The sequence below is a fragment of the Megalops cyprinoides genome, chromosome 12, assembly GCF_013368585.1.
Source record: "Megalops cyprinoides isolate fMegCyp1 chromosome 12, fMegCyp1.pri, whole genome shotgun sequence".
Lineage (NCBI taxonomy): Eukaryota > Metazoa > Chordata > Actinopteri > Elopiformes > Megalopidae > Megalops > Megalops cyprinoides.
Genome location: NC_050594.1, coordinates 31,080,585 through 31,221,202, shown reverse-complemented (window position 1 = coordinate 31,221,202; position 140,618 = coordinate 31,080,585). Strand labels below are relative to the sequence as shown.

Below are 140,618 nucleotides of genomic sequence, written 5' to 3'. Positions count from 1 at the left end.
CTGGGGAAGCATCTAGTGGGGAAATACCTCGTTCAAGGGTAGAGAAGCAGTTTCCACCTGGGACTGTGCACTCTCCTGGCTACAAACCCCCTGCCTGACCTATTAGGACATTTTGGCTGTTAATGTTACATTCTCAGCCAAGAAATATCTCATGATAACGATGATGTGTATCTCCCAAAAGTGAAGCTTTAAAGGGATGCACTTGAAATCAAAAGACCCATCTGAGGAAACATGCTTTAATGCAGAAATGTTTGCGTTCAAGCAAGCTGCTAAATGCCAGAGATTAGAGGGTCATTTGATCCTGGCCATTTGTCTCTACCTGCAGCTGGTCTGTGTCTGTTGCATGCTCCATTGTTGTCTATTTTGTCTAACTGAGCTTGCTCATCCCCTGCTGTTCAGTGCATGTCGATGTTCGGTGTCAGTGTTTTTTTCTATCCAGTTGCTGTATGCATCTCTTACTGACCATATAACAAATTTAACAGAAACACAGTTACTGTGTAGCTGGATTCCCATTCAAATCAATATATTGAAAGTATGCATTGTTTTGGTATTTTGCAATATATTTCAGCTTTGCAGAAACAACATATTCCCAGTACAGTGCAATATATTAATATAACATATTGTATATTAATAATAATAATAATAATGTATTTCATTTTTGTATGGGTTGGCAACATTTCTAGAGGACAATTGGTTGTGTTGTGTGTGGGGAAGCAGGGTGAGTATTTATGTTATCTTAGACATGAGAACGTTTTATTTAAAGCACTGCCGTATTTATTTCAGCCTCTGTCTGAAGAAGGTGCATTGTGGGAAGGGGGCAGTGTCAGTGTCAGTACGGTAAGTCACTTGTGCCCATGTGTTCATTGCCTCTTGTTACAGTGTGTTTTAATGCTGGGCTAGGGGGAAATGAGTGCACTGAAAGTAAAGCTTATAAAGATATGCACACCCTGTACTGGACCGGGGTGTCAGTGTGTGGACTGGGCAGTGTGCTGGACATCTTGAGGCCAGCAGCGGCAGCGTGATAGGTCACAGGGTAGTACTGCATTTCCTTCCTTTACAAAAAAAATAAATAAAATAAAGACTGTGTTTGTGAAGTTTATGAATTGATTTCTTCCGCCCTATAAAACTTGATCTCTTCCTCTCTGACTGTAGTAATGTACTCGCTTGACCTTTCTCTGCTGGCTCCTTTCAGGTGAATTGACTCTTAAGTGTTGGGTCCCGGCCTTTTCCACAGCCGGAACCCAACACAGTGAAGGTTTTGCATCACCACCACCCACCTCACAGAGACCGAGTTGCACCCCCCCCCCCCCCCCCCCCCAAAATGCTTATGAAATTTCCTGCCATTATTTTATGCTGTCTTAACCTGGCTGTCTTAACCCTGTAGGTATACTCCACCCCTGCATCTTAACCATCATTACTGTTCAGTGTCACTTGTGGCTGTTTGTGGAGACCTGCAGGTAAGCAGGTCTCACAGACCCCAGACATGTGTGTCAGAAACAGACATGACTCATGGGATCAAATGGGCTGAATAGGTTCATAAAGACAAAGATGCTAGTTAGCTTAATCCTGTGCATTTTTTTCTGCTCAGGTTAACACAAAACATTGTGCCATCCTTATTCCTCTTCGTCTATCCTTTGTGACTTAACCCAAACTGAGCCTCCTTCTCTGTTCCTCAAGCCACTGGCCGTCCAATAATAGTGAGAGCTGGAAGCCCACCCCTCCTCCTACCTTGTCCCACAATTGTTGTCCTTCCCTCCCTGCACTCCCTGCAAACTGCTGGGTTCCACATGCTTAGCTCCTCCTGAGCCTGTTTTTTCCCTGCCAGTCCCTGGCTCTTGATCATTTTTATGTGGATGGCATGGCACTCTTCAAACCATGAATATTTCACCTCAATAACCGTAAAACGTAATGCGGTGCATGCTCTCACATTAATCACTAGGCTTTCAAAGGCACCCCAGGAAAACCTGAAACCCCACATAAGTGTTTGGTTGAACATGCCAAGGATCCATAAATCTGCCTTAGAAGGAGCCAACTTCTTGTGTGCTTGGCACTTCCAACCACTTCCAAGACTTTCCCTGCGTTTAATGTTCAAATGCATATTTGTTCTTCCTGGGAACTTAAAATTGATTTCAAGCTCCATAAAACTGAAGTAAAGAAGAGTTAATTTTGAGGAAAATGACCCCAGGTTAGGTGTCCTTGGATATTTTTATCCAGCTTGGCACTAGACTCCAATAAAAATGGAGATGCAAGCAATCAGGATCCCTTCCCACTGTAGCAGGCCAGAGTCAGGGCCCCATTGGCTGGCAGTCATCTTGGGTGGGAAAAATGAACTCGGAGCAGCTGTCATTCAAAAACTATTCCATTCAGCAACAGCTCCAACTGACCTGGACATTTCTATCCTTCTGGATCTCATTGTATGTTTTCACCAAGTTTTGTTTTTTAGTTGAGACGTGGAGCCATCATTGGGACCTTCTAGTGTCTTCAAGGAAGACAGGAAGGAAAATTGAAAGAGTGAAAAAAGCTTCAGGGCTAACAAAAGTAGAAAACAAATTATTTGCATTTCTTTGATTAGATGACTAATGGATGGATGGATCGCTGTTTGGTGGCAATGTCGGTGCTGTGATATGTATATTCCCACAAAATGACAATAGTGTGTACTGCTAAAAATCGATGAGAGGACTTTCAGCGGTTGCCATATTGATATTCACAGTGCTGGCTCATGCCTGTGTGTGTACTGAATCGAGGACCTGGCGACAGGGTATCTGTTTGATTTCCTCTGTCCGGTGCCCTGGACCCTGGTCCACGGGTGCGCGGTGAAGGGGGGGGGGGGGAGGAAAGCTGGCCAGTGACAGGCAGTCACTGCGCCTCTTCCGCGGGACAGGACAGGACAGACGCGGCGCTGCATCGGCATTGTCACCGCCGGCGGGGGCCCCCGCACGGCCGGCTGTCTGTCGCGCCCGGCGTCCCGTGGAGTTAATTGAGAGTTGTGATCCATGTAGCTTTTTTCCATTAGCGGCCCCTAATGACAGGCAGGGAGACAGCTACACGTGTTCGTCCGTCCCGCCGGAGGACGGCGCAGATAGCGGCCCCCATGCAGACGGCACCCGTCACCGACCTGTCACCAGCGGCCTGTGTCAGCGGCGCGTGGTGCACACCCCTTTTCCCATGTGCCCCGGCACCGATCACTCTTCCAGCGCCTGCCTGCAGCCCCACTGGCTGTGCTGCATGTTCATTACCGCTGTTCTACCAATAACCCATAATATATTAATGTACATATTCTCCTGTTAAAGTATAATAATAATAATAATAATATTATACATGCAATATATACTGCAATACAAAAGCCTTATCTTTTCACAGACAAACAAAAAAGGTTTAAACACCATTATATACATTTCTCAATGAAAATTTGAGGATTTCGATGAGGGTGGTATTCCTTTGACCAGGTGTGTCTCTTTGTGACTCACCAGGAAAGAGTTCATCTTTGTCTCTCATTGACTGTTCCTGTTGTTCCTAAGGAGGCTGAACACAGCGGGCACTAACATAGACAACCAGAACCACACCAAACGTCAGGACCCCAAACGAGCTGCTGCAGCAGCAAACAGGAGAGATACTGACGGTGCCACATTCCTATTAGCCGGCTCTTCATCTATGACATTGTCTGTTTCTTCTGAGGGCCGGCCAGAGGCGCGATGGTGAGGGGATGTGGACACAGTTTTATCCAACTGCTTGCCTCCCTGCAGCCTCTCAGGATAAAGTGGTGGCTGGAGGGTGAGAGCGATCAACAAACGCAGTCCAAAGGTAGTGTCAGAAAAAGAGACAGAAGCCAGCTGAGAGGTACACACAAAAAAAAAAAAAAAAAAAAAAATCAAATGTTTATTTTATTTGAAGCTGCGTTGATGCCTGGGACCCCCCCCAACTCCCACCCCCCAAGCATGCAAGAGTGCAAACACACAGCTAACACCCAGCCGGCGCGAAAACACAGTGATAAACCTCTCGACTCCCGCCACCAAGGGAGAGCGATACACTCTGCTGTTCCCCTCCAGTTGTGCAGTCTCATCTCTATTCCCCTGCAACCCCAGTGAGGGGAAAACAGAAAGCGAGGGAAGAGAAAAACAAAGGAGCGATATCGGGTGGGGGGGGAGGAGGGGGGGGTGTTGCTGCTGCCGCTGCAGTCGCCTTCCTCAGGGGAAAGAAGACATATAACATTAATGGTATCCTTTAACATCTCCTTAACCCCTACCCCTCTGCCCTGCGGATACCCCTCCAACCCCCCCCAGCCCCCGTCGCTCCCTGGGGGCCTGTTTGTTACCCTGCCAGGGGCGCAGGCGGCGGAACACTGATGAGGTGCTCAGGCCACCGTGAAATGCGCCACAACCCACCCGCACGGGACCCCCCGTGATTGCGGTATTTACTTTTTAATCTGGGCACCTTAATACATGCGATAAAAACTTTGTCACGTTAGATGGTGACAGATGGCCCCGGAGATGTTATTACTGGTGGTGGCGGCGTGCGGATATGTGTGTGTGTGCATGTGTGTGAGTGTGTATGTGTGTGTGAGGGGGGGGGGGGTGGGATATGGGAGGGAAAGGGGGGCAATGATGCCCCCAATCACGATAATTTTTCATCACCCCAATTACATTGTTGAGTGCGTCGGCTCGGCCGCGTGTGCAAGCGGGGCCCGCTGCTGCGGAGGGAGAGGGAGACATAAATAAAGTTAAAATGAGGTGCCCCGCACCTCCCATCCCAGCCACTATTTCTCAGGTTCTCCCTGTGCTTTGATGGAGTCAGAGTTCAAATGAAGGCTAAATCTTATTTAGATAAAAGAACTGTGCGGCAACCTCGGGACAAAAGCCTCATTTCGGTCTGATGGAGTATGGAGGGAGATGGGGGGGTGGGGTGGGGGTGGGGGGATAGTAGGGGTGAATAATGTACATATGTTTGCGTGTGTAAATATCATGCAAATACGGGTGTGGGTATTCAAATCGTATGCAAAAGCGATGTGATTGTGCGTTGTGTGTGGGTGGTGTAATTCATCATTTCGTTCGTAAATTAATTCAAACTGGGGCCCTCTAAGTGTACACGAGCTAAATGAAATCGCTTGATTAAGAGTGAAGCCATTTTAAGAAATCGCATCTCTTTTCTGCACACTTACTTGCAAATGATGGCTTGATCCTAACAGCAGAGGTTAACTATGTTATGAGAAATGTTGAATTCTTAATGGTGCAACTAGAAAGAATAGGATTTTTAATTAAAATTCCTCCCTCAAAGGCGAAAAAAAAAAATAATTTGCTTAATTTAGACTGTGCTCTCTTCCAAGTTCCCCGACCCCAGATTTTGGTAGTGTGCCCTCTGACATCACACTCTTGAGCCAGCTATTTGATATCCACGCAGTTGGCATGAGGCTGCTCAAATCTGCTCTTCGTCTGATAAGCCGGTACAACTGGCAGTGCAGGTGGCATTTGTGTTTGGGCTGTGTGTGTGACTATGTGTGTGTGTGTGCGGTCACATGTTTGTGTGTATGCATCTGTGTGTGTGTGTGTGTGTGTGTACTTGTAAATGTGTGTGTATGATTATGTGTGTGCGTGTGTGTGCATGTCTGTGTGTATACCTTGTGTGTACATTGTGTGTGTGTGTGCGCGCGTGTGTTCCCCCCCCCAACCACTCACCTGACACAAGTTTACCAACTTTGTTTTCCTCCTTAATTGTTGCAGAAATTAAATAAGGAGCGGTATTGTTTGTGACATAAATATCGACGGTAATCAGAAAAGCTGTTAACAGCTGCCGAGGCTGCGGGGCTGTGAATCATTAGGAGCTGAAAAATCTCCCAGGCTCCACGCCACCCTAACCCACTAATGAAAAGAGTGTAGTCACAGATCTCATTTTTCAGGCAATTCTTGTGTAAACTGGAAATTTTCCAGTGTATGCGCTGCGGAACGGGGGGCCCCATAAATCACCCAGGGCCCGCCGCCTCCAGCGCTCGGAAACCGCACCGCCATATGTCGGAAGAAACCGGAAACCTGCGCAAGCAAGACCAAGGGAGAGAACACAGAGCACCTACACCCACCCCCCCCCCCCCCCCCCCAAACTACACCTTCTCCTCCTTCCCCCCGCCCACCACCCCCCACTCCTGCATACACCCTTCCAGCCAGCCGGCGACGCCTGCATGCAAAGCACCGAAATGGGTCATTTTTTAATTAAATACAATATTAATTACTGTGAGCACCATTAACGATATGTGAGATTTGACTAATTAGTGTAATAGTTTTGGAGTCACGCTCATTAAATATGAAAATTACGGCAGTAGAGAGGATTGGTTCCGTGATCAATCTTGTATGGACAGAAAGGAAATGATTTAGAGAATAGCTTTTATTGTACAATTAACTCCATTACAACCCGTCTGACAAGAATAAAGAGAGCGGGGAATTTCGTCTGCGTTGGAGTTTCGGAGGAGTGGAGCCTTTGGCTGCTGGGGTTTTTTTTCCCCTCTCAAGTGCAATCCTGTCCATTTAACCAGATGAGACACCGAACAAAGTGTGGAATGCTCTCCAGAGCCCCTCACAGTCTAACTCATGGTGACATCTGCCAGAACGGCTGCTGAAATGTCCACTTATTAATGATTTCAAATGATATTTTTCTTGTTCTTGCATGTAAAAGCCGTGCTGCGGAGTAGCAGTCAGACCACTGATCTAGTGACCCTCCTGCATGATTGGTGTCGTTTTTTCCCCCCTGAGCTGTGCTGGAATTTTTACAATCCATAAAAGAAATGGATTCCAACAGCACAGTGCAGATGTTTTAAATCACCGTCGATATGCACTTCAAATAGGAAAACAACTGAAAAGATTGTGGCTTTTCTGCTCCCGGCCTGATCTCAGACTGCCCCAGTTAGGCCACCTTTTTGGCAAGAGACTGAACAGCATAGCTTTGATAGAATATAATTTACACCTCCTATGCACAGTGATTCTGTTTTTGCAGGATACTAGCCCACCAAATAAAATCTACCATTTACAGCAGTTTGGTGTCACGTCTTCCAGCATTGATCAAACGTAACAGTATAAATTATGACAGGGTCAGAATCTAGTGTCATGGCTGCCATGCATTTTTGGCTCCTTTTTTGAGCTGTGTGAATTGGCAGAATAGGGAATGCCACCCAACGTATCCAGATCATAGCATTGAGTAATATGTATTTTAAGTGTACTGGCTGGGACAGATTTTTCTTGACATATTATCATTAATCTGGTTGAAATATCCTTGATCTTTGCGACTATTAATCCAGTGATGCTTTTACTCATTTTCAGTCAAAGACCTTGTCATTGCCCACTCAACCCCGTAAACTGACGCTGGTGTTCTGAACTGCACAATTTTCACCTTGTCACTCAGAAAAAAGGCTGCGTAGAGTCACAAATACATCTATACTCGTGGGACTTAGCAGAGTGTTAAGGTGTAAATAGAGCAGGCCAGCACACTCTGGTCACTGTAAGGTTGAGCCAAAGAATGAGGCCTCAAAAACCGAGACTCCTCGGGTCCTGATCACTGCCGCTGCCACGGCTGAGGCTGGGAACTGTCCTTTCAGCACCACTCTGCAGATGTTGCCTGACGGTTCAGCTGGATGAAGTTAGATTCCCGAAGAGGCTGCCCCCTTCCCTTACTGTACTGCCTGGCTACACACGATGCCCAGGAGGTTTGTGAACTAGGGCGCTGTGGGTCGTCCCGTTGGGGAACGCACAAAAAGTGCAGTTTTTTTCCAGACTGAATTCCAGCAGAACTGATCCTGAAAACATACGATCATTTAAAAGTATCGCTGTGTGAACAAGCCATGCAGATAGCGGCTGGGTGCCAGGGCGTGCCTCTCTGCTGTGTGCTCACGCACTATCAGGTTTTACCCAAATACTTAGGTAAACAGGTTTGCGGGGGGGGGCCCTAGCCAGTTTGCCCTGTAGAGGTGCTGGTATATTTAGATTGCCTATTAATGAATTGAGGGGGAGGGAGCTGTAGAATTTGGCTCCGTTTGGGAGTGCATTTGAGTGTAGCTAAAGCTGTGGAAATAAATGTGTTTACCGAGCGTCCATCCTGTCCAGGTGCTCCATCATATTTGGAAAGATCACTATGTTTCATGAAAGAAAAGAATGAGCTGAAAAGAGAAGCTTTGTGTCTAAAGGAAGACTTGACCCGGTGACTTCCCTGTCTGGCTCTCAGCTTGTGATTTTAATGGACAAAGCACCTTGGTTTACACCTTTGATGGCTTAAGACATGGTATTAATTACACCACAAAGAAGCAGAATGAAACACATTTTGAAATTGCAGCCATTTCTTTCTAACTGAATTGTGAAGCTCAAGTCTGTGATATCGTTGCATGAATTTAAATGCGTTTTATGGTTGATGCAAGATATTTCTTAACCTTAATTTCTTACTCTTTTTTGTCTTAAATGAATAAAGTAGCCGAAGGATAAAGTCTTGAGTCATAAAATATTATCATCTATATCGGTTTCCTCATAATGTCTACAGGAGTGTACATTTTCAAATGTGCTATGCATTATTCATGATCTTGTTGATCTGAAACACCCTGGTGTGTCCCAAATTCTTGTAAATACAAACATTTTCCCCTGTGTTATATATGCAATAATATTATCTCTTCCCTCTTGAATACTGGCCCTCCATATTATTTTAATGTTAACCTCCAGACTTCATGCCAAATAGCCAATACTTTATCACGTTTTATTTTATTTTTTATTTTATATGCCTCTGTCTCTTTTAAATGATTGCACCTGTTTTGATCTGATTAATTTTGTGGTAGCACAAACAATTACTTTTCATCTTTATCAGTTCGAGCAATCATCCCTTCTTATGGGTATCATTTATTACAAGCGGACAGCTACTTGTTTATTAGAATTTAAAGCAGCATATCGCCACGGTGATCTCTCTTGGTCTATATTTACATTTCAAGTTCAGCTAAACAGGCATGACAAACACACATAGCAAAGGCCGGCCTCCACCGGGGCCTCATTTTCATAACACTCCCTCAAATCGGGCAGGTGCAAGTTTAGCCCAAAGTTGCGGAGCCGGTTGGCGAGGGCAGGTGGGGGCAGGCAGGAGAGGGGAGCCGGGGAGGGGAGGGGTCCTCGCAAAGCTGGCTGGCCGTGCCCGTCGGTGCTTCACATACGAGGGAGTGTCCATCATTCGGAAAGGAGAGGGCGTGATGCGAGACTGCAAGCCTGGCCCCGGGAAATCTTCGCCTGAGCGAGAGGGGGCTCCTCTTTGAAGACAAACATATTTGCGCGTGTCACAGCCGGGGCCGCTCCTGACAGCCCAACAGCTGTTAATTACGGTCTGGCGGGCGGAGAGGGAGACAGCCCGGTGAATATGCAGAGGGGAGAGGGGGCGCCTGCGCCAACAGAACGCCGGTGTCAGGCCCCCGCGGCACCCACCGCGCGAGGGCCCGCTCCGGACGTCAATCAATCACTGGCCTCTGCCGGGCGCCAGAGAGGAGCGCGGGAAGGCCTTCTTAGGGAGGATGCTTTGCGACTGCTGCCTGAGAAATGTTTGTAAGGTCATCCCTCATTTTCGATGGAGGGTGGCTGCCCGGGGCGTGGCTCCATTTCCCGCCCGAGGAGCCCTCCAATGCCCAGGTCAGCGCGCTGGACTCCCACAAAGCAACAGCAAAACATGCAGCGGTGGAACAGGAAGCCTCAAGTGGCCACGTCAGAGGCCGCCGAGGAAGAGCCGGAACAATGGGCAGAACCTTCCTTTCCTCCGCCTGGCGTGGCAGCGAGCCAATCTCAATTACGGCCACGCTTTGAGATAATGCCATCAATCTCGGCGCTCTTCAAAACCGTTTTTGCCCCTCTTAAAAGCCAATATTTTCCCTTGCGGTACGTGCGGGGGAGTCCACCACACCTCTGCAGGCCCGCGGTTAGGGAAGGTCTGCGCCTTTAATTTGTTGAATATCTCAAGGAATTTTAATTAATTTTCCACTCTTAGCTGCTGAATTTGCGTTAATTTTTCCCCCAAGGACTTTTATAAATTTCATCATTAATAAAATCAGACATTCAATTAGTCCCAAAATCCAGATTGCCAACTGTTTCATAACAGTCTCACCATGATTTCTTTTTTCGTTATAAGGTGGCAGTGATGGTGGGGGGGTTCAGGAAAAAAAAGTTCAAACTAATTTCATTAATCTAATTGTCATCACTTCAAGCCATCTCTTAATTAGTACAAATTAATATGATTAATCAAAATAATGACAAAAACTCATTCTATTACAGGTTTTCAATGGCAAGTGGATGTGTTAGGGGTGATAGGAATATAAAAAATGGGGGCGGGAGGCAGAGCCTGCTTCTTTGGTGCCGATTGGTCCCGATTATTTTAATGAGTGACAGGTTATCAATCATGCCGCACTTTTCATAAAGCCAGCTGAAACTTCAATGGGAGGCAGGGAACCATTGTGGACCTGTTTTGTTTCCTTTCTATTCAGCAATAACTTGAAAACGTGCCTGTCCTCCAATCAAACATGACTTTCTTTTTTATATTTAACCATCTGTGCTAAACTGTTTTGGATCTTTTTTGAGTGAAACGGTTATGATGACACTTTGTTGATTGTCAAAACATTTAGGAAATTATTTGTGTATACAATAACATACTGTACAGTAAATACCATGGCATAAAGCTGTCCTGTAAGATCTGCATGCATTAATTACTACCGCAACCCTGCCTTTGCCTTCTCTACTGTGCATTTCACTTCCAAATAACCAGCGTTTTCATTTCAGCCCAACGCTGAATTAATCATATTTGAAAAAGAGGGATATTTTTTGTCTCTTTATCCTGAGACTAAATTAATCATATTTGAGGAGAGGCAGCAACAAGAGACAGTTCTATTCTCCAGCAGTGGAATTGGAAGGATCTAATGAGCTGGAGAGAAGGGCTATCAGGCAACCTACTTATCCATTTCCCACTCCCAGATGCACTGTTTCCCAGAGCACAGTAAGGGCACGCTGGGTACCGGCGGACTGCCACTCTCTCTCTCTCCCCCCCTCTCGTTCCCAGTATAATCTCCTCTGTTGTTTTGGGAAGGACCCAACTCGCATGTAATGTTCTCACAATGTTACCAGAACATTGCAGCAGTATTACTAGAAGACTGCAACGCTACAGTGATGGCAGCAGGGGGAGGTAAGCGGAGCTACCTGAGGGTGGCCTGGGGGTGAGGGCAGGGTGTCCATGCTGTGTCTGTGTGACTAACCCCACCCTCTAATAGGTGTCAGGTGGAGATAGCCTTGCCACGAGTCAGGCTAATATTGACAGTGTGGGCCCTGAGATAGGTCTCTCTACTGGTGGATTGGAAAGATGGCCAGACTGAAGTGGTGGATAAATTGGAGAGATTGGTGTGTTGTGTCAACCAAAGTAGTGAGTAATCTTGAATGGACAGATTAGCAGTGGGTACACTAAAGTGGGCAGACTGGAGTAGTATGCAGTCAAATGAGTACCTTGGAGTTGTGGGTCGACTTACGTGGGTAGAATGGAGCAGCGGGCTGCACACTTAATGTGTAAGCAGGTGGGTGTGGTTACGTTAGCTGACTCTCTCCGTCTCTCGCCCAGCCAGAGGGACTTGAAAGTCTCCTTCTGTTCCGGTGTCTGAAAGTGCACCGCGTTTAACCAGGCAGGGAAGCGGAAGCGTGTCACCATTTGTCACAGCCCGGCGTCACACAGGCCGAGCAGCAGGTACACCCTGCGGTGCGCTTGAGAGGGAGGGACGCAGCTGCCACGCGAGGGTAAAAACCACACAGGCCTGGCTCCCATGTGGAGCAGGTCCTCTGTGATCACATAGGCTTTTGTGCGGTGGGGAGCAGAGGGTCCCAAGACTGCTTACATCCCCACCCCCCTTGGCCAAATCTCTACCTCCAGGAGGCACAGCTCTCCTCTCACTGCCTAACCCTGAGCAGCAGGCTGGTTCACCCCACACTTGCCAAAGCACCATGCAGGGAATGTGCTGCCCGAGTTACTGAGAGCTCAGCCGTGCTGAAACTTCAAATTGTTTTAAGCGTTCTGGGAACCTTTCCAAACGAAGATTCAGGAGGAAAATACCGAGACAGTCTCTACCCAATTAGTAAACCCTTGCATCCTCAAGAACAAAATCCCCACTCCACCCCCCCTCTCCTCCTTATTTCTATTCCTATGCATGATGTCCAAATAGGGGGGTCCTTAGACCTTGGCCTAAGGCAGGGTACAACCCCTTCCTCAGACTCCAAGCCAAAGAACTGTACCCCTCTACTCTCATCAACAGCAACACTTATTAATGTATTAAAAATTTGTATCTACTGAACATATCAATGGTGGGTGTACATGTGATACACGTAGCTAGCAAAGTCATGTGTATCCATGGAGCACTGAGGTAGGAAGTCAGTCAGAAAACACTTCCAGAAAGATGCTCCATTCCCATACAAGTTTTGTCCACATCACTGTTCTCGAATCCCAACTCAAGAGCACAGCGGACCGAAAATAAGTGCAGTGAGCGGTCTGGTGTTGAAGGAGCAGCCCCCCCCTGGCCCCGCGCACCAGGGCACGAGCCGGGATTGCCGCTGACGTCCTGCTCTTCCCGCTCAGATGAGTGCGGCCCTTTTTTCCGCGTGAGGGGAGAGCTGGAACATCTGTGCCGGGCCAGACGCCGCGCCTCTGGGCCCTCCTCACAGACGATCAATACGGCCCCGCGCGTGTCCCCCCTCCAAACACACACACACACACGCCCAGATGAAGGATTTTCATAACGCCACACAATGGCACTAAAACAACCTGATTACCCTCATACGTTTTAATTAGCGGAGACAAAAGAACGAGTATGCGGGGACCCCTAGCGTACCCCTCTGAGAGGCTAGGGATGAAGAGGGGGGAGGGTGGCACTTTTCAGGAATAATACCCCCCCCCCCCCCCCCAGCCTCCCAGAAAGTGCAGGCTCTGTGATGCGTAAAGCAGAAATCAGCTCAGCAGTCCATATTTTCATTGCCAAAGTGAACTCAATTTGCACGCTCCCCAGTTTAAGATCCCCGCTCCCCTACAACCTGCCGGTAATCTCCCACAGATTCCCTTTTGTGTCTGGTATTATTGCTGAAATAAATAACCTTTCACCACAATCAGTTTGAGGATCTTCCCTTAAATTATCGCCCTGCAGATAGCTCACTCACGATCTGCTTCTATATCCATTAACTATCTGGGAAAGTGATTTATTGGTGGAGGGGATGAAAAAACAAGAAGAGGGAAAAAGGCAGGAATGGGTACAAAAGGGTAATTGTGCCCTCTTGTGGCAGCTGCTGGTAACATCAACTTTGAAAGGGTGTGCAGACAGGTTCTGTACAATGGAAAAATGATCCCACATTCTATCTGTTTTCTGTGACAGTTAGGTAGAGACACCCAAATGTATACATTCCAGTCCCTCATCCAAAATGCAGAAAAATCCAGTCAGCCCACATTGCTGTTTCCTGCTGCACAGACTGGCATCATTTCTCAGTAGAGCATTTCCACCAAACACTGAAACTGTGGAAAAGGCCCCCTTCCTGTTACCATCAGCCACGGGAAGAGAACCCAGAGAGGTGATTGGGTCTGTCACCAGCTAACATGTCACACTGTACTAATGCTGGGACACTATCACATATTTGCTGATATGTTTTTTTTTCCTGCACCGTGGCAACTGCGTCTTTGCTCACCAGGAGCCCGGCCCCGTGCCCCCTCTCACCCGCCTGTGAGCCGACACACTACTCCCGCCACCCCCGCCCCCACCTCCCCCCATCCCCCTCACCATGATGTGTCGTTACACGCTCTGCCGGCTCCTCTTCCATGACAGACTGTTACTTCCTGGAGCGGAAAGGGATTTGATTGTTAACATCTGGGCCATTACAATTGCAAACTAGGGCTCTGTACATCAATCAGGAAGTGATTTCAAAACAAAGAGAGCGTCCTCCAATCAATCTATTGGGAAGAAGGGGCATTACATGCTCCTGTAATCCTGGCTAATTAGCGGGATAATGGGAATGAGATTTATGAATCTGTGGAGGAGAGTGGAGGTGCGGCGAGCGTGCACAAATTAGCAGGGAAGCAAGCCAGAGCTTCAATAGACCGGATGAGCTTTTTTGTAGTGTTGTTTTTTAATCAACTCTATTTTGCCAGTTTCTCTCAGTTAAACGCGAGCACCTCCGGTTATAGAGACACTCGGTGAGTCAGAATGCATCGTGGCAACGAGGTTCCTCGGAGGTGCGGGTGATTATAGCCGAGGCGGAGAGCGTGGCCGGTTTGCCAAGCGGCTAAAAGGGGGCTTTTAAACGTCCAGCCGCCTCAAATAAATGACACATTGAAAACAGAGTCTCAGCCCAATCTATCAGTGATGCACTTCCTTCACCGAGCAAATGAGTGCTTTGTAAATCCGTCACGCCGCGGAGACGCACCTCGGTCACCCTGCTTCTTGTCTCCAAGCGGACTTTCACAGTCTGAAGCGCCTCTGTTGCGTCGCCTTGTGGTACGCTCTTTGCCTGTTGTTGTCATTGTTGTCATTGCTGTTGTGATTACTCAGGCACTACTCTAGGTATAGGTTCACTTGAATACACCCATCACTCAGAGGTGTGAGGTCCTCGCTCCCACCTCCCTCCCCTCTCTCTCTCTCTCTCTCTCTCTCTCTCTCTCTGTCTCTCTCTCAAATAATAATGTCAATTGGAATAATTATAAAGGCATTAAGTGGTGCCGGTCGCTCTGGGCTGTGGGGGAGACGATTCAGGGTGAGTGACACAGACATACGGAGGCCCCTCAGATGAGCAAACTGAGAGGGCGCGATTTCAGCTCCTCCACGATCCTGGGGGCTGCCAGGTTCACCCTCTAGATGTCCCCTCAATTACCCATAAGCCTGCAGGCCCAGAACCTGTGGGAGAGGCCAGTTACCAGGACAGGAGAGCAGAAGGTGACCCCTCCCAGCACACACACGCACACACATACACATTGCACAGTGACACCTCTGACTTCTTCCTGGGAACTAGTTGAGAGGGAACAGGATCCTCTCTGTAGTAGCCAAAGAGAAGTCCACATTCCAGACCTGCACACTGGCTGAGCACGGAATAAACCCCAGTGCTCTGGCTTCTTTTTCTCAGTGAGCCACCGCTCCAGTGACCGCTCCCCTTCCTGTCTCCTGAGGGAGTTTGTCAGGCTTTCTGCCCTGTCAGGGACACCGAGCGCTCCCAGGCTGCCGGTGGAGCAGAAGGCCGCTCGTTTGGCTTTTTGTCATTGACGGGATGCAAATGAGCCCCTCTCACCTGTCCTCCTGCAGCGCGTCGTCACCTGAGTGGCTCTGAGAATGGACAGGGCATGCTCAGGTCAACAGCGTCCCCTTCAGCAGGCTTCCATGTGAACCGTTTGTTCCACCAAATGTTTAAGACCCATGCTTGATACAAAGCTGTACTCTATATATATGCTGTCATACCACATTGTCCTACACAACACTTTAGTGCATCATAGACTAGCAATATAAACAGATTTTATATTAAGCATTGTAATATATTTAACAAATTTCTTTTTGACCACTGTGGCAGTATTTGAAGATAGATTTTAATCTGTCTCAGACGGGTACACACACAATAGGATTGCGCATAGACTTTCCGGAGGGCAGCGGCTCAAATTTTGCAATTGTCAGCCTGGCACAAAAGGACACTTGATTTCAAGACCAAAAGGGCAAGAGCTTGAGCCCAACCCCCCCGCCCCCAACCAGAGTGCATGTGCCCGGTACACAGTGGGATGTGCATGCTATCAGACTCCCTTTTTCTTACTCTATCCCAGTCCCACACTGTTAAAATTGCAAGTTGTTCAAAACAACCACATATCATGATTTACACTGATACTGTGCTTTACAGTTTTAGTTACAGTTACATCATGAGTCTATTTGTCGCTGTGGTGTTTTCTGGCATGGTGATTTCAGGGTTTCTCTGCCCTCAGGGATGGAGGGTAGGCATTAACAATCTAAAATACTTGAATCTGAAATTTGACAGGACAGCGGAAAGGCGTTTTGGAGCTTAGGGTTGGGAGAGGGTCTCTGGTGATCGCTCCCTCATCCCACTTCCCCTCTCTCTGGCGAGTCCTACCTGTCCCTTGCGGGCAGGCCTCTCTGACCTTGCCTCGCGCCAGAAGGACGTCTCACATTGAAGAACTGCATTCTGATAAGGCCATTTCTTTTCTTTTAGCATCTCTTTAATGTCATCCCTGAAATATGAAGTCATTAGGCGATATTAAAACAGTGCTGACAAACTAATTAACAGAAGACATTATACGGGATGGGCTCGATTAATCCGCTTTAATGGCTCTTTTAAATGGGGGCTCCAATTAAAATTAATAAAGATTTACCGGTGATCACACAAAACTACGCCAAGGAGCGCCCGTCTGAAGGGCAGCCTAAAGTCAGCCTCCTGGAGCCTCAAGTTTCACTCCCGTTGCTCCCTTCACCCCTTCCGTGCGTCTCCAAAGAGCGGTTATCTTCAAAAGCAAAAACAAAAGCCTTCCCTAACGCCAAGTTAGCCTGCTTCGCTCTGGGTGCTGCCATCACTCTGCTGTATCGTGTTTGTGCTCCGTGTAGCCGCGGGTCCCCGCTGACAAATAATGTCATCACAACTTTTTCTGCAATATTGTGGAAATATTATTTATCAGCGCCGCGAGAACGGCGTGCACGCTAACATGTTAGCCGAGTTGGGCGCAATGAAAATCCCTCATTGAGGGCTCTGTTGTGGTCCAGGCTGAAAAACGCCCGACGGTGTTGTCAGAACTGCAATGAGAAAAGTGAGGAATTACAAACGGAATTACATTAATCACCACTAACATTTTGACTCTGAAAAAGTATGAAATTAATTAGCGGAGATTATTAATTTATGGCGTTTTCTTTGATGAATATCTAGGAATGATTATGTATCCTTTGTGCGGAGGATAATTAATTCCCACATTCAAAGAAAAACAGAACAAATTAACCCTGAGATGGAGTAAATGCCCCAGCACTTATCCCGTGGGGGCTGTGGTCTTTACAAATGCCCCAGTCCTACTCACTCTGAGTTCGGGAGTGAACTCCCCGTAATTCCAACATTCGAGGTTTGAGTCGTCAGATACTCGACGCCAAACCTATTTGCACATATGTTCGACTTCTCCTGAGTATAAAATAGACCCGTTCTTTTAACAAGCTCATGCTGTGCGAGGCAAGGATTTTAAAGACATTTTCTACCATGTACATTAGTCTGTAGTGCCCGTGTCCCAGTAGAACTTTTAACTCCCAAATAACGAATTAAGTCACACATCGCTCAAGCGTTTTATTCCATTTGCAATGTATCGAACAGGAAGCTAATGTGAGAGGCGTGCAGGTTTTCAGCCTATTTAAGATTTTGTAACGTTCCATTAAAACAAAATTGATGAGAAGGAAAAGTTGTGCTAAGAGGTTAAAAATGGGATCTGATCCAGAGCATCTGCAAAGACAACGAAACTGTCCGCGTGCAGGACCAAATAATATCTGGTTATTTTAAAAATCTATACTGAAGAGATTGAAATGGATATGATATAGTTTGAAAATGTGTATCCAACAGTTGTCATACACTGGAAACATATGACTTAAGTGAACACATGGGCAGCAGTGTAGCGTAGTGGTTAAGGAGCAGGACTCATAACCGAAAGGTTGCCGGTTCGATCCCCGCTGGGGCACTGCTGCTGTACCCTTGGGCAAGGTACTTAACCCACAGTTGCCTCAGTAAATATCCAGCTGTGTAAATGGATAACATTGTAAAGAACTGTAACCTATGTAAGTCGCTTTGGATAAAAGCGTCTGCCAAATGAATAAATGTAAAATGTAAAAATGTAAACATTGACAGCAATAATAATATAATGGGATAACATTTGGACAACAGCCAATATGATCAATTGAAAAGTCCACACCGACAAACCACCCACAACGAATGTATGTATACAGTTAGTGGGAACACAAAGAGTAGCAATTTTACAAGGGACTCTATCTATATATATTTAGTTTTACTCAAGTCTCATTTTCAAAAACAGGATACTGCAATAATATCTGCAGAAAAACAGTAAAAACCACTCATGGGACTCGATTTTTATTATGTGTATTTGGCTCCCTCTTGTGGACAAAATAAGACCAACGTTAGTCTCACTAGCAGCAGTGTGTGCTAGCAATTATTATCAAGAAAAATCTAAATTATTACAACACATGTATAAGCAAAGTTCTTGTTCTTCTTCCTCTACTATTACTAATAAAATTATCATTACAATTAGTTTTCTTAGCTATTATCAATGTTATTTTAGCTTTATTATAATATTTTTGTTGTATTGCAAAATATTAAGTTGAAGATTTATTTCTTTTTATTGTTACAATTATCAAGCTGCTCATTTATTTGTTTTGTAGAGTCAAGTAACCTGGCCTCAAAGCTTGTGAAAATACATGTAGAGAATTTGTGATCTTAACAGTAATAATAATTTCACAAAATGAAGCCTACAAAATACTGGGATGCGGGGCTCCTGAGCGAATGCTGATCTTGCTTGCGCTTCAGACATGTATCCACTAGGTGGCACTATTTTACCACATCAAAATCAGACAACATCCAAAATGCTGTTGGAAGCTTGATCTTGCTGTCTTTAAAGGGAAGCAAAACCCGAGGTCCTGTTTTTGTGTCTTCTTTGTCTTCATCCTTGATTATTGATGAGTCTGTGAACTGTGAAACAGCTAAACATACAGTACATGTTACATGGTTAACTGCTTTTTCTGTTCCGCCTGTTCCTGCACGATGACCAAGTGCTGGCCGAATATCAGCCCCTTCCTGTGCATGGATATGACCGAAATCACCTGCTTGTTAAAGGAGGGCTTTGGCTTCAAGGACAGTGCAGTCCTGCAAGTAAGGACCCATTGAAGCCTTTAAGAAAGAGAGAAAGTTTAGAAAGTTACACCACGGCGTGAAACAGTGACAGGAAAGACTGTGGAGCTGTTCCCCATCTGAAGGCCAGTGTGCCATTTAACTGAGTCCCTGATGTATGGACTCTGCTCTCTCCACAGCACACTAAGAAGGTGAACAATGTTGAGACCTCTGGGCGCCACCTTTGATCACTTTCACAACCTGAATATCCACCGAGGTCAGAGGTCAGGGCTGTCTCTTCATCGGGAAAGAGGGTCCCTCATGGGTCGGCCCAGGGCTCGCTGTCGTTGTTTGATGCAAATGAATGAACCATCCTTATCCAGCAAGCCACAAATAATTTCAGAACTATTGATAAAGAAATCACTATCATGAAGGAGGTCAGCTATTTCTACTATATGCATGTTTAATCCATTGGTCCATGTTTGCCATAAAAGGGCTTGGAATGTTACAGTTTTTAATATTTTGTTCAGAATATGCATATGTATATTTTAATGCAGGGTTACTGTTTATGAGAATTTTTCTGGTGTGTGCACACAAAATGACAGCCAACAGCAAGGCTTGTGCATGGGATGTGATCATAAATGGAAGCTGGAAGGTACTGAACCACAGCAGACATTGACCAAGAGAAACTGAAAAACTGAGCATCTTACCATAGAAAGCTTCTTTAACCTGTGCAGAGGCGGGAACTGCAATTCACTATGCTCGCCACTTCAGTTTTTTCAAAGCAGAAGCTTGACAAAGACCTTATTATCTGCACGACCACTCTCTTAAAGAAACAGTGTGCAGACAAATGTGATGTTTTGCGTTGGTACTGAGGAAAAAAGAAAACCTGCGTAGCCGTTTGTTCGTCAGATCAGTCTTTTTGGCTTACATCATCATGCCTACCTCTTGTTTAACAACAATTCATTTAGTGTCACTCGGGATATGACATGTTAATTAAATCTTTTTTTTTTAAGAAGTCAATTTGCACAAGCAGTTTGCTTTAATTGAAAAAAAAATGTCTCTCAAATAACTACTTCAGCAGTGTGGTCCTCCACCCTCACTAAGCCAATCAAGTTAATATATTCATTTCTTTAATTTTTATCATTTCAGGTGTAACTGTTGCCAAGGTGCCTTGCAGGTCTTCTAATTAAAATTCCCTATGATTTTCTTAAACGTCCTGCTCGTTTGAATTTACAAAGCCTTCTCCCCTCAGGAATCAATATTTCAGTAATGTTCCTTTGCGTAATCTATAGTATTTCATCACACAGGTGGCATGCTTTCCTTGGACTCCTACCACCTTTTCATCAAATTCAATTAGCGCATTTTCATAGACCAATTTAAAGTTCTGCATTTACTGGTATTCATTAAGTTATAAAAGAACTGTTTGAGTTGAACAGCAATAGAATGTGTACGTCTGCAGCCTGTAAAGATCCCAGCCTATGCAACTGGATGAAGTGATTTCCAGAGCTGTGGTTATCTCCAATGGATGAGGCACAGGACAGTAGAAGTAGTATGTTGCTGGTAACATACCACTTACTAGCATTTACTTCACCATGAAGCAAAGAATTGACATTGAAAATCTGATATTTTTACGTTTTGATATTTCATGTTTTTTTCCAGATTACCTTCATATCTCTCATATTTCATGCCCTCATATCTGATTTGTCTGGCTTATCCTTTTGTTTATTGGTAGTGGTGGGGTGACCGTGTAGAGCAGTGGATAAGGAGCAGGACTCACAGCTGGAAGGTTGCCAGTTTGATTACCTGCTGGGGCACTGCTGCTGTACCCTTAGGCAAGGTGCTTAACCCCCAATTGCTTCACTAACTATCCAGCTGTATCAATGGATAACATTGTAAAAAAAAACTAACTGATGTAAGGCGCTCTGAGTAAGAGCGTCTGCTAAATGCCAGTAATTTAATGAAATGGTATTGACTACTCTGTACATTCTGGAGATGAACTATCAGTTGATGAAACACATTATTAGATGTATCCTTTGTAGAGAAGCTGGTCGATGCTTCTCTCATAAATGAGTAAAAAAGAGCCACAGGTTAAAAGAAACCGATAACTGATATTAAAATACAAACCAAAGATGAAGAAACCAGCCTATGCACAGCACCAGGAGGGACAAAGTGAGCCTTCTCTCTGCTCTCAAGCCACTCCTGTATTTAATCAGGCCTCAATCAGGTGTGGCTCGTTACCCAACAGGTTGGCTCCCCAAACATTTTGCCAGCATGTGCACGCAATTAAATGGACACACAATTGAAAATTTACAATTAACGGTGGAGGTGGTGAAGGCTGTCCTTCGCATCCTTGAGAATGGTTGCTTTACACATATTTCAAGTAAAACCACATTTATGCCCAGTTTTCGTCCTCTTGTCTTGACTTTGCAAATCTGCTCAGCGGTAATAATAGCTTCCGGCCTTCGGTTCCTCATCTCCCTCACCACCTGAAGGTTTCCTAGTCACCAGTGGCTTGTAAACCATGTCTTACAACACATTTTGGTCATGTTGCTTTTATGTAACCCAGTTGTATTTTCTGTTCCTCCTGGCATTGCTTTTTATTTACTTGTTTTTATTGATTGCTCTTAACTGCTTCTAATCTGAAGAATTTTGAACTCCCCCTGGTCTTTTCCTGCCTGTTTCACTTACTTCTGTCTGCCTATAACGCACTCTGCCATTCCCAGTTATGAAAAAGTATCACATACATTTATTATTATTATTATTAGTAGTAGTAGTAGTAATAGTAATAGTAGTAGTAGTAATAGTATTAGCAGTAAATCAGTCACGGTAAGAAAATTTGTCATTTAATCTTTGTCACTTAATCTAAATTGTGTATATTTGTGTCACCACAACACTCACATGCATTGTTATGGAACATTGCAAGCTATCACTGATAATGTTGAAACTAACAATCATAAAAGTCATCCGCCACTATTTTTGTAGAGCAGGCTGTTCTCAGGACAAGAATTCGTTAGCTTATGTTAGAGAGTGAAAAACAAAGCACACATGCCTTTTGTCACCAACGGACATGAGGAGGAAAAATCTCCATTTTATTCAGCCTCTTCCTGCCCAGCCTGAGTCTTCCCTTACATCAGGAGTACGGACAGCCTTGACCTCTGCATGTCAAATACTGCAGCATTCAGTTGGCAGAGCTCTCTGAAGTGCAAACGCCTTCTCATACACCTTTAGAATGTAGACATCTGGTAGCCAGGCCTGGAGAGCTGGTCTCCTTTGTGAGTAAAGCTAATACACATACTATGACTTCTTTTAAATGTCCTCTCAGGCGACAGCAGCCGTGCTTTCATGTACCTTACAAGTCATGGGTAGTCACCAAGTGATCTTGAAATTTTCAATTCCTGTTTCAAGCAGAGCGTTACAAACAGTGAGGGACTTTAGAGACCCAGTGAAAAGTCACCATTCACAACGAGGGATTGTGCCACAAAAAGTCTCCTGGAAGTGTTTGCTACAGAACTGTATCAGAAAGGGAGAAAGCCACAGAGCATAAAAGATAAAATGCAAAAGAGGTAGCATCTGGCTGAAAATACACATGGAAAGTGGGGATTTATTAAGATGTGGCAGATGTGAGGATGTGAAGATGGTTACCGCCACAAACAATGGAAGCATGCTAAATGGAGAGAGGTAGTCCAGCAGCTGGTGTGTGCTGTAGGTATGTTAAGTGCTTTACAATAGGGCAGCATCAGTGACCCGTGGGCAGAGCCATAAGGCTCCACAATTATTATTCAATCTTGAGGTAGTGATATACAGTAGGATGTCAATTTCAGTCTCACTGATCTGAGGTATGTGTCATATTAACCCGTAGTACACTCAGTAACGTTTTTCAAGAAGCTTTATATGAATACTAGGCTTAAGTTGGAAAGATTTGCTTTGCCAGGATTACAGGTGACCAGAGCATTGCTCATCTGGGGTTGGTGAGTAGCAGTACAAGGAAGGGAGAATATACTCCTTCTCCCTGGGTGCCCTACTACCCATAGGGTCTGAGCCGGGCGAGAGGGGTAGGACAGGCCTTCAAAATCATCTTGCTAGAGCTGGTTTGCTCAGCGCCCTTGTGTTACTTTAACTAATGCTGTAGGTCTGTTTACCAGGAAACACACGACAAAGCAAAAATGCTATAAGCGCCAATTGAGGAGGATTGGCATCATGAATTAAAACAAGAAGTACACGGAAAGAAAAAGACCTCTGCAGATATGGGCTGCCATCTTAGTTATGAGTGTGTTCCAATGTTATGATCAAGTGAGTTGTGTTTAGAAATATAATCTGTTTACACAAGATGACATGATATTGTGTTTTACTTCATTTGATCAGTAACTGCTTTTTCTTGTAAGTCCCAGGTAATGAAAATTGATGGACGACTGGTAATTTCATTATTAGGTGTTTGGCTATTGCTGCATACATTTGCAACATACATTTTACCTACCAGTTCACATTTTACATACCTGTCATTATCCAAAAATTGTAGCACTCCCCTTGTAATTGTTGTTGATTTTTGCTGTATTCTCTATGTAGACCTGAGAGGACACCTTCCCATTTCAACAATGCAAAGAACACTGTAAGATCCAAACAGCCCACAAGAATCGTCACATTCACTTCACAATTATGTATTATGTATTTCGCATTATGTATTTGCATTTAAAAACCATTACAGGTTAAATAATACTTAACTGGGTTTTGGCATTTGAATGTCTACACCAGTCTGGTCTCATTTGACATGTGAACTTATCCATAATATACTTGAATATTTCACACCATGAATTTTACCGGCTGAGGCTCGGAGAGGAAAATGCTATTGCTCTGTTGTGGTAATTTACACTCTCGCTGCGAAATGCTAGACTTTTCTGTCTCTGGTGTGTCTAAGAGATAAAGAAAACCTAATAAGTTCTGTGCATCCATTTGCACTGGATATTATAACAACATCCCAGACTTATAGCTCATTGCTATAATTGTTCTGGCAGCCATGTAGTCACTGCAGCTATTGCCTTACTCTCAAATCAGCATTAGCACGTGCTCGTATTTGTGATCAGGCGTCCTTTTAACACAGTCCTGCACAAACTATTCTGAGGTTGCCTTGTGTACACCGGCCTGCACTGTGCTCAGGAAGTGGGTATAGAGAGCACGCTGCTGCAGTTGTTGTGGTTTCACAGTTTGTTGAGTGATTAATGCGCACTGAGCTGGTGCCTGGAAGAAGGCGTCCACGGATTGGTGGAATTTTGCTTCGGTGGCACAACTCTGTTATGAGGTCACACTGGGCATTAGTCATTAGGTCAGAATGCATTGTGTCTGTTTTTAAGACGTGGCAGTTGTTCGGGCCTGTGGTGGGCAGGGGATGAATGCAGGCCTTAGAAATTCTACTTGAATTAGCTCTAGTTAACAATGTGGGCAGTGCACTTTGTAGGAATTCAAACAGCCAGCTTTATGTCATGGATTAGTAGCACCTCAGTGTCCTAGAAAAAAAGAATGACAACCTTTTTCTCTGAAGCATTTTGTATCTGTAAGAGTAAGCTCTAACATACAGTCATTTAGTGCTGGGGAGATTTTGCAAATTTTGCATTTTTAAGTAATATTTTTAAGCAACCAATGTCATATGTGCACTTCATGACAGATTCAATATAATTAAAGTCCAATGTAAACTGCATTAAAAATCCAAAACATCCGATCAAACACACAGTACTTTTTTAAAAGAAATATTGTGCTATAAAAATAACTCACTACTCAAGTTATCAATAGCTTTTTAATCCATTTATGTGCATTGTGGTATGGTACAGCCACTTCAAACAAAGCACCCCAGAGCTTGCCCCTGCTTTGACGGTTGAAACCCTCTGTGGAGCTGTTGATATCCTTTTCATTTTTGATAGGCTCAGAAATACCGCTTCACCCTATAAGATGTGAAAAATGGGGTTTGCATTTGTTGCTCACAATTAAATCAACCCAGACGTGGCGTCAATCCATGGTCCTCTCTCCCTCTTCTCTCTATAGTTCTACTGGCCTAGCTTTCAAAGGCCAGAGGCCTCTTGCTGTCCTGACAATATTCTCCAGCTTCCTCAGCTGGTTCAAAGAGTCACCTACAAGGTTCACTGGCAGTGTGGTTCGCTTTTCCAAATGCCTGGGACATACTCTCCCATAATTCATTGTGACGCACCATGTGTACTTACTGCAGCTGCTGTAAGATAACTGCATACAGTGTAGAGACGGTTGAAGTGATTAAGAACTATTGCTCAATTCAAAAATGGTTGTTGGTGCAGCTGTGGGTTGCTCTCCTCATCCAACAGGTGTGTGATTGTATTTGAACTTCTGAAAAATAAGTCCCTTGATTCGTTTCATACTGGCTTCAAACATTGATAGTGCAGTGCTAACCAGAGTAGGAGAGCTTTATTAAGCCATACTACCTGATTTCATTTTTTGGGGTTTCCTTAAAACATTCAAAGCTATGTCAAGTGAGAACTCCACACAACCACAACATCATTGTTCCCTATTGTGTGTAATATTGTATTGTTGCAATATAGTATTATTGTTTGTGCTGTTATTATCAGGTGGTTGTATTAGTATCAGGTGATTTCCTGATTTGGTAAAATTTAGTTCCACTTGTACTTTACTTTTCCAGTGCCATATGTGAGCTACAGAATTTTTTATCCACAGCCTTAGTTTTCATCACTCTACTTTGAATTATTTTGCGGGTCTATTTTCAGGCTCAGACTTCAAATGAATCACATCAATCAGTACCAATATTGTGAGGTCAACATTTTAGATTCACTAGAGTGCAGTTTTTTGTCTTTAGTGGCACTGGAGTGGAACATGAGTCACAAGATAACGTCACCCGTTGGATTGGTACACCAAGTAGATGAAACTGTGCTACTACACAATGATTGGGGCAATGTTGGCTTTACCACAAATAACATACTCTTTGGTTATATTGAACATTTTGCAACAGTATGCCAATGTATTCTTATGAAGGTCATATGGACCCTCTCCAGGTACCAGTGTATTCAAAGCAGAAAAAGGTTGAATATTAGCCTGTCACAGTCCAATGTTTTCCTTAAAAGACATGAGACAGCGTAATGATTAAATAATTAAGTTTATTGTCACAGTTTGCCTAACCAAGAAACCACTATAAAATGGGAACTTCAAAAAGTAAATTGATCTGACTATAGAAACAAACAAACAAAAATGCTTCAAAGAGGTGTGTCGAATAGGTGTTGATCCCTGATTGGAAGTACAGTTGCTAAGTGACCATGGCACAGGTTGAACGCAATGGTGGAGTTTCCAAGTATGATATCCACATATATACTTATACAATGCCCTGTTAGCATCCCACCTCCCAGGCCTAAGGCTGAGAGTGCCTCCTCATCAGCGTCTATATAGACTCTTCACTATTTTCATCTAAAGGTCACTGGCAAATAGGCACAATTATCCTCCACTAGTACTACTTACATTAGACATAGGTCACTACACAGTTCAAATCCAGTCATATCCTTGCAGTTAGAAAGGAAAAATAGAGGTGCTCAAGCTGTTCTTAGATATATAAAACCTACTTTAAATATATATGTAAAAAGCACACATTTCTGCAACATTTGAATTTGCTTCTCATTTCTTACAAGGAACACAAGTTGGAATTTGAGCATTGGCTAAAAATATTTAAACAATCAAGGTACCATTACTCAATCATTGTCAGTAGTTGTCATCTACCTACAGCACAGTTTATACAATGTCAGCGCCGTTACATCCACCACGAAAGGAGAACGCCATCAAAGCTCAGAATCTAGCTGGATATATTGCATTATGTATTGGACATGCAGAGGGAGGTTCTGACGTACATAAAGTACAGAATCTCACATAAGTTCTGTTAATTGTTGATGGCTATCGCCATGTGCACCTTGCCCAGCACCCTCTCGGGAAGAGGTAGAGGTATTTCAGTATACCAAAGTTCCAAACAGTGACATATTCTCTAAGGACATTGCCACAGGCTTTAGACACCAGGTGTACCCTAAGAGACATTCTAAGGACAAGAACACAAGAAGATCACAGAAACACGAGAAGGTATAATAAGGAGAACGGGTCATCTGTCCCATCTTGGCTTGTCGTTTCCTCAAAACGTTGAGCAAATTCATCACTTGTCAACATACGCATGTCCTTTTACACTGGGGTTCACAGCTCTGTTCTCGGAGGGCTGCAGGCCACCTGGTTAAAGATACACCTGAGCTCTAAATTTGTCAATTAAATCAATTACTTGGTCCATAACGTAGGAAACAATCTGGTCTGATGGGACAAATATTCCTGTCCCTCATATAATGTAAGGATGTACTATCACAATGCTCAATAATCCCACTGAATTGCAGCCCTCCTTACAGAGCTTGGCAAGGATAAAATAAATGATAAAAAAAACGAAAAAATGTCCCTATACAGGTGAATCAACTCATTGTATATGTAGCAGATCAACTGATTATTATCATTATTTGTCATTAGAATTTGACAATGTCAGACAAGATCTACTTTTGGATACAGAGCTTCATACGATCCAACCCACTACTCAAACACAGAGCGAGTATCTGATACACAAATATACAAAGTATGAAACTGACGACATCACCAGGGTTCTCCTTTAATAGACACAGTAATTTAGAGTTCATTGGACCGGGAAAAAATACACTGCATATCCACTGCAAGATGTGTAATGTTTGGAGTACATGAGTAAGTACACAAAATGTTGAGATGTTTCTACAAGCAGACAGATGATTTGAACTCTTCAGGGACATCACTGTCCAGTTTACAGATGACCTTGTAGATTGCCTTCTTCCAGGAAGGGTCTGTATCTTTGGCCAAGGAAATGGCGGTGAAAAACTCTTGAAGCGTAATTTCGGCAACCTCAAGGAACCTGTCAGGAACCTACAGGAACAGGGACAAAAAATAAGTAGCAGTGAATGAATGATATCAGGCATCTAGCAACATTTCTTTTCTCACTTTAATCAACAGGCATTAGCCAGAGTTCATGATACCGTATCGTCAACACGTTGGCTCCCTCGTGGAGAATATACTCCGAGCTCTTTTAACTGTTAATCAGCACGGCACTCTGAGTCAACACTGTTGATCCCTAACCAATAAGTATTATCATTCATGCCCCCACTTCAAAGTGAACAAGCTCCCATTCTTTTTGTTCTCGACACGTATAAAACAAATACAATGTCAGACACATTAACAGACCATAATGGAATGCTGCTTTGGTTCTGGAGCTTTGTTGCCCTCTGCTGAACTGTCTGGAAAGCTCTGTACCTTCCCAGAAATTCCACCTCTGGGTTCTCAGCACCCATCACTGGATGGGGAGGTAGGTAGGGGGGGTGGGAGCCGGGGGTGGGGAGGGCTGTTGCGCTGGGAGAAGAATCTATCCGGTGTGGTTATTTCACGCAGAATAGTTAACAGAATTGCTGTTGGGATAAGTTATTTTCTTTCCCCGTAGCTCCGAATACAAAGCAGCCCTGGGAAAGGAATGTCTTGGTCCCAAGGTAAAGAAAACTGTCTCAGCTCTTTCCCACCAAACGGCCTTCTCCCTCGGAATTCACAGCGTCTTTCTCAGCGTTCCGCGTCAGTAGCAATCCGGGCCCCGCTCAGGCGTGCCGGTCCCCTAATCCCGGGTTGTTTTAGTGGGATTCTACGGCTTCCTCTTCCCACAGTCGGATAAAGCGGCGCGCTAAAGTTTAGATAATGGGTTTAAGGGCAGCTCAGCCACAGGTGCAGTGCGCCATGAGGGTCAGGGCGAGGACACCCTCATACGTGACCACAGGGTTCAGTTCGGACCACTGTCCACCGGAACGGAAAGGGGACAGCGACTCGCAGACGCATGGGTGTTATTCACGCAAGGGCTCCTCTGCATGCTTGTGTTGGAAAGCTATTCAATCAATTCATGTCCCTCAGAAGCTATCAAAGATACTCTATTCATACGTGTGCAGAATAATAATGGCATTACTTTCCACTGTCAGCGGAGTCTGGATGTTCTGAGATGAGGAATTTTGTGAAGCCCTTTTTTTCTATAATATTTAAAGGAATCACTGACTAGTGATCAATAAACATGTATGGGGTGAATTCTAGGAAACCTGCCACCTTTTACCATTGCAGCACAGGTGTTTTGTTCTTAAGATGGAAGCTTTCTTTGGGGCTGTGACAAATCCGAGTATGCTGCATTCCAGCAGCGGTGCCAAATGTTGATCCCAGAGAGATGCAGTCCAGCAGGTTGTGCAGCTCTCTTTACTAACAAACCCCTGAATTCTATCAAAACGTTCACGTCATCTCAAGCGAAAAATACTTTTCAATAAAATAATTATACCTTGGACTTGTATTAAAACAAAGTGACTTAGCAGGTTTGATTCAGCCATGAGCTAAGCGACTCAAAGATAGAGAGGAGTGGCCAGCAAGTCCAACTGCAGTATCAGGACATATGAATTAAGTGCCTAATTGGACTGTGGATCTCCAGGTATATGACAGTGGCCATCTTTTGCACAACACTAAACGATTGATTCGGGTATCATGATTAGGTCCTGCTGAGGGACCATGGAGAGACGCAGGGGGTAGTTATGACCTACCTGGAAGTCATTGGCTTTGTTGTAGTGCATGTTGAGGGCACGGAACAGCTCTGAGTCCCTGGTGACTGACATGTCTTTTGCGTTGTTGACTCCGTCCACAATGGCCTGCCGGGCGAACTTCTCCATCTGGATGTAGTAGAACTCGCGGAAGTTGCTGAACCACTTGATCAACTGGGAGGTGATGCAGCGATTGAACTGGAGGTGCATGATGGGAAATTAGGAAAACAGCAGTGAGTGCAAAACTGCTGATTATTGTAATTACTGCTATTGCTTGAGAAATTACAGCATAGCGATTTATTTTGCATTATTTTGTGTCATTTGTTTCATTTGAAATCAAGTTAGTAAGGAACAGTGAATTTTCTCATGTTTCTGTTCAATTTTAAAATCTCAGACCATTGTGTGCAATGAGCATTGTTTTGTGTATCTCTGCCCAAATGATCAGAAACTCTTGAATGCCAAGTTTAAAAAAAATGAACTCGCACATGCAAGTCGTATTTGTTGGTCCGTTTATTAATTTTGGTATTGTACTGCTCTTTTTCCCACCAACTTGTTGAAATTAAAAAACATCTGCCAAAGCAGAGTGTTCCTAAACTCAGTCTTGTCATTAGCCTTGTTATTTTATCTCTTCATCCAGAAAGAGCAAAGAGAAAACGCCCAGGGGCTGAGGCCAGGTCTTTATCCACGCTGCCATCAAAGACGCCTCTCCTCTCCCAGTCCGCATCATAAGGGCAGAAGGAAGCTTCCCTCTCAGTGACTCGGGCTGATAGGATGGAATCGGACACCGGGATTAGGCCCCTTTTGTTCGGTGCGACTTCCCACAGGAGGGTCATGGGCTAAAAGGAGACGCAGTCTCTCTCTTGACCCCCGGGGTCAGCACCGTGCGGCTCCACCAGGAAGGGCCTGGGAGAAGGGTGCCCTGCTGGGCAGGAGGGTGCTGCTCCACTCAACACTTACTACCTACTCCAGACAGTTCATAAAGTCTGCATCAGACTCACCAACTCTAAAATGCATCCAGATATGGCATTCTGTCCTTAACTCAGAGAGACAACTTCAAGCAAGTCTTGCGTTGCTTTATTCTTAAAGGGTATTTTCCCTCCGCTTCAGTGAAAAGCAGAATCGTGATCATGTGTACAGGGAGTAGTGAAAAAATGCAGCACTTAAATGTGTGGCTCATAATTTGGGACAAAGTGCCATAGTATTGCTAAAAGTTATACTGAGGTGTTCACTTAGAGTAGAAGTGGTGGTCCAGAGACTGTTGTAACTTTGCTCATTGAGCTATGAGTGAAATTTACATTTCTCACTGGTCTTTGAATATGTTGGTCTCCTCCATCAACCTTAGTGACACACTCATGATCATGTTCCTGGCAGTACATTTTGTTCTTTCTGATTATACAGGTTACCCACAATGCCCTTGAATCTACATTACGCTGTAGACACATGCTTGCACACGTGCTTGCATTTAATTGTTTTTCAGTTGTTCTCATTCAAAATGACTTACATGGTGCAAATAACAAGGCAGATGAACTGTAGAACTATAGGTTCAAAAGTTGTAACTGGATGCCACAGTCAACATAATGCAATGCAAAAGAGCCACAATGAAGGGGATGAGAAAATAAGCCAAATTTGGCGCTGTAATAGCAATCACGTGATGTACCAGTACTCAATTAAGTATGCTTGTGCTCAGTGAGAGGAGGGTCTGGGTACTGGAAACCAGGAGACAGTCTGTAGAGGTGGGTTTAATAGGCAGGTTTTAACAATGTTGCCCCAGTAATTAAATTTTGCTACATTACGCTGAACATTTCCTGTCAATTGAATAAACCATGGTTTACCTACTGGCATGTTTTTCATATATCAGTAAAAGAACTCGCATATGCATGAATTAATCTTAACTTCATGATAATGAAAATGAACTATTTCAATGTTTGAAACAATCAATGAAAAACATGGCTGATGATTGTAATATTAATGTATGGTCGCTTTGCTGCAGACAGCGAAAGGCTGCCCCATTTGAATCGAAGACGTCACTTACCTTGACATCAGGAAAGAAGGTTTTCAGCACGTTGGAGCTCGGGTAGCGAGTATAGAAGAACATCAGCTTTGCCTTCTTCAAATGGTTCGGTGTCAGACCTTCCTGAATGTGCTGAAGTTAAGGACTCAAGACCAGCTGACAAAGAGTTTCATTCAAGCTAGTCAGAACTATGATTGCAGTGAAACCAGTCAGCCTATGCATTCTCTGGTCTAAATAAAGATGAGAAAATGACTGAAATAGTCGTGGGCAGACATTCTTTCATTTCTCTCTTTCCTCACAGCAGTCTTCAGACCCTAATTAATTATCTTATAGAACAACTGTGTGCAACCAAAGGAGTTAAAGACTCCACATTATGTGCATGTTGGCAGTGTAGCTCTGTAAATTAAATTAAGGATTTTTAATTAGAGGCTGCCACATGCAGCTTATAGGGCAATGCCTGCTGGGGATGATTGGTATGTTTGGATAGTGAGAGAGGAACTGCATCTCAGTTTTGAGTTTTTTTTAAGTGACTGATATTGATGGCCTTCCTAGTATATTACAGCTGCTATTGGAAAGTGTTTTACTAGCACAAGAAAACAAATCATGAAAATTGACCGTTGTAAAAAAGGGTAAGGCACTGGGTATATAAAAACCTGGGTTGTGATTATCAATATGTACTTAATATGTAAGTAATTTCTGCAACATTTATTATGTGTTGTAATCTGTTGTTTTGTTTTATGAGGGGACAATACTAGAGACAAGCAGGTTTCTTGATAACCCTAAAGCATTTAGTGGGAGTACAAGGAAGAGAAAAAAGTTTAAAAAAACTTAAAATGGAAGAAGTTGTCTGCGAATATTAGCTCTAATTTAGTGATGGAGTCTTAGAATTGGACTGTTTCATCCTTTTAATATGGAATCCCCTAGGACCTCAAACACAAACACAATACAAACAAACAGGTAAAAAGAGAATCCCTCAAAATAAATGTAATCTTATTTTGAACTGTGTGATGTAAATGATTAACATGACTGTGGATTTTCAAACAACCTTTTCTCCGTAAATCAAAACCACACCTCAAGCAAAACTGGCCATCCTTATCAGGTTCTTAGCAAAGCATACACTTACAGAAGAGTTCTGTCTTTGAAATGGGGAAGTTGTGATGTGAGATTTATGAGATCTACGTTCAGAGAGCAGTAAAGCTCTTCTCACCCCCCTGAAGACCGACCATATCCCATGAGAAAACTGAAGACATTTCATAAATCACCACAGCTGGCAGGCTAGGAGAGTCAGAAGAGCTCACTCTCAATTTGATAAAAAAAAAGAAAACAAATAGTTTTAATTACCATTTCTGGGTTACCCAAAAGGACCTTTTCAGTGGTTGTGAAAGACATGCAATGACATGCAAGATATCCCTGCTGTACAGTATGTGAATTCAATACAAAATTATACCATGAACAGCAATGTAATGTAATGGTAATGTAAATGGTTTTAAAACTACAAGCCAGGCATCCGCACAGCTATGTATATCTATGTTAACAGGTATAACAAGCTACATTGAATGGGGCTACGACTGAGAGGGGAGTGTTATGTCTTGAGTCTGGTATGTGCTTAATTTCTGTTATAGAGGGGAGTTCAGTGCTGTACCTGTATTTAATCTTTTTTCCTAACAATCAGGATCAATATCAATATTAGGTTCACTTTCTTCAATATTTTGATAATGACAGCTCTGTGTTGTATACACTTTGCGCATACAATATAGGCCCTAAAGATCTCATCGCACCCCTGATCACAAAAAGCTTAGTTAGACTTAATGTTCTATGGTGTATGCTAGTTATGCTCTATGCATCCCATCAATTACAAAATTGTCAGGTAAAATGAAACAATGTTTTATACTTGTTTTGTGGCTCTTAAATTTAGTAGCAGATCTGAACTTTGAATAATCTTCTCTGTTAATTGTTTGGTCAATACAGTCCTAGTGTTTAAATATTGGCAGAAACAAAGGTTTGACTGTCACAGTAAAGGAAAGCATTTCTGTTGCCTGACCTTCAAGGTGCACTCACCTCACTCTGAAGATAAATATATTCTGAGTGCAATTTTTCAAGTATAAAAAACACACACACTGAATTTCATGAACAGAAACTGCTTCTTTTTCTGCCTTTGAAAACTGGCTTTTGTTCCTAACAATTCTTATCAAAGCCCTGTATTCCTTTTTATTTGTCTTTTTCCAGACTTAAAGTCATTACTCTGCTTAGATTAAAGAAGATGCTGTAATTTTCTTTGGGGTTACCAAGATCAAAGGAAAAATTCTCCTTGAAGTCTGTGCTACTGGAACTCCTAATGCTGTGTCGAGCCTCACCGAGCCATTGTTCGACTGGAGAGGGAAGAAAGGAAAATTGACGTTTGTTTGTTGGTTCTCCTTTGTTTTTCAAAGGCACTGGATGGCAATAATAATAATCTTGCGGACAGAAGGAAGATGGTTATGAAACACTCCAAAACGCACGGCGAAAGTCTGTGAGGACATTGACAAATGTTTTTGTGAATTATTTGCCATTTTATGTGCATTGCGGCACACGATAGCTCTGGATGACTTACACGGTAGAACAAAGGTGCCGTTATTTTATTGGGAGGGCTGCCTGCTCTAAGGATGCCTAGTCATGTAGGAGAAAGTCAGCAATCCCAAATTATTGTCTGCCTAACCTTTGATAATCCACTGAAGGTGGGCAAAAACAGCAATTTTTGCCTTAGAAAATATTTACAGTACAGCTGCACGAAAGGAATCACATATTGTGACACTTATGAGGAAGTGCCCTCTGTTTGCTGAAAGGATATATTGAGGGACATATAAGGGTTCCTCTCAGCCAGGCTCTGCAGGTCTCCACACTCCATCTTGACGTGAGGGAGACACAGGCCGTCCATGGTCACCTGCCCCAGGGCTGTCGGCCGGGCGTGGTGGGCTATCTGACCGGAGCTCACCTTTGGCCTGCCGGTGATGGCGTCCCATGGCAGGTCCACTGAATCCGGGGAGGACCTGTCTACGGCTGGGGGCAGGCACGGGAGGCTTCCGAAATTCCCATGGGGGCCGTACTTGAGGAGGTGCTCCAGGATCTGGTTCTCGTGTAGAGGAGCGCCGTAGCCGAACTGGAAGGGGGCCTGGTGTAAGGGGTAGGGCCTCTTCACCGTCTGGTTGACGGAACTAGGGTGGCTCAGGGGTGGCTTGCGAACGACAAGTGAGAGCGCCTCCGTTTGATCCTCGGGCATTTGCGCCTCGCTGCTCTCGTAGTATTCCAGAGGCCGAGATTTTACCTCATCTTCAGTGTGTGACAACTCTTGGGTGCTGGGCATCTGGGTCTTCTTCTCAGCTCCTGTATTAACATACGCTGGGGTTTGCCCCACATGCAGCTGGGATGACTGATTCAGTACAGTGGAAGAAAATTTTTTAAAGACTAAGTCCACACTCTCACTCACAGCCCTGGACAGCTCATATTTCAGAGTCTCTGGAAGATTCTTGCCCTCCTTGTGGAACGAGAGGTGGCTGTTGTCCATCTTTGCTGTGTCTTTTCGGCCCACTTTAACGCTGTCCAACCTCTTCTCAAAGTCATTATCGAGGTCCCGGTGGAGCTCGCAGTCAGACCCTTCAAAGGGTTCTTTGCTCCGTGCGATGTCGTCATGTTCCATGGAGTTGGCGGGACCCGCCTCCTCCCGGTCTTCCTGTTCGGAGTCGCTCAGGTTGTAGACCTGGAAGAACTTCTCCTGGAGCTGCCGGAGGAGCTTCTGCATGGTCTGCAGCTGCTCCTTCAGCCTGTGGCACTCCTCATCCTTGCTGCACCCCCCGCCTCTGCCGGCACAGGGGCCGCCCCCGCTCAGGCTGTGGTCCTGATGCTGAGGCAGCCTCTGCTTCCTTTTGTTCTCCCTGTAGGTGTCCCTCGCGTCCCTGCCGTCAGCCTCGCTCCGCTCCCCGTCTCCCGGGACCCGCGCGTTCGGTGATCCTGCCATGCCCCGGATGATGTTCTCCACCCGGGCGCGCTTGGCCTGGTGGTGCTCGTTCAGGGGCCGCTCAGCCTGGGGGCTGGCTGCCGTGGAGGTGTGGCTGCCCGGGGACGCTGGCTCCGCCCCACTCTCTTTGGAGGAGCTGCTGCTCCGGTCCTCCTGACTGGGGTCGGCCATGGTAGAGCTGGACATGGCAGCCGCCGGCATGTAGAACAGACTGTCCTCCAGGACCCGCTTGTTCTGGATGGTCTTCCTCAGCAGCTGGGAGATGATGGACCCGTTGGAGTAGGAGGTCAGGGAGTCATCGTACACGTTTCTTCTGAAACAAGGGTGCAACAGCTCGGCTTTTTCTTCCTCCAGGTAGCCATCATTGGAGGTATGCATGCTCTGGTCGGACAGACTGAGATTCATGCTCACAACACAATCAATTTATGATTGTCTAGACACTTCAAAATTACTTGATTTGGTGCCAGGGATGCCTTGCTTCTGTGAATATCTGCAAAAAGAAAAGACTTAATCAATGCAAATACCTGTGAGCATTTAGTGATTTAGAAAATAAAACAGTATTTTGACATGTCCATTCTGAATCTGAAATGTGAAAATAACCTTGTGGAAGGTGAATAAATATATGACAAACACAAATGAGGGGTCAGTATACTATATCTGTGTGACATTTTAAGCCATTGTGTTTGTATATACACCTCTGTATAACTGTAACTGTGTTTGTATAAATCTTATATTTGAATAAACCCTGAAACAAAATCCAAGCTCTTGATTCAGCATTCAGAAACTAGGGAACCTCTTAGCAGCTGTATTATATATTACGCTGCCACCATTTTGCTTGAAAAAGTAGTTTGTAGAGCCTAGTTTCTATCTTTGACTTTACAAAGGACTCATAGAGAATCACATTCTGTCATCAAATATTAACTGTGTAAGACATTAATGGACCCCTCATACTTTATATGTAGAAACAATTTCCTAACACAGGGAATCAAGACCTCTAAGAACCGGAAAACGTTCAAATTCCACTTTCATCTAGACTTTTAAAGAAAATTTAATATGCTCAATAAAAAGGTTTATAAACCGCAAAAAAGGTCTTCTTTAATTAGGATACCAAAGGCGGGAGAATGTCTTCCAAAGACCACACAGAAGATCAATGTATACACTTTTAAAGAAAATAAATAAAATAATCGTTTCATCTTTTTTATTGCTGTCCAGGATAAAGAAGTTGAAAAGTCAGTAATAAAGTATAAACAAAGTAGCTCATCTGTGAACTGAATTATGTGAGCAGAAAGAGAGCTCTTGAAGATTAGGATAAAATGCAATAAGAGTTCCTTGCAATCTCAAGAATACAAAATGGCAAGCATCTGTTTACAAACATTATATTCCATTATTTTTATTTAAAGTCAAATGTATAGTCACCTTCAAGGAAAAATGAAATGTGACATAAAGCAACCAAATACAGACTTTACTGCACTTGAGTCAAGACAAAGAATATCTGAACCAGAACATAATATTTTATGTAATATATTTAATATATTTGATACCATTAGAATTGAAACAGTGGTTGTAAATTAACCACCCAGTTTCTTCCTTGTTTTTTTTCAGTATCCAGTTGATTTTATAATCATAATCCACTCACAATTAATCCTTCATCAGAATAATTAAATGTCCTCTCTACTTCACTTTGTCAAGGTGTCAACATTGTGTATTCTTGGTATATAAGAAATTTCAGCCGTGAAATGTGGTATTGCAATAAAATGGCCTCTGTGACTAATTTGGAGAGGGCATGTGGGTGGGTAAAACACCAGAAATAAATTCAACTGACTGGATATCTTAAGACAACATACAACTACAACAAACTGGCGGAGTGCCTGAACAAGCTCTGCTTATTGATGTTAAACTAGACAAGTCACAAAACAGTCGAGATACACTGAATATCAAGGATGGTAGTTATGACAGCAAAATACTGCTGAAGGTGAAACAAATTCTATCTCTCTGTCACAAAATGCCCTGTGCTGTGGCAAATACAGCTTATCTGATTCCACAACAATCCAGAAAAATGTACAGAGTTCTAATATATTCCACACCTCCTGCAACTTCACACCCAACAGAATACATCAGCAGTCCTATGTTTTAATCTATAATTTACAGTATATATTGTACTACTGCTACATTTTAACAGACTACGTGAAGTACCTTCAATACATATAGCCCGTGTTTAATTATAGATGTAGAGCCTGATGTTGCTTAATATACTTATTTGATGAAATAAACCCTTTTATATTGTCTGTAAGGATTTTTACAATTTTCCGCAGGGATTCTTCTGATTTGTTTCATTATTTCTTAATATTGACAGAAAAATATTTGTTTGGTCTTTTGATGTGATATTCCACTTCAAGACATACCACTTTTAAAACAATTCCCAAGCAACATTTCCTATTGAACTGATTTGCTTCGCAATGTGTTTATGTGAACTAGACTTACTGATGCGTTATTATGCAGCAAAATATTTTAAAGTACAAAAAAGCAAAATAAACAAGTTACATATTAATTCTTAATCATCGTGTATCCCATATAGACTTGTAGATAACTCACTGCTTTGAATATATGTATCATTCAGCGAACATAAAAAACTGAAAAACACGCTCTCCTTTAGTAGCTATTACCCATTTTAAGCACTTCTCAATTGGCATCGAAGACACGGACATTGTGCGCGAAAGAGGAAACAAACAACAATGCCGTTGATAAATAACTTCCCAAAAAATAAAACAATCAGTGCTCCGTCATGAATGATATTTATAATCTGGGAATAAAATAAAATCTATTTATCCTTTTAATTAAATCGCCTATTACTTGAAACTCTTCTAAGAACTTCTCGTACCAAGAGTATAAGTTTAAAACGCATTAATGTGCGACAATGTGCATTCAAAAGTTCCGTTTTAAAAAAGAGGATAAAAAAGTACAGCAATATGACTGACCAACTACTATTACAAGCTTACAATTTACCATTTAGCTATGTTATGTTCGGAGTTCTCTTATCTTGAAAACGGGAAGCCAAAAAATAGTATAAAACAACAAATTGGAAATAAAGTGAAACATTACGATTATGTTCAAAATATGAACCACTGACAATGTATGAATCAATACTGATATTGGGAAACATTTTAAAATCTTTGCTTTTTTTCGGAAATAAAGATTTGTTTGTACCATTTTGCAAACATGGATGAGCCGCAACAAATGTTAAATCTGAAACAAAGTATGAAGTACAGTAAGAATAGTATTAAGAGAGACCTACAAGTTTTAACGTAGATATTTGAGAGCAGTACAACATCCTCGTCAATTACATCTGGGTGACACTGGGTGACAATGGCTTTATCAAACATTTGGAGTAATGTGCCAGTAATTACTCAATCGTGAAGTTATGCTTGGTTATCAGCATGTCATAGGATATCTCCTTCAAAAAGCACATCATAAAAATAAAAATAAAAATAAAAATATAGGCCTACATGATTTCCAATTAGCGACACAACCACGCTGTGTATATTCAAAAAGTATTACCACACAGTAATATACTTTGCCTCATCATTTTTTCCTTAAAAAATGTCTGTCATCTGACTGAGGTAAATACAAAATTCAGAAAATTATGATAATAATAATTCAAGGCAGCATTAACGGCAAATTAGGTACATACTTCATTTACTCTGACTTCACAATCTACTATACCGTAACCAAGATGAGAACTTGACAAGAGCACATAAGGGTTGTACCTTACCTGTGGCTTTGATGGGGAGGAAGTGATGCTACCCCTGCAGTCTAAACGAGATTAAAGGTTTTCAGTGAACGTGGTAGATGAGCAGATGCTTTGGAGCCACTCCATCCAGAAAAGGAAGAGAGGGGCGTGGCCAAAAAATCAGAGCTCAGTTAAAATGTAGTATATGCCTGTCCGATAGGGGTCATAAATACTGCCTATGATGACTTCATGTTTATGACAACGTGTCTCTGTAAAGTGTTGGGTCTGGAATCAGATATTGTGCTAGTTGCGTGCCTAATTGAAAAAAAAAAACTCTCATTTTATGTTCTTTAAATTTATGTAGGGTTAAAGGAACAGCAAAACGTTAATGGTCTCAAACTTTTATTCTGGTTGATCATCTGTAAATTATGCGACACTCTGAACCCATTCCATATACGCGAAAATAAGCAATGATTTTTTCCCCACAATCCGGAATACATCCCGTTCAAATAATGTCATCGCTAGGCATGAACGACCGTCTTCAGCATGATGTGCTCGCATATCAATCATTTTGATGCCAGTTTCCCGCAGAGGATTTGGCACAGTTAAGGGAGGCGGCGGTGAGCATCAAACCATTAAATTTAGCTGACTGGCAAGAAAAGATAAGTTTAAATGACTTGGAAGCAGACGTCGGGCTGCACGGACGGCAACTGTTTGGTACGTCCTTTGGATCCCCCTCTCCCAACTGTGGGTTGGTTCATCCCGTATTCCGCTTCCGCCTCTCGTAGGTCCGAGTGACTGCCGGGGCGTCGGTCTCTGGGTGGTTTGCTGGCGCTTGATCGCGGTTGCTGTCACTTTAGCAGCTATGCTGTCCCACTCCCGGTGTTTGACCCGGACTCTCGGGCGGTCGCTCTCTGCGCTCACCCAGGTAGGCAGTGTAAAGTCGGAGAAGCATTTTATTCGCTGTGGTCTAATTCCGATCCTGGGTTGTGTGGCAGTATCGCAGCTGAATCAGTTGGCTGCTTCAGTAGGCCGCAGTTAGGCCTTAACCACAAATCAAACCAAGGACAGAGTGACACCCTGTTCCCTTGCTAACGAGCTAGCTGAGAATTGTAGGACGTTTTCCCTTTCGGGGCACTGCTAATAGCTCAGAAGCGTGGGGTGCAGACATGTAACTGTTTGACCCCTTAAGTTAAATATTAAATGGTGGTAGCTGGAACGCTTTGGTTAGGTTGCTAGCTTGGTTGGTAGCTACCTACTTAGCAAGTTATCAGCTTTCTATATATTAATTTAGTCTGCTAGCTAGCTACCTTGCTCAGTAGTTCCAGGGTAAGGGGGTCGGTCAGATTGTAGGTTAAGACAGTCAACGTCTGTCATGAGGTCATTTGAGCGAGTTTGAGCAAACAGCCTCTCTCCTAAACAGTTGGCAGGCACAAACACTAATACTGTGGTAGTTAGACTTGCACAGGGGAACTGCAGCGTCCTTTCGCTGAGAGTTGTTTCGTCTCTCAGACGCAAGCTAACTGGTTAGCGAGTTCACGTCCTGATGACCAGTGCAGAGAATGTGACTAGCAAGTAGAAGACTAATCGTAACGTTAGCGAGTAAATGGCCACAGGCGATTGACGCTTGGGCAGTCATAAATATGTTTTTATTTGCCAAGCATTCCAAGCACGCTAGCGATATCGAAGTGAGCTGTCAAAAAGGGGGCGGCGCCGCTGTAGCCACGATTCTAGTGGATATTTTCAAATGTGTAGTACTATGATGTATAACATGCAGCGAATGCCGTCAAATAATGTGCGACGTATTGCAGTTTGGTATTACTTCTAACCGAAGTGACCAGATGTGTTGAGTTGCTAGGGGTACGTCGCTTATAATTTGGTTGCATGACCTCAGAAGTACAAAGAGAAGTTATGGTTTAGTTATGTAAGATGCAGGATCAGAATTATGATGATGATGAAATCAGGCATTCTTTTTTCTGCAGAGTGTATACATTCTCCTGTCTGTCTTCATATGCCTTTTCTATGTATACAGCAGTTCAGATCAAATACTTTGCCCAAGAGTCTGCCAACTGTGCCCCATCCAGGATTTTAACTTGCATCCTTTCAATAACAGCACGTTCCCATTTTCAGCATGTCACTCTACTCCTCACTGTACCTACACATTTGCATTACATTTACATTTATTCATTTGGCAGATGTTTTTATCCAAAGCGACTTACATAGGTTACAGTTCTTTACAATGTTATCCATTTATACAGCTGGATATTTACTGAGGCAATTTTGGGCTAAGTTCCTTGTCCAAGGGTACAGCAGCAGTGTCCCAGCGGGGATCGAACCGGCAACCTTTCGGTTACGAGTCCTGCTCCTTAACCACTATGATACACTGTCGCCCTGCACCACATGTCACGGTCCAAGAATGTCTCCCATATTGTATGCTTGTTTGTCATAGGACTGTGTCCAGCACAGTGTCATCCTGTCACCTTTCAGGTGCAGTTAGGGCCATTCTGAGAAATTCTGTTGTGCATAAATACCGCGTGTCTCTCTTGGACCATGACCGCGTGAGCGGTGAGTTCAGAGTGCAAAATGCTGGAGTGTGCTCCAACGGCATCCCTCCCGCTACCAAACCCTTCTATGGCCGTGTCTGGCTGGGTCTTCTTGGGGCCAGTGTGTGGGCCACTGTCCCTCAATGCAGTGGCAGCTTGAAAGCTTTTCTGCAGCACTGTGATCATTATGAACATATTCATAGGTCAGACTGCTGCTTGAATAGTATTTCTTTCATTCAGTTTCAAGGTTCTAATGTTGCACTTTATTTACTTTTGTCCTGAATGTATTTTGGTCGATAGTGTTTGTGGCATTATTAATGTCTTGTGTTGTCAGTGTTGATGGTGATGATGTAGAGTCATAATGTTATGTGGGTTTTTCTGAAGGATAAAAATAGCTTGGCAAACAGTTGCTTTGAAAACCAGCATCACTTTCTGTCCTTGTGGTTTATCTTATCACCTTTCTTGCTAAGGATCATTTTTCAAAATAGCACTGTTCAGTTGTATTTGTCATACTTTTGTCTTATTTTAAGTGAGGCGTGCAATCCTTTTGTGCAAGGGACTTTATTTACTCAGCAGAAAGGTTTGCATTACATTTATAGTTTTATATGTGTGTGTCTTATTTTTAAGAGGGGTGGTCAAATCAAATACACTATCCTCCCTGAGGCCAAGAGGTGTAGCAGGGCTGCTGCACCCATTTAAAAATAGTTTGAGGGCAGCTTTGCATAGATTCTTAAGTTACACATTCTTTACATTGATTTGTAGTCCACAGAAGCTCTGTAGAGGGTTTGCAAATGCGCTGTTTCAGGTCTTTAGCTAGCTCACAAAATATCAAGACATTTTCATTGGCTGATTTGCACAGTTTTCTGGCCTGACTACGCATTTCTTTGGCATCTTAGCACTTCCAACTCTAAATGTCTGAGGTTAAGGTCACTTAAAATTAAAATGTGATCACTTGTGGAATTGGAATGGCTAGATTTTGACTTCCCGTTGTTGGAATTTGATTTGACACTAAAGAAAGTGGAATTATCACTTTAATGCTAGAATTAAATGACCGTAAAGACTGACTGTTATGACTGTTATAACACAACCGTCTGTGACTTGTAGTTAGAAGGCACCACAGCTGATCTATGGAAGTACAATGTCACAGTTGCAGCTGTCGTAAATGACATGCCATAGGTGAACTTGTACTGTATATTTCCAGTGCAGCTCTGGGTGTCATTATCATTCATTGTCCAGAAAATAAGGATATGATTTCAGTTGGATTCCAAATAACATTAATTTAGGGGATTTCGTTTTCATTTTTATTAATTGTGTTTAAACGTCTTGTGTTAATGGGCTGGCACACTTAGTAGAATGAAGAGAAGAATCATATTATGTTGCTAAGGAGCCAAATTTTTGCAGGCAGCTCATGTGTAGGGTCTCCGTCAGCACCTGTTAGAAGATACTCCCAGTTTCTTCACTCAGAGTCCATTCATGCTTGTTCATAGATTGTAAAGGTATCATAATCTTTATTTTAACATTGCAGGCACTTGACCTCAAACAAAATTACATTTTACTATCCCTACAGCACTGAAAAGATGCTCTTTCTCAAATGACAAACATATATATATATGAACATTTTAACACAAACTTAGAGATGGTATTTGCTGATGCATTCTGGGATTAATGTTGTCTGTGTTACATATGAAGTTTTTTTTTCATTCATTTGAAGTGCAGTGTGGTCAAAATGTATAAAATTGTAATGTATTTGGAACATACAGTGGAAAATTGAATTTGCATCAAAACATCTCATGTCAAAAGTCATGTCTAATAAAGTCCAGCTTGGTGTCTACTCTGTGTCGCTTTACAGTCTACTGATCAGTCAGCTGAGTGGTATGCACATTACTGGTGTTTAAATAAGTTCTTTTTTGCTTTGTCATTTTTGTCGTTGCTTTATTCAGGAGGCACAAATACACTTTCCTGCTGAAGATGTCTTGATCATAAAAAAATGCAGTCATCTTTCACGTTCAAATTCTAAGCACTGTGGTCCACCAAGTCTATTACATATCAATTATTGCTCCAGAGCAAATGACTTTGTGTTCTCTTTTGATGTATTGATAAAATTGAAGTAAGGAGATAGGTTTCTGTCTGCATTATCCATCTTCTGGACCACTTTGAATTTTAAGCTGAACTTATGTTGCTAGGCAGATATCCCAGCCTTTCTGGAATCATTGTGCAATTCTGCATTGTACCTTGTCCAATGTGTGCAACTGTGTATTAACCGAAATTCTGTAATACAGAAAAATGGGTAATGAAAATCTATGTCAATGTATACAACAGTGTCATCTTCTTTTCACAGAGTAACAGTGTGTTGGGGCGAAGGACTGTGTCGGGTGAGTGGGCTTTGGCCGAATTGTATATTTTGTATTTTCATCCAGTTTTGCAGTATCTAGGGTGTTGTGCTCCTTATGAATGCCCACCAATTCTCCTTGGTGAATCATTGTCCAGAAGATAGTAGAATTTCTAATGCGCTCTCAGGGCATAAAGGGTTTTGACGGGTTAAGGAGGCTGCTTTTCATAATGAGCCACTTGAGTACAGTACGCAGTACAGTAAGCCGTTTAGATAACTCTGCTTCAGTAATGAGCCATTGTACCCTCTGTTGACTGTGAATGTTGTGCTCTCTTTCGAAGGCCTCTCAGCCTGCAGTCGTGTTGCTTACAAGAACAGCCATCCGTAAGTGCCGTCCTTTTCTCCATGTTGCCTAACGTCTGCCTGCTGTCTTGTTTCTGTTTTTGAAGACCTTTACAAATACAGCCATTTAGTCTGGAAGCACAGTTTGGAACTGTTAGGGTTTAAGAATCGGAATTGTGTTTTTTGCATTTAAAGTAATTAGTGGAGTGTTTTTATGCAGAAGGAAGTTACATCCAGTCAGTGTCTTGGTGGAAGGCCTTGCTTTTCACATAGTTCATTAGTTATGTGAGTTTGCAATGTTGCTTTGAAACTGCAGTAGATCATCCTTATTTAAATGTGTAAGTACCTGTTTTTCTTTTTTCCTCAACTGCTAATATCGTGTGTTTTCTCACGTCTGTCTTCAGCCAACTGTGTAGCAGTAAGATATCAGATATCATAGGCTGTGGTAGGGCTGGGCAGTAAAACGATAACAATAATTATCACAGTATAATTTTCCTCGATAGAAATATAAGAAATGTTCCATATAATTAATTTCCATGCTTAGATAGCATGCACAGAAATGAATCACGAACTGCCAATCATGTCGCAGGAATAGAGGTATGCATTGCGCAAGCTAGGTTGCACGGTGAGAGGTATAAATTCAGGCCAGCATGTGGTATTGTTTACAGACACAGTGGCTGACAGGCTTGTAGTTGGAGTGGAATAAGCAAAATAAGCGAAATGAGTGACACCGAAGAAAAAGCAGTGCCCATGACCATCTCGAAGGACGAAGACATCACCGACAAGTCACTCAACTTGAATAGTTTGGAGATATTTTGGCTATTTACAATCTGACAAAAAATAGAGCAGCGTGCACTGCAAACTGTGCCGAAGACACGTGCCATCAAAGACAGGCAACACCACAAACCTGTTTCATCATTTGAAACAATATCACCCGTTAGAACATGCAGAAAGTAAGAAATTACAGTCCCAAACAAGTGTTGTTAGTGGACCCTCGACAAGCACCAGGCCAGTAGCCAGTGCGACTACCCAGCAGCAAACGGTCGTATCAGCATTTTCCAGCACTGTGCCTTACGCCAAAAAAAACGAAAAGACACAAAGACATCACAAATGCAATTGCACATTGCATTGCAAAAGACATGCTTCCCATTAACACTGTCAAAAAATGAGGGACTCAAGAAGCTTATCAGAGTCCTTGACAAAGGGTTTGGCATGCTGACCAGAATCAAGATTTTTTGTCTATTTATTGTTTTATTTATTGACATTATCCTTTAAAACACTTGTAAACTTTGCAGTCTGAGCCATCTTACATGTGGGCTGTATCACACTGCAGCGCTTAATTTTTCTATTAAGACATTTATTTTGTTGAGGAAAAAGGACTGAAAAAGGATTTTACTTCATTTTTCTCATGCATATTTTGATGTTGAAAAAAGTTTTTATCATTATAATTGTTTTAAATAAATCTACCTCAGATTTGTGAAATGTTCCGCTGTCTGGCAAGTGTTTGTCATGTTCTGACCATAAAGAATAGTTTAAAACCACAGTTAACTGTCTGGTTTCTTCAGCTTTCACTCTAGAGCAAAAATCAGCCTTTAAACTTGAAAGAAATAATGATTTGACATTTATTGTGATAATTATTGATATCGACTGATATGAAAATTTTGATCGTGATAACATTTTTTGCCATATCGCCCAGCTCTTGGCTGTAGTCACCCTAGGTACCAGAGGAAATTTGTGGAAGCACCTCTGTGGAGTTTCTTACTAAAATAATTAGTGGGCTTTGTGGTTGCATCACATCCTTAAAATATTTTTTTTAAAGGGTGAGTGCTTGAAAACAAAAGGGAGAAACATGTTAATTGTAATTGTTTATTTTTAAATAGTAATATTGGCTACATTATTTTGTGCAGACAAACCTGTGCTGTATTATGGAATACCATTATTTGTTCATTTCTACAAAAGTATAGTTCACAGGAGAGCATGGCAGTATCTGTAGAGTACTCTCTTTTGCCTGAAATATGAACATGATCCTCTGGATGTTTGATGATAAAACATTTATTTACATTTACATTTATTCATTTAGCAGACGCTTTTATCCAAAGCGACTTACATAGGTTACAGTTCTTTACAATGTTATCCATTTATACAGCTGGATATTTACTGAGGCAATTGTGGGTTAAGTACCTTGCCCAAAGGTACAGCAGCAGTGCCCCAGCGGGGATCGAACCGGCAACCTTTCGGTTACGAGTCCTGCTCCTTAACCACTATGCTACACTGCCGCCCGCAAAACAAAAATAATCACTCTCATCTGAACCTCATCTAAGTCTTTCAAGTGTTATGATGAACGGTGTCTGTATTATGGGAGTAATAAAATGAAATTGCTGAGGATAGAACATTTTATGAAGGTTTGAAAACACAAGGAGTTCATATTTATTGCTATATCAATATACTCTGTTTGCATTGCCAGTACGTTTGCTTGGTAATAGTGTTTCATGATGGGGAGGCCTGATATTATTTGGGGGAAGGGTAGATGGAATTAAACATTCATAGAAATCTAAAACGTTGATTACAATTATGTATGTTAATTCATACATACAACATTGAAGAAGTATTACATAAGCCATTTACACACTTGGACAGGGGGTTCCTGGCCGACAGGGAAAACAGGTCTGTTATCGTGGAAGGCAAAAGCAGAGTTGACTGAAATGTGAATAATTTGAAGAGTTACTGGTTGCGCGCGGTGCAATGGCTTGGTTTTCAGTTCACAGGACAAAATGAACTGCCAAGTCTTTTAATCTCTCTGATGAAGTTACTTGTTAGACTTACAAATGACCGCTAATATTTATTTTGAATAGCGGTGACAAAATTCACTCACATTTAGTAATCCATTTTGCTAACAGAAGCATACAGTATATAACCATATATCCTGCATATGTGAGTGTATGTACATGCCGCTAAGAGAGACCACCCTTTGCTGTGACTTTCAGGGACCATGACACCAGGCCCAGTGTTTTCCACATGAGATACTTCAAGACCTCCGCGGCCCGCAGTACGTACTCGGCACCGCCGCTTCGTTCCGGCTCAGCATGGTTAGCCTGCGCACAGATGAAAGCGCGTGTGTTCCTTCTCTTCTGAAGCTGCATTGCGTCTCTCTCTCTCTCTCTCTCTCTCTCTCTTTCTGACAGAGGATGAAGTAGTTACAGTGAACACACCCGCGTTCGCAGAGTCCGTCACAGAGGGGGACGTGAGGTGGGAGAAAGGTACGCCTTGGCTTTGGTCTGTTGTATTACGACTCTTGTCAGGGCCCTGCAAAAGCAGAGGTCTGCGTGTGCCTCCTCACTGGGGCGCCAGCTGTGCATGTAAGCGTTCGTTCTAGGAACAAATCAGTGCCATTCCGTCTTTTCTCACAGCTGTGGGCGACACCGTTGCTGAGGATGAGGTGGTGTGTGAAATTGAGACTGACAAGGTATAAAATCTCTACCCCATATATTTCATTACATCGCTGTGTGGTTGTTTGTAGATACAGCATAAATTACAGTTTAACAAGGGGACATTAATGGGTGAGAGTGACAGACGCAGTGTCACCTGCTTTTGTCATGAGTGGAGTTGTGGGTGTTTTTTTGTGCCGCTGAGTGTTCACAGACCCAGCAATGTAATTGTAATGTCACATCGCTGTGTTGTAAGAGTATGTGTCACTCACACAGACCTCTGTGCAAGTCCCCTCCCCTGCCGCTGGTGTGATCGAGGCTCTTCTGGTTCCAGATGGAGGCAAAGTGGAGGGTGGAACTCCTCTCTTCAAACTCCGGAAAGGAGGTCAGCTTCCGAGCTGGACTTACGTAGAGTACAGCAGTGCCATGGGAAAATGTGACAACCTGCAGGTTTTGTGTGCTTATCACATTTAGTTCCTCTGCAGGTTAATAGTGTATATCCTGTAAGGTCAGAATGTTGTTAACTTAACAAAGGAAAAAATTTCAGTTGTCATGTTCACATCCGAAGTGGCATACAGTTGTGTCTTGGGTATTATATGTGAACATCCTGACCTCTCCCGTTAGGAGGGATGTATAGGTTACATTTTGTTATTGCTGACTAATTAATGCTCTGCTGGGCCTCTCATTGCTCAGCTGGTGCTGCCAAAGCTGCTGATGCCCCCCAACCCGAGGCTCCAAAAGCAGAGGCCCCCGCGGCAGCTCCTCCTCCACCGCCAACCCCAACCCCAACCCCTCCCCCACCACCCCCGCCTTCTGCGGTGGGGCCCATCCCCACTGCCATGCCCCCTGTCCCTCCCGTGCCAGGACAAGCCATCGACACGAAACCTGGTCAGTAAGCGTCGCCTCTCCTATACTCGCCAGTTATCCACAAGATGGTTGAGCATCAGCAGAGTGTTACGTGCGCTAACGTTTGCCGCTTGTCGCTCCAATTTGCAGTGTCCGCTGTCAAGCCCAGTGCGGCCCCACCCCCTTCGGCAGGCCCGACGGAAGCTGCAGCCAAAGGGACCAGGTCAGAGCACAGGGTAAGGGACCCCATCCGCTCCTCAAAACTCCACACACGCGCATCACTTGCGGGAACTTCCCCAGGAGGTTGATGTCATTGTTCTGTTAACACATGGAAGCAGTCTAGCCAGACGTGGGTATTTATAGCTTAATTACGAGTGGCCTGCCTTGTACACTTGAAATGCAGTTTTGGTGGTGCAAGTGAAACCCTCTATCTGCCCCTTTTTTCTGTGCAGTGGACATTTTACAGAAACTGGTTCTTTCTTGTGGGAGGAACTTCTGAGTTTGGATTTTCACAACTGCACACTCATGGTGATGATACTTCTCTCCCTGGCTCTTGTGTTTACTATAACAGGAAATGGGCAAAAATGAGCTTTTTCAGGATGAAGGACAGGTTCTTGTCTTTTCTGAGTGCCTTATTTTCCTGATGTGTTTTTCCTCTCTGATGTTAAAGGTGAAGATGAACCGTATGAGGCTGAGAATCGCCCAAAGGCTGAAGGAGGCGCAGAACACCTGCGCAATGCTGACCACTTTCAATGAGATTGACATGAGGTAGGCCAGTTCCACAAGTGTCCAATCCCATCCATCCCATCCCAGACCAGAGTGTTTCTGTAAGGAGTTAAGAGGCCATTTAGGGTAATGACTGATTTTACAATATTTGTGGGTGGGGGTTTGCAACATAAATGAATAAAGTAAAATTCATAAAGAAATTCATTCATTCATTAATACATTTTTAAATATTATGTTTAGTCACTCTGTTCAGTTGTTTTTAATTTATTTTTCATCTGTTTTAGTTTATTAATTTAATATTGCTGTGTCTAGTTTATTATGGCCCTACAAGCTACTATTAATGGAGAATTGGAGAGACTACAGTTCTATAAATGTTCAGAGTACATAAATTGAGTATATCAAGCTTGCTAGCTGTCAGCTTACTAGTTAAGTTACAAATTAGTTAAGCTAAGTTGAATAGTTTGCTAAAAGGGATACGTTTGGCAACAAGGAAAGACAAAGGATAATGAGGAAAAGGCTGGTGTGATCTTCAATGATTAAGTGCTCTGAAAAACGGGAGAAAATCACACATGTATGTTCTCCCTAAAATTACTTGACTAAACTCTGTCAGTAACATTACATTTACTGTATATCATCAGGCATTTCACTTATTCATTGGTGAACTGTGTAATTTCAGTGTGGTGATGGTCATGTTTAAATAGGGGGAATCCAGGAAATTCCTGTATTCATAGCCTGGTATAAAGCATTGGAGAGGGGAAACAGGGATTCAGATCTCAGGTTGAAGCTGGGTTTCTGTCTCCAAGTGGCCTTTGAGTACAATAAAGACACTCATGAGAAAGTCTAGCTAAAAAGTCTTAAATATAGTTAGGCAGGCACTGCTGGTATTTTCCTAGTAGTTAAGCATACAAGCTAGCTTGCTATGTTAAAAGTACATGTATCTGCTTAGCCACATAGCTATGAGATAACTGTAGCTCCTGAAAGCCATACATTTTGAACTCTGTCTGAGCCAGATGGCAAAATTGCATGCATGCTAACATTAAACATTCTGAAGACACTGAACAGGACCAAAATATGGCCTACCTGGTTAGAGAGTGAGTGTTAAGTCCGATCAAATTGAGGGCTAGCCCCCGAATTGAGTCTTTCAGATGATATCATGCGATGAAATGTGTTGCCTGATTCAAAGAAGTGAGTTCTTGAAGGCTTTCTGGAAACCAGGCTGAAAGTCTTCACAATGAACTTCCAGAGCTAAATTTAATCTGCTGTGTTTTATTTCTCAGTTATTGGTCTCTTTGACAACCCGTACACATTTGACTGCCTAGCATCAGACTCCCATTACCTTGCCTGTTGACTATCTGTGAGCACGAGCCCACATTTCCCACTAGCCAGGCAGGACTTGAAAACTGTGTGTGAAATGCAAAGTATTAGAATATTTTCTATTGCATCACTAGGGTCAAAATTCTTACATAAGCACGAAAAGCTACATTACAGCTTTTATATTAATAGCATCGATGCAACACTCACACAAATGTTTATGGATTTCATTCCAATCAATTGCAAGAGCTTTTTGAAACGCAATACCTTCTTAAACAGGGGAATGTAAATATTTTGCTACTAATGTTGGTAAACCAAAGATAAGGTTGGTAAAACAAGCTTTATTAATTTATGAGGAAATGTTACTATTAGTGTTTTTTTTTCCCCGGGCAGAAGATGACACTTTGAACATTTCTTTCGTTGGCAAATGGGGGGTGTCATCTTACTGTTATTTGGGGTTGGCTACGTGTTGTAATCAAATTCCTATCGACGAGATGGAGGAAGACTCCGAAGGATCAGCCTAATCTGGAGACTAAGGAAGGAGACGGGTTAGGGGGCCAGAGCATCTGCGGCGTCCACAGAGACCGGCACGCTGAGTGCAAAAGCAGCCTGTAACGGAATAGGCTTTTATGACGGGGCAATAAGATTTGGAGGGTTTTTGAGAGTGAAGATTTTTATCGCTTCTTCTCTCCTTTCTCGGAGAGCACGCGTCTTGGGAGGCGGTAATACCGTTAGCGGAGTAACCCTAGAGTTTAAACAAGGTTAGAGGCAGGAAAACAAACAATTAAAAACGGCAATGCAAGGGCCTGTTTTTATCATGCTAAGGAAAAAATGAACGCTGGCTCTGCAGGAGCAGCTTGTGGTCAATAGCTTGGGTTTAATGGGCTGTCAAAAGGTCTTTGCTTTTCCGCGAAAGTCTTCCACTGTGGTGACGGAATAGTGTGTGAATCCCACAGACAGGATCTGTAAAATGAAGCACACACAGGAATGAATTTAGAAACGCACTCCCAACACCTGTCTTAGTTTTTACTACCTGTCAGGTTGGTCTCTAATTATGTCCCACACTTCTCTCCGTAGCAACATTCAGGAGATGAGAAAGGTGCACAAGGATGCGTTCCTGAAGAAGCACGGTATGAAGCTGGGCTTCATGTCTGCCTTCGTCAAGGCGGCCGCACACGCGCTGGCTGACCAGCCTGCTGTCAATGCCGGTAAGGCTTTTTTTAACACTGCCCAAGTTTCGCTTGGTTTTAAGATACCAGACATGAATTCAGTGTCGGTGCAAACCAAGTTTTGTGGTCAGCAGCTCTGCCTGAGCATCGAGTCTCAGATCAAGATTTCTTTTTTTTTTTTCTTTCCTATACGTAACCCGCAAAAACCCTCCAAACTTTTTTTTGTAGTCCCCTAAGCTGTTTTGACAGCCCGCAGTAAAGAGCATAAATAGTTTTGATCTTTCATAGCTGGTCTCCATGTGTCTAAAAGTGTCTGTGGTTTGTCTTGAACAGCTTGCTTTTGCACATTTGTCTTTTTTTCCATCTTAGGTATACATATGCAGGTACAAAAACTGGAAAATTAAGTGCTACGAGAGGAAGCCTATGTTGGCCGTATGTTGTAAATGTTCATAAAACTGAAAAAGATGCATGCTTGCAGCACCTGTTAAAAGCAAGGGTTATATTCCTTATTGTAACCGAGCTCTCTTTATCTTTTCAGTCATTGATGACACAACCAAAGAGATTGTATATAGGGATTACATTGACATTAGCGTGGCAGTGGCAACGCCAAAGGTAAGGTATGATTGAAATATCTCAAACGTCTGAAATGCACAAGTGGCTCCACACACACACACACACACACACCTGTGTATGTATATATAGACCTTGATATTAATGAGTGATACTGTGTGGACCTGATTTTTCATGAACACAGCACTGCTCTTTGGTTCAGACCTCTGACAGGGGAGGCCAGTGTGTTGGGGAGCCCGGCAACTTGATAACCAAGGTGTTTGCTTATAGCACCAGGCTGAGCTCTGTGGCCCTTGTTTGACAAAGCTTCTGCCAGCAACGGCCTGGATCCGCTGTGGTGGCACAAATTGGCCTTGTCTGGCTGGGGATAGGGGTGGGAGGGCTGTCTCTCGTGGACATAGCAGTTTGCCTTATGCTTGCGGATTGCCCATATGACATCACTGAAGGAGTGCCTATCCCTCACTGAGCCCTCTGCTCCAAGCCCTGTGTGACTTGTGGCACAAAATATGGCTGTTGGTAGTATGCAAGTGTATCGGAGGGATTGGAAGCGTTCTTCCTGCCTCACCGTTCCTGTGCGAGTATAATGCTTGTTAGGATGAGTCGAGCCCAGTGTACAACTGGTGATTCCAAAAACGGGGTTGTATAAAGGGGGAAAAGCATTAAGAATGTGCACTGCAGTAAACAACCTGCTCTGTTCTCTTGCCTTCCCAGGGACTAGTGGTTCCAGTGATCAGGGGAGTGGAAGCGATGAACTTTGCCGACATTGAGAAAACCATAAACGAGCTGGGAGAAAAGGTACCGTCTCCCGTGGGACTCCTGTTAAAAACTGTTACTCTGGAAGATGGCCATCTCTGTTGGTTCTTTTTTAAAGAGCAGTTACATTAAAGCCAACAGAGTAGGCATGGGCAGCAACTGCCTTTGTGGGCCATGTCATGAGCTTTCTGCTCAGCTTCATCTCCTAACTGAAGTCATTTTGTGCATTGGAATTCACCTTAGCTGGTGTTCCTAGTATGGATGATTTTAAAATGGACAGAACAGCATCTCAAAACCATATTGACTGTAGCCCTTTAGGTCCAAAACGATGGTCCTCGAATTGACAGGATCCAAACAAATTATGTATCTCAGACTCTGAAGACTGCCTGGATGGCCTCTTCACATTGCAGTCCAGCCGATGACAGCTTCTGTCCTCTCAAATGCTATAGGAACCTCTTTCAAAATTGCATATGAAGGCATTGTTTCTTTTTCTTGGCACTTGATGTTTTTAAGATTTAGTATCTAAATCTTGAAATTCCATCCAGGCACGCAAGAATGAGCTTGCAGTGGAGGACATGGACGGCGGCACTTTCACCATCAGCAACGGAGGGGTGTTTGGGTCCATGTTTGGGACGCCGATCATCAACCCCCCTCAGTCTGCCATTCTGGGCATGCATGGGATCTTCGACAGGCCGGTCGCCATTGGCGGCAAGGTGCGTACGCGCTCGCTTTAGCAGGGTGGTGAAATTTCTTTCATTTTGTGTGGTGAAGTTCTTGACTCTTGGCTTGGGTTTTTGGGGTCCCCCTCAGGTGGAGATCCGACCGATGATGTACGTGGCCCTGACCTACGACCACCGTCTAATCGACGGCAGAGAGGCGGTGACCTTCCTGCGCAAGATCAAGGCTGTTGTGGAGGACCCCAGAGTGCTGCTCCTGGATATGTGATCTGTAGCAACACAACCAAGTCCATTTAAAAACTGCTCCTCCTACACAAGGCAATGGTTATACCCTTCTCAGTGGTCCTTATCGCAACTGATCTATTATACTGGTTAAACACAGAGCGGGAAGTGAATGTTCTAAGGATTCATTCACAGGTGAAAAAGCTGGTTTGAAGTTCTGCATGGGTTTGAATGGCAAAGAATTTCTTGCTGATGTACAATATATCACAGGCCAGGGTTTCAGTGGAACAGGTTCCTGCTTAGTGTGAAGGCTCCTTTTTCAGAACTCAATAAATGTATGAAATGTTAGTTCAGTTAATTGTAAATTGCAGAGACAAGCTTGAATATGTTGGTGTGTGCGTGTGTGTGTGGGAAGGGGGGACAAACCACATGTTTAACACTTTATATGGGAAGAGTCATTACAAACCAGAACCACTACTTGTAAGATCTTCAAGGTACAGTTTTTTTTTTTAATATATTTTGGTACAACATTTTCAAGTGTTGGTATTAGTATTGGAGATGCACAAGTCAGCAGTATGTCTTTCACACAAGTTAGAAATCTGAGTCATTGATCACCCTGAGAATAGATTCTGTCTGTGCTGTATACAAAACATGTAACTATTTAAGAAAAAGGATTTTAAAAACATTAAAAAAAACACAATACACTTGTAGTTTTTTGTTGTGTTTATGTACAGTTTTTTATATTAGATTTAATACTGCATGTTACTAGTCTACATGTTTTTGGAAATTCTGTGATTATTTTACAATTACCCTTGCTGCAAATGAATGTGATGAGATGCGGACATCAAACTGGTGTATTGGTCAAACTGCTGAATGTAACTGGGTGATAGGGTTGAAGATACTGTGTTTATCAGTAGTTAGTTCAGTTATGACGATAGCACATAGTTAGGCATATACTTCTTTTTGTACTTGCTTTGTGACATGTGTGATGCTGGTGCAAACAAACCAAAACCAGCCCTTTTGCATGTTTCATAGAAACGTGTCAGATCCATCTTGAGTCTGGAGAGGATGTGGTTATTTTGTGAGACCTGAATCATGTGCTTTTTGGTCAAATATAGAGGGGCGGAAGTATCCGAAGAAAGCCCGCCTGCTCCTTCAGCGTGCGTCTCATAAAGAAGCCTAAAAATGCTTTACACAACATACGTAAACGCGAATTTCCCATTCTGGTCAGATTCATATCACGCGATTTCTAAGCAACGGAGCGCTCCAAAAAAAAAGCAAGAACTCTGACATACCTATGTTTCGTAAACAATGACGTGAAGACAGGGGAATGCAAACAGCCCTCGGATAGAATGTCTGTTCTCCTGTGGTACGGTAGCTCTTACCGCAGGGTCCCAGGCCAGCTTCGCACCACGTTGTGCGCATTAGCGCAGGTACCGCGACTCGGCGATGCTTCAGACATTCTGAAGGGTGAGCCAGAGGTGGACTGCATCTGCATGATGGAGCGGCGGCGGCGCCGGCAGCTCCCGGCAAGATTCTGAATAATGAAATGAACTCCGACAGTCTTGGAGCTAGGTGCGCCTTCACCCTTCCATAATGCGGGGTCAAGTGTGCGCAGCTGCAGAGGGGACCCGTTCCTACTTTGTTTACTCGAATGATCGCGGAGCACAATGGCTACTAATACACATCTTTGTTTCACTGCCAGCACCTACGCAAACAACCAAACAATGCTATTCGCAGGGAAATGGAGAATTCATTACACACACAAAAACTCGAACATTAGATTACCATAAGAATAGACGAGACTCTAATATGGATAAATAGACCAAACAATAATACGGGGGTATTATTTAATTATTTACCTTTATAGCCACTCAAGATTCCATTAGCGGGATATGGAGAGTATTTTAATGCACGAAACGTGCTTCAAGGTGCACAGATATCCATGTTTTTTGTTTTTTGAAAGCAGTTTCTTGAAAATCTGGCACAAGACACGAATATCAAATTAGTCCTTTGCCTTTTAGTCTTTGTGATCAGACAGATGAAAGCTGAAAGAATAGAAATGGACAGTTTTAAAAGACAGCAATTTGTTTTCGTTAGCCACTTCACAGAGATCATTTCCCTAAATTATTCCATCATTGTATGCACCCTTCCATAACGGTAATTTTGAATCCAAATCCTGAGCTTTTGAGGTTAAACCTTTGTGGTCCAATATTGTGTCCCCTCTTTTGACGTCAATCGTGGTTTGAAGTTGTTACAGTCAGGCGAAAACAAAAGCGAGTGTGAGACATAGATATAGTCCTGACCTCTAGGGCCGATGCAAATAACAAGCTTTTTGTTCTGGGGTTTACCATCATGCCAGCTGTGGACAAGAAAACTGGGTATCCCAAGTGGGATCGGGGAAAATGATGAGACATTGTGCTGAAGGAAGGATGGAAATGACTGCCGAAACCAGGCAGGAGCGGAGGCATACATACCCTTTCACAGTTTGCAATGTAAAATAATGCAATGCTCATTATTATTTTTTTGTGTTTTCCCTCTTTATGATGTAAAATGAGTGTTTTTTCAATATTCATTCAATATTTTACATCAAATGGTTATAATAAAAGATCACATGGGCACTGTTGGAGAGATTATTTGGTTACAGGGCGAGGGCAGTTGATTTTTGACATAGGGGCAAAAGTTTACCATTGGGATCTGACAATAGGAAATGTTTCTGAAGTTGGAAGGATCATTAAAATCAGTCAAAGGGTCTTGCAATGGTATGTGGTTAGGTGAAATCCGTTTGGACATTCTGCTCACTTTGACAGACATCTGGGTAAAGTCCTGCTGACCCAGACCCAGGCAAGACTGTCTGACAGAATTATGAGCTTTGTTATTCTTGCAAAGCCGGCACAATTATTTTCACACAGGAGTAATTAACATTTGCAAAAAAATGGATTTATTAACAAAGAGCACTTACCCTTATGCAAGTTCAAATTCTGAGCACTTGAAAACAGCTCCATATTGAAATTCCTTACAGCAGATGAAGGAGTTATGAATGTATGGGTAAAGGTAAATGTCAATAAACATGGCTTCCAATACAATCAAGCACTTTTGCTGATGGGCATGCAAATAGCGCTCACTGCCTTCTGTCTTGCATCAGCTAGCTTCTTCTGAAGTGCCAGATTCATCTGTTTATTGCTGGTAATGTTGGTAAATGTACATATTTGTAAAGAGACTGTTCTCAAGAGTAAGAAATCAAGTAGCAGTAGCAGCATGTAAAATGGCTTGCAAATCCTTGATCTCAGAAGGGGCTGAGCTTAATTGTGTTTGTAGGTATCACTTTTCCAAAAAATGTGAACCCTACTGTTTAATTACACTGTGATCATTCAATTGGCCACCCAATTGCAATTATACGTATGATGTGCATTGTGCAGTCAGTATCTCTTCATCATCTTTTGAAATGACCCAGGTCTTAAGGGCCTCAGAGCTGGAACAGCCCACACACACCATCTGAGGCACCACCCAACAGCTACATGTAACTAAACTGGTAAAAGGAACTGTTCATTCTGAGTAGGGCAGCAATGTGGTATAATGGAAAGGAGTGGGGATAGTAACTGAAAGGTTGCCGGTTTGATTCCCTGTTGGGGTACTGCTGTTCTGCCCTTGGGCAAGGTACTTAACCCACAACTGCCTCACTAAATATCCAGCTGTATAAATGGTTAAAATTGTAACCTATATAAGTTGTTCTGGCTAAGAGTGTCTGCTAAATGACAGTAATGAGAACACAGCATTAAAGCATTAATATTTGCTTTCATATGCACAACAGTTTTAACTCATGGAGAGAGCTTGATTCAGTGCTTAGGAGTATGCACATAGAAGAACTATACATGTAACTAGCAATATGGTATGAAGCTTAAATTTCAATTTTTTACCACTACACTTCTGACCTTGTGTAACCATGTTACAAACATGCTCTGAAGCTAGTGCTTACTGGTATCAGATTTAGTTACTTTTAGATGATTCAAATGATCAGTTTGTTATTAGGCAGCTTCAGGAGTTCATAACGAGTTGATCATTTGAATCAGCTGTGCTGGAGCAGGGAGAGATCTAAAACATGCAGGACAAGTGGTACTCCAGGAGAGGTTTGAGAAACGCTGATCTAAGTAGCTTCATATAGACAATATAAAGATTTAATAATAGCAGGCATTTTCTTAATCATGAGGTGCAGGAGAAGCTCAGTCATGTCCTCCCAGTGACAGATGGTTAGTGAATGGATGGAATAGTGAATATTAAATAATTCCCTCAGTATACTCAAATGATTATGACAGCTCCACATTGCTTTAGCTGTTCTTGAAATCTACAAAGACATTTCTCAGTGTTAAAGAAATAACATGTGCTCTTCGATTCTGCTCTAAGAGATGGCTGCGGTGGCTGCATATGTAAAGGGACAGGTGACTGACCCCTCTGCCCAATCAGAAGGCGAGAACAGAGAAAGTGAAAGCAGAAGTTAACTGTGTCAGCCTTTGTGCTTTCATTGGGATCCTCAAGGATGCACTATTGACGTCTTACGCAGAATCACTTCAGTGTTTGGCACTCTTCCCCACAGTCAATCATTTTTCACTTCCTGTTGATATCCAGTGTAAATTCGCTTTTGACGTTGGGAAATACAAAGTGGTATAGTATTGTAAAAATGTATTGCTTTTGGTGTTAGTTTAGGGCTAATGCTACCAAGCTAGGTACTATTACACAATCCTTGTCAACTAAATGTTGAGAGCCTTGGCCAACCTACTCATCCCTATCCCTGACAGAATGAGACCAATTTGTTCCAGTGATGTAAGTCCTGGCCATCATCTGCACATGAAACAGTCGGGCTGTAGGGCTCAGCCTGTGCTTGAAGGAAGAGTCTTTACCATCAGAGCCATTTAGGAGACCTAGCTACATGTTTTTTGGCCAAGCCGCATGTCCTACTTTCTCTTTGTAATAAATATGTGATTTTATTGGTGGGAGGGGGTTGCAGAGCAGTGGTTACCATCGGTTTCAGATGATGAGCTGGGTGAGAACATGTTTCCATACCATACAATTGCTCAGCAGGGATGGACTACTAATAATCTGTGTCAATTTAAGTAGCACGGTCTGTCAGGAAGTGAGGTGAGCAGTTCTTAAAATTCTATCTTTGTGGACCTCCTTCCGAATAAAGAAGCTTTGAGTGTATGCTCTACTCTAACACAAAATCCTCTACCTTATTATGGCTGCCATATAATGGATTGTTCATGTGTATCCTGGCCTGTTGGCTTGGAAACAACCATGCAACATCAATTGGCATTTTCAACAAAGGGTCTTATTTTCCCTGTCCAGAGCTAAGTCATGTTTCACTGGAAGAAGAGACAATCACATTGATCTGATTTGTCACTGAATCTAGAGCCCACTGTTCCAAGAACATAATCATAATCATAATCTTGAAGATATTCCCTCCTAATCCTGATATTCTCAAAACCTTCAAATGAAGAGGCAAGCCATTTTAAGAGAATTCATATTTATTATTTTTAACAATCCCATAAATTCTTATTGAAATCCAGTGAGTTACATCTTGAGTGGGAATAGTTTAAAAGGAGAGAAAATATAATGAGGGAATTTTACACAGGAAAAGTCTCAGACAGATCCTGGTAACATGCAGAGAGAAACTGTTGTCGTTCTGGTCACAGGGTCGTGCATTGCATTGGGTCGTGTACTGCTATGACCAGAGTTCTGGTCCACATGGACATAGTCACATCAGAATTGTTTTTCACACCCAACAGCTTTAGAATCTCAAATTCAATCTAGGGAAGACCGCTACAAGGACGCGTTTCCCTGATACATCTGTAATGGGGTGCAACTCTGTACAAAACAGGGGCGTCGCCTGGTTATGCATGCCTCGAAACGGGTTTGCGGTGAGCTCAGGAGCACGCAGGTAAAATTAACATGCGGCACCAGGAAGGCCTTTTTTAGGTCAGTGTCTGTCATCCAAATATGGGCCTCAGTTTCACGGAGGAGCTGTGACAGGGAGGGTGACCACATGGCGGAGGAGCGGCACGCTCCGTGGCCTGAGTCAGAGGAAGTAGCGACCCACAGCGCGAGAAAGGAGGACCCAGACTGTTCTCACTCGCCTTGCTCTCACAATAGGGACTTGTGCCTCAAGTCATCGTTTCCACCTGGGCCTGATGTGATCCTCCCTACTGCTTCCTTATTCAGTCAGACTGTGATTGATTGATCTCAGACAGACACCTCTACTCCTCTACCACAAGGAATAACCATGGCAATTCCAAAACACATACAGCGTATTTAAGGCAGTTTTACTTCCTGTCGTAATGTGCATGGGTGGATGGGTGGGCTTGCATATTCTCTGGGGATGGGACTTCAAATGTCATTGTCATAATGTATAATGAAGACTAAATGATATTTTTATTCATTCTTTTTACCACTAATACTAGTGCTTTTTCATGAAAATGTTCAAAAGCATCATAAAAAGTAATTCTGCCTTAACTTGCAATTTTTTTTCAGACATTGCCTCCTCACATCCAAACAGCTTACCTCTGCATATTGGATATATAAACCTTCTGTATCGCAATCTTAAATCTTCAGAGTGTTGATGTCTTCACGCAGCAATTTTCTGACCTGAGAACGCACTAGCTTCAAAGGAGTCTATGTCCCTAATCAGTCATTTTCAGTTATCTAGTCTCTCAGTTCAAGTCTCTGAGAACTGAGATATGCACAGAGCTCAGAACACATTGGAGTAAATCAGGTTTCCTGGTTTTTCAGCCACTAGAGGGCAGTGCTGGTGCAGCACAGCTTGGAGCAGCTGCACTGGTCTGACATCAGGATGTCCGTGGGTACATCCCCATCTCTGCCTCGTTAGCTGCTCAGTGTGTGCCAGGGTACAGCGCTAAAGAAGGGGTGACATTTGATGTCACTCACACCACCTCCTCCAGAACCCAAACGGTAGCCTGCGTCAAACTGCAGAAGCTGGGGAACATTTAAAGAACAAGTGAGTCACAGGCTCCCACAATGCAGTGCAGACAGTCTTTATCTCCTCTTTATCATTTCCACTGATTTATGACCAGATTGGTGCTGTTTCTCAGGGGTGGGAAGATCTCATTTATCTCCATTTTCTCTTTATGTCTCTCAGCTCAAAGGTTAATAGATTCTACACCCCATTCACAGGCAGACATCATAGAGGGCATTTTGGTGTTGGCTTCATTTCTTGTTTTACCTTAAACGTTACTTTTTTGTGTTGAGATATTTCTTCAGGTAAGTTATTAAACGTTGTACAACGTATGCAAAGAAATTTCCCCCCTTTTCCAGCTACCTATAGCTGCATTATCTTCAGAAGCCATGACAGATACACAAACGTCTCATTTCCATCTGTTTGGCTGCATCTTCAGTTAAGAGTCTTGAAGTAGCGCTAACATTCATGTACCGTTTTTCTTTATTGTGTTCCTACAACAATGAACATGAATATGAATTTGGAGCCTTCTGATCTTGAAACGGAAGGCTAAAAACTTTCCTTTAAAGCGCTGCTCATACTGAACCTCATTTCTGGATGTCTGATTAAAAAGAGTGAATTTAAAGAACAACCACCAAACCAAAACTGAGTCATTTTCTGCTTTATAGTGTCTAATGATGTGGTGTTACTGTCATTAACGTTGCGCAGCTTACATGAACATTTTAATCATGACTAAATGATCATCTCAGGCCAGTTAGGACCAATTAACTCCAAAGGCTTTCCTCCTATCAGAATTTAATAATGTAATCCACTCTCTTTGCTATGATCAAAGGTATTCGAGACAGCAGTAAAAGGTCATAGTGTTGTTTTGAGAGAAGTCAATTAAAAAGTGAATCACATACAGGTGGGTGAGCCTCCTTTAGATCCACACATTTAAATCACAAGGTTACTGGACACTCAGCAGTTTAAAGGTGCGTTTTAAGCCTCCCCCATTTTGAGGTGATGGGCTGACTCCTGGGATATATCAAAGAGTCGTCACTGGTCTTGAACACCAAGGACCAAATGTCCTGACAACACACGCGCCAGTAGAGGGCACCATACTGACCTCAGTGAGCAGGGAGGCTGCAGCGGTGCTCAGGTCATCCGGGATGAGGAGCTGGGTGTGTGGGAGCACTCCCGCAGGATGGCACTGCCAGAGAGGCTGAGTGTGGAAGAGAGGCTCATCATTGGGATGTGCTTTTACAGGAGGGGAGCATATCCCCCACCACATCCCCTTCACACAGAAACCTTCACTCACTAGTAGCTATTCTCTCTGTGACCATACATATTACACATGGTTCCATCATTAACATACACTGACAACAAGCTCTGTAACGTGCAGTATTGCCATCTGCTGTAAATCCAATCCAAATAGTAAAGCAGAAACTGCTGCATGAACATTTTAAAGCACAAAAGTCCATGATAAAATGATCATTACAGATGGTAAATATTAAATATTTGTATTTGTTACTCTTCTTCAGCCTAACTTCATAGTCTTTTGTCACTTTGATGAAGTTTCATCACTGGATGATGGGTATTTAACTTAATGAGTTGTGTGTTGTTGAGAAATTTAGATTTAGATTTTTACACTATTTTGCCTGACATGAGGTTCTGGGTTTTTCGAGCATCTGTGGAACAGTGTATGTGTGGCTTTAAAGTTTTCCCAAAACGCACCACATGAGGAGTGGACTCGAGAGACAGTGAACAAGCACATGCAGTCATCATAATCTAACCTCTAAGCGCTAAAAATCAGCATGTGCAAATGTATGGGATCGGATATGGTTTTCCATAACACATAAATTTACAGGAACCGGCGTTCACCTCTTGGTTGAAAACGTAAAGACGTACATAGTGGTTGAACAAGGTTCACAGGGATTTTTGTTTACCATTCCAGTGAGGAGTTCGTACAGGAGTGCCCCAAGGCTCCACCAATCGCAAGCCTCTGTGAGCTCTGACACACCTCCTACTTCTGCTGGCAGAAGACATACTGGGTTTAAATTTTATCTGTTAGGCAACAGCAAATAGATTCACTTGTCATGCAATGCAAGCATGTTTCCCTTTTAATCTGCAGGTTGGCGCATAGATTTGGTCTTTGGGAGCCATAAATGTGATGATTTCTGTGGAAAAAATTACATCACACCTCTGTACCATTCCACACCATCTGGAGTTTCCAAAGAGGTGTTGATATGGCCAATGTCATTCATATTCAGTGAACAGTGAACAGATGCTCTCAAATTTCATGGGAAAAAAATGACCCAACATTTGTAAATGATAGTGGGACTATTTACACTAATGTGGATGGATGTATGCACTTGCCTGAACCAAATTTCATTTGGCGATTTTGATTGGATGTATGTTGCGTCTTCAACAAAATGTGGCAAATGGGAAGGCATCTGTAACACGACAGTTTCAGGTGACATGACGTACGTCAGGTTTTCTGACGTATGACTAGTGTCTGCATCTGTTTACAACTTTGATGTCACCCCGACCAATCCAGATTCTGTTGGTTTCTGTTCAGTCCCAGCAAGCTGCTGTGTGTACACTGAAGCACTAGAGGGCGCTGTTGTTATCGAAATAGGTTGCGGAATGAGCACTTGGTGACAGCGGTGCAGTGTGAGGGTAATGTCTTCACCTGGGGCACAGTACATCTGCTCCATGGCTTTGGTGCTGATCTCAGACTGAACTTCGGTCCACTGGCCAAAATACGTCAAGCAGGCCTTTCCTGTTTAAAACATCGCAACACGACCCAATTTCAATCAGACTAAGAAACAGTAACTGCAGTGCATGAAAACAAAGCTTCCTGTCTGAAACCAGTGCTCAGATCAAAACATCAGGCATCACGGGGACCTGTACAATATGGAACAGTAGTTATTTCCATTAGCTGCCGCATCGGGTGACTGACCGTTGCCATCCAGCAGGATGTTCCTGGGGTTGAGGTCACGGCAGAGGATGCCCTGCTGGTGGAGGCTCTCTATGCTCAGCAGGATCTGGGCGGCCCACAGCCGCACCTCACCCTCGGGGAGCCCCCAACAGCTCAGCCGGACCCTCTCTGTGGGCCGGCTGGCCGGGATCCGAGGCAGGAGGCACCAGCCGTCCACCTCGATGGGCTGCTCCAGGCACGGCCCGTCAGGCGGCTCAGGCCCCTCAGTCTCACACTGGAGAGGAGCCTGTCCGTCCCTAGCAGCGGGCACCGCTGGGGCCCTCGCCCCCGTGGCGTTCGGGGAAGTCCTGTGCGAAAGGTCTGCGTTGCACTGGAGAGGGATGCCAGGTGCCTTAGAATTCCATGTGGGTGTCCCACTCGGACTCTCAGCCGCATCAGTGCGGGGTGTCAAAGCTTGAGTGGACTGTGACCTCCCAGCCACCCGCGTATCGTCAGCCTTGCCCTTAGTCTCCTCAGCGTTTTCCCCACGCACCTGCTCCCTTTCCTTTCTAATCTGGTGCATGGTGAGAACCAGGCCTGCTGCCTTGTCATGGCTTCCTTTTGTTGTACGGTCAGCATCTGCGGTGGCGTCTTTTGCAGCAGGGTCACAGTCCCGAATTTGGTTACTGAAAGTGAAGTGCAGCATTGTGGGAGCAGTGTGGCTGTTAACAGCGTGGAAGTTAATGCCCAGACTTGGCTCTGCCTTTGAGCCTGTATGGCCTGCAAAAGACCAAGCTGTTTCAGGTTCTCCCATCCCTCCTAATGTCTGAGAACCAGTGTGAGTTGATACACCATGTGTAAAAGTCTCGCAGTCCCCTGACGGATCAGCACTCTCCCACTTCCGGGCAATGTCAAATTCCGAGCCGGACTCAGCGCTCTTGACACCCCGTGCTGAGGTATTCCACGTATAACGCGGAGTCTCACGGGGGCCTCCAGCGACGTGACATTGAGGTGGGAGAGCACGGTTTTCCTGAGTTTCAGAGTGAGGGCATGTTCTGTGCAGTGGATCGACACCCAGTGGGCCGTCCGACTCAGGCGGTCCGAATTCCCAGCTCGTCCTGAGGTCCGGTGCTCGAGTCCTGGCGCTGTGCAGGCAGCCCGTCTCCTCACAGTAGGAGTGGGTCCCGCAGCTCTCCAGCCGGCGCTGTGCCTCGTCCCAGGAGGTGGGGGAGTCCGTGTCAGGGCTGTCCACCAGCTCCCGCGGCCCCTCCCCTTCCTCCTGCAGAGGCTCCGCCTCCCGGCTCCCCCTGCCACTCCGCTGGTAGTCCTGGGTAATTGAGGGGGAGGTGTAGCTGTTCTTCAGCCTGATCTTCCCGTGGGTGGGGCTGCTGCACTCTGGGTGCTCTTTAACCCTGTCATTCTTAGACTTTCGCAGCTTGGAGAAGAGCCGCCCTCCTGGGAGCGAACAAAAGTAGATGGAGTAAGTCTGGGATTTATTATCAAAAGATTCATTTGTTCAAGGAAGGTGTAAAAAGTGTATTTACATTTCATGCTAACCTTTTGGCACTTACATTGATATCAATATCAAATGATGTCATATGGTATCAATATGAAATCTTTATGAATTATTTTTGTTGTAAATTATTTATTATTATTAAGTTATAATAATCTAAATATACAATTATATTAGGTCACATTATTAGGATGTTTGTCATTGAACTAACAATGTTCAGACTGTTCTTCCCACTTCCACATTTCCTTTTTTCTCACACAAAGAACACATAGCACAAGAGCACAAGACATTCCTGTTTGCCAAGGGGATGTTGAATGTTGCTGACTGTAACTCTGCTCTTAGCAAGTGGGTTCTGACCTGTAACCCACAGCAGGCTCCCTACTTCATGACTCAAAATGGCTGCTGAGCAGAGAGCCACCCAGCGCAGAGCATTTAGAGTGAGCCTGGGGGACAGCTCAGCCCCAGTGCCAGTCACAGTACCCAAACCCCACCTTTAACGTGCTCCAGGTGCAGGTAGACGGTGTCCTCGCTCACGTAGTAGCGCAGCAGCTTCACCATGAAGGGCACCCCCTGTGGGATGATGGTGGGCTGGTCCCGGCTCTCCCAGCTCGATTTTGGTAGGCTCTGCGGAGACGGACCACAGCGGTGCTAATGGCTATGTGTAACAAAGCCCTCCCCAGAGACAGCCCCTCATCCCCCACCCCCAGTCCTTCCCTTCCATTGACCTCAGCGCTCTTCAGTGTCTGTCTGGAAGTGATCTATAGTAACAAGTTAAGGTTTACTTTATTAAAGCGTAATGACATGATTAATACACCAACAAAATGTAGGACATTGATTGCATCATGCCTTTGTGTGTTTGTCCTTTTTTATTTTCTGGAGTATATTCCTGTACCACTTTTCCAGATGTGCAAATACCAGCCTTGTGCTCTCCACTGACGAGATTCAAAGGTGATTAAAAATGTTCATCTAACGTTCAGCCACGTTGTTCTCTGCTCTCACTCCAGCTTCTTGCCTCATGTCAGCAACAGAGATCTCTGCCTGCTCTCATGTGCTATAATGAGCCTCTCTGGTTTCCACGGACGAGGCACATCTGCCTCAGGAAGGTCAGAGCTGAGAGCTTTTAGCCAGATCAATCTTGAGGGATTCTCGGGGACCAGGCGCGGCCTAAGTGTATTTCCATCGACAGGACAGGCCCTTCAGTGTCTGGCATGGCTCCAGCGGCAGCACGTCTGCCCCTGTGATGGGCTTCTTTTTTTTTCAGCCAGACGGCTGCGGTGCCTACTGGCCCTTCTGTGTTTGCACTATAAACCCCTGACATTCATCTTCTTTCTTTTATAGGGAGGGAGGGAACGTGCTGTAGGGTGAATACCTACTTTGACAACAAACGTGTCCTTGGTGATCAGGCTCTGGACAGTGAGGACCTGCAGTGGAAAGGGGGGAAGCAGAAGTGTACTTTTATACCTCTGAACTGAACTAAAAGCAAACATTGTTGACAGACAGTCCAAGCCAAGGGGCCCAAGAGCATAATAAAGAAAGCAATCACCACGGTCATAACCATAAGACAAAGATTTACCAAATGAGAGAAATGGCCACCCTCGTCTTGTGACGTGCTCTGTCTGAACCCTGCATAAGGCTGCTGTGTCATCTCAAGAGATTTACTGTAATTCAGTTACAGAGGTGTCAAGTGATACTGTTACTGATACTGACAGATTGAGGGTGAGTCCTGACTTCCTCTTTGTGCAGAAATTCACATGCTGTCAGCTGCAACCACCCCATCTGACTCAAAGTGTATTCTGCACAGGTTCTCTCATGAGTCAACTAATAGGAGACTCTAGAAGATTTCAGGAGACTGGCTGTATAATTCTGACGGGGTAGTGGTTGCTATATCCACAAAGTACAGGAGGTACAACTCTGTTAATCACAGTTGAAGATATAAAAAGGGTGGAGGAGGATCCATAACAATTCAATTTTATGTAAACTGACATTAGAAAGCGTGAGAGTGAACAGACATGGTTGGTTGAATTTTATAGGAACTGAAAGAGGGAGGGAGTTTTGGTTCCCATTCCTGCTTTGCTTAGAAGAGCACTTTCTGAGTAAAAAGAACAGAATCTATTGTCTAAAATAGATTCAGTGCTGGCCAATGAGAAGGGAGGGCTCTATGTGTGCCATGCGAGTAAAGCACAAGTAACACTCTATTACCTGCCACAGCATGTAGTGTAATGCCACAGTATTAGCTCTTGTCCTTTGAAATTGTCCTTTTTTGCCTATTTAAATTTGATCTCCAACAATATCAGAAATGTTCTCCAGCAGAATGACCACATAAAGACAGGAACATCCTCACTTGTTTACCTTGTCAATGACCCCAATGACTTTGCACATCTTCAGGTCCTCCACTGGTGAGCTGAGGTTTCTGATTGGCCGAAATCTCAGGCTGCTGTAACCCTGGAGATCAAGGTCAGAGGTGTGTCAGAGAGAGGCAGCAGGACCTGTCTATTTATGCAGCAGTTTGCACGTGCAATGTGTGAAGACCACTGCAGCATCAACTCTCCGAGTTCAGACAAACAAAGGAGACGTCAGCAGCATCTGCAAATTACATAATACCGCCAAGAAATGGCCCAGAGTTATCTACCCACCCGGAAATAATCCCATCCTTCCCACTAATAAGATGAGATTTGTGCCCCCTCAGTGCGGCTGGCAGGAGGGCATGCTGGGATGGCCGTGTGGCAGTATGCCAGAGACCAGTGGGCGACACAGACTGGTTTATGTGGAGGAAATGGATTAGTGATCGGCCTATAATAGCTTCCTGCCACCTGCATGACCAGATGCACGTAGTAAAGCCGTTAAAATAGACCACATCTGCACACTTTCATTGCTATTCTGGATCAGGTACAACCCTGTTATTTCGCAGATAAGCTTCATAGTTCATGTGAACTAAAGGAAAGCTCCGGACATACAGTGTGTATGATCATGACAACATATAACTGGTATAAAACCTGAAAATTACATTTGCTGACCCATCTGACTCCATCGTTAGTCCTCTAAAATTGTGGTGATATGCATTTCAGGAGCTCTGAATGGTCTATTGTTTGAATTCAATTCACACCATGGGGCAGAATTATAAACTTGAAGCTTGCCTAAATTCTAAAAATTCTTGCCTAAATCTTGCTTAGTCTACTGCTGACACATATATGCTAACCCCCGCTCTGAAATTACCCCAGACAGAGATGTCCCATCTCCCAGAGTGCCCTGCAGGTGGGAGTTGAAAATCTCCTCTGCTCTCTTCAGATACTGAGTCGTCTTCCGCTTCACCGCCTCTCTCCGTTCCTTGTTTGGGTCCACTGCAAATGAGAGAGCACAGTGTTGCACCCAATGCAAAAACACCAAACAGCGTGCTCACTTTGTATGCTTCTCAGCACAAAGGACACTGACGCATACGAGTGTGTATCATAAAGATAAGGAGAGACAATCAAGATGTTGTTACATCTGTGCTATTATGCCCATTTTTACCTGGTGTGGCTGAATAGAGGTCGGAGCCACAAGCCACAGAAAAGATAAGAGCAGAACTTGTTTTCTGGTGATTACAACTTCTTCATCTTGCTATTGCCATGGAAACACAAACCTGCTTCCTTTTTTTAAACAGAAGTATTTCAAGATTAACTATTTGTTATTGAGCAAGAATCAAAGTATTTCTCTTTCCCAAGCTATGTTTATCATTTTGAAAGTAAACGGCTTTCTGGACTTCAGACCTATTTAGAATCTACTCAGCCTGATTATAAAGATCACCTTTGCCAGGCATGCTGAAATATTTTCAGGCCACAGCAGTGCAGGACAGGCCATAAACATACAAAATACATTGTGTCTTGTGACTATGTTTGTATAAGGCAGGCTGATATTTGAATGTTTTTACTGTGTTTTCTAGGGTGTGCACAATGCTGGTTTTAGAAGAAAAAAGCAGTATACATATGCATAAACATACATTCCCTCCAAAGAGTCAAAACAGGGAAGAAGATAGATTTGGCCCTGGTCAAAGTGTGGGCACCAGGGTTGGGGTCAGTTCCACAAAATTTAACTCATTTGCTTTTCCACATAAATGCCATCGATCCAATTCTAATTCTATCAATTCAGTTCAATCCTCCACTTCATGAGTGAGGTCATGATTTGTCCCCTGAATTTCAGTTTAAATTGGAATCGCCCCCAGCCCTGGACACCCTGCCCCCGTGGTGTACCTTGCACCCCGTTCAGTAGCAGGTCCACCCCGTTTTTATAGTAGTTGAAGGCGGCCTCGTAGTCCTCGCTCACTTCCCGGTCCAGCGCCATGCGGATCTGTTTTGCTGCATCGACCAGGTAGTCTCTCTTGGCCATGGCTGGCCCCTCTCCGCTGAGTGGTGGCCTGGGTGGGCCCAGCGCCCGAATGGAACCGGGCCCCAGGGATCTGTGCGCGGCAGTTCCCCCAGGCGGAACAGCATGTCCCGGACAGACTCATGCTGCTACCGGCTTCTTCTGCCTTGCCCACATCTCCGCTCTCAAAGGCTCAGCCTGCTCCTCAGAGAAATCTCTGTCCTGCAGACAAAAAAACATCCGTCTAAAAGGGTACCTCTTGAAAAATGGGGTTAGCGTGGTTCAGAGTTATGGTGTGTGAAGGAATTGGTTTTTAACTGATGAAGTCCAGGAAAGGTTTGGTCGCTTCTGCGCAGAGTACTTCTAAAAAGCAGAACAATTCTGAGGTGAGGAAAGTCAGCAGCACCTGCACTAACCTGTCCAGTTTCAACCCTGGAAATGTTGCACATCATGCCACGAGGGCGAACTAGACAAGGACCAAACGTGCCAGATTCCTTGCGTGAAAGTCAGCCTGAGTTACCACGGCTCCCTGATTCTGCTGACAGGCCAGCTCATCTCCGCGCACCTTAGAGGAGCCTGCGCCCATGGGGCGTGACGTCAGAGGCCCTGAACGGGAGAGCAAAGTACACGAGGTCACGCTGAACAGTGCCGGGCCAGGAGGAAGGAAGCTGAGCCAATGCGCACTGACCTCTCACCACTGTTAATGAAGGCACGCACACAGCACTGCGGTGGCATGAAAGGTGGAGGGGATGACTCACTCACCGCAGAAGGTTCCATTGTCTCCTCTCACATTGATAGATCTGGAGGCTTTCTGGCCACACAGACCAGACTGCTGAGTGTGGGCAGGTCTGGGCACTGACGGTGGAGGAATACTCTTGAGCTTGATTCACTGTGGACTCATCACAAGGCTGTGCGTACGTCCAGGAAACAGGCATAATTATGTAGCCCTATACTTCCCCTCATTGTGTCTGTCACTCACAGCGAATACTGGTAATAAACATTGGTCGAAGGAGAATCATTTTAAAAAGGGGGGGTAGGCATGCAGTCGCTGTTGAAAAAATAATGGAGCTTCTCTGCCAGCTGCCACAGCAATTTGAATGTTCTGTGTGGACGTAACGAGGTAAATTCCTGATGGAATTGCTCCCAGGCTGTGATGTCACTTCATCTCCCTGGGAATGCTTCCCACTACGAGGCAGGTTTTAAAATGTTTGTGTTTTTCCAGGCACACACATACACACACATGCATAAAGACATGCGCACTCATGCATGGACGCACACACACACACGTGCACATATACACACACACATACACACACACAAGCATTCAAACACCATGCCTTTTTTAAACATTTCTCCCAATTCATGATAAACACATGATTCCATGTGTACATATCTGCTCTGACATACAATTATAGGTTACAGCATGAATATATATGTAATGAACATTTTGTCCAAATGAACCAGTGAAAAATCCCTATAAGAAAAGCACAAGATGTGACCACGATAGACAGATCAAGATATCATTTGACTCCCCACAGATTGCCATTTGCCCTATTGGTCTGATGATTTAGATAATCAGGTTAGGTAAATATCTTTGTATAAAAACTACAAAACAGACACAATGGCCCTGGAGAAGCTTACACGAGAGCAACCTCTCAGATTTCAGTCCTTCAATGTGGAGACTGTGTAAACACCCCCGTGTAACACACACGCCATCACAGGCATGCGTCCAGGAACTGAGTAAGGGCAATGCAAAACTGCACTGCAGCACCTAAACTACAGGATTCCCATCTCAGTAGGAGCATCCACTTCACCAACCACATTCACAGGAGGCAAACTGAACAAAAACGCAAGATAAATACAAAGAGACAACAAGGCTCATTCAGGCTAATCGCATAAGAGAGAGAGAGGGAAATTCATCTACATTTAGCTGAATGGTACCTGGGATTACACAACCATATTTGCAAACAGGCAAATAGCACAGCATCTCCACCATATTAGCCACAGATGCTAAACAGACCCACTCTCAGCCTCAGAGATTTAACCAGTCAAGCTGCTGTTTGAGCCCCCCCAGCTGCAGCAGTCCCCCTTGCTGAATGGGAGGCAGTGGGTAACAGAGGTGAGCGAGTGTCTGCCCTACCTTATCTGAATCCAGCATGCCCAGGACCCACAACTCCACCATCAGTCTGTGCCTTAGCAGCTTGCCTCTGCTCTGTTCATCTTAGAAATAGGAAGAGGCTCACTGCTGCTTTTTATTGGCTGCAGATGATGTCAGCCTCCCTCAGCGTTAGCCACAAACCTTCCAATTCACCCCTCCCATTCAGAGGGCTTCTCTGCTTAAAGACACAGCGCTGCTGCAGCTTAATTCCTAAACCTTGCTTTAATCTTGGATTTCAAGGCTTTAATGGATTAAATTCTCTTTTTGTCAGGTGCCACCATACAAATAAAAAAAATATGTATATTATGTCAAGAATTATGTGAAATATCTTGGCAATTTGAATGTATACTGTTATTTATTTTCAAAGCGTGATGACTGAAATTGCTACCACCACATTGCATAAAACATCATGCTCAAAAAATTGTAATGTAATGAAGAATGAGTCATATTCATTAAATAAACCAACACCCAATTCTAAATTTGAAATAAATACATTCGTCAGTAGAATATGCATTACATCTCTGTTATTCAAACACATGGCGGAGCCTGTACTTTAAAGCTTTAAAGCAATGTTTGATGTTTAAAGCAACATTAAGAAATGCCTACACTCGACGTCACCACGGCACCTCAGTGTCAGTGTGACAGAGACGAGACAGATGAAGGTCTGTGAAGCGTGCGTCAGCGGTGGCACGAGTGGCCCGAGCGTCAGAGGTTTCAGCAATCGTCCCGTTCTCCTTCCACGGTGCCAGCTGGAGACGCCCCCTCACTGAGGCACAAAAGGACACAACACAGAGAAGGGCCTGGCACCAGCATGTGGCACACAGAGTGGCTCAATCTGTCTAGGCCAGAGTATATAGGCTGGGAGGTGGGGGGGGGGTCTAATATTATCCCCATCCCCCCTCCCTCCTCAAACGCTCCCCAGAGTACACCCCCCTACCCCATTGAATTGACAGTGGACCTCAGCTGGTGCAGCCAAAACCTGACACCACAAACGAGCAATGTCACATTAAGCTAGTAGACTCCAAAGGGGAGGGTACAGACCAGACTGAGTTTGGGTTTGATATAAATAACACAGCCACCAAATGGTAATGCATGCATATGGCTTTATTTTGAGTGTGCCAGCAACATTATTCAGTGATTCATTCTTAGAGAAATAATATTAATCATACTCTTACAAGTGTTTGGAGACAACCACAAGGAGATTGAAAGCTATTCTTTGACACAATAAGCTGCTTAGCAATGAAAGGCCCTAGGCGCAGTAGTAAGTAATATTATTGATTTAATAGTGGTAATTCAATCATAGCTGAGTTTTCAAATGTACTCTGGTGTGAGTACTTAACCCTGATTCTCCTTATTAAACTTCACATGGTAGGACACATAGTAGCCATTGTTGTACATGTAGAGCTTTTGGTCGGTGGGGTTGTAGTCCAGGTTGACGTAATTCTCCTGGAACTTCTCAAAGGGAATGCTGAGGTATCTCTCCTGGCCTGAGCGGGTGTCGAAGGAGTAGAAGATCTCCTCTGTGTGAATGTCGACTGATCGGGTGGCGTATAGAACTCCGCACACCATGAAGGCGTTGCCCACTGACCGTCTGAACACGCTGGTCTCCCACACCTGCTCCACCCCAAACGCATTTACGTCTATTTTGGCAATGACCATGTTGCCTTTGGAGCTCTCTGTGCCGTAAGTCACCCACAGGCCGCTCTCATCAGCTGCAAAGTCAAAGTTCTGATCTGGGGAGTAGCTGTATGAGAACCGGAGGCTGGCCTGAGGCAGCACTCTGGCCTCATGGGTCAGAGAGGTCAAATTTAGCCTGCACATGCTGGCTGTGTTGTAACACTGGTAATAAAAATGGTTTGCATGCACAATGTAATTATTGCCACTACCTCGAAAACCATTATTGGGATAATCTTTGTATGCATGTGACTTGAATGCACTTCTTAAAATCAATTTGTAATAGTCAGAGTACAGGTTAATGTGAGTCATTACAGTGCTTGTCTGTCCTGAGTACCAGTACATTGACTCAAAGCCAGGCAGAGGCTTAGAGTCTTTCCCCCAGCCACCATATATGTAGCTGTTGCTGATGTGAGCGTTCAGCTGGCTGATGATGGGCTTGCTGAGGCTGGCTATACCTCCATGCTTGCAGGACCCTGGGAGAAATACAATGACATCCGTGATCACCACTATATCCGACACAGTACCCCACATGAATTGAAAGCACCTCCACCATTAAAACTGAAGGTCATGAAGTGGATACGCATGTAGTGCTGTAAGTTACCAATCTCTGGTCTGGTGTTGTCTTCCTCCAGCTTTTGGCAGTCCTCCAGCTTCTTTTGCAGTTTGCTGAACTCAATGCGGATCACCTCCAGGTTGCTCTTGTCATAGCTCTCTAGCTGGTCAACGATGAGGGTCATGTTGTGGATCTGTGGAAGTGTATTCACAGGAGTGAGTCATGCAGTCCAGAAAGGTGCTCAGGTTCACCTCATTAAAACTTTGGACAGCCCATTAAAGAAGGCTTCTTGTTTCTCTCTGACAGTGGTACTTTAATGTTTTGTACGTGTGTCCTCAATAAAAAAGGTTCTATGCCCTCTCATGACCCTTCTAACTAAATTGTATGTGAGATATAAAAATACACACATATTGAAATGGTTGATTAAATAAAACAAAATTGAATCAAAATATAAATTTTTAAAATTTAATTTATAATTTCTCAGGTGATTTTCAGACCGTCTGGTTGATTGGCAGCATGTTAAACAAATGGTTATCTAGTATTGCAGTATGCATTCTATATTTATTGTTTGAATATGCCCTAAATATGTAATGCTGAAATTATTTTCTGGAAAATAAATTATTAAGGTAGTTTTTGCAAGACAAAGCACTGATGTAGAGCACTAATGTAGTTCAATGGTGCATAGTAGTGATGGTAATATTTGCACTACTTGACATTCTTTGATTATTAATGAAGCTAAAATAGAGGGTAATGCTCTCAAATTATTTAAATATATCCAGGAGAGTGAAAATAGTAATATCCCTCAGTCTTTTACATGTTTGTTAGACACAAAATAGAAGTGGTTGCTGAATAAAGGTATATAAAAATATAAATATAACGACTTATAGCAGTTTTTCAATTATATAGTAAATCTAATAATGTGTAGACAGAAATGCAGGGACAGAGACTTGCTAGAGGTTATAAAAGACAGGCCCCATTTGAAATCATACCACTCACCTGAAAACCTATGGTGGGTTTGATAGTTAGGATTTTAGGCAAGAAAGAAAGGAGCCTCTGTCTGAATTGTAAGTTTTGAGATCTGTATGAGGTCATAGTGTATTGAAATGAAGGGACGGATAGGATAGTCAAAGAGCTGTAAAGCTGTGGGTCCATGCAATATTACAGAATTAATGTTGAAAGTTTGCCTTGATCAGCTTTCCGATGCTGTTTGTGACTTGTTCAATCATTCATCATCAGTTCACTCTACTCTAGTATGCTGGAAATCTTCGCTTGTGTTTACAGTACCCTAAAATAATGCCAGACAATCCATAGTGACTAGCTTTCACACTGGAAAGCTATGAACAATAGTAACTTTCACACAATGATATTCATGGCTTAGCTATTTTGTTCACAGAGCATTACAAACCAATACATAAGCTGAATAAATGAATTTGAGCTATAACATTTTCACCAGTCTTGTAATGAATTGTGCATTTTTTTGTTTATAGGCGGCATGATGTTTCTACTACTGCACACAAAGTTGCATTGTGAGAGAAATTAAATTATCTGGAATAATTTGATTTGTTTGAGATTTATCTAAGTCCATTAACATCTCCATCCAGTCAGTGATGTGTCCACAGTGCCCTATCCACTACACCCAGTGTCCTATCTGCTACAGCCAGTGCCCTAGCAATGTCATTTCTAGTATAGTGAGTGAACTCGTTGTTCCACACTACCGACTATTTAAACTAAGTGCTTACCTCAGAGTACAGGCTGTCAAACAAGGAAGAGGAGGAGTTGAGAGATGTTTTCAGCTGCGAGACCAGCGCTTCAAAAGCTCTCAGCTCGATCCTGAGGAGCTCGAACTCCAGTTTAATGTACTTGTCAGGCCCGCTCTCCAGAATCTCCACACGCACAGTGAGGTTCGACAGTTCTTCCAACAAGGCCACCAGTTTGCCTTTGTAGGTAACAAGCTGCGGAAAGTATACATTCATAAGCAATGCCAGAAACACAGTTCACAACTTCTAGACTGACTGCTTGCAGTATGCAACTCTTTCATTGATGATGAAACTGGATGGGAGATACTATTCATTTGTTTCAGTGCTTACTGTTATCTGTTACACTGAAAGATCTCTCCCTTATCTCCAGGACATCACGGCCTTCGCCCTCTTCCCCATGGTTGACCGACTCCCTGTGCTCCGATAGAGCTGCGCTGCATGCCGCCGAGAGGAAGTGGAGGAAATCCAGACCATCTGACGATCTAGCATCCTACCACTGCCTCCTGACAGCATATATGGCTGCAACAACAGCAGCTAAGTCTTCATTTTTCCAAAACAAAATCAACGCTAACATCACTAACCCCCGCAATCTCTTCTCTACCTTTTCCACTCTTTTCTCCCCTCCTCCCCCTCCCCTTCTCTTCTTTCTACACTAGACTTTAAAGTTCACATTAAGAAGAAGGTGTCCAGCATCCGGGACTCCTTCACTCCTCCGGCTACACCCTCAACCACCGGAAAGGCATCCAGTCACCACCTGTCTCAATGATTCAGAAGTTCTTCAACTCATCACAACCCACCAAGCTACAACCTGCCCTGTCGACCGCATTCCTTCCACCCTTCTCCAGTCTGTATCCGGGGAGATTGCCCCATATCTCTCCTCCATCATCAACTCATCTCTATCTACTGGCCTTGTTCCCACAGATCTTAAAAAATGCTCTGGTCACCCCCCTGCTAAAAAAACCTACTTCTGACCCATCTGACATGAACAATTACCATCCATTATCCCTCCTGCCATTATCCAAATCCCTTGAATGTGCTGTACTTAACCAACTGTCTCCCTTTCTCCAGAAGCACAATCTCCTGGATCCCCACCAGTCCGGCTTCAGACCCCGGCACTCAACTGTCCTTGCTCCTAATCCTCCTCAACCTCTCCACTGCGTTTGATACCGTCAATCACCAGCTGCTCATCACTAAGCTCTCAGAGATTGGCATCTCTGGGGCCGCCCTTTCTTGGTTCAGGTCCTACCTGACCGGTAGATCTTCCCAGGTCTACTAAAAAGGCTCCACCCCCACACCCACTCCCCTCACTACAGGTATCCCCCAGGGCTCTGTATTGGGACCCCTCATCTTCTCTATCTACATCAACTCACTTGGTTCAGTTATTAACTCACATGGTTTCTCTATCACTGATATGCCGATGACACTCAACTAATCTTCTCTTTTCCTCCCTCCACCCCCCCAGGTCGATGAAAAGATCTCTGCATGTCTGGCTGATATCTCCAAATGGATGGCCTCGAACCACCTATAGCTAAACCTGGACAAGAAACAATCTGCTGTTCATCGTGGCCAAGCTCTCTCCTGTTCAAGAGCTCTCAGTTACTGTTGACGGCACCACGGTAACTTCCTCTTCATCTGTGAAGAGCCTGGGTGTCACCCTCGACAACAGGCTGGACTTCAACAACTACATCTCGCAGACAACACGCTCCTGTCGATTCCTTCTCTTCAACATCAGGAGGATTTGCCCTTTTCTGACCACCTACTCTACCCAGCTGCTTGTCCAGGTCACCGTGCTCTCCCACCTGGACTATTGCAATGGCCTCCTTGCAGGCCTCCCAGCCTGCACCATTCAGCCACTACAGGTCATCCAAAATGCAGCTGCTAGGCTGATCTGCAGCCTCCCAAAGTTCTCCCATGTCACCCCTTTACTGAGATCCCTCCACTGGTTCCTGGTCGCAGCCAGGATCCGCTACAAAACCTTGACCCTCACCTTTTCTGCTGCAAAAAAGACTCGCCGCTCAACAACTTTGCTCTGCTACATCCGGACGCCTCGCTCCTCCCACCAACAGAACGAAAGGCCCACGCTCCTCTCAACGTCGCTTTGCCATCATCACCCCCCAGTGGTAAAATGAACTCCTCACCCCCCTGAGAACAGCCCCTTCACTCCAACCCTTCAGACGTGGGCTGAAGACACAACTCTTCAGACTCTACCTGGACTGATACCCTTGCCATTTGACCCTGGCCCGTGCTTTTAGAACTATCTCTTACGTTATATTTGTTATATTTGTACCACGTACCACTATATGCACTTTTGTACATCACTTTGGATAAAAGCATCTGCTAAATGAATACATATAAATGTAAATGTAAATGAATGAGAGAATTAATGTCAAAGTCAACAGGAGAAGGATTTTCCTAAATACTAATGATGAGGTGGGAAAATCTTTTGGTTGTATTTTAGCTTTCTAAATGAAACAGACAAATAATGAGGCAGCCAATGGTTTAGTCTGGATGTTATGTCGCTGTCTATCCAGTTGCCCCTTAGATATACCAAAACTTCACATGAGGTTATGATCTTTTATGTTCATCTATCCAAATCCTGTCAAATCATAAGAGCATAATTGGGTGCATGAATACCTTATTTATTTCTATCTCCACGTCTACCATCAGCTCTTTGGATATCTTCTGCATGCTGTCCAACCGGTCAGCTGGGAAGGCTAAGTCAGGTAGAAACACTTTGCAGATGCAGTTTCCTGTGTCATCGAGAGATGCAGTTACATTGCCAGAACCCCAGGCTTCCATCGGCTGTGAGGGACAAGAGGCAGGGTGAGCTTGCCAACCTGCACAGCTGTGGTGTCATACCAGCACGGCAGGCTGGCAACACATACATCAACGACACGGAACCTGTTTATCAAAATGACTCTCACCAGCCAGGCGCAGGCAGGCCCCAGGAGTGACAGCAGCAGCAGCAGCACAGACACCATTGCTCTTCAGTCTCGTTCTTTGAAGTGTGTTCAGCAGATGCAACACATGAGCTTTTAAAAACCCTCTGCCCGGCCACATCACTGACAACTGTCTTCTTCCCATGTTTATTGCTGTTTTCTATGAAGACCTTTAGTACAAGTCCTTGTTTGCTTAATGTTTGACTTCGTACTCACCATTTTGTGACTTGTCTAAAGATATAATATGGCATATTGATGATGTAGACATATCAATGACGTGTGTTGATTTCCACTCTTCTGTGCACATATGTTTTCTTCATTGTTTGGTCAAGGCACAACCGTTTGAAGAGGTGCAAATTTTGCACCTGACGTTGTTCAAATTTTCCCAGCAGGTGGAACCATGAAAAGCAGATCTGTAGCGCTGTGACACAAGGAACATGTTTTTTTCCCTCATAATTAAGGACCATTACACTGTAAATGAATGTTCTTCACAGGTGTGTATTTTACAGCGTACATGCACCTGGGGTGCACAGATGAACTAAGCAATTTGAAGTGTCAGCGTGGTTTCACATGACACAAATCTGCCCCAGCCTGCTGGTAGAACTAAGACTGCACCTGATGCAGAGCCGAATGCTGTTTTAATATTGCTTAGTTCATAGTGGGACACAGAGCATCAGGAGCTAGTCTTATGATAGATATTGGATTTGTTACATTCAGGGATTTGTGTGTAATCACAGAGACAGTTCTGTCATGGTATTTTATTCTAAAATGTGTTTTATTATATCTTAAGCTCTGTATCCCTTGTAAGTAGTGTGTTGTGCGGCTGGTTGTACTGTACTGGACTATATGATATATATTATTAGGTTAGAATTTTTTAATAATTATTTAAATCATCTCAGAAAAGGCCATGTGTCAAATAAACTAATTCAGGATTCCTGAATTTATTCAATATATTACACCTTCAGTCCAAGCTGCTTTGTATTTAAAAGCTAACGCTTGGTCAAATGAGTCTAGAGACAGTGCATTTAGAGTGATGAGGAGTTACTAAACATCCGTTTCAGTCGAGGGGAATTTATTTGATGATGTAAATGAGACTTTATATGAGTCTATGAGGTTTTGCCTTTAAATGTTTAATGTATTTTTATGATAGTGTTTATTGTAGTGATGTCCCTGTGATAAAATACATTACGTTCATAACAGCTACCAGTTACCAGCTTTGCCTTGTTCTGACAAAATTTAAGAATAGATAAATAATCAGTACTCATTCAGATTGAACAATTGCATGAACTTGCAGTCAGTTTCTTAAATATGATTATAAATGTTTGCTCATATTCTGTCCTGCTAAACCTTTGATAAACATTTTATAAATCACACCTTTGTTATATAAAAAACATTGTCAGAGGACAACTAACTTATGTTCCAAAAATTTGGGAGACACCATCTGCTCCTTTTCTTTTTCCATGTACATGATGTCCAAGTGGATGGTGCAATCCATAGCCAGATGCTGGACAAGCCAAATGTAAGTACTCCTATACCCTCATTGGAGATTGTATACCTTTATTGCATGGAGATTCAGACTTGCTTAATGAAATGAAAAAATGTAAGTTATATACATTTATCTGGATAACAGAGAATGCATTGCAATGCATCTATGATTCCTGTGGTTTGTAGCAACCAGACCAGGTACCCACAGGATGAGAAGTCAACCTTCTGATGCAACTTTCAAATACTGCACGAGTTTATTGCCCCAGGTCTGTGTCTCAGAAAGCAATTACTACCATTCACTTGTGAGATATTCACTTTCTTTTGGGACACCAAGTGAGAAAAGAACAACTCAAAAACATGATGTTGCTTTTCAAGAATTTATTCGAAGTCAAAAAAATGAAATTAAATGCAAGAGCCATAATTCTAAGATTCACACTAGCAGAATTGCCCTCACAGAGTGGTAATTCAGGAAGAATAGAAATAACAACATGATTTGGAATAAGATGCTTCATTGGTTTGTTTCGAAGAGGATCTATAATGAGTATGACATTTAAAATGCTGAACGTTTACACCAGTATACAGGTACGCAAACATTCCAGATCATTGTTTTTCAAATCAGGAGTTGTGGTGTATTAGCTGTTGTCTGATTAAACCACACATGGTAGGACACATAGTAGCCATTGTTGTACATGTAGAGCTTTTGGTCGGTGGGGTTGTAGTCCAGGTTGACATAGTTCTCCTGGAACTTCTCAAAGGGAATGCTGAGGTATCTCTCCTGGCCTGAGCGGGTGTCAAAGGAGTAGAAGATCTCCTCTGTGTGAATGTCGACTGAACGGGTGGCGTACAGAACTCCGCACACCATGAAGGCGTTGCCCACTGACCGTCTGAACACGCTGGTCTCCCACACCTGCTCCACCCCAAACGCATCTACATCTATTTTGGCAATGACCATGTTGCCTTTGGAGCTTTCTGTGCCGTATGTCACCCACAGGCCGCTCTCATCAGCTGCAAAGTCAAAGTTCTGATCTGGAGAGTATCTGTATGAGAACCGGAGGCTGGCCTGAGGCAGCGCTCTGGCCTCATGGGTCAGAGAGGTCAAATTTAGCCTGCACATGCTGGCTGTGTTGTAGCACTGGTAATAAAAGTAGTTTGCATACACAATGTAATTATTGCCACTACCTCGAAAACCATTATTAGGATAATCTTTATAAGAATGGGATTTAAATGCACTCCTTAGGATTAGTCGGTGGTAGTCAGAGTACAGGTTAATGTGAGTCATTACAGTGCTTGTCTGTCCTGAGTACCAGTACATTGACTCAAAGCCAGGCAGAGGCTTAGAGTCTTTCCCCCAGCCACCGTATATGTAGCTGTTGCTGATGTGAGCATTCAGCTGGCTGATGATGGGCTTGCTGATCCTGGAGATACCTCCATGCTTGCAGGACCCTGAAAAAGGAGAACGAAAATGAAAGAGGCTGGCATTAGAGATTCATGGCTTCACAGAGGGATTTACTGTGTTTGATCGTATTAAGGAGGGACTTACCGATGTTGGGATTGAAGATCTCGTTGTGTCTCCTTTCGCATTCTTCGAGCTTCTGCTGCAGCTTGATGTACTCGCGCCGCGTCGCCAGCACGCGGTTACTGTCATAGCTCTCCAGCCGTGTCAGCACCACAGTCATGGAGGAGATCTGAGAAAAAAAAACAGCAGTTCAGTCAAGAAAAGCAGACATAGCCATTTTTCCCCTCCCCATGTATATGTCCAATTCCATTTGGGCGTACAATAGCGGATCTCAGCAGCTGGTGAGCATACAGTCCAGTAGAAGCTGAAGAGTTGCTCTTAACGCTGATAAAATTCTTCTGCAGCTCCTTAAAATCATTCCTGATAGAGCGTTGTTCAGCAGCATTTATTAAGGAGAATCATTAACAGAAAGAGGTTTGTCTGGAGATATGGATATTAATTGGTGATTGTGTAAATGCCACACCTTGCTATGGGAAATATCTCCAGAGACTTCTCACTGTGTTAGATCTTTACCTCTTGACGTAGGACCTTCAGTGTGGATGAGGAGGTTTGGATAGATGCCCGCAGCTCTATAATGAGGGCCTCCACCTGTTTGATTTCAGTCTTTACTTCCTGAAAGTGCAGCTCGTTGAAGGAGTCTGGGTCCTTCTCCATCAGCCCAATCCGCACTGTCAGGTTTACAATCTTCTCAACGTAGATTGTCAGCTTGCTCTCATATGTTAAGATCTGCCAGGACAGTATACAAGATATATGACTGATTGGCATTCCATCAAAGTCAAAGGAAATGGAAAGCCCTTGAATACTGTATTGTTTTGCATTTATGCTGCCTGGTATACCAAGGCAGGAGAAAGCAGTATCACAGGTGTAATGAGGAATGGCGGCTAGCATGCACCTTGCTTATCTCCAGCTCCAGCTTGTGTTGGATCTCCACTGCAGTCTCCTCCACCAGGACCAACTCACCCATTGGGAATGTGCTGCCCGGGAGGAAGGCCTCACAGGTACACTGCCCATTATTGTCCACTGTCCCATTTCCCTGGCTCTGGCGGCCTAGAGGCTGAGTCAAGATACAAACACACCTTTACTCTTGCCATCAGGGTGCTGTGTTTGGTTGGATCTGTCTGTCTGTCTGCACCAAAGCAGTTAGAACATTTAAACATAAACAATCTGGGTGGAGCCACATGCATAAGTGTTTACACCTCTTTCCTGTCACTCCTTGTAATTGAGGATGAAAAGATAAAAATTTAGTGAATTGACAGCAACGTCTTACCCCCCAGGCCCAGGTCAGTCTCAAGAGAACGATGAAGAACAAGGTGGAAACCATCCTGCTTTTGTCGGGATGAATATGGCTGGTGTTTGTGGCCGTCCCCTTTTAAGCTCTGGCCTAATCTCATGGATCGATGGCACCTGCCACATTCTCACAGTCATCACCAGAGACCTCTCCCTGTGCTCACCTCAATGCAATCTGCTTTTACAACTGCCTGACATCACCTGTCTCAACTAAGACACAAAAAGCATTGGCTGAATTTTACTGATGTGCAAACACGCTGATGGTGTGGTATTTCAGCTGTAGCCTGACTTAATCCTGAGTGGCATGACTTGAACTTTAACATACAATGAGTGCTTTCAGAAAAACATCCCTTATTCTGTGGTGGCTATATTTGCCTTCTGTTCTTTAGGGATATGAAATTATATAACTTCCTTGTTTTGTCATGTCTGGAATTTGTATAGTACTGTCTTTATTTTCCAATCTGATATCTTAAAAAAACTGAAAAAACAGCAGAAAACCTACAAAATCCCACATTTTTATTAGGGACTTTCTGGCCCATGCTGTGCTGGCCAGAAAGGTGCAAATTGTTATTCTGTCACTCAAGCACAGACGTTTTTGTTTGGATATACTAAGACTAAGCATTTATACAGAAATTTGCATTTTGTGAATGACATGCGCTCATATGTCTCACTTACATCCACTACGTACTTTTCCCAAACTCCAAGACATAGGGAGTTTTTCTAGAAAATATAAAGTAATTTCAAGCTCTAATTAGATTTACATACTAAATAATAACCGCAATGACAAAAACTCTTTTACCATTTTTTTATAAAATACCTGGCAGCTTTTTAACCATGTAGCCCAACACTGAAATATTTGTGGTATGCAATAAATTTCCATGACATTACATGACATTCAATGTCCATGTCCAGGACACCTTTTCACATTCAGTGGAGTCCACGTGCTGTCTTATCTTGCCGTTTCTTTACCTTCTTCTTTTTCATCTTGGTGGTTTTTGGTTTTGTTGTAGGCTGCTTGTCAGTTAGGGCTGGCCTGGACCTGGTCAGCTGGTTGGCTGTTGGGCTCAGTTTGAGGGGTTCAACACTGGGATTGGAGATGGAGTGCACCCCTAGGGCGGAGGTGGGCTTGGCAGGTGGGGAGTGCAGGCCTTGTGTCAGCAGGTTGGGCTGGGAGTAGGAACGCACTGCCGGGGAACTGGGAGGGCGCGACCGTGCGGCGCCCCCTATGTGGGGCAGGTGGACGTGCTCGCTGCTCAGGTTGGACACCGAGTAGCGGCTGCTGTTGGACATGACAACATGGTGCCAGGAGCTGAGGGGCGTGGCCGAGAAGTGCTGCGGGCCACTGGAGTCCTCCTTTGTGCCCCCTGGGGACATGACCATGGAGCTGCGGGGTGTGACGGCCTCCACAGCACTCTGGAAGGTCTTGAGGATGCGGTCGCTCTTCTGCTTCTCCTTCTTCTGCCGCGACTCCACCTTGCGCAGCTGCCGCCGGTGGTCCCGCATCATCTGCTTCCTGGTGTCAGCCAAGCCCCTGCACAGCAAGGCATCATGAGAGGAAAGCAGATAGCTCATCACATCTGCAAACCCCTGAGGCCAAACTATCAGTCAGAAGCCATTCTGTCATTACAAAGTCTCCCGCTAATGTGTATGGAGCTTCCGTGTGCATTCACCTTCTCATATAATGTTTTTGTTTTCCACTCTTTACATAACATCCTGAGGAGGTAAATGGTAGGTAGATGGTAAGGTAAATGAATGCAGTGAATACACCATCAGATGCCATGTACAATAGAACGAGTCATGCTGAACTCATGCAGCTGTCCTTCCCTGTCAATGCCCACTCCTGATTCAAGGACACTTTCTAGATCATCCTGAACTATTCTTCTGCTCCATCTGGCAGCTCCCACAACACTAACAGACACAAAAAATCGACCAGAGAAAAGGGAGGGGAGGATTTTCTCTCTAGGGAATGGCTTCTCAATAAAATAGTAAATATGCAAGACTATGTGCATACAGACAAGAAAAACAAAAAGAGATGCTTGAGAATTGTGCACTAAAAGATTTATTGTTTCCTGCAATTATACGTTATATATTTACTTTCCACACCATCATCGGTCAGGGTAACAGCCAACTGTATGAGAAAAACCCACCTGTAGTCCACCATCCCAGTCCTCTCCCTGTCAAGCCTCTGTATCAGCTCCTCAATCTGGAAGCGGTCCAGAGGAATGCTGGATTGCTACAGTAGGTGCATATGAAGGAGAGAGACATTACTACTGGAAAGAAATGGCCTCTGAATTTCAGATCTTTCAGAGGGACATTATGTAAATGCTGCCTGCATCACTCTAAGAATTACACACAATAATGAGTTTTTGCTTATTTGCAAAAATGTGAACAGCTTAATTGGGAATCAGGTCTCTCCTGGTGGTGATAAAACAATGGGGTAATGGAACTGTCCTCTGAGTCCGTGTGCTCAGAAGTCGTGCTTAGTCGTGAATAAACCCTGCGTCCAGCATGGAAAATACCCCGTGGAAATCAGGGGGTCCCCCTACTGATACCTGCCAACATTTAGGTTTCAAAATATGGGAGGTTTTTTCGGTGCCGGGGTGGGGGGCTCAGCCCCTAATGAGAATGTGACATGCATACAGTGCCTTGCAAAAGTGTTCAGCCCCCTGCTAAATCACTCATTTCACTGGATAACAATTAATACATTAATATTTTTTCTATATATGATATTTTAATGTACAACAATAATACTTTTAATGATTTACTAGTAAGTGAGTTTTACACCACAAAATATTTTTCTTGCTCTCTCTCTTTCTTCCAGCTCCATCCTGCTCTCCCTCCTTCTCTCCCTATCTATCCTCCTCTCTCCCTCTTTTTGCTGTCAACCAAAAGGCAAACGTAACAACCAGACAGAGAATTTATAATCTAATAAAAGGTATAAATTGATCCATATCAATTTATAACATTATTCTAATTGAATACTGGGTTGCTGTGGGCAATGCAGTGAGGTAACGTCATTTTGACCTTAGTGTCTCACCAGAACCTGGCTGTTTTCTTTTAAAAAAAAAAAATCATATATCCATTTATGGAAAAAGAGACATTTCCAGTGAGTCAGGGTTTATTCCAATGCTTCAATTCACTGTCCATAAATGTACTGTAAATACACCAAAGCCCAATTCTATCACAATAAGAAACATTGGGACTACTTTAACTAAAATAATAAAGTGCATCAGTTAGCTCCTTAGCTGGCAACTGTTCAAGCAGACTAGCTCAGAAAGCTAACATTAGTCGGAAATCTCTAGTGAACTACATCAGCTAACGTTCTTTGACACTATTCACACCATTTAACTATAACCAGACTCTTTCTAAGTAAGGAATAAACCACGACTGGCGGTGCAGTTCTATGGAAATAAACTACGACCAGTGGCAGCGGGTGACCTGGAAACAGGGGAAGCTCGAACACTACCTTTAAATCTATCATTACTTTCAACTTGTTCCCCTTCATCCTCATTGATTAACAATAAAACAAATAATTCACAGAATAACAGACACCAACCATGTAATTAGAATAAATGATTATGCTCGCAATACACTGCAGATTGTCCGTACGTTGTGAAGCGATAGGGACTTCATGACTTATTCAACCGAGAAGCAGGAGTGTAAAAATGGGTGAAGAAATTAGTAAAGACATTACATAAGTTTGATCTGTCTTCATAACATGATTACTTCGGTATGTACAAATATGGAACTAGCATCATTACAAAGCTCCGATTCCAGTCTTTCTTGTGATATGTGTTCCATATCTATGCAATGACGAGTTCATGAGCAATTTAAACAAGAGTAATGGGTGCGGAGATGGACGCAGAGATGCATGCATATTATAACTATGATTAAATTTGATTTAAATTCAAAATTATTTTTCTCGCCAACACTTTGTCGCATAGACAAGCAACTAGCATCATTAGTGATGTATACTTTGTGAGCAATTCAACCGAGCAGAAGGGATGTGAATTTGGCTGCAGGCTGCGTCTGTCAGACTTTAAGAGTTAAAAGACATTTTTAGTGACAATTGCAAATGACAAATAATTTTTTAAAGATTTTTCCAGAGACCACCCCCCAAAATGTTGCGGTTGAGGCTTTCAGGGGGTCTCAAGTGTAAATCAAGGGGTCTTGGACCCCCGAGACCCCTCCGTATTTCGCAGCTTGCCTGTGTCGTGTAAGAGTGGCACCGAATAGCCGGACGAATGAGGGCGAAACTAATTCCGTGTGCACACAGAGGCCTCTCCTTTCACTTGAGTGAGTGCTCCTGAGCGCTGTGGTACATCGGAAATTCAATAGCCCATTCAAAGTTAGCAAATGTCAGCGGCCCTCCTTGGAGACGGGGGCCTTGGAAATGTGCACTGTCTCGGACCTGAACTGCCCTCCTGAAGTCCGCGACAGGCACACGCATAGTGCCATCCTTGTCGATGTTCCGGAAGAAGTCCCAAAGGCGCAGCTTGCGCTCGTCTAGGTAATCCTGCAGAAGAAGCAGGTGGTTGGGGTTAGCCAGTGTCATCTTCAATTCTGGGAAAGAGTATATGTGCTTTTTTATATATAAAAAGCCATACATTAAGCGTTATTGGAAATGCACAGCTGTTTCTACACCTTTTACAGCATACTATATAAACAAACCTTCCTCGAGCGTGATTACATTACAGTACAGGCAGTGTGATCTGCTTATCATTTCAGAAGCAAATTAGCCAATAAACTTATGCATGTTACAGGAGTCAATACCCTATTTTACATACATTTACTAAATACCATTTATGCTGTACCTGGATGACCTTCATGGGGTCACGCCGCTTTGGGGGCTTCTTGGCGATGAAACCACCAACGCCACCAAAATACACCTCTAAACTGGGATGCTCCTGACAAGTGACTTCGAGCAGGTGCACAAAGTTCTCATTCACCAGCACATTCTACAAAGAGACACACAGGGCCTCAAAAAGCACTGTCCAGAACCTTTAAAGTAGTTACAGCATCCATTGCTACGGCATGTCATACTTTATTTATGTGTGATCATATTTCATTGCATTGCTTTATCTGTCTTTATTTTTCCTTTTCTTGTGAGTTGGCAAGCTAATGTATTATACTGTAGGTGACAGATTCCTAATCTCCAAGTAGTGCTTCTATTTTGGGACTAGGTAGGAGGGATAGAGCATATGGATGGAAGAAACAAACCAAATATCATTCGGTGTAACTTGGGGGGTGAGGCGGTATGGATAAAGCAATGAGGGAGAAAGGCAGAACTCACAGAGATGTTAATCTCTTCCAGGGCAGATTTGGGGGTGTTCCTGATGACATTAAGAAGAGCAAGCGCACCCTCCACAGTGATTGAATTGTAGGCCAACTGCAGGAGTATAACATTATATTACACTCAGTTAACAGACACTCTTATCCAGAGCAACTTCCAGCATAAGAGAAACGAAGTGTATCCATCCAAGTTATATGAGCAACAGTAACAGACCAGGTTAACAACGCTCCCAGACTAGCAAGTACACGTACAACACCATTCAAGTACCACCACAATTTAACATGTCCTAATCTGCCTAAAATGATGCCTAAAAAATGATGGGAAGTTGTTAAGTACATACACTACCATCTCAATTTCACTAAATCACAATATCTGTAACACATAACATACATGCTGGTCATCTATCTAGCCCACATGCCACAAAAACAGCATGCTGCAGAACATTTCCTGAATTTAAATTCAAATGAACGCATTTGAGTATTCTCCCATGTACACTATTAGGACAAAAGTATTCGGACGCCTGACCATTACATTGTAATGACATTGTATTCAAATACATTTACTCTAATATGGGGTTGGTCCCCCTTTTGCAGCTATAACAGCTTCCACTCTTCTTGGAAGGCTTTCCACAAGATTTTGGAGTGTTTCTGTGGGAATTTGTGCCCATTCATTCTGTAGAGCATTTATGAGGTCAGGCACTGATGTTGGACGAGAAGGCCTGGCTCACAATTTCCGTTTCAGTTCATCCCAAAGGTGCTTGATGGGGTTGAGGTCAGGGCTCTGTGTGAGCCAGTCAAGTTCTTCCACATCAAACTCATCAAACCGTGTCTTTATGGTCCTTGCTTTGTGCACTGGGGCACAGTCGTGTTGGAATAGAAAAGGGCCTTCCCCAAACTGTTGCCACAAAGTTGGAAGCATAGCATTGTCCAAAATGTCTTGGTATGCTGAAGCATTAAGATTGCCCTTCACTGGAGATAAGGGGCCTAGCCCAAACCCTGAAAAACAGGCGTGGCCAAATACTTTTGTCCATATAGTGTATCTCTCTATAATGATAAAATGTCCATTAGTTTGACATGTGCTAGTGTTTTCACACCAGCCAGTGTTTTACAGAGGCTGCTGCAGTGAGCGAAGCGTCTGAGCACGCACCCACCCGCAGCACTCTGAGTGTGTCGTTGGCCTCCAGGCCCTTGCACAGCATGCCTGCCCCCTCGTTGGTGATGCGGTTGTTGCTGAGGTCCAGGTGCACCAGGGTGTTGTTGAACTTGAGGGCCTCCCCCAGCGCCAGGGCCCCCTCATTCCCGAAACCATTCCAGGAGAGGTCCAGGTATTTCAGGGTCACATTTACCTAGAGAGTTTGTGGTGGTGGGGGGGAGTGATGTTATATTTCCCAAGTACAATAGTGGGCTTCAAGAATCAAAGATCAGGGTTTCAATACTCAGCTGTTTGCGGGAAGTTCAGGTATTATCATTGGAAAGACAATAGCTGTCATTACATATCTGCCCGCACTTATACATGTGTATGTATGCTTAATGCATGTGTGTTTGTAACTATATGTATACGTGTGTGTGTGTGTGTGTGTGTGTGTGTGCATGAGTAGACACAGCATATTTTGCTGTATGGTTTACAGACTGCAGCAGTACTTGTTCTAATTTATATCATACTCCATGGCCTCCTTGGTAAACTTGACTTTTACCCATAGGGTTCTGTTTTTCCAAACCTTTTGGGTTGCCAGTTTTGGTAGTTGACAGCTTCTGAGGGTAAAGTCCGCCCTCACCTTGAGCCCAGCACACAGTGCCACTGCCCCTTTCATGCGTAGGTGATTCCAGCTCAAGTCCAGCACTTCCAGACCTTCATTGTTGGCTAAGGGAAGCAGACATGCACTTCAGTGGCTGGTGAGTCCACAGTTACGCAAAGTGAAATGCTTTGAACACAGAGATCATGGTTATGGCCTTGAATATTGTATAACTGGCCTTTACTTCGGCCAAACCATAGCAAGCTGCAATCGTCATACAGTTGCTTACTATACTTTTCCTACCTAACATCTGACCCAAATGCTCTCCTCCTTTCTCGCGAAATTTGTTATGACTCAGGTCCAGCTCCTTTACTCTGTAGTTGCTCTAGTTGTGGGGGAAATTATCACATTGGTACACATGAGGACTTCATCATAACACAATTAACACAATTAACACAATAGTTTAGCTGTCATCACAAGGCAGATATCTGTACCAAACGCATTGCTCCAAGACTTACTGACAAGGCATCTGCAAAGTTTTTTCCATCATCGTCAATGAACCCGTTACCTGGTTATTAATGGAAAGAAATTTCTGAAAGATTAAATAGTATGTATACATATTTCATTTTAAAGAGTACAGAAACATGCCAATATGCCCTACCTGATAACCTAATAGATTTGATGGAAATATTTTCAAGCAGCATTTTAGTGATGTACTCAGCACCTGCGGATTCAAGGTGATTGTTGGAGAGATTCTGTCAAACAGGAAAAAAATGCATCAATCTTAGATGGAATGAAGGTTGAAAACGTGTGTGCTTTATAAATCTATTGCCCTCTAGTGGCCACATACGGACGTCTCATTGTACAGTTAAATTGTTTTGTAAAAACATCAGTCAGTCTCAGATCACTGAATTAAGCTGCTAAAATAATATCACTGTTAACCCCAGGTATATCTGTTGCTTATTTAAACTTACTAGATTCTGTATGGTGATATTTGCCTTCAACATCTCCACAAGGTATTTGGTCCCCTCAGCTAGCAGATAGTTGTCCTCCAGTTCCAGGGTTGTAATCTGCATTTCAGTCTGAATGGACATGTATGAGTGTGCTGGATTGAAATGCCAAAATGAAATCATGCACAGCCTTGGAGGTCGCTCAGACACTCACCACTAGGGCGATAGCCAGCGCCTTGCCCCCTAGAGGTCCCAGACCATGGTGATTCAGATTAAGGGTGGTGGTACCCAGATTTCGCAGGAAGTAGGAGACCGGCACCACGCCCACCATTTGGCAGGCCTGTAGATATATTTCAGCTGTAGACACCTCCTTATCCTTCTTCTCCCTCTCTAAGTAGCATGAGATGCACCAATTGAGTCATTGGCTGTACCGTCAAATTAACATAAACCTGAACATCTACATTACATTACATTACGTGCATTTAGCAGATGCTGTTATCTAGAGCAGTTCATACCACAAAAGAACAGAAGTGTATCCATCCAAGTTATATGAGCAGACCTATTTATCAACACTCCCAGACCAGCAAGTGCATGCACAGCACCATTCAAGTATCTCAAGTTTAATTTATAGTAATCTGACACTAGACAGCGTAATTAAGATGATCTCTTTTTCTCGGATATGTCATCGTTTTGGGACCTAAAATATCCGTCCAGATTTCTTCACACATAAGAATGCATTTGTTTTGGACGTTCCATAGACCGTACATTTAAAGACAAAGAGCCCAGTATTATGTCTGTTCCATAGACTGGTTATTTATTGAATGTAAACTACAATTAGCAGTGTGCATATGTGTTAAACGTCGAGAAGCGTTGTGAGCGAGGTAGTTACAGCCGGAAAGTTGAACACTGACACCGCGTTGAACAGTACAATGCCCAAACGCAAATGTAAATTCACCGATGATTTACAGAAAATAAAATTCCTGGGTGTTTCGGTTTGGTGGTGTTTTCGGTTGGAGAATGAGAAGCCGAATGCACCGTCTGCAGCGCCGACACGTACGAGAGTAAGATTTATTTGGGCATATATCATATTGAGGCATATCATTAACAAAAAAGATTGAATCGTCTATTGTCTTTCGGATTGTTAAGACTTTATTCTTGTTAAAGAGGAAAAACACTTAAATTTATAAATAATATATTTATGGTAACTGATTTTTATTCAATCTTATGGCCAGAAGAAGTAACAGTGTAACTTCTGTACAAAGATAACTTGTTTGAAGAGTTTGAAACCGAATATACAGTATGGTTTGGCATTGTCCTCAATGTATGCCATTTAAGCTTTCTAATTGTTAAAAAGGAGAGAAAACTGCTCAATGACGCTGTTGTCTTGTAAATGCCTATCCCCTCTCTAATGAAAATATATGAAAAAAACGAGTAAGATTTATTTGGGAATATATTGTATTGAGACATTTGTTATCAACAAGAATACTTTACAAAAGACAAAAATAATGCAACCAGCAGTACCGTCTGCATTTTTTTTTCTCAGATTGAAGACTTGTTTTGTTAAAGACAAACACCTGTCACACCTTACCTGATCAAAGCTGGAAATCACAGAACTGGACCCAAATATTCTATTCGTTAACATTTATGAAATCAAACAAAGTGCAACCCTGGCAAAAAATTAGAGACAATTCGTGATTATATAATAAGATCATCGTGATCCCCATCCCCCACGGTTTAAAGAGAATTGTTTTACCTTCATCCTCCAGGTCTGTATCCCACTCGTCCCATCCACTGGGCTCCTTCATAGGGGGAGAGTCAGCCCTCTCCTCCAGGCTGAGAGACTCGAGGGACACACTGCACTGGGCCATCTCCTCCCCCCCTCAGAGTTCACCAGATCCAGTCTAAAAGATGCCTGTGTAGCAGAGCTGATGTGATTAGCTCATGTGAGTCCTGCGTAAAGCCTTAGGTAGCGGGTAGCAGGTAGCCGAGCGGTTAAGAGTTAAGAGTTTTTATTTTTATGTCTATGGATTAATCAGCCTTTCTGAAAGCCGGAAAATCTGCTGTTTAGCCCTTTGTTCACACAAAGCCTGTCTAAAGGTGTCTTTATGCTGGGCCCCAGCTGTTACAATGTGATTCAGTGTAGACTGTCTTTGTAACTCTATCTTGTAACCCTATCTGTGTTTGGACTAAATTGTCATGAGAACCTACAAGAGTTAAAGGGAATTAATGAAAAATTTATTCCAAAGTGCCTGAATGAACACATTTATATTGGTAATATTTTTATTATTTTGTTTACAGTGTTTGAAGTGGAATAAATGGAATCATACATGGCTACAGAAATTAAAATCTTTTAAAATAGGAGTACTGTAGAAGGACATTAAGATCTTTATCATAGATACGATAAAAATGATTAAATGTTTAGTTGCATATTTTGTAATTTTGTGTATGCTTTGATAAGAAACATGAAAACACAGTACAGCATTGCTAAATATGTTTATTCGCCGTATTGAAATACAGTTGAACATTGAGGTAGTTGGTGAGATTTTCAATGTATCCTTTCAGCTTACAAATTTATACATGAAAGCTGGCAAGCGTGTTTAATACAAAACATTTGCCCACCTAACAAGAATTATGAATACCATTTATTTGCATCTGAAACAAAGTGAACAATGACCCTTTCAGTTAGCTCAGCAGCGTCTCCTAGCGTAACAATGCGCCAGCTGGCCCGCGTGCAGTGTTCTGGAATTCTGAATGTGCTATGAATAAAGTTTTGACTATACAGGAAGCGCGTGGGGGCGTCAGTGTCGGGATGATTGGAAGTCTTGTTTATTACGTACTTTTCCCTTTAACGCGCTTTGTATACAGCTTTTCAGGTAAATATGCGTGGAATATTCGGCAAAATTCATGCTGCGTTTCGGTTTCCATGTTGTTGTTATTTTTTTCTGAGAGCAGACTATGACGTAGCCTGTCACAATATACAGTCCGTGGAGACTGCAAAGTACCAGGTAGCTGTACGTATGGCTGCTTAAAGTTGCCTCATAAATATTGCGTGCATTTTGAGGATTGCCTGCGTAATTTTAACCGCAATAACCAAATCTGTGTATATGTTGAAGGAATGTGTTCATGATTGCAAGGGCAGCAGCAAATATTGAATGCATTTTGGAGAATAGCGTTCGTATTTACAAGAACAACAAACACGTGCTGTTGGGAAAACTAACAGCATACATCCTTTCCCGGATGTTGTCGTCACTGGGCACCTGTTTGTAACTGAAACAAATCAGACAGAAATACAAACGCTCAAATAACAACCGAAAAAAGTGGTCTGGTATGAACTGTACAGTTATCAAATTTGAACTTCACAATTCTGTACCTTGAAATCGAAATTTCCTGCCATACACGGGTAATAAAAAAAAACTTAAACTGAATTGAAAGTACAATGAAATGCATACAATCAGTGAATTACAATTTTGATACAAATACAATTGGTGTTATCACTGCAGGGAGTTCTTTGAGTGATGCTGTCATAAGAGTGTAGATAGAATATCAGCCTGTTCTTCAGTGTAACCTCTGACATCTCTTTGCGATGCACAGGTAAAACACAGAAGCATAGCCCTGCGAGAGAAGGCCTCTCAGTGTTCATGAATGGCTCGGAGGTGTGGGATGGTGGCGGCACACCCGTGCAGAGGCTGAGTGAAGAGCAGACGGCCTGCCCGGGGCAGTGTCTTAGCGTCGGAACTGTCCCCCCGCAGCAGACGGAGGAGGGGCCGAGGGGAGGTGTGACCTGGGAGGGGGCGACCCATGCTCAGGAGCCGGGGGAGGGGGAGGGGGAGGAGGAGGCGGGGGCGGGGGATGTTAAGAAGGAGGGAGTAGCCCTTGTTTGTGAGAAAGGAATGGAGGGGGTGACACTGAGGGAGGAGCCAGGGATGGAGGTGGGGAGTCCTTTGGCTGAAAGCAGTGAGAGGGGGGTGGGGACTCAAGAGGAGGAGGGAGGGGTCAGGCAGCAGGAGGGACTCGGGAGTGAGGGCCTGGTGCCAGAGGGGGTAACTGAGACGGAGGGGCAGCAGCCGGAGGGAGAGGCCGAGGCTCCTGGCTCTGACCCAGGGGCAGAGTCTGCAGAGACCAGCGCTGGCGAGCAGCGCCATGCCGCGTCCAGCACAGTGCTGGACCTGGGCGCTCTCCTCTCAGAGACTAACATGGAGACCTGGGGAGGCTTTGCACAGCCCCTGCACCCTGGCTGGCATTTCCCCACAGGACCCGGGCTTAGCGATGTGGTGCACTGCCCATCTTGGCAGTTCCCTGCCATGAGCTATTACCCTCTGCAGGAGGTGGTGCCCTTTGAAGGTGAGTGGGGTTCGGCTTTGTATCTCTGCTCGTTATATACATCTCAACTGGACAATGTGATGATGCCGTCCTTCAGCAAGCCCACTGTGCTGCAGATCATTAAAGTCAGCATGCTTTGTGTGATCCGAATGGGTCAAAAGACTCCCTCTTGCTCTGCAGTGGTGTGGAGGGTGTGGGAGAGCCTGCCTGGAGCCGGCTCTGAGCCGGAGCCTCACCAGGGTCATGACCTGTTCGAATTCTCAGTCATGTCCTACAACATCCTCGCCCAAGACCTGCTGGAGGCCAACATGGACCTGTACCGCCACTGCGCCCCGGAGGTGCTGGCCTGGGAGTTCCGCTTCCAGAACATTCTCGGAGAGTTCCAGAAGTGGGATCCCGATGTGAGTGGCGCCTTATTGCACTGCCCTGAGCAGTACCGTCTGTGACGGTGTGGCCCTTAGTGTATGAGTGGATTTCAGTGTGTGTTGGGTGAGTTCCCACGCTCTGGTCTTTGGGCTTTGTCTTTGGCTCATTGTTGGGTGTGACAAAGCGTGTTGAGCTGTGTTCTGCCTGTGTTTTTAGATCCTGTGCCTTCAGGAAGTCCAGGAGAACCATTATACCGAGCAGCTCCGCCCTGCCCTCTCGGACCTGGGTAGGCATGAGGCGCTTTGGCCCTCAGAGAGGGTGTGTGATCAGAGTGTGATATGGGCTCACCCTTTTTCCAGCCAGTGTTGGCTGGATTGTGGCGCAGGTGCTTTGGGGTGTGTCATTGTTCATCCAGCTGGTAAAATTGCTAGTTTTCTGCCTGCTAATACTGAATGAAATAATTCTTACCCTCACTCAAATCAGCAGATGTTTCAGATCAACCTGTGGTTAGAAGTGAGTGTTCAAGAGAGATTGGAAAGTGTAGGAAAGGGCTTGCTGATAAACTTAGCGTGTAATCAGAAATTTAGGGAAATGTTACTCTGGCAAGACTCCAGGAACATTTGTGTGATCCCAGTCTTGTAGTTAATGCAATCACAAGTTACTCCAAACACTACTCTGGAAGGCTTCACAATCAAACACTACTGAAGTCCCGGTGTGCTATTGGACACACATAGATATGTCAGACACTTTTCTTAGACTAACCAAAATCGCAGTAACATGGAATCTCGACCCCCTCTTCCAGGGTATGCCTGTGTGTACATGCGGCGCACCGGCGCTAAGACAGACGGATGTGCAATCTGTTACCGCCAGAGCCGCTTCTCCCAGGTGTCATGCAGGCTTGTGGAGTTCTACAGACCCCAGGTGGAGATGCTGCACCGCAACAACGTGGGCGTGGTGCTGCTCCTTCAGCCCATCACCCTCCAGGGGTCAGAGGTCAGGGTGCAGGGGCCTCCGCTCTGCGTGGCCAACACCCACCTCCTGTTCAACCCTAGGAGAGGCGATGTGAAGCTAGCCCAGCTGGCAATACTGTTTGCCGAAATCGACAACGTGGTGAAGAGCTGGAGGCTGAAGGGGACCTGCTGCCCCATCATCCTCTGCGGGGACTTCAATTCAGTCCCTAACATGCCGCTGTATCAGTTCATCACTACCGGGCAGCTGTACTACCATGGGCTGCCTGCATGGATGGTAAGCCCTATGACTCTGACATCTCTGGGATGAGTCCTTGTCCCTCGATACTTGTGGAATACTGTATTCTGATTTTCATCATACTGTTTCATCATACTTACCTTAGGGTGGCAGTGCAGCATACTGGTAAGGAGCAGGGGTCATAACTAAAATATTGTTGATTCGATTACCCACCGCAGCAATGCTGCTGTCCACTTGGGCAAGGTACTTAACCCAGAATTTATCCCAGTTAATATCCAGCTGTAATATAAATGGATAACGTGAAAATTGTAACCTATTAAGTCGCTCTGGATCAGAGCATCTGATAAATGACAATAATGTAATGTGATGTATTTCATGCAGGTACAGAAATTCGTGTGTCATGTGAGGTAATTTTTCTGCTTTTCCAGTCAGCGTGTCAGTAATCTTTTGAGCCTTCCAGTAATCCAAATGAACGCAAAAGCTCTCGTATGACCAAATCTACTAGTCTGACACGTTAAAGATTGAAACGTCATACAGCAGCAGAATACTGACATAACACTCTTCAGCATTAACCATTTAAAGAGAAATACCACTTTTTGCTGGTTTTTTCCTCCACGTGAACTTCTAATGAATATTTTTTTAATGTTGTGTCAGATATCGGGCCAGGAGGACTTGTCCTACAAAACCTACCACCGGAGGCTGTTCGCCCCCTTGTGGCCAAGCTCTCTCGGCATCAGTGACAGCTGTCAGTTTGTGTCAGGCTGTGCAAGAGAGGGAAAAGAATCAGGTCAGGAGGAGTGCGCTCTGTTGAGTTCACAGGTTAGGTGCCAGCCTGTACCCGTGAAGGTCTTTATGCTGGTGCAGTTAACCCAAGCTGACAGGCATGCTTTCTCTTAAGTGTCCAGATTCAAGTCATGGGGCTGCAGCACTGAACACTGAAATCTGTCTCCTTCTAAAAAACGACAGTACTGACCAAGCTCTAGGGATAGAGCTCTTCAGCTGTTGTGTAGACTGTATGCTCATGTACTTACATTTTAATGGAAAATGTTATTGAGACGATTTTAATTACTGGGCATTTTTGTAAAGTGAAAATGAAAGTTGTTGCAGCAGCCATGCTGTAATTCAGTAGGAGAATTATGTATTTGGACACTTTCTTGGCTCTGCCAATATGCAGGCATTTTTCGCCTTTGTCAATAAGCTGTTAATTTAGTCTTCACACCTCCTTTGCAGGGAGCCTCCATTACGATCGCGACTTTCTCCTTCAGCTGCGTTTCTGTGAGGCTGCTCTGATCCGCCCCGAGACCCTGGAGCTGATACCAGGCGTGACAGATGCTACTCCAGGTAACACTGAATTACGCTTTAAGAGGTGGGTGGGGGGTGGGGTGTGTGTGTGTGTGGGGGGGGTATTCACTTCTCCCTTCTGTTGTTGAATGTTAGTTTGGTGGGAACTTTGGATCTCTTCCTTCAGGTGAGTTAGTCTTGAATGTAAGCATTCCAGATTTAATAAAAAAGTGATTATGAATCATTCAGCTCTTCACCACTCTGTTCTTTCATAGACCCCTTGGAAAAACAGCCATGCATCCCAAGGTCAGGTCAGATCTTTTCAGACCTTTTTCAAGCTCTGTACATTTCCACTCCAGCAGCTGTATCTGACTGATAATGTAGCTTGCCAGAATACATACAGGAGCACTGTTCAGATGAGCTGTGAACAAAGCCATCTCTGCCCTCAGGTTTAGGGGCACTATTCGCCATACCTTAAAACTTCGGTCGGCCTACAGCCACTTCATCAGCGGCACCAACAAGCCCGAGGTGACCACCCTGCACTCTGAGTTTGGGGCGACAGTGGACTACATTTTCTACTCCGCCGGGCCTGGCGACTGTGGCCAATGTGGAGGTGAGTGACAAGAGAACAACAACTCACCTAGGACCTCCCAGTTCATGTCATGGATTTTCTCGAAAAAAATTCATGTGAAAACTTCTGTCAAATTCATGGAACCTTGCATGTATCCTATAGCTCTACTCCAAATACATAATACATAGATATAACATCTTCAAATTTTTTATATATTTGCAATGAATATTAACACTTTCCCATAAAAAAAGTTTCAAGGAAATTAAAATAATCCTTCCTGGGAAAATATACAGTCAAAACATCTTAAAAAGTGGGTTTTTTTAAGCTCCGAAGCTATATTTAGCAAGATCTGTGGCACTCAATTTTTTATGCATGATCAAATAACTTCTAGATGTGATAGAACTATACTAATACTACACAGAATCAAAATTTGGTTGCGAGAAAGTGAAAACTAGTGGAGATATTAATTTTTGAAAATTGAAGATTCTTCGTTTGGGTAAAGAATAATTTATTTTTATTAATTCCATTACTGTAAAACATTCAGTGCAACTATTTACATGAATACATGTTGCAAATTATCCTTTGGGTTTCTTGGATGTTCAGTACAAATTTCAACCCAATCCAGTGAAAAATAAGCAGTTGGTGAGGTTTATAATACACATACAAAGAATCGCAAAAATGATGAAATTTAGCTTCACAAATTCACGATTAAAAAAGCATTTGGAGTAGAGCTATAGGATTTTGCATGATCCCATGAATTTAATAGAAGTTTTTACATGAATTTTTTTGAGAAAATCCATGACATGAACTGGGAAAAGTTCTGAATTCTGGGTGAGTTGGCACGGAATGACCTATTTTTAAGTCCGTTATGCATTACGTAACTAACTGCACTGTTTGAGAGACCCTGTAGTTGAACACTCAGATAAACAAAATTGGAATTGTATCTCCCTTCGATGAATTACTTCAAAAACATTTTCCTGGCTTGATACATTCTTGCATACAGTACATTTAATAATTTTACATAATACATTACAGCATTAATACAGAGCTGTGTATGCAAATAGTCATATTCCTGTACGTTTTAGGAGGTGGACACCAGCAGGATGGGGGTCTAAAGCTCATTGGCCGCCTTGCCCTCCTATCAGAGGAGGATCTTTGGCCAATGAAAGGACTGCCCAATGAGATCTTCTCATCGGACCATCTCTGTCTCCTGGCAAAGTTCCAGCTTGATCCGGGTCATGCATGAGGGCCACCCGGGTGTGCGGTCATTTGGAAGGAGATGAGTGAGAAACCTTTCTCATTCAGGTTTTAAGATTTTCCTCTTTAAACACTTAACAAATGGGCCTTGGTCCAGCTGAAAAGCAAAAAGCTGCTTGCAGACCACTGTGCTGGTGTATGGAAAAGAGACTTTTTCATTTACACAAAGAATACGGAGTGTTGCCTTGAGTGTGCTCTGAATTATTGTATTCAGTTTTTTTATTTATGAACAAAGGCCAGTTGACCAGAGGTAGAGTATTATCAAAGATTTTTTCTTTGCATGTGTCAACAAAAAACATCCAAAACTGCTTCAGCCTGTAGTTCTGTAGTTATCACTTTTATTTCAACTGTGTTCTTGCCGTGGAGATTTCAAGGCAGAGTTCAAGGAGTCTGGCAGACCTCCAGGATACTATTAAATTTCACACACAACAGAAACTGCAGGTTTATTTTGTACTTGAACTGTGGAGGTTTTGGAAGTTGCTTTTCTCTGGGATGTCTGAAGGTGAGAGGGGTGAAGGGAGAGCGAACAGAAATATAACACAGAAAGAGGGAAGACAGAAAGCCTGTATTCTGCAGTGGAGTAGAATCAACATCTTTGAAGTATTTACTAACAGCAGAACCAAACTGTGAACTGGCAACACATACCTCAGTGTTAATTTCCGTTCCATTGAATTTCCCTTTGCCTTTCTCGCTGATTTTTGAGGCTTTCATTTTACAGGTGGCAGAAAACTCATATAATAAATATTTTGTGTAAAACATGTGTACACATGGTGTATTTTGGCACAGACCTAAATCACATTGGCTGTGCCAGCATATTCTCAGGTTGCTCATCAGCACACTGGACCCAATTAAAAACATGGAGTTCCTCCCCAGTCCAGATTTGGCTCCTGATACTGTCTGGTCTGCAGGGAGAGCTTTTGAAAATACTCCTTTGCTCTGAGGGCATCCAGCACTCCAGCGCTTTTAAAGTATTCGAGTAGTGTCGCTGAGAAATTGTGTGGACTAGCTCCTGTATTTCTGGAAACCCTTGTCCCTCCTTGCACTGTGTGTCTGGGTGAAGATGTGTTGAGTGACTGAATTATTCATCTGGATTGCAAGAGGCAGTCAAGCATGAGGGGGCGGAGTTTCCTCAACCAAGCTGCAGCCCTCTTTGTAAACAGCATTTAGAATTACTGGGAAAGTGTGATGAATGTTTGATTCTTCTGCATGAAAACTTTTCCACTTCTGTTATATCGGGGGGAAACTAAGTGCTGAGAATGTGCCTCATGACATTGCGCATGACATTACATTTAGATTACATGATTTATTAGCATTGCAGACAGTGGAGTGGCCTGTACAGCACACATTTAACATCTGATCCATCACAGCTGGATGTGTACACAAGGAATTCAGGGTAAGCACATTGCTCAAAGGTTCAACAGTGCCTCAGCCTAGATTTAATTCCACAACCTGGTGATGAGCCTCATTCCTCACCCTGCTACTGCTCCAAAATGAAGGAAAGAGCCCCCTTTGTGAGGTACAAAGAGCAATATGAAAGTTAAAGACAAGACTTGCTTTTCACGGGGGAAATGAGGTTTTGACTGATTTTCCAGTCAGTGCAGGTTTGCGCAAACACTTGTGGAACATCATTAGGTTCACAAGATGAAGAGCTGAATTTACACCGCTGAAAAGTGTCCCCAGTGAGGCGCACCACCCCCTGCTGTGACTCTACACTTCAGCGTGACACAGAGAGACAGCGTGACTCGGAGAACGCGCGCACGGGGCACAAATCCCCAGACGCGCTGAGCGCATTGTGGGGAAGTAGGGCAGAACGCGTGCAAAGTAGGCTGACATTCCACGTCTCTTAACTCCATCTCCCAAGGAGGGGGAGGGGTGCCCCTGCTGACGTTCTGCTTTTTTCTTTCTTATTTCAGTTTGTCACAGTAGACAGTGGAAAGTCACTTGTGAATGCTACTCCTTGTATATGAAGTCTGCAGGGCCCTTTTGGCTTTCACTCGAAGAGCCGCTCTCCCTTTATTTGCGTTTCCTTACCTCCCCCTTCCCCCCCCACATGGGTGGCAGCTTGTTACTCGTAGCCCCCCCGCAGCCTCCCAAAGAGCAGCACTGTCCCTCTCCCACACTAACATATTGCTAATCTCCCCCTTGCTGAATTCTGCCGTTTCCTGGCAGCAGCATGCAGCTACAATTGAGGCTGCACGCTTTAATTTCATAATGGAACGTGTCAGGCCGAGAGGATCTCATTAGTCAAGGCTCACATTAGCAGACTGCAGTGCTGTCAGACAGACCCACCCGGTGGAGTCTGCGTTCTTACCTCTCGATAATGCAGTACCCCTCGGCTAACACACGCAGCCGAGTGACCAAGTGTACCAGCCGAACCTGGAACATTCCGGGCGCCAGCAAGGACACATGGACTGTCTGGAGCGGCGAAGTAGAGTAGCTGTTCAATGGGCTGTTTCAAGGTGAGACTGCTGTTATCGCACCCTTCAGTCTGTCTTACCCTGAACTACTTAAATAAAACGCCACACTAAATAAATGTGTATCAGTATAATCTACAGTTCATGAATGCAATACCTTAATTTTACTCCCCAGACTACACAACATCCTGTTTGTGTGTTGAAGGGTTAGGGACGTATGACACATGAACAAAGTACATTTCCAGAACTTCAAAAATAGGGTTAAATGCACTTGGTTTCAACTTCTGCACACAATAAATTTTCTGTGCCAGTTCTGGGAGCTCTGACAGTGTGTTTAAATATAGACCTTCCCCACAATGTGTCATAATGACAAAGGGAAACGTAGACACTCAGCAAAATTAAGGCCTTCCCTATCCTGAAATAGGAAAACAGTCATTCCACACAAAGTGCAGTTAGGCGTTAAGATTTGGTTAGAGCTCCCCTATAATTCACAGCTTGATGTGATGATTCACATGATCTTTTTACAAATACCATACAAACAGGGTGTTATTCATGTGTAATTAGGTGTTCGCAGAGTTTGTATTTTAAAACCACAAACACACAATGAAAAAAAACGCATCCTGGTTTATTAGGATTCAAGTGTGACAAAGTAGTAGTGGTTTTTTTTTTTATTATTTTAACCATCATTTTTCTGGAGATCTAATCTCAGTTTCACAACATCTCAGTTCCATTCAGCACGTCCTGTCATCTCTACAACAGACACACAATGTATAGTCTACTAAGCAATAACAAAAAATTGCTGGGATTCCAAGGGGCCATTCCTCAAACTCCAATCCTTGCGTTGTGGTTCGTCATGGTGTACAAGCTTCAGTAGAGGGTTTGTTACGTAATTAGTGAAGCTGTAGCCATGTGATAAAATGGATGCCGAATTCCATCAAAACATGGCAGCTCTGTATGTTCTTTGTTGCTTTGGGGGGACGAGGAGGGGGATGCGTCATTTGAACAAACTCAAAACAGAAAAACTGCCCATCTGTGGACGCTGCCTGTCTCTTTTTATAACCGGAATCCTGTCAGTTATGCCGGGTTAACATTATCAGCGTTATCTCTGGGGCAGGGGCACCAGTGCGCTTACAGTGAAGGGACGCTGTGTAATCTGCTGACCCAGCCCTAAACCCAGTTTCAGCTCACACACTGCATGTGGCCCAGCCAATAACCCTCACTATCTTCATTACACCGTGAAATTATATCCATTGATTTATCTTTGTTTTACGTCCCATTACATAGGGAGGTCTCTTCATTTGAACTGAAGCTCTCCAGAATTGCAGGGATGGAATAAAACAGCTTTTCTAAATGATGATATACATAAAAGAAAAAGTGGATTGGCAGCTGTAAAGCCGAAAATATCTACCTATGGATGGCAGCTAAGGTTCCAGACATACCACTGTGTGTATACATGTGAGATTGTACAAGTTGCAACAGTGGCTAAGCTGTTGATGACGATGCACTGATTTTGTTTGTCCTGAGGGGTGCATTTCCCCAATGTGAATTGTCCAAGTATTTGGAAAGGACATGAAATACACTTAAGGCCTTATTACAATGAGGAACAAGTACATTTTTCATCAGAAAATATGGCAAATAAGTAAAAGTAAATAAGCAATAAAAAAACAATTATGCAATACTAGCACAAAGTTATACATGCTGTTAATGATTTCATGCATTTATGTGTTTCTAACATTTGTTGGATTGTCTGTATCCTGTCAAAAATGGAATGTTTTCTCATGTTTTGAGGTGTACTGTAATAGCAAACATATATTTCTGTTTTGTTCGTATATATGGACACAAACTAGTGTTGAGTGGGAGTCCCCCCTGGCTGGAAACTAATTTGAGTAGAAAAATTAAAATGAAACAGCTTTGCTGAATCAGTATACTCTCCGGACAAATCTCCTTGCAATTGGTTTCTACAAAGGGGCATCATATTCAATTCCTGGAAGGCTGGTTTATCACAAAGAGATATGAAAAAGCCAATTTGGGTTACTGATTGTGCTAATTAGGTCATTTAGAGCAGAGATTTGAGCAAAAACCAGCACGCGCGTGACCCTCTCATTGAGTTTGATACCTCCGGGTTATACTTGCTCCATAGAGCTAAATAATTATTCAACAAGTGATTACAATATCAACATGTATAAAATGGCGGTGAAGCCCCTCCACAGCGTTTACAAAAAGACTGACATGTAAACACCTGCACTGTAAACAACCTACTTTTTTGCACCTGAATCTCATTAAGACTTCACATACCTTGGCAAACAATTAAAACCATATGATTACTACCTGAAACCACCTTTAAAAATAATGATCGTAATTCTCTCTGGACAGTCCTTTTCTTGCGACACTAAATGTGCCAAGATGTTCACAAAACTTTCACTATGAGCTAGCTACAACCCAGATACACTTGAAATAATCAAAACTACTGAAATGAAAGTTGCAGTCTCTCCTTTGGCAAGTGTGGGGGATCTTTGAGGCAAATTTTGTTGGTATTACATGGAGTCAACAATTAGTCTGTTCTTGTAGTAAGTCTATTCTTTCTGGAGAGACCAGGTATCATTTTTTAAAACCCAAAATTTCTCTAATGAGTTTCTAACTGACCAAAGAAAGTCTGTCAAAAATTCTCTCAGAGTATCAAGAGGTGTCATAGAATCTCCTAAATGCCTCTCTTGTTTTGGCCGCCTATGAAACTTCTAACAATGTGGCCCCCTCAGTCAGTCACAGGTAAGGGCCATAATTGAACAGACAGACAGAAAAGTGTCTTTCAGCCAGTCTGATCCGGTGAACCAAGACACCAAGACATCTAAGGATCATGAGTGTGTGTGTGTGTGTGTGTGTGTGTGTGTGTGCTGCTTGCACCATCTCTACTGCTGGAGCACTTATCCAGTGATTCCCCTAAATTTACCTCACAGCAAGTGTGTCTCAGTGCCCTGGTTCTAGTGTGTATGAATTATACATTATTATCCATTAAATCTTACATGAAGGCACCAGATGCTAACTAGTTACTACAAAAGCTAGGTTACTGTCCAGCAGGCTACAGGTTAATTGTATTTACACACATCTATTATTCAAATTCTGTTCAAATTCCATTGTGGTGGAGCAACCGATTGGATAACTGGACTCAAGCGACCCAAAATCAACGCATCTATGCTCATGTTTCCACCCTGCTTAGTTTCATTGCTTTACAAATCACATTTTTGCACAGCAAATAAACAATGTCCTGTATCTTTAAAAACACATTCTTTGTTAATAATGAGTCATTAAAAAAAAGCAGTTTTGCCTTCATCTTGTTTTTTCAATAAAAAGTCACCATCGCTTATCAAGTGTTAGGATGTGTTTGCACTGCAGACATCTCACAGTTAGCTCGCCCTCCATGAATAGCCCGCTGCAGAAGTTCGCTGGTCTTCAATGGCTCGCCTGGTGGCCCGGGGGGACTATCCTCACACTCGGATCTGGTATCCATTCATGTCCCCAGGGGGTTTCGGCTCCAGCACCTTCTTTTCGCCTGATGGGCTGCAGAGGAACAAAAATGATCATGTGACATGGCTTAAATTTAAAGCCATAATTACCATTGTGTGGATATGTTATGTGCATGCTTCATGAAGCTCTGTCATTTCTAGCACTCAGCTTCTTCTGCAAAACAATCTCTATCTGGCTTACAGTTTGAAGTCACCATTTCAGTGTTAGACAGTGAATTTACTAACAAGGAAAACTGTGTCATGGCATGCGGTCATGTGACAGGCAACTTTTTTTTTTTTTAGCTCTTTGAAGTCATCATTCTTCCACTGTGTAACCCCCATGCCCTGTGAGTCACAGATGTCCAGTCATATGTATCGCAATACAGACATTGCAGGCATTTTCCAAAGGCCCTGTGGGTATCTGTCATGAGGCCCAGTGACCTGGGGCCTGACCTACCGTCTCTCGCTGCGGCTGTTCCTGCGCAGGGGGCTGGCCGGGCCTCGGTGGGGCGATCCAACATCCCTCTTCCTGTCTTTGGTTGGGGATGGGGGTGCGGCCTTGCTGATCTGCAACACAAACCCCTGCGTGAGTCTCAGACACACAGCAAAGCTGCCTGGGAAATTCCGTCATCTGGCTCAATGGTATGTGAGTGGTTTTCCCATTGGGTGCAGCAGCCTATGTGCAGCCATGTCATACTCTGTTAGAGTTCAGCTATGGAACTTGCACGAGGGAAATTAAAGCCTGCGCAATTTCAATTTTGTGTAAAACTTGCTCAATATATTACCTTCATCCAGGGCATCTCACAAAGATTATATTTTAAATATTTCCTCATTTATACTGCTTAACGCTTGCTGACGCAATCCAATTTGCTGAAGCCAAAAGTCACTACAGTGGGGGAGGGTACAACAGAGACAGCTGGCTATATGTAATATGTAAAGGAGAGGCTCCAGTTAATTAATTATTTACTTTGTTTCATTTAGTTAAAAGGGATAATATGCAAGTCAACATTTCAGCATCAATGCACAGAGTACCAGAGTAGCTACACAGCTAATTTTCATCCACAGTCACTTGGCAGGTAAACCTGTACAAAAACGGTACCTTGACAAAGTACCTTGACTTGAAGGCAGGGTAGGACAGGGAGTATAAGAGAGCTCAGCATCATTACAGTACAGTAGGAATGCCCGTGCACACAGCGGATCAGATCGCCTTCCAATTACTTAGAGTGGTCATGCATGTGGTAGGGGATACTGAAATCTGCTGAAGGAGGTACAGCCAGGGCCCACGGGTGAAATATGCCCCATCTTTAATGTAATTGGAGGGCTGCTTCTGATCAACGAGAGGCGCTCTCTATAAAACACTAGATGCTGATTGATGCCAGTGTTCATGCCTGACGCACACTGGTGCTCTGCAGTGCAGCAGAATTAATTCTTATTGCACACGCACAATGTACTTTACTGCCGTCTCTCTCCTTATTGATTCCAATAATAACCTCGTAACAGCCATTTAATAACGATGAATCCAGTAGTGGGCTCTTACTGTTACCTCATGCAGGTCTAAAACTGAAGCCATAATTTAGTCTTTTTAAACAGGGCATCATATGTGCTCTGCAGATAATCTCCCCTATGATCCGCTGTCACGTGACCTCAGCAGCCGTGAGCCCAGATGTGCCCAAATTCAACAGCACGCTAATTCATCTGCTAAAGTGGCAGAATGGGACTGTTGTTATCTGCGTTGATTAGAATGAACTCTAATGCACAGTGAATGTTCAGACCCTTGAAGACACTGGCAGGTAAACAGCCCAGTCAGCATCTGTTAGTTGTCACTTCTTATTCAGGAAGTGAGAGAAGGAGGAGGAATCAGATTTTCCCATGCTGCAACTGACTGGATTGCTTATACTAGTCTCCATAGACTAATACTCACATCAGTTGGGACTCTGAGAGTTAGTTTTAGACACTGGAGTGGAGATCACCTCTATGGTCCACCTCATCTATCATCGCTCACATTCATAAACCAAGGCACGCCTAGACTCCACAATGATTAGTCTCAGACTGTTCAGTCCCTACCTCTATGCCAGCAGCCCTGCTATAACACCTGCTTTCAGACCAAGTTCTGCCAACTTCCACTAATAAGCCCAACCCCTTGAAACCACACCCTGGCCCCCTAACCTTAAGCCTCATGTCGCGGGTGTGTCTCTCCAGCTCCCGTCGGAGCTCCTCTTTCGAGAGCTTGTCCACATCCAGGATGGAGTGCTTCCACTCAATCTGCTCCACGCTGTGGGGGTCGTGTGACACGTACTGGCCGATCTTGACCTTGCGCATGGTGTGCCAGTAGCCGCGGTAGGCGCCCTCAAACTCCTGGACGAGGTCAGCCAGCGTGCGGAACTCCAGCGGCTTGTACATTAGGTCCTCGCGCCGGCTGATGCCCAGTGCCCCGAAGCGGCCCCCGCTGTGCACCCCCAAGACGATGTGCCGGAAGTGGTTCCCTGAGAACTGCGTCTTAAAGCTGAGGGGAAAGCGCTCCACCCCTGGCATGCTGTTGGTGAGGTAACTGGAGGGAAGGGAGACAGAGTCAAGGATGGAGGAAATCACGCTTGAGATACATGGAGACCCTTCTCATAGGAAACCCTCTACACTTAATCGGTTATAAAACAGAACTCACAGATGACACTCTAGTTCTGTATATTGTCATCTGTTACAATCAGTCTTCAGTCTTGGTGAACTGTAACACAAAGGGCTAAACTGAGAGGGGCATTACTGCTCTGTGATGCTGAACTGTTCAGACCAAAACTGGGGAGGGATTTTTTTTCAAGGCAACAAAGACACGTTTGTGAGGACGCGTGCCTCTCGTCTCAATAGACACACTCAGCCCGAGAAGGCTGTGTAATCGCATAATCCGTTTTTGCCACGCCGGTGCCTGCTTTTTCAGCAAATCTACTTTTTATGTCGATCCTGCTTCTTGCTGACAGCTACCGCATGGTTTTTCCTCAAAATTTCGCTTGGAGATAATACTCCCCAGCTCAGAAACGCTCCCAAATTGCAAAGAACAAACAAACATTTCCTCTGAGGGGGTTTCATTTCATTTTCCCCGAGTTATCCTTGGAGGGGCCAACTAGCCTCCCACCAGAACTGCACAGTGCATTCTAATACGGTTTGAAATGTGCAAATCCGATTCTGTCTGTTTTCCTGTTTTTTATCCCTTTAATAATGTTTTCTAATTACCCACATACAGTTTCCCGTGGATTAACAATCATTCTGTTCTATTGTACTCTGTGGACATTTTCATAATTGGCGTGTAAAAAGGACCTCATTATATACCAAAGTTATATAATAGTATAATATTATATAATTATAGTACTGAGATTATATAGATGGATGATTAGGGCCAACTTTGTAATGTGGTGTTGTACAATCAGCCAATCATGGTCCATGTGTATTCCCGAAGCAGGAGCAACAGGATGTGAAGGATACATTCCCAGGATCACTGCCTCCAGACATTTGATTGGTAGAGACTCCCGGATCATCTCCTTAGCAATGTCCATCAGCCTAAAAGAGAGGTAGGGTTATTCAGGACACACCCACAGGTCAAACATGGACCGCTCAAGTCAACCAGGTGGTGACCTAATCAAGTATTCATTAAAGCACAGGTACAAGGAAAATATTTAGGAATATTTTATGCTCTGTGACAAAACTGCCTATGTCATTATTATTGCCAGGTTAGCATGCTAAGGCAATTTTGTATGAAATTGGACACTAATACTAAATTAACGTGCTCGTGTAACATTACCATAAAACATTCTCTCAGTGTTCTTTGCTCAAAGTTAAATCCGTGTCTGCTGGGGAATGTTAGGGGTGCATGTGACATCCGCTGCTGACTAACAGCACAGATATGCTGAGAGTACCTTTAATTCAACAACCTTTGGTTCTATATGTTGTCCCATTCAGAAGAGAATTCATCGCTTGCTGGATCTTTGAAATAACTGCCTTATTTGATTCATCTTGCCCTACGGGTTGGACTTTGCTTCATCCAGATTGGAATAGCATTTGATAGCTACAGATTCTCCTCCCTCCATTAAATGAAATAAGTCAAGTCCTTGCCGTAAAAACTTACTCTAATTGTTTTTCGCATTTATTTAAACGAGGTAAAATTTCTCACTTGTCCTTCGCTTACAGCTTTGTAATTAACAGCAACAGTGAAAATGCTGTTTCAGTACATTTCCCCTTGTATGGTGTTTGAGTTAATAAAAAATGTTGCTATGCTGAATCCCATAAAGGGCAATGCACTAAAAGAAGACACAGTCACACTGCATCTCCATTCGATAAGCCAAGATTAACAGGCTATTTAACGTGAAAATATTTTGTGGGAGTGAGCTGAAACTGGTAAAAGAGATGCTTGTTTAGTCTTAACCATTCCACTTGCAGTATGGGCCACCCAAAAGATGCAGCTCATCTGGAAATATGCATCCTGCTTTGCTTTGATAACAGTTCCCTAAACCCAAAACCTCATGGTCTAAAAGTAACCAGGCCCTTGCAGAGGCTGATCTGGGGCTTCTCTTCCAGAGTTAATCATCACGGCGGTATCCATTCAATCGGCAAACATCCTTCCGAGTCACTTCCTGTGGCTGCTCTCTCACGTCCTGCCCAGCTGGTGATATCACAGCCACAGGAAATGCCATTTTGAAAAGCAGGGACCCTGTCTTTGGGCTGCTGTCATCTGATAGAGGGCTTGTGAGGAACGGGCATGAGGATGCATTTAATGCAAGAACCACGCTCAAATAAAGGCTTTTCACCTAAAAATCCTGTCAGAGAAAGTCAGAACGACATGGCAAAAGAACCGGCACACATACGCAGTAAGAGGCCTGCTCTTCTTGATTTCGAAAAACTGTGTTCCAGTGTGATTGTACCTGGAGGACGCTGTTAAGTATCAACAACAGACGGCAAGGCAAGTCAATGTCCGACAGCACGACAGCACAGAACAAGACGGATATTTTAAACTAGGCTAACATACAGAAATATAGAACTTTATTTATAGTGCTCTGCAATATTTATATTATGCATAAATTATTGATGGCCTCATGACCTCGAGGTTTTATGCTCATGCTTCACTTACGAAATACTACTATCAGAAGAATTTACTTCTGAAATCATTGTGAACACAACTGTATAATAAATAATTCTAGCAGGTCAGGCTAGTTCATGGTATTGTACACTTGCTATCAGCCTGTGTCATTAGCTGTGCTTATATACAGCCATGCTTATAAACCTGCCTGTACAGATTTCCGTAAATTAGGCGTTTTCTTTGGCTCTCTCTTCATTGATGCACGTTTCAGAGATTACCTCCATCCCCTGCTTTGCATCCTGGCCTCATATTCATTTGCATATCATAAATTCTTACCTGCATTGATGAATAATGCATGGAACGCACAGCAAACACACATTCAGATCTGTGGGCGGCTATACCCCCAGCCGGGATCTCAGATTCTGATCTGGGGCTGCAGACCCAAATGCTGGAGCAGCGTGTGACGCCGACGGTGACACCGAGGACCAAAGCCTGCCATCACCTCGGAGGGAGAGCGCCCAGCCCCACGGCAGGCTCGGAGGTAGCATTATAATGAATAATGAAACCTCTGAGCCGTTTCCCGCCCTGCCCTGTCGATTCCAATAACGTCACCCTCCGCCGCTGGGTCACTCATCGGGTTTGCCGAGCCGGTCGCGGGAAGCCGGCACCAGGTTTACGGCGCAGAGAAAAAAGGATACTGCAAGTCCCTGATGTATCTCTGTATGGCTTCCAGGCGTAGCGGGGTGGTGGTGGCTGGCTGGTACGTAGGCACGCTTGGTATCGGAATCTGCGGAACAGAACAAGACCCGTGCAGTCTGCTGGAACATGCACAATCCCCATATTCACCGCAGCTGGAGAATGTCCTCTTGTTCAACTTTTTTTTGGGCGGCACTACCCATGGCCAGAATTTTAATTGCTCCCTCGCAAGCCGCACAAGGCATCAATTAACGGTGGAGTGTAATCTCCTCAGAGGATACAGGCTAGCATTTTTCCCCCCGCTCTCCTTTCCGTCCCATTCTCTGTAAATCTACAGATTAGGTCTGACTGGCTTGGCCTTCGATGCCTCTGTTGAGGAATGCTGCGATTTTTGAACAGCTCTGAACATCTGCTATGGCTCAGACAGGAGCCAAGGTTATAAATTCTGCAAGGCTACCCGGTTACCTTGGCTGACAGTGTCTGTGTTAATGCCTGCCTTTTGAATCTCACAGTCCAAAAGTTCTGAGCAAATAATTACCTACATGATATGGGTATAACATGTTACGAAAGGATTTTATCTTTTTCTTGCACAGGAAAGTAGTATTATGTGCACTGATGACATTGACCTGGCAGCATAACCAAGTTTTGTGGCTCATATAGAGTGTGCTGCGCTACAGCTAGGTGATAGCTGTGATCCCAGGATGTCTGGATTGTAAATGATTGGTGTGAAATGCCTGAGGGGCCATAACGGAGTCTATTACAGCCATTCTGCAAAGTCAGCTAGCCACCACCCATTTCCAATGGCAATATAAATCTGATTAGTAATGTAATGTTCAATATGTTATGAGAATATATACTCCTAGCTGAAGGTTTTATTCTTTTCATCTCAATTTTAAATGACTGGCTTGTTTCTGACCTAGATCTAATGTGAACCTTCAGGGAGTGGCATTGTAGCGTTGACAAATAGATACAGGGTTCCTTCTTTCGATTCAACCTGAAAACCACTGTCGGTATTCAGCACTTGCTGCATGTTTGGAATGACGGTGATAGAAGTATGAAAAACTGGAGCTTGCATTGGTGATCAAGGTCAAACTGGGCCTTGGGTAAGGAGGTTGGCACATTGTCCACACACTCCATATAATTATGTCGCTCTTACGCCGATAACATTGACAAGCTGCAGGGCGGCGCTGCTGCACCTGGACTAAAGGGAGGGCTGCTCTTACCTTAGGCAGGTCAGTAGCTCCCCTGATCCTCCGCCCAACAGCCTCGCCCTCAGGGTGAATCCGGGCTACGTGCCGCCACATTCGCTCCCAGGTCTCCTCGTTTACCGGCAGGCCTCCCCGGTTCACATAGAAGGGCACCCCTCCGTCACGCAAGTCCTCGTCTCCCTCATCCTCCTGCTCGTCCTCCCTTTGCTCCGCCCCCTCGCACCCCGCCGTGCTCCGCATCACCCCCCCAGCGCCCGAAGTCCTGTCCCCTGACATGTTGGGGATTTGCCCACAGCCCCTTCCTTCCTGCCCCCGCACCCTCCACTACCTGTACAGTCTCACAGATTCTCACTGGTTAACACCGCAACAGGTAAGACACACCGTGCAGCTCGTGACACATGCTGGCTACAGTGGATCTTTGCAAACAACCAGCTTTCACTTATGAGATAATGAAATAATGCCAGCAGATAAATGCAAACACAAAATCAAGTGTAACTTTTGCAGTTTTGAATAAAATAATTAAAAAACTGTGTAAAGAAAGCTACACTGAATACTTGTTTAGAAAATCTTCAATACATTCCATGAATATTTTCTAAATACTGATATGCCAATGATTTTCACCTTAATATTACAATATATATCAACTACATTGTATTGTATTGGTATTTACTATACAATGTATTTCCTGATACTTCACTTACATTGTAAAGTTACAATTTATCTGTGAAAGAACAGCAAAATTGCATTGAATGCAGCACCACAGACGAGACAACTTCAATAACATAACCACAATTAACGTTATTGAAAGAGGTATGATATTACACCAGCAGAAGTGTGGTATGTAACCCTTGAAGAAGAACCCTCAAGTACACAAAAGTATGCACCAGAAATTAAAGCGCTTCGTAAATCTAAGACAATGTGGTGATACAGTTGAGAAGTGCTAGCGGCACCTGAACTATAGCCAGCTAACTAGCCACACTTACACGTTTTAACCTCACACCGTTTTCACACGAAGAAATAAAGAAATCAAAAGTATCACTGACACGCAGGATCAAAATATGTAGCTATTGAGTTAAAAAGCAGGAGTCGGCGGGCACAGCCTGAAGACAAAAACTATTACAGATCAGTTGCATTCTAACCAGAGGTCATCTAAGCCCACGTCCAAAACGCCGGGGGAGATTACGAAAATGCCACAACTCCTTGACTCTCGCTTTGACCGGCATCAACACACCGATATCTTCTATCCGTCATAACGGTTTTCCCCCGTCAATCCAATTTATTTTCCGGTCCCCGCGAAGCCTTGCCGACGCTGATCGCAAGCTGATCTCATGCCTCTTACATTGTGCGCCGTTCAGACACTCCCAGATCGCTGGCTAACGCGCATGCTCAGTGTGAGAGGATTACCGTATCCTCCCGTCTGGATGTACTTTTTCCTCTGCTTTCGATTCAAATGGAAGTCAAAGGCAAGTGATGTTATCAGAAAGTATTAACGCGAGTTTGTTTTACCTTAGGTGTCATAATGCAAACTTAAAATTGGGCACAAACGTGCTAACAAACAAGGGTGTTATTGCACGTGCATTGCTATTTTAGTTCAAAACAGCATGGCGAATATGTGCGGCAATTTGTGGATTTGTGTATTTTGATAGGGCAAACTTAGTTTAAATTTAGCGGAACTTGTAGAGACAGACACGGGTAAATAAATCTTAAATGGAGATATGAGAACACCAATTCGTACCATGTAATACTGCGGTGTCAATTCCTGCTGTGAAAGATGGATTGTAAGATACACATTTGATTGACTGCTTGAAAAGATCCCATGCCGTTGTGCAAAACTGCTGGATTTAATTGGAAAAAATGCACCAAAGACGCATAAAACCGTTATACTTACTCAACAAATTATAATTTATTGTGTTGCATTTAATTCAAAACAAACCATTGGCCATCTCTTTCTAGTCAAGACATGCAAAAACATCTTCAGGTTACTCTCCACTCCAAACACAGAGGCTTGAAGCATCTGAAATTACAATCTTGAAATTCTGTTCCCTTCTGTGGTCCAATATTACTGAAACTGTAAGAACTCCGTTCTCCCTTCACAGGAATGAGCAAATAAGTCTGTGATGACAATCCCACAACAAAATCCACAGCTGCTCCTGTAGCTGAACTCCATGTCTAATCCAATCTGAAGAAAGTTAGAATCTTGGAGCACCATAGTCATCAGGCATTCTTTCAATATTGTACCTGGACAAGACAAAAAGCTCAGTTATTTGAAATATAAAAGGTGGCAGTCACACTTCAATAAAACGTAAATTTTAAACAGCAGCAAAATTTTCATTTTACACACATTCCAACTATTCAGGTATCAAGAGGTTAAATGCTTGCAGTGCTTTCTTCTACAAGTTCCTAGAAACTGATGTTTGTCATATCTGGCTACTCCAGACTTAATAACACTTCAGTAACACATGGAAATGTGTCAACGATCAAACTGCTTTGAAAGGCGCAAAATGAAAGGTTAATTGGATGTCAGCATTTCCAGCATTTGTAATTGCTCCTGAAGGTGTGAAACTGGATGATGTCATTCAGTTTAACCAGCCATCAATCAAGTGGAACATTGCAAAGGTGACCCAGCAACATGGTCAAAAGCAAGAAATAAAAGCACTTTCTTTGAACAGCTGTTTTAAATATGCAGTTTTTTTCCAAACGATATCAAATCAGCTTAATAGTCTACACTGCAGGAAATGTATCTGAGGGAACAAATCCATTGAGTACTATCCAAAGGCACCAGCAGCCTTTTCCTGCCACTAAATTCTAACCTGTGGTTGGAGATGTACATGATTGGCACTCCTGGGATCTTCCGGATCCTTCTCTTCAGGTCTCTGTCCACTGTGGCCACAATGTAACACTTGTGCTATCAGAGACAGGGACCAAGGACATAAATTCCAGCATGATGCCTTCCCTTCATCTTTATATAAGTCTGAATGATGGCACGGACACTTTGAAGCATTATGCACGCATTGATTACATTACTTCATTTAGCAGATGAATCTGATGACTAATGCATAAAGCAACAAACATTTCAACTGTCACGTGCATGTTCATTTGGAATGTACATATTGGTAAAAGTTTTCAGACCACATGAGTGAGAAAGGTTTTTACATAAACACTTTCACTGCATAGAAGATACAATGAAAAACAGAACAATTACTAAAGTCTGACTACACATTTATACAGACAGAGGTAAGTGCATCTTTACCTGTGTGACCCTCTGGACTAAACAGTCATCAGCATATGTTCCTTTGTGTGTGCAGGGCAGTCGCTCAAACCGCGGATCTTTGGCTATCCTGCAGAGGTCAGAGGGAATTACAATTTTAATTGACTGAAGTGTTTGATGGATGCTAACTAAACTGTTCAAAAGAACACCTGTTGTATTTCTTTAATGACTAATGATTGTACATCTCAGGAACAGCAAACCTCAGTAATGGTGATTAGATGCTTCATTAAGCACATTCAGCCATGCGCTTGCTTGTAACATGGTTTCAGGGGTTGAAGGTGGAAAAAAATCTGCCTGACTGAAATGTTTACCCTGTATACAAAGGACCTGGGGTTTGGGGGCCTCAAAGGCTCCCACTGGGATTGAAGGACAACAAATGGGGTTTAAATGAACTAGACTTGCAGCAATTGGCTCAATGCTATTCTCGGACTGCTGGCAACTTGGGCCCAAAAACGGTCTTGTCCACAAGCAGTCACTGGAAAACTGCAAGCCTTTTAAAATGACAGTGAGAGTCCACTGATAATGTTATAGACGGCTGGTATAAGATTATAGGAACAAGAAAATATTTCTTACTTTTAGAACATCCTATTAATAAAAATGCAAGACACACACACTGACAATGCACACTGATCTCAAGAATGACCTTTTTCAGAATCCTCACAATGGAAATCTGTCACAGAAATGGAAAAGGTATGCGACTTGGATGTTTATACCATGAGACCTGTTGGATTACAGCCCTTGAGCAACTGACCTGAAGAACACTGCATTATTGTATTAAGAGGAATCACCTTTATCCCTATGATTTCAATGTGTGCATGTGTAGGGTTTTCGTACCTTAGAGCAACTCGATATTTCATTCCAAGTTTTTCTATCTCAGCCATTACGCAGTCTGTGATACAGGGTATGCCTTAATAAATGACGAAAAGAGAGAAAGTAGTTGCATGTTACTTATATTCAGAATTAATAAACTTTAAGTTTTAAATTTGATAATTACATTTAAGCTGGGCCCTTTAATGGGAGTACTCACATTTAGCATATAGACAGTCCATCATGGACTGCACTATGTCAAGTTTGGCTTTAATGGAGAAGTTGATGAAATTTGTGTCAACTAGGATGTGATAGGGAGGACCCAGCTGAGTGTTGTACTGGAAGAACAAACATGATGGGTACTTTGACCTGGAGATGGAGAGAGATAATAAAATGACCTTTACTGAAAAAGAAGACATTCTTTATTATTTAAGATTCCATTTATTAAAAAATGCAAAGCAGCACTGCAATTACACAAATGTACCATTACACCATACTATGCACCATTACATCAATATTACATTTAGACTATCATGACAAGGTGATCGTTATGCATGCCATTTCTTCTCCAGTACTGCTGTTACTTCAGCATTTAAGGTTAAGTACCTTACCCAAGAAGAAAATAGCCGTTACCGACTGTTATTACGTTATTAACACAGCAACCACAATACAACTCAGGTGACACTGCAGCAACTTAACTGACTTGGTAGAATAAAATACAACACTAACGAAATATAACTACTGGAATGTTTTACTCACACTTCCTTTTCCTTTATTGCAGATGGGTCATTCTTCTTTTTCTCTTTTGCTTTAGCGCGATCTTGTGGTTTTCTTGAAAACAGGCGAAACAAACCTTTTAAATTCGTACCCATTACCTATATTAGCCAGGCTCCTCGGGATTGAGAAGGTTACCCGGCTAAACCGACTAGTACCTTAGCATCTTAATTTCTATAAGTAAAAGCAGTTAGCTATGATTCAAATCAGAATTCATCTTACGAACATCTTACGAGTTGATATCTAAATAGCTAAATACCCTTTTTTTCAGAAAGAAACATGAACTTACATTCGTTGGTCTTTTAAACTAATCATCCTTTTCATCGCAGCGTATTTCTTTGTCTTCTGCTTCCCCTTTGAATGAAACAGATGAAGTTTAGTTAACAAACTAGTTTGTTAGCGAATTAAAATACAGCCAGCCTAACTAAATAATACAACCGGCTACGACAAAACGTACAAACTAGTTGCCCAGATTGTTGTCGAGCTCAATAGTCAGTAAACGTACAGTTAGCTGATTAGATGCACCAGACGCTTCAGCTACTTGTTTATGATTAAATATGTGACTAGTAAGCATCAATCAGATTTTAACCAGTTAGCTCGCTCGCTAACTAGTAACCTGTTACTGAACTATGTACACACAGCTAGGTTGTACGCCACGAAGCTTGCTAGCGACTTGCCCGACCATATTAAACTATACATTTGATAGTTGGTAACACTGCCTTTTAACGCTAGTTTTCATATGTCGATAAAAAAAATCAGTTGACTGACGAGCTAGATACCATTTTATCCAAAGTCGTCCTCCTTCCCCACTCCAAACCCTCGTGTTGATGTGCTACGCCAGGTTTGTACGTCATCAGCAATCGACAGCTTCGCCTCCATTTGGCGTCGCGTTGCCTACGCATCCTGTGTTTCTTCCGGCCGTCAATAGGTAAATACACTCAAGGTAAGAGCGGTATCTGGCGATAAGATGAATTAAAAATATTTACTTACTAACAGTTTTCTTGGATGACCGGACTCACGTTAACCACCGTAAGCAAACATATAAAGTCTCTGCATCAGTCGTTGTGGTTTGGTCGCTATTACACGTGAATTAGCTCGCTGCAAAAAATATTTAATTTTGCAGAGACGTTTCTAGCTAGCTGGCTAGCTATACTGCAACCTGACAGCTCGCCTGCTGTCTGTGTACCCGACTATCATGAGTACCCATATTCAAGACCAATCTTGAATCTTTTTTTATTAATCATCTCAGTTTAGTTAACTTACTGGATAAGTGACATAATATTATATGCATATTAGCAAGCTAGCTTGGTATTTGTCGGTGAAACTGTTTCAGGTTGTCGTATGTTAGGTAGCCATGCTAGCTCGTAGCAGCAGCTAGGTATCTTTTAGCAGCTACCGTTCTTGCTATCTTGTTGCAGCGTCAGGTAGCTACACTCTTTCGAGGCATCATATCGTTATTTGTGTAGCTGTTTCTTTGGACAGTTAGCTAGCCTCTCGGCTAAACGTTTGTGTTGTGCATGGAGGCAGCTATCACAGCTAGCAAGCTAACGTTAATCAGGATGAGAGTGAAATAGCTGATCATACAAGGTGAGCTACTTGTGCTTTTTCAGGAAGGAGCTAATACCATGATTTAAAATGTATAATACCTTGTTTGCCATTGTTTTAATTTACTTCGTCGTCCATAAACGTTGTGTTTTCCCTTCAAATTGGTGCACGCTTCATTACAAAACCACCCCGTGTCTCAGCTAATGTGACCAGCTGTCTAGCTGTTTCGCGATTGTACGAAGGGAAGGCAGTGCTATTGCCCTGCTACTGGGTTATTTGCAATAATAACGTAGACTCGCATGGCAATGCAATCGGAACTTTCGTTTTTGCGAATCCTCAAGTTCCGATAGCGAGTCCGGTTGTCTTTCCGAAAGGGTCATATGCAAATCACTGCAGCTGTGACCGCTTTCACGATTCAAAAAGTATTGATAATCATTTAAATAAAGTACAGCCTACAGTACGATTGAGATGGATGCCTCATCATATGTAGCCAAACAAGACTGTTCGCTTTTGAACTATAATGTCAGAATACCCTGCCGCTGTCATTGATACCTTGCCGTTATGAAATCACAGGGTCATGAAGGGCATCCTCTACGTTGTCAGTTTTAGATGGCCGTCATTATAGCATCTGGAGGATAATATGAATCCTTTACTCCATAGCAGTTTTCAGCTGCCCGGAAAAATGTTTAATAAGCTGTATGCACTGTGTGGCAATTTCAGTGAGCCTAGATTAACCCTGTTCACAGGGGCGTCAGTGTGATGCATGTATATTTCATTCATCCAGATTGCATGCCAGGCACTATTACCCAACACTCTTCCAGTGTAACACTTATGAATATTAATGCCCTTTTTGGACATCACTCTACAAGGTGCTGCTTTACACCAGAAAGCCTATCTTACCTAAGCGCATTGGCACTTTTTTCCCTGCAGTATTTGATATTTCATGCATTTTACATTTTGCATGTGAACTACATCCATCATCTGCAACCATTTGATTGCAGGTATCTGGAAGGACTTTTGGAGGAGTGACTCGTTTTTGATTTGGGAAGGCGCTGACCCGGTCGTGGCACAGCAGCATACAGGGCGAGAGGCGGACGGGGCCGGGCCGCATGCAGCACTTTCCTGAGAACGGAGAGAAGTCCGAGTCCAGGCTGAAGATGGTCTGATGGACCGACGCTTCTTGCTGACCTTTGCCTTCTGCTCGATCGCGTGGATTCTCTTCTGGGAGGTGCGCTGGAAGAAAGGGAAAGAGAGTCAGATAGAGGAATGGCTACAAGGGCACAGCCTCTCCGAATACAAGCACTTGTTTGAAGGTCAGTGTGGGGAGTGATTTCATGGTCACGACTGTGTTCACGATCTTTGTGGTGCAGCTGCCTCTTGGACCTTTTGAATGGAAAATGAGGGGCTAAAATTTGGTGGAAATGAGAAATGAACTGACAGGTGAACTGCAGTTTGAACATGATTGATTACAGTTACAACTGCAGTCACATGGAGATGTTAATAGTGACTGTGGTTAATAGTAGATGGTGGCTAAAGAAAACAAATGTCTTGATTGTCATCCATTTAAAAGGCCATTCTGTCTGTATATTGAGTAATGAGGAGGTTGGTTCTGGTAGGACACATTTGTAATTAATTAAGCTTATTTCACTGGCCCAAGAGCAGGTGGACTATAGAACTACAGTAGAATGCAGGGTGCTTAGAGTTGGGGGTCAGTTCCAGTTGTCACCTTTTTTGACTGTTCTTACAGTGTTCTTAGTTCTCATTGCTGTACTCACTTCCTCAATCTGCCATCAGTGATAGAGTAATAACATTTTTCCACATGTACACACACTTTCTTTTATGACTCCAATTTAGCCTAGTGTTAGCTTTGATTGACAAGGCAGTTCTCGGATGATGTGTATGTAGTACAGCAGTATGCAGACCACATCTTGGAGACCCACAGTGTCCTCTGGTCTTTGTGTTTGTTAAGCCACTAATTACTTAAGTGGATCAGTTAACTGGCCTGATCACCAAGGGGTGAGTTACAGCTGTCAATACCAATAACACGCACTCACCTCTCATTGGTCCAGGGGTGTCACATGGTGCATTTTGGCCACCCAGAGGCCAGTGCACATTGTGTGAGAAGACAAAAGCAACCCTCTTTGGTTGATAATTCAGAGTGACCTGTAAAAAGCTGTAGGATTGCTATTCTCTTGGGACAGCTTTGCCCTACTTTGTGTTGTAGCCCCTGCATGGTCGCTTTATAAGGGTATTACTGTGGTGTGATGGGTGGTAAGTGTGTTACTGCGGCATGGTCGGTGGTCAGTGATACTGCAGTGTGGTGTGCAGCGAGTGTTACTTTTGTATGGTAGGTAGTAAGAGAACTGTATGGCAGGTTGTGAGAGGGTTAGCATATGATGCATATGGTGGGTGTTACTGCAGTATAGCAGTGTTGCTGCAGTGGTGAGTAGATAAATAGCACGGCAAGATGGTGAGTAATCTGGGAGATAGATTGTAATTGTATGGCAGGTTGGAAGAGGGTTATAGGGTTATCATTATATGATAGGAGGTGAAAGTGTTACTGTAATATCATAGCTGGTGAGTATTGTTATAGCATAGCAGGTTCTTAGTGTAAATGCCGTATGGTAGGTGGTTGTTTTTACTGTAGTGTGGAAAGCAGTGAGAGTTATTGTTGTATGCATAGGTGATGAGAGAGTTATAGTCATGTATATATAGGTAGTGAGTGTTATAGTTGTATGAAAGATACTGAGAGGTACTCTTTTATACATAGCTGGTGAGTGTTTTAGTTGTATGACAGATACTGAGAGGTACTGTTCTATATTTGGCTGTTGAGAGTGTTATAGTTCTGTTATTGGTGGTAAGCGTTACAGTTGAATGATGGGTGATGAATAGGCGGTGATGGTCACAGTTGGTATGATTGCTGACCCATCTGCGTTGCGCCCCCCAGATGTGCAGACCCTGGAGGAGCTGAGCCTGAGCGTTCTGACCCGTTTGGAGGAGGTGGTGAAGGAGCAGCGGCGGTGGCGGGAGGTGGCCGAGGCCCACATCCAGCTGCTGCGGGACTTCGCCTTCCAGGAGTGGCTCTGCTCTCAGAGCTTGGAGCACTACTACCACACGTAAGTGCGTCATTCGCATGTGTCATGCACTAGGGAACATTGCATTAATGCATACTCCTATTTAGAGTGACCTGCATAGGTTACAGTTTTATCCATTTATATAGCTGGATATCTACAGGCACTTATGGGTTAGGTACCTTGTAAAAGGGGAATTGGAACAGTGACCTTTCGATTAAAAGCCCTGCTCCTTACCACTAGGCCACACTACTGCCCTGCTTACTCAAACTCTCGAAAACCGCCAGCTGTTGTCAGGAGTCATCCCTGCTAGCACAAAATAGCATCTTGCTATGTCCTTCAGAAAAGTGCTGTTCATATGTATCAGAGAAAGCATGGCGTGAATGACTCAATTTGTTGTTGTGAGGTGAGCATTGTCTGTCCTCTCTGCTGTTTACCATTAGAGGGCAGCACCTCCTCGTTCATGGCCAGGTGAGCCAGGTGACTTTGTGCTCAGAAGCCTGCTGTTCTTGAAGGGGTCGTTGCATTGGGGAGTGTTCTTTAAGGGTTACTGCACTTACAATCAGCAGAATTTCCCTTACTACTGCAGTCGACTGCAGCTTGCAATAGCTGATGTAGGAGAATATGACTTTGGCAAAGGAGCTGTGATCCAGGTACACAGCAGTAGCAGTAAGAGCCTAGGCAAGGACTGTTCAGTCACTAACATTAACAGATTGACTCAAGTAAATGAATGGCTCCATTGCCTGAATGAAGAGCCGATGAGAAGCTGCGCTATGTACCACATGTGTAAAGTCGAAGTGACTCAGGGAATAGAACAAGTTCAGGGAACAATAGTGAATTGCTGGTAGGAGGCCAGTATCAATGCAAAAGCCTCTGTGATCTTGACAAACACTGTATAAGGTCCTTATCAGCCAAAGCATCAGCCTTTCTGTCCTGAAGTCTTCTAGAAAATTGCTACCATCAACACATCCTCCTATAGGCAGCAGGCACGAATTCTCCTGCACTGATTTATAGTTACAGTACGACATTGCAGGTATGTAGTATTTTAATTTATTCAAAGTCTTTATTATAAATTATTCATGTATGAGGATAACCTGCTATACTGTATTAGTACAGAAATGTTGTTACTTGTACATTAAAATCTGACTTCAGGACTAATTTGTGAAACCCTGCCTGTTGTTTCATGTACAAGAATTTGACTTTGACAAGAGACCATGTACACAAAATACACAGAAACTATGAGACATGGAAACACAAACTATGAGACATGGAGTATCAGTAGCTAACTGGTGATGAAAAGGTGAGAGAAGACAACCAAAGCAGTGTGGGGAATCCATTGAAGGTAGTTGACTTGGTTGAGTGGGATTGCAACAATCCACAGTTGCACACAGCTGCCTCCTAAACAAGCTGTCCCTGTCAGTGTGTTAATTTGGTGAGATTTTTTCTTTGAATTAATACTGATTCCTGTCAATGAAATGATTCAGTAAAATGTAAATCCCATTTCTCTATACAAATAAAACCTTGGATCAGGTATCTCATGAACGTGCAGCTGGAAATGTTTAACTCTGACACTCCAAATAAATAATTTTCTTGTTTTTTTTTTGAGAGTGAAAATGTGACCATGTATGGAATGTACATTTCTAAAAATATCAAAGTTAAAGTTAGTTAAAAGTTAAAAAATACACAAATTTCTCCCACTGGCCAGGCTATGAGGGGGATGTTTCCGAACCTCAGGGGGCCTTCAGTGGCCCCCAGACCCTATTCCTTCTGTACATGCGTTTCAGTCATGGGATTTTTTTCTGCCTTGTTTCTTTGGTTTTTTTTTCTGCTGAAGTTGCACCAAAATCCATGATGTGCTTTGTTTGTTATTTTAGTGCATGCTTAACTGTGTAATTAATGCATCTTCCCAATGCAATTCTCTGTTTGAACCAGATAGCTGGCACAACATGGATGTTTATACACATAGGAAAAATAATGGTATTAACTGTTTGATTTTTTCAAAATGATTAGAAAAAAATCACCGTAGTACACCTTAGTAGATGTCCAAGGAACAGGACTGGCTCTGTTCAGCATAAACCAGTAGGACAGTATTAGAAAATATTTTGTTTGTATTTTCTTGTAAATATGGAAGATATTAAACATGCAGAAATGAGCAGCAAATTCAGGACACGTGGTTAGATTGCTGTCTCTGTCTGTCCGGTTGTTTAAACCGTGGATGGTAGTAATGTGCTGCTCTGGCAGCCTGGTGCGGTCCAAGCTGCCCACTATGACTGCAGAGGTAACATTGACCATGTGTGACCGGATGAGCAGCAGGGGGTGACGACAGTCTCACTGTGGGGGACACCAGAGATGCAAAAGCTTTTCTGTTTGACAGATTAACCACCTGTGCTGACAAGGAGGAAACCATAACCAGGGGCCAAGGAGAGGCTGCCCAGGCACACTGCTTGTCTGTTTTGACTCAGTTGGTTGCAAGCCTCTTAGCGTGTGGTTCCACGGGTGATTGTTTCAGTGTTGTCTCTTCCCTGGAAGTGTGCGTCTACGTTTTGAATATTTATTGTGCTTTTCTTTTGGCCGTGGCGAAGACTGAAGACCCTGGGTTGTATGAATCTGGATGATTTAGCCCAGTTTGACAGTCAGCTGCAGCTCTCTCTGGCCGCCTGGGGATACTACTACGAAGATTACATCAAGCTGTCCACTGGGGTCAAGGTCCTCCAGGCCTCTAGGGGGAGCCGTGACCGAGAATACGAGATCCAGCTTGTGCACAGCCTGGCAGAGAGGCGCTTGAATGAGAAGTGGTCAATTGGTGAGTCCCTAGGCTGCCCTTGACTGATTCACCACGTGTGATTTGGCTTAGTTGCATGTGCAAAATTTCATTCAGCCAGTAATTGTTGATGAGAACTCAGATGAGCACAACTATCAGTTTTAAGTGTACGTGCAAGACTTGGTCAACTAAAACCGCACAGATATTTTCAGATTTGAAAATGAGAAGTGATGCTTTGCCACATGAAACAACTTCCTGCTGTCAATGGCCCAACGGCAGTGTCCTATCAGATGCGTCTCAGCACAAATACAGTACTGTCCTGCTTAGTAAAACAATATATGCTTATGTTGTAAGTTCAGTGTTTTGATTCCCTTTAATGCATTAATTAATTTGAGCCTCACTGGCAGTGATGATCTTGCTTACAGTGATCACTACTGCTTACCTCACAGGGGCAAATATTTGCTCACGCTTAGGTTACTGTCACTATAAAATCCTCACTCTTCAATTTTGTGTAACTCGTCTGCGGGTGCACGCGAGCTCAGTGTTTGCAGGAAGGTGGCTGTATGTGCAAGGTGCTGCATGGTTATTTGGGCTCAAAGTCCAGCGAGGGCAGGGCTAGCAGCTTTGTGCCTTTTTCTCACCCCCTCACAGGGGTTGTGTGTGTCGCCAGTGAAATCGTTGCCGGAGTGGAGGCGAAGTCAGTGTACAGTGTGGGCGTGGAGGAAGTACTCTGTGCAGAATTCGCCTTCCTTTTTCAGAATGAATGCCTCACTTTCTCTTCTCTGTCAAGTATCCGTGTGACGTTTCAATGCAAGGAGCCGGACCTGGAAAAGTCTCATTTTCCACTGTTTGCCCTGCAGCAGGAGCTCTGATATTCGGCTGTACTGTGGCGCTGTGCTTCCTGATAAGGGACCTCATGTTTTACGTGATTGGTGAGTCAGCCTGCGCCTCTGTGTGAGTGAGAGAAGTGAGGTCTGGTCCTTCATTGCTGCAGAGAGTCAAATCAGACATGACCTTCATTTATTATAGCAACCAAGAGGCACACAACCAGTGATTCGCTCCTAACTTCTAATGTCGAAGTAGGGTCAGTGCAGGTCGTTTATGACCCTGGCTGACCATGAATGAGAGAGTAAACTCTCCTCAGTGCTTCTTTTTTTTAAGTGGCTGTTGTCATCGGTACGTTTGTCATTGCTTGCAAATTAAACTTTGGAGTGGAGGCTGATGGCTTCTCTCTCCCCAGGTGGAATTACTGTTTCCATCATAGCGTTCGTCTTCACCATCAAGTTCCTGTGCGAGCTCGCGGCTCGGGTGGTCAGCTTCCTGCAGAATGAGGACCGCGGGCGGCGGGGTGACCGGAGCATCTATGACTACGTGCGGGGCAACTACCTGGACCCGCGCTCCTGCAAGGTGGCCTGGGACTGGAAGGACCCGCAGGAAGTGGGCCAGACCATGAGCTTCAGGGTTCAAGTACGACCTTCCCTCTAACCTCTGAGCCCAGCTCTCTGCTGAAAGTCTACCGTGTTCTGTCTGTTTTGGGGAAGAGCACATTGTAGCTGTGCATTGTGTATATAGCAGGGGCTGGAAAAAACTGCAGTGTTTACAGATGAGATGGAAGGGCAAGTTCTGATCTTGTTCACCATGGAAGGGACAGAGTGAGCAGTATGCCTGGGTCGAGGTGTGTCAGTCATTACATTATTGTTATCTAGCAGATGCTCTTTTCCAGAGCAACTTTCATAGGTTATATGGATATCTACTTTGGCAATTGTGGGTTAAGCACCTTGTCCAAGGGTACAACAACATTACTCAAGCAGGGAATTGAACCAGTTACCTTCTGCGCCTTACCACTGTGCCACTGCGCAGACATGATAAACAGTATACCTAATGCTAAAGCCACATCTCATGTCCCCCTCCAGCTCTTCTACAAAAATGGCCAGCCATTCCCTGCACACCGGCCCGTGGGGCTACGGGTCAACATCACGCACATCGAGCTGGCCCTGGACATCCCTGTCACCCAGGAAGTTCTGCAGGAGCCCGAGTCCAACGTGGTCAAGGTGGCCTTCACTGTCCGCAAAGCTGGCCGCTATGAGGTGGCCGTGAAGCTGGGCGGCCTCAACGTGGCCTACAGCCCCTACTACAAGATATTCCAGCCAGGTACCGCCTCCGAGTCACTGCACAGGGCTGTCTTCTGTGGGTCAAATGACTGTTTTCAGCAATAAATGCTCGTTGATATTCCCATCAGAGTAATTTTGCTTTTATTATGTGGCACACAAGACCTCTCTCCATTTGGCCTTCTTTCAAGCTGAATGTCAATGGATCGGCTTCATTTTCAGACTGTATCGTCGCGAACCCATAGTTCCGTGCAGATGTCATCAACGTGATGACCTCACCTGCTGTGCAGTGGCCACAGTGACCACAACCTGCCTGTAAAAAGAATGCCAACGTGCATTACGCTCTGTTTGGCAGTCAACCTGAGTACATAAAGCATGGTTTACCAGCAAAAAGAGCTGCTTAGGTCATGCAGTTTATTTTGATAGTACCAGTAGCATGCATAAAAGCGTTCACCTGATCAGATATGTATCTGCACTCTGGGGCTTTTTCTCTTAGCGCCATATGGATTTTGCTTGTTAATTCAGTTATTGTGTTGAAATTGTCATAGATGGGCCTGTTACCAGGGGAAATGTCACACTTTCCGTGTGAAAGAATACAGTGCAGGAAGAAGATGTGCCTAACGTTGTGCTGAGATTCATTTTCTCTCGCCCAATGTGAGGCATTGTGGGTCTCCTCTGTTCCCAGAGTAATTTGTTCTGTCAGCAGGGGTTTTTCTGTGTTTGGGCTGCATTATTCTCATTGGTCTTTACACAAGGAAGTTTTCCAGCATTAACATTTGAGAATTTTTTTTTTTTTTTTTAAAAGGACAACTGAAGAAGTTTGCAAAGGAGCTAGAGTACTTCCAGTTTCTTTTTTTTGCAAGACTGCATATTAAGTCTGTTTTCTTATTAGCACTGAGCACACAGATTTTAACTTCTCCAAACCTTATGTGACTTGACTTTTGCCCATATGCTCACAATAAATTGTTAACAAGCAAAAGCAGACAGTGACGCATCTGTTGAGTGGACCTTAATCCTCCCCTCTCTCTCTCCGTTTCAGGGACGGTGGTCCCGTCCAAGACGAAGATCGCCTATCACTTCTCCACCCTGGTGCTGACCTACGGGCAGCAGCACACCCTGCAGATCGAGCCGCGGGACGAGTACGGCAACCCCACCAGTAACTCCACCTCGCTCATCGATGAGGTCAACTACAGCGTGCGCGTCCACCCGGTAAAGGCGTGCTCCGCCCAAGAGCCGCTCGGCTGCGTGACTTCATATTTACCGCCTGGCGTGGCGGGACTATTACTTAAACAGCGAGCTTCACAAATCCCGAGTAGCTGTCATTGGATACGGCAATCAGGCTCTGTGGAACAGATTCATAGCTCCTCTAGGCTAGTGCTCCTGAACTGTGGGGGTCATGGACCAGTCCCTGGGCATGGGAAGGCTGAGACGGGTCCCTCAGCACCCTTTTCCAAATTTATAGCTGCCTAGCTAGCAGAGTAGCTAGAAGTATGGTCATTTGCTTGGCTAGTAAAGGTAAAACTCACCTCCACGACAATGCTGTGCTGGCCACCGTGTTAATGCAGGTTGGATTCAGGCCTGCTGAAATTATACAGAGACAAAGTAAAGTCAAAATGGTAGCATTCACATGTGGTGATTGATAGCTAGTTGTGTCCCTTTCCAAAAAGCAGTCTTGTGAGCTATGCTTTTTATTGAAGTCATGCATTAGTGGAGGGTGAAGGAATTAGAACACTGTGTTCATGAGTCTTAGAAGAAAAAAACAGTGTCATCCATCACACATCAAACATGGCTTTTTTCCTGCTGTGTTATCTGTCAGACTGCTAAATAATAATAGTGTGAAACCATCAAAACTGCTTTGAACTGGACTGCCAAATATCCACTGCTGAGGAAGTCTGCGGATAAGAAAATCCACAGCTGAGTGAGCTCACAGTAAAACATTTTCTGAAAAGCAGCCCTGGGATGACAGACTAGTGCCTGCAAAGCAGACGCAAGAGAGCGCAGAGGTTTCGGCAAGCACGCATATGTGTTTATTATCATTACCGCGTGCATGAGGGGGTCAGATGAGTAAAACTGTGCATGTGTTTTTGCAGGCCGAAGGGAATACTGGCTAAAGATGTTTTTACGTGTAGAGTTTGCTGTGAGAACGTCAGGGGTCTGGCCACTCTGTGGAGGTCATATGTTGGAAAAATAACAAATATTTCAGCCTCTGATTTTTTTTTTTGCAACACAACAGTAATAAGCAGAATAAGACTACTTCCATAAACAAAGTTAGGCCTATGTTTTGATTATTTTCACAGTAATTTTATGGGTATAGATCAAATGTGTGTATAAGTGGTTGTACATTTGTGTAAAAATCAATGGTGACAAGTGGGTGAGGTTGGGGGTGAGGCATAGGCATGGCATCAAACACGCGATATCAGTGGGACAGATCCACAGAACCAAGAACAGAGACCCAGGGTGAAAGAGCGATAGAACCATTCATAAAGAGATAACACATCTGCAAAATGTTGTTCCCCTTCATTTTCTGAGTATTCTAGAGTGTTCCTTGAAGAACAAAGACCGTAGCAAACCAGTCCCTAGTATGAAAATTGTTGAGAAGCACTACTGTAGACAGTAGGACATTACAGCAGAGATTAAACCAAGCCTACACCTCGTAGCCTTCATTATCATGTATAACCAGTCCTGAAACGGTGGTCTCATCACTGTTTTGCATGGGCACCTTTGGGTTGGCTGAAAAATCACCCTGGGCAAGTTCTTGAGTGGTTGTAGCCAGGTTTTGTAAATATGCCTTGGTGTGTAGTATGTAGCACATCCAAAGAAACACTTTCCCTTTTAAAATACCTTCTCTGGGGAACATAGTGTTGATTTTAAGTTTCAATTATATGTAAAGATTAAAACTTTAGAGTGTTTTTACAGTAACTAAACAATACAGAAAACCAGAAGTGCACTTGGTAGAGTGCATACGTCTGCCACCTTTGTAAGTCAGCCGCATGTAACAAGCTCTGAAATCCAGTCATGTCTTCTTTTCCTCCAAGACAGTCATCTCCAGTTATCACCCAAATTCTCTCCCAGCCTTTTCAGTTGTCTTGTTAACAGGTAGACAGACACAGAGGGTCAGTCCAACCTCCTTCAATTTCCAAAGTAGGGGATGATAAAACACTGAACATATTTTCCTGTTGGAGGTGTAAAATGAGAACGGTGCGGTCCCGTTGGTCGGTGTGTGTGAACGAGCCCTGCTCTGTGTCTGTGTCTGTGTCCGCCCAGCTGGGCACCCAGGATGAGGACATCTCGGAGGACTACTACAGCAAGGCGGTGTCCTCCAACAAGCAGCTGTGCCAGGTGCTGCTGCGCCTCACCCTCAGGAAGAAGGGCTGCTTCCGGGCCTGCATCTCCTACCAGAACCAGCCCCTCAGCAACGGGGAGTTCGACATCATCGTGCTGAGCGGTGAGTGGCTGCCTCCTGTCACAGGGGAGGTGTGGAGGGGAAACGTTCCCTTGCACAGGCGTTCTGCATGGGATTTCATAACACTGAGAGAGATTTTAATATGATTCTGCTCTTACTTCCTCCATTTTACCCAGCTACTGTAAAACCTAAGCGAAGAGCCTGAACTGGTGTGTACCTGAGTGCATAACCACCTGCACTCATGCAGACTCAGGGTCAGGAGGACTTTCAGTTAAGGGGCCTTGGGTTCAGGGTGGTGGCAGTCAGAGGTCCTGACAGGACGCCTGTGCTTGTGTCCCACTCACCCAGAGAACGAGAAGAACTGTGTGGAGAAGAACGTGTCCACCCCAGGGATTAGCATCTACTTTGAGGCGTACCTCTACAGCACGGGCAACTACAGCAGCTCCACCTGGCAGCTCCCAGCATCCTCCCTGCTGGCCCCCCAGAGGCGGCCCTCCACAGCGGACGAGGAGGAGGACCGCGACTCCCCTGTGGAGGGCCAGCCCGAGAAGGTCAAGAAGCCAAAAAAGGTCTACTGTTACATATCGCCAAAGGTGAGTCGGGGGGTGACATACATGCTATCGCTTCTGTTAAAATGTTACTCATAATATTTCTTCTCAGTTTCTCAGAAATATCTGTTTTCCCCCTCACTTGGAATGGGATCCTAACTGTGGGTGGGGTCTAAACTTAGGTCTAACCTAAATTAGGAGGTGAGAGGGCCTCTTCCTGTTTCTCTAACATGCGTCAAAAGCCTAGGGATGTGCATGGTCAGAAGTAAAAATCTGTTGAATCATCCATGGCTGCTGAGAGTCAGTAGTTTTATGGTACACTGTGATCTGAAATTATGAAAACAGTAGTAGAATATGAACTAGTATTATAAACAAGAAAATATCTTAAAGACAAATAGTGTAATAACTATGCCATTGTATTATTGTGAAATAATATTAATATAGATCATAGTACAAGTAAAGAGTAATTCATATTAAACCTACAGTAATACATAGCACATACTTAAAGAATAACAACTTTGCACAGTAGGAACATATTAAACACCCTAGGCAGGAAGGCCGTGTTATATCTTTTAGATCGGCTAATCGGTCGCACGAGTTGTAGTTCCAGTTCCGTAGCACTTGATTGTTAGGTCAGAGTCCATTAGTTGAAATGTAAGCTGCCATATTGGGTCACACACACAGCTAAGGTGTGTCAGGGGAAACCAGATTAAACTTGCCTGTGTCTGTCAACATTTGAGGGGGGTACTGCCACTGAGATAGCGTCCTTACCTAGGTGGAAGAAGTGACCGTTATTCTAGGGGTAAAACAAGGAAGCAAGCACACACTAACCACACAGAAAGCAAAACCTGATGAAAGTGAGGTAGAGATAAGAGATAACAAACCACTCAAGATCTATTTGATCATTTTATTTTCTTATTTAATTCAGAACGTAACCATTGAAAGATGTTAACTTGATTTTCTCACCGTAAAAAAGATTATTATGGACAAAATAGGCGTACTTTCAGCTCCATGAAGCACGCACTGTTCATTGGTCTCTCACTGGTTGGAAATGGTGCCTACAGCAAGGCAGAGAGGAAAGTGACAGATTGGCACTTGGGGTCCTTCAATGTGCCGAGGGTCAGCTGTTGGGGTCCCCTGGTCTTTCTGTTTGTTACCCACTTTTAAATGCAGCCATCTCTGAAGCAGGGAGAGGATGCAGGAGGCTGAAATCGTAGAGGGAGGCAGGGAGCCCCTGTGCGAGTGGAACACTGTATATGTGCTGGGGTTCTGTGACATCTCCCGTTCCACCGTCTCCACGGTGCTGATACTGTAATGTTGCCATTGTTATTTTAGCAACTGTCGGTGAAGGAGTTTTACCTGAAAATTATTCCATGGCGCCTTTTCACCTTCCGAGTCTGCCCAGGGACAAAGGTAATCATCCTCACCTCTTTATCCTACAAAAGGAAGCAGTGATTGTTACATTTGAAATTAAATCCACAGAGGAGGGGAGAAGGGGAAGTTCTCTGTAGACAATATGTAGTGAGTAGACTACTCTAATAGGCTAATACTCTTGCTAATATATGTATTTTGTTTTCTGATTATTTGGCACAGGCTCTTACCCAAAGAAAATGAATATAAATAAATATAACATGGCATGATCCATTAAATGCATATCACAGAAACAAGAGAATCAATAGGAAAGGTACAGAATAATAAATGGAATTAAAGCACACAGTACTGAATAGGGTTGCTTAACAGCAGTCTGTCATAAATATTTGACAATATGCTGTTAATTGTAGCTGGTTTTTGCATTTTACTCTTTTTCCTCACAACAGTTCACATACTATGGCCCAGACCCCATTCACAAATACTTGACGTTAGTGGTCGATGATGGGATACAGCCACCAGTGGAGCTGAGCTGTAAAGACAGGAACATCATGGCTGCCACTTTCATCCGCTTTCTGCACAAAAACATAGGTGAGTCTGGTCAGAGGAATGCAGTCCCGAGAGAGTGTGAACAATGTTTCAGATATGAGAAGAATCTCTATTTTGACAGTCTTTCCTTTGTACCGCAAAACTGGAGGTGTGAACTTTGACCCACTTCAGTTCCATCTGTTAGATACCCATTTAGAAAGCCTCTGTTCAATCTTGATGTACCTGTGTGTGTGTATGTGTGTGTATGTGCATGTGCGTGCATGTGTGTGTGTGTGGTTACTCAGGGGGTTCAGAGACATTTCAGGACAAAGTGAGCTTCTTCCAGCGTGAGCTCAGGCACATGCACTCCAAGCGCCCTCGCACCAAGACCTGCCTGAAGATCTCCCGCCACGCCATCCTGGACTCTGTGAGTGTCCACCCCTCTGTACCCCCCACCTGCAATACAGAAAACACTACAGGAGGGCTGCCTCAGCCAGACAGTGACATGTGACCACGTATCATTCAGATTCAACAATGCTTTCTAACTGGCGACCAGAATGTCCAGTTTCATAGGCAGAGCACCCTTGCCACCAAACGTGTCACCCCGCCCTTTGACTTTTTTTTTATCAAAAGTTATTACAGGAAACCTGGGTCATGATGTGAAATGTTGGTTTCCTCTTTACAGTCTCTCAAGGCCACCAGGAACTTCTCTGTGTCGGACTGGAGTAAGAACTTTGAGGTGGTGTTCCAGGACGAGGAGGGTGAGTGGATCTCGGGCATTACGCCTTGGATTTTGATAGACAGGACTGATAATGTTGAGCGATAAAGGATCTGTTCTGTGTTTTGTTTGAGTCTTATGAGCAACCATTCTGTTAGGTGATAATGGTGGTTGATTTCTGCTGATTCTGTTGATTGACACTGATTGATTGATAACATTCTTCCCCTTAAGACGGCTCTGTGGTGTGCGGTTCTGTCTGACCCTCTCGTCTTCCTGTAGCTCTGGACTGGGGCGGGCCACGCAGGGAGTGGTTCGAACTCATCTGCAAGACCCTGTTTGACACGTCCAACCAGCTCTTCACTCGCTTCAGCGACAACAACCAGGGCCTGGTACTCACCCGTTTTCAATACGCTCTTAGTGGCAGGCAGAGCACCAGTCTGTTTATAATGAACAACAGAGGTGCAGCCTAGTGGTTTGTGAACTGCTTTTATAATCTGAAGATTGTGTGGTTGAATCCCAGGTGGGGAACAGCTGTTGCACCCTTCAGCACAGGAGTTCGTCTGAATTGTTTCAGTAAATATGCAGCTGCATAACTGGATAATGTGCTAAATGTTAGCCATAAAAATTGCCGTGGAAAATGGCATAAGCCGAGTGGACTCTGCATAAGGGCTGCCGCTGTGTAATGCCGAGTGAATCTTAAAGTTCTGAACCCACTTGTGACCTCTGTCTTTGGACAGTGCAGGCGGCAGGAATTGGATGGGTTCATCTAGCCGGGTTCAGAACACACAAGAAGAAGACAAACAGAGTGTGGTTACTACTGCACTGAGTGTTGCAGTATTCCTCTATTCAACCTGATCATAGTAGCAGTGGAGGCTATTCCCTCGGGGCAATGGTAGCTACTGTTTACTATGTATGAGTACTGGATTACTATTATTAAAAAATATTATGCTCATAATGTCTGTTACTGATGTACTAATGTCTAGTATGTGACAATTATAACAGTATAAATACTAAATTTGTAGTGCACACTAATGAATGCATAATTATGCTGTGCTGTTTACCCCCTGCCATGACAGGAAAAGACGTAAAAAAACGGCAAAAGCTGTCTGTGCTCTTTATTCTTTTGTCCCACATGCAGCTTAATTGGAATATGGTCACTTTCCAGCCATAGCCAGCATGTACAGTAGCAGGTGTTGCTGTGACCCTCTCCTAGCACAGAAAGAGCCAATCAGTGATCTGTGTATCCCAGGTGCACCCAAACGCAGACCGCCCGCCCCACCTGAGGCTGAAGGTGTACGAGTTTGCGGGCAGGGTGGTGGGGAAATGCCTGTACGAGTCGGCGCTGGGCGGGGCCTACAAGCAGCTGGTGCGGGCCCGCTTCACCCGCTCTTTCCTGGCCCAGATCATCGGCCTCAGGATGAACTACAAGGTGGGCCAAACTCCGGCCCGAGAGGGACCCCTGACCAGAACTGCCGTCACGCTTCTACCTAAATATTTACTTCAACACTTTGCCCCTTTGGGAATCCTAAGTGTTACATTTTTTGCGAGGCCAAGTAGTTGGACGGGCCCATTCTTTGCTGTATACACCGGGCTGCGGTGGTGTTTATATAACACACAGAGGATCTCTCCCTGGTCCAAGTTCTCAAGTCATCCGTGCTCTTTCACCATGACAAAATTCTGTGTTTATTTTAACGTCACCACTGTTTGATTCCGTTTTTATTTTCGTGGCAGTACTTCGAGACGGATGACCAGGAGTTCTATAAAACGAAGGTCTGCTTCATCCTAAACAATGATGTCAGTGAAATGGACCTGGTGTTTGCGGAGGAGAAGTACAGCAAGTCAGGGCAGCTGGAGAAGGTGATGCAATGTTGTTTTCAGAGCGCTTCAATTTTCCCTTCTGTACTTCTTATGTGAAAATAGGAGTTAAGCCCAGTGGTTTCGAAGACAAGCTGTTTTTAAGTGTAATTAGGAGTGTTGCATTTCAGAGCTCTGTGCATCTCTAGAGGTTGTCTATGTATGTGTGCGTGCTTTTTGTATGCCTTTGTGCAGTTTTTTTTTTCCCTTTTTAGCTGTGACTTCAAGTTCTCTCTCTTGCAGGTAGTGGAGCTAATATCTGGAGGTGCACAGATTGCAGTGACCAATGAAAATAAAATGCACTATCTCAACCTCCTTGCCCAGTACAGACTGGCCAATCAGGTACGAGAGGAGGTGGAGCATTTTCTCAAGGGTAAGCAGTTAACTTCAGAGACAGTACATATATATGCCTGTGTGTGTGTGTGTGTGTGTGTGTGTGGGTGTGTGTGTGTATACACCGATGAGCCAAAACATTATGACCACTCACAGGTGAACCGAATAACGTTGATCATCTCCAAACAAGGGCACATGTCAAGGTCTGGGTTGATTAGATGGTAAGCAAACAATCAGTTCTTGTAGTCAACGTGTTGGATGCAGGAGAAATGGGCAGGAGTAAAGACCTGAGCGACTTTGACAAGGGCCAAATTGTTATGGCTAGACTGCTGGGTCAGAGCATCTCTGAAACGGCAAGGCTTGTGGGGCGCTCCTGGTCAGCAGTGGGGAGTATCTACTGACAGTGGTCCGAGGAGGGACAAACCACAAACTGGCGACAGGGTGTTGGGTGCCCAAGGCTCATCGATGCGTGAGGGCAACAAAGGCTATCCCGTCTGGTCTGAACCGACAGAAGGTCTACTGTGGCATAAGTCATAGAAAATTTTAATGATTGTTACGGGAGGAATGTGTCAAAACACACAGTGCATCGTACCCTGCTGTGTATGGGGCTGCGTAGCCGCAGACTGGTCAGAGTGCCCATGATGACCCTTGTCCACCGTCAGAAGCGCCTACAATGGGCATGCGAGCGTCGGAACTGGACCTTGGAGCAGTGGAAGAAGGTCACCTGGTCCGATGAGTCCCGTTTCCTTTTAGATCACATGGATGGCCGTGTATGTGTGCACCGTTTACCTGGGGAACTGATGGTACCAGGATGCACTGTGGGAAGACGACAAGCCGGTGGAGGGAGTGTGATGCTCTGGGCAATGTTCTGCTGAGAAACCCTGGGTCCAGCCATTCATGTGGATGTCAATTTGACACGTGCCACCTACCTAAACATCGTTGCAGACTAGGTACACCCCTTCATGGCACCGGTATTCCCTGATGGCAGTGGCCTTTTTCAGCAGGATAATGTGCCCTACCACACTGCACACATTGTTCGGGAATGGTTTGAGGAACATGGTGAAGTGTTCAAGGTGTTGCCCTGGCCTCCAAATTCTCCAGATCTCAATCTGATTGAGCATCTGTGGGATGTGCTGGAACAACAAGTCTGATCCACGGCAGCTCCACCTCGCAACTTACAGGATTTGAAGGATCTGCTGCTAAGGTTTTGGTGCCAGATACCACAGAACACCTTCAGGGGTCTTGCAGAGTCCATGCCATGGCGGGTCGGCGCTGTTTTGGCGGCACACAGAGGACCAACAGCATATTAGGCAGGTGGTCATAATGTTTTGGCTCATCAGTGTATATATACAGTACATGATTTACAATATTGTGAAAAAGTGTGGTTTCTTGAATCTAAATGAAAAGTGTATTGCACTGTATCTGGACCCTGCATATCTGCATTAGATCTGCTGCAAGGGGCCCAGCTCAGTATGGCAAAACTGCTGTCTTTTTTAGGATTAAATGAACTAGTTCCAGAGAATCTCCTGGCCATATTTGATGAGAATGAATTGGAGGTATGGTAAAATTTATTTATTTTTTTTTTACTTCTCATTGATGTCCTCTTATTGATACTTGATATTGATATGTGATTGATATATATAGATACTCAGAAGTGATCACTTGCAGTTCTCTAAAGAGATGTCTCTCCACCTTGGATGGCGGTGACGGGCTAAAATAAGAAAGTGGAATGACTGCGGTGAAGTGTATCAGTCGCTCATCGATGATACTGTGTCTTTCTTTGTCTGCAGCTTCTCATGTGTGGCACAGGGGACATCAATGTCCAGGACTTCAAGGCCCATGCGGTGATTGTTGGGGGGTCCTGGCACTTCAGAGAGAAGGTTGGTGGCTTATTCCGCAGGAACACTACGTGTAGTACGTTTAGGCCAGTGCTCGGTTTCATCACAGAGTGGCCTGGCTCAGGATAGGTGACTCAGCAGGTACGGGTTTTCTCCCCAGGTGATGAAGTGGTTCTGGGCTGTGGTGTCCAGCTTCACCCAGGAGGAGCTGGCTCGCCTGCTGCAGTTCACCACCGGCTCCTCCCAGCTGCCCCCAGGAGGCTTCAACACGCTCTGCCCCTCCTTTCAGATCATTGCTGCCCCCACCCACAGCACGCTGCCCACCGCACACACCTGGTGAGTGTAACGGCTACCGCACACTGCCCACTGTGCACACCTAATGAATGTAACACCTACAGCACACATCTGGTGAGTGTAACTCCCAGAGCCCATCACACAGTGAAAAGCCCCTGATAATAGAAACTGTATCGGTGCATTTCTCACTGTCTGCCTTTTCCCCACCAGTTTTAACCAGCTGTGCCTCCCGACGTACGACTCGTACGAAGAGCTGCACAAGATGCTGAAGCTGGCCATCAGCGAGGGGAGCGAGGGTTTCGGCATGCTGTGACCCCCCTCTGAGGGGTAAGGGGCGCTCGGGAGAGCATGGCACGGCTGGCAGTATGGGACACGAGCCACAAGCAACTGGTCACATGCCACGCCTGGGCCCGATAAGGTCCCCAACACCTCCGCCATCCACTTCAAAGGAGCGGGCGTCTCTGCTCAACTCACCCCGCACATCCCAAAATCCTCCACCAGGGGGAGACCTACAGGAAGTCTTTGAATGCTCAGGCATTCCTGGTGTATGCAGGCACTTTGTATATATGACTTTTTTTTGTACCGGAGGAAGAAAATCTTTTTTGGTGCAGACTAGTGCAGTGGACTTTTAATCTAGACAGTAGAGATGCCGTTTTATGTTTGAGGGAACATACAGATGCAGTGGTGGTCTAGTGTGCTTTTAAATGCTGAAATACACCAAGACAGGCTTCTCGCACTAGCATTGACAAAGATGAGGAATGTTTCAAACAAAGTAGCAGTCCACATATAAAGTGTGGCTATATTATACACCCATAGCACTTTGGCCTTAACCTGATCAGGGAAGGAAGTGTACATATTGCTCTTATTTTATTGAAATATGTATATACAGTGATATTTAATAGTTGATATGAGGTCCACATCTTTTCGTTTGATATTAAAGGAAAAGGGACTGAAGACTTTTTTTTTTTTTGTGCGTACGCGTTTCATCAAATCTGATATCGTTAGTGAAACGGTAACTGTTTCTCCTCTCCAAACTGACATAAACCTGATTTCCCAGACCTTTTTGAAGGTTTGTATGTTGAAATATCAGGAGAGGATTGCACTAGACTGAGAGTATGGGAGCCTGGTACAATAATGGCTTTCCAATGCAAGTATGCTTCTCAGTTTCAGGTCACTGAGGGAAAACATCAGATTTCAAATGCATTGCATGCTTTATTTCATTAATGAATGCCATTGTGTGAAGTTTAGATCAATTTTTAAGCCTTTGTTTGTATTCGAGCTGTAATTGTTTTTTTTGTTTTTTTCAGACCTGCCTTATTTTAGCCCTTTGCCGCCTATTGTACACAGAGAAAAGCACATTTCAAAGGAACATTGATTAGTTTTGAGAGGAAATATCGCTGTAATATTTTTGACTGGTGAATAAACATCGGTGAAAAGGAGGTACTTCTGCTCTAAGATGTAACTGTTAGGGAAGCATAAATATGTATCCAAGGCAACATATAGACTAGGCAAGTGTCATTTCATGTCAGGATTCAGGCTTTAATTTGGTCTTCACCCCCCACGTGTGGGTTTACCTCAGTCTTTGGACTTCACTCGTACATCCAAACACATGAGCAGAGAGAGACCTGGCATCTCTCATCTCTGTGCATTATATCCAAAGGTTCACTGAATCGCTTGCGATCTGTAGATAAGTTAAACCGCTTCGTTTAACCATTCGGTTACGGGCAAAGGATTTCAAGGCAGGGCACAAACGATGATCCGCGATCATCCATATTTAATTTGACCTCTCTTCAAGCAATCCCAGTGACCATGATGTCAGCTTGAAGGAGCGTCGGGTTCTGGACACGCGCATGTATCTCCGTCTTTATACTTGATGGCAAAGCTTACAGGGTGTTGATTTGCTTGCAACACGTTGTTTTGTTCTCATTAACCTCTGACCATTTCTGTGCGCATCCGTTGTTCTGCTGCCGCCTCCTCCGGAGAAAGGCAGCCGTTTTGCTGCAAAGACTGATGATAGCGCTGATTAGCCTGAATAAATCAATTTTGTAAGTGAAACGAACAGAAACATAAATGCATATATCACATTTTTTTCTATAATGATAGCAAATGCAAATACCGCTGACGCTGACATCTTAATGATAGTAAATGCATTACCAAGGAGATTGCACAAGCCACTGTTGCACTCGGCAGTGAAAGTTCACTGCAGCATTGGTAGACGGAGCCTGTAGTTATGAAAACGGGCGCCGTGATTGAGCCTTGCTTGTAGTGCACACTGAGCACAGGCTCTTCCCTTGAGCTAGATATTACTCCGAGATCTGGATTTCTTATAGCATTTCCAGGAGGTCGTAG

The 140,618-nt window shown here is 43.9% G+C and overlaps 10 protein-coding genes across 11 annotated transcripts; 3 read left to right on the top strand and 7 right to left on the bottom strand.

Annotated features, from left to right (window-relative positions):
• Positions 1 to 27,543: 27,543 nt before the first annotated feature.
• On the bottom strand, positions 27,544 to 35,943 carry prox2 (prospero homeobox 2). The gene is made up of 4 exons (XM_036542967.1): positions 34,312 to 35,943; positions 31,506 to 31,613; positions 29,477 to 29,671; positions 27,544 to 27,788 (listed from the first exon to the last, which is right to left on the bottom strand). Exons 1-4 carry the CDS (start codon positions 35,878 to 35,880, stop codon positions 27,621 to 27,623), a joined length of 2,040 nt encoding a protein of 679 aa, XP_036398860.1. The 5' UTR covers positions 35,881 to 35,943; the 3' UTR covers positions 27,544 to 27,620.
• A 4,046-nt stretch (positions 35,944 to 39,989) lies between these two features.
• dlst (dihydrolipoamide S-succinyltransferase) lies at positions 39,990 to 54,825 on the top strand. Its single transcript, XM_036543104.1, has 15 exons — positions 39,990 to 40,130; positions 44,084 to 44,117; positions 44,416 to 44,458; positions 47,401 to 47,462; positions 47,599 to 47,673; positions 47,824 to 47,879; positions 48,118 to 48,226; positions 48,535 to 48,729; positions 48,838 to 48,923; positions 49,358 to 49,455; positions 51,802 to 51,932; positions 52,432 to 52,505; positions 53,175 to 53,258; positions 53,762 to 53,929; positions 54,027 to 54,825. Exons 1-15 carry the CDS (start codon positions 40,068 to 40,070, stop codon positions 54,159 to 54,161), a joined length of 1,413 nt encoding a protein of 470 aa, XP_036398997.1. The 5' UTR covers positions 39,990 to 40,067; the 3' UTR covers positions 54,162 to 54,825.
• Positions 54,826 to 59,678: 4,853 nt separating this feature from the next.
• rps6kl1 (ribosomal protein S6 kinase-like 1) lies at positions 59,679 to 69,974 on the bottom strand. The gene is made up of 10 exons (XM_036541499.1): positions 69,718 to 69,974; positions 68,705 to 68,829; positions 67,841 to 67,933; positions 66,865 to 66,912; positions 65,983 to 66,115; positions 64,021 to 65,433; positions 63,751 to 63,840; positions 63,005 to 63,087; positions 62,185 to 62,280; positions 59,679 to 61,099 (listed from the first exon to the last, which is right to left on the bottom strand). Exons 1-10 carry the CDS (start codon positions 69,851 to 69,853, stop codon positions 60,989 to 60,991), a joined length of 2,328 nt encoding a protein of 775 aa, XP_036397392.1. The 5' UTR covers positions 69,854 to 69,974; the 3' UTR covers positions 59,679 to 60,988.
• On the bottom strand, positions 69,971 to 78,955 carry si:ch211-173a9.6 (olfactomedin-4). Its single transcript, XM_036541498.1, has 8 exons — positions 78,899 to 78,955; positions 78,609 to 78,776; positions 75,957 to 76,169; positions 74,266 to 74,410; positions 73,328 to 74,137; positions 72,679 to 72,753; positions 70,350 to 70,435; positions 69,971 to 70,051 (listed from the first exon to the last, which is right to left on the bottom strand). Exons 1-8 carry the CDS (start codon positions 78,953 to 78,955, stop codon positions 69,971 to 69,973), a joined length of 1,635 nt encoding a protein of 544 aa, XP_036397391.1.
• A 2,053-nt stretch (positions 78,956 to 81,008) lies between these two features.
• On the bottom strand, positions 81,009 to 83,235 carry si:ch211-173a9.7 (olfactomedin-4). The gene is made up of 5 exons (XM_036541478.1): positions 83,182 to 83,235; positions 82,807 to 82,968; positions 82,428 to 82,640; positions 81,939 to 82,083; positions 81,009 to 81,841 (listed from the first exon to the last, which is right to left on the bottom strand). The coding sequence occupies exons 1-5, from the start codon at positions 83,233 to 83,235 to the stop codon at positions 81,009 to 81,011; spliced, it is 1,407 nt and encodes a 468-aa protein (XP_036397371.1).
• An 893-nt stretch (positions 83,236 to 84,128) lies between these two features.
• LOC118786439 (leucine-rich repeat-containing protein 74A) lies at positions 84,129 to 93,044 on the bottom strand. The gene is made up of 13 exons (XM_036541496.1): positions 92,930 to 93,044; positions 91,391 to 91,566; positions 91,201 to 91,308; positions 90,888 to 90,981; positions 90,745 to 90,794; positions 90,530 to 90,611; positions 90,269 to 90,354; positions 89,645 to 89,839; positions 88,495 to 88,590; positions 88,016 to 88,159; positions 87,613 to 87,717; positions 85,349 to 85,434; positions 84,129 to 84,732 (listed from the first exon to the last, which is right to left on the bottom strand). The coding sequence occupies exons 1-13, from the start codon at positions 93,042 to 93,044 to the stop codon at positions 84,129 to 84,131; spliced, it is 1,941 nt and encodes a 646-aa protein (XP_036397389.1).
• Positions 93,045 to 95,026: 1,982 nt separating this feature from the next.
• angel1 (angel homolog 1 (Drosophila)) lies at positions 95,027 to 100,909 on the top strand. 2 transcript variants are annotated; one of them, XM_036541540.1, is made up of 9 exons: positions 95,027 to 95,517; positions 95,677 to 95,897; positions 96,079 to 96,148; positions 96,665 to 97,107; positions 97,723 to 97,855; positions 98,299 to 98,409; positions 98,625 to 98,655; positions 98,799 to 98,962; positions 100,006 to 100,909. In XM_036541540.1, the coding sequence occupies exons 1-9, from the start codon at positions 95,067 to 95,069 to the stop codon at positions 100,164 to 100,166; spliced, it is 1,785 nt and encodes a 594-aa protein (XP_036397433.1). In that variant the 5' UTR covers positions 95,027 to 95,066; the 3' UTR covers positions 100,167 to 100,909. The 2 variants fall into 2 exon arrangements, with proteins under 2 accessions (XP_036397433.1, XP_036397434.1); XM_036541541.1 differs by lacking the exon at positions 100,006 to 100,909 and having other exon boundaries at positions 98,625 to 98,660; positions 98,799 to 98,908.
• A 4,965-nt stretch (positions 100,910 to 105,874) lies between these two features.
• Positions 105,875 to 113,512, bottom strand: vash1 (vasohibin 1). Its single transcript, XM_036542975.1, has 7 exons — positions 113,067 to 113,512; positions 111,846 to 111,934; positions 110,936 to 110,992; positions 109,560 to 109,634; positions 108,258 to 108,639; positions 106,549 to 106,658; positions 105,875 to 106,146 (listed from the first exon to the last, which is right to left on the bottom strand). Exons 1-7 carry the CDS (start codon positions 113,325 to 113,327, stop codon positions 106,074 to 106,076), a joined length of 1,047 nt encoding a protein of 348 aa, XP_036398868.1. The 5' UTR covers positions 113,328 to 113,512; the 3' UTR covers positions 105,875 to 106,073.
• A 1,435-nt stretch (positions 113,513 to 114,947) lies between these two features.
• On the bottom strand, positions 114,948 to 118,743 carry fcf1 (FCF1 rRNA-processing protein). Its single transcript, XM_036542813.1, has 8 exons — positions 118,680 to 118,743; positions 118,190 to 118,254; positions 117,886 to 117,957; positions 117,347 to 117,495; positions 117,154 to 117,226; positions 116,302 to 116,389; positions 115,862 to 115,956; positions 114,948 to 115,289 (listed from the first exon to the last, which is right to left on the bottom strand). Exons 1-8 carry the CDS (start codon positions 118,680 to 118,682, stop codon positions 115,241 to 115,243), a joined length of 594 nt encoding a protein of 197 aa, XP_036398706.1. The 5' UTR covers positions 118,683 to 118,743; the 3' UTR covers positions 114,948 to 115,240.
• Positions 118,744 to 118,843: 100 nt separating this feature from the next.
• arel1 (apoptosis resistant E3 ubiquitin protein ligase 1) lies at positions 118,844 to 140,295 on the top strand. Its single transcript, XM_036542867.1, has 22 exons — positions 118,844 to 118,929; positions 120,447 to 120,758; positions 122,393 to 122,561; positions 125,099 to 125,319; positions 126,138 to 126,209; positions 126,518 to 126,744; positions 127,191 to 127,428; positions 128,425 to 128,594; positions 130,650 to 130,830; positions 131,137 to 131,381; positions 132,672 to 132,749; positions 133,154 to 133,295; positions 133,538 to 133,659; positions 133,918 to 133,993; positions 134,230 to 134,339; positions 135,200 to 135,379; positions 135,682 to 135,807; positions 136,048 to 136,177; positions 137,635 to 137,693; positions 137,928 to 138,017; positions 138,136 to 138,311; positions 138,480 to 140,295. Exons 2-22 carry the CDS (start codon positions 120,611 to 120,613, stop codon positions 138,580 to 138,582), a joined length of 3,063 nt encoding a protein of 1,020 aa, XP_036398760.1. The 5' UTR covers positions 118,844 to 118,929; positions 120,447 to 120,610; the 3' UTR covers positions 138,583 to 140,295.
• The last annotated feature ends 323 nt before the right edge of the window (positions 140,296 to 140,618 follow it).

Excerpts from the sequence above, each read along its gene's own strand:
- prox2 (XM_036542967.1), bottom strand. The coding sequence starts at position 35,880 with ATGAATCTCAGTCTGTCCGACCAGAGCATGCATACCTCCAATGATGGC. Across the intron at positions 31,614-34,311 it reads ACCCTTATATGTCCCTCAAT|ATTCAGGAAGGTCTGACACC; the intron begins ATATCCTTTCAG and ends TAACTTCAGCAC. Across the intron at positions 29,672-31,505 it reads CCTTCTTTCCTGATGTCAAG|TTCAATCGCTGCATCACCTC; the intron begins GTAAGTGACGTC and ends ATGCACCTCCAG.
- dlst (XM_036543104.1), top strand. The coding sequence starts at position 40,068 with ATGCTGTCCCACTCCCGGTGTTTGACCCGGACTCTCGGGCGGTCGCTC. Across the intron at positions 44,459-47,400 it reads GCTTACAAGAACAGCCATCC|GGACCATGACACCAGGCCCA; the intron begins GTAAGTGCCGTC and ends TGTGACTTTCAG. Across the intron at positions 48,730-48,837 it reads AGCCATCGACACGAAACCTG|TGTCCGCTGTCAAGCCCAGT; the intron begins GTCAGTAAGCGT and ends TCCAATTTGCAG.
- rps6kl1 (XM_036541499.1), bottom strand. The coding sequence starts at position 69,853 with ATGGCCAAGAGAGACTACCTGGTCGATGCAGCAAAACAGATCCGCATG. Across the intron at positions 66,116-66,864 it reads AGGACACGTTTGTTGTCAAA|AGCCTACCAAAATCGAGCTG; the intron begins GTAGGTATTCAC and ends CCGTCTCCGCAG. Across the intron at positions 63,841-64,020 it reads CATCCTGCTGGATGGCAACG|GAAAGGCCTGCTTGACGTAT; the intron begins GTCAGTCACCCG and ends TGTTTTAAACAG.
- si:ch211-173a9.6 (XM_036541498.1), bottom strand. The coding sequence starts at position 78,955 with ATGGTGTCTGTGCTGCTGCTGCTGCTGTCACTCCTGGGGCCTGCCTGC. Across the intron at positions 78,777-78,898 it reads GGCCTGCCTGCGCCTGGCTG|CCGATGGAAGCCTGGGGTTC; the intron begins GTGAGAGTCATT and ends TGTCCCTCACAG. Across the intron at positions 72,754-73,327 it reads GTTTAATAAGGAGAATCAGG|TGAGGGGGCGTCTCCAGCTG; the intron begins GTTAAGTACTCA and ends TTTGTGCCTCAG.
- si:ch211-173a9.7 (XM_036541478.1), bottom strand. The coding sequence starts at position 83,235 with ATGGTTTCCACCTTGTTCTTCATCGTTCTCTTGAGACTGACCTGGGCC. Across the intron at positions 82,969-83,181 it reads GACTGACCTGGGCCTGGGGG|CCTCTAGGCCGCCAGAGCCA; the intron begins GTAAGACGTTGC and ends ATCTTGACTCAG. Across the intron at positions 82,084-82,427 it reads TGAAGGTCCTACGTCAAGAG|ATCTCCTCCATGACTGTGGT; the intron begins GTAAAGATCTAA and ends TTTTTTTCTCAG.
- LOC118786439 (XM_036541496.1), bottom strand. The coding sequence starts at position 93,044 with ATGGCCCAGTGCAGTGTGTCCCTCGAGTCTCTCAGCCTGGAGGAGAGG. Across the intron at positions 90,355-90,529 it reads GCATTTGGGTCAGATGTTAG|CCAACAATGAAGGTCTGGAA; the intron begins GTAGGAAAAGTA and ends TGCTTCCCTTAG. Across the intron at positions 88,160-88,494 it reads TGGAAGAGATTAACATCTCT|AATGTGCTGGTGAATGAGAA; the intron begins GTGAGTTCTGCC and ends GTCTCTTTGTAG.
- angel1 (XM_036541540.1), top strand. The coding sequence starts at position 95,067 with ATGGAGGGGGTGACACTGAGGGAGGAGCCAGGGATGGAGGTGGGGAGT. Across the intron at positions 97,108-97,722 it reads ATGGGCTGCCTGCATGGATG|ATATCGGGCCAGGAGGACTT; the intron begins GTAAGCCCTATG and ends ATGTTGTGTCAG. Across the intron at positions 98,963-100,005 it reads CGACTGTGGCCAATGTGGAG|GAGGTGGACACCAGCAGGAT; the intron begins GTGAGTGACAAG and ends TGTACGTTTTAG.
- vash1 (XM_036542975.1), bottom strand. The coding sequence starts at position 113,327 with ATGTCAGGGGACAGGACTTCGGGCGCTGGGGGGGTGATGCGGAGCACG. Across the intron at positions 111,935-113,066 it reads GAGCTACTGACCTGCCTAAG|ATTCCGATACCAAGCGTGCC; the intron begins GTAAGAGCAGCC and ends TCTGTTCCGCAG. Across the intron at positions 106,147-106,548 it reads AACAGCCGCAGCGAGAGACG|CCCATCAGGCGAAAAGAAGG; the intron begins GTAGGTCAGGCC and ends GTTCCTCTGCAG.
- fcf1 (XM_036542813.1), bottom strand. Across the intron at positions 117,496-117,885 it reads GCAATAAAGGAAAAGGAAGT|GTCAAAGTACCCATCATGTT; the intron begins GTGAGTAAAACA and ends CTCCATCTCCAG. Across the intron at positions 115,290-115,861 it reads ATGTACATCTCCAACCACAG|GTACAATATTGAAAGAATGC; the intron begins GTTAGAATTTAG and ends TGTCTTGTCCAG.
- arel1 (XM_036542867.1), top strand. The coding sequence starts at position 120,611 with ATGGACCGACGCTTCTTGCTGACCTTTGCCTTCTGCTCGATCGCGTGG. Across the intron at positions 133,296-133,537 it reads CTTTCTGCACAAAAACATAG|GGGGTTCAGAGACATTTCAG; the intron begins GTGAGTCTGGTC and ends GTGGTTACTCAG. Across the intron at positions 133,660-133,917 it reads GCCACGCCATCCTGGACTCT|TCTCTCAAGGCCACCAGGAA; the intron begins GTGAGTGTCCAC and ends TCCTCTTTACAG.